Below are 144,179 nucleotides of genomic sequence, written 5' to 3'. Positions count from 1 at the left end.
AGATAAAGGCTCATGGCCAAGGCGGTTTGGACTGTTGGGATTCATGTGAGATTATAATAGTGAGTCCGTACAGCCAGTTGGGTTCTCAGTTCACTGTGCAGACAGGAATAAAGATCACTCTGGGTAGGAAAAGGGCGGGGGTGTATGTTTCATGATTCACTACTCATGGTGTGATTGTGATAACATACAGAAACTCAATTCCTTTTGTTCACCCAACCTAGAATACCTCACAATACAATGCCGACCGTATTACCTCTCAAGAGAATTTTCTTCAGTTACAGTCACAGCCGTGCATATTCCCTCTCAAGCCGATACAATGACGGTCCTCAAAGAACTACACTGGACTATATGCAAACTGGAAACCACACATCCTGAGGCAGCATTTATTGTAGCTGTGGATTTGAAAAAAAATGGAAAATGCTACCGAAGTTCTAACAACACCTTCACTGTAGCATTCGCTCTGAGAAAACATTGGACCACTCAGCTTTTCGAAATGCCTACAAGGCCCTCCCCCACCCTCCATTCGTCAAATATGATCATGACTCCATTTTGTGACTATTAAAACTTACCTAAACCAGAAACCGTGGATAGATGGCAGCATTTGTACAAAACTGAAAGCGAACTAAAAACTGACAGAGAATCAAATTACTATTACTTCTGTCATCATGAAGTGCTTTGAGAAACTATTCAAGGATCATAGCACCTCTACCTTAGCTGACACCCTAGACACACTTCAATTTTCTTACCGCCCCAATAGATCCACAGACAGTGCAATTGCCATCGCACTGCACACTGCACTATCCCATCTGGAAAAGAGGAATACCTATGTAAGAATGCTGTTAATTGACTATAGCTCAGCATTCAACACCATAGTATCCTCCAAGCTCATCATTAAGCTCGGGGCCCTGGGTCTGAACCCCGCCCTGTGCAACTTTGTCCTGGACATCCTGACGGGCCGCCCCCAGGTAGTGAAGGAAGGAAACAACACCTCCACTTAGCTGATCCTCAACACAGGGGCCCCACAAGGGTGTGTGCTCAGCCCCCTCCTGTACTCCCTGTTCACTCATGACTGCTTGGCCACGCACGTCTCCAACTCAATCATAAAGTTTGCAGACGACACAACAGTAGTGTGCCTGATTAACAACAATGACGAGACAGTCTACAGGGAGGAGGTGAGGGCCCTGGGAGTGTGGTGCCAGGAAAATAACCTCTCACTCAACGTCAATAAAACAAAGGAGCTGATCGTGGACTTCAGGAAACAGCAGAGGAAGCACGCCCCTATCCACATCGACAGGACCACAGGGGAGAAGGTGGAAAGCTTCAGGTTCCTCGGCATACACATCACTGACAAACTGAAATGGTTCACCCACACAGACGGTGTGGTGAAGAAGGCGTAACAGCTCCTTTTCAACCTCAGGAGGGTGAATATATTTGGCTTGCCACCTAAAACCCTCACAAACTTTTACAGATGCACAATTGAAAGCATCCTGTTGGGCTGTATCACCTGGTATGCCAACTGTGCCCTGAAACCGCAGGGCTCACCAGAGGGTGGTGTGGTCACCGGGGGCAAACAACCTGCCCTCCAGGACACCTACAGCACCCGATGTCACAGGAAGGCCAAAAAGATCACCAAGGCCAACAACCACCCAAGCCACTGCCTGTTCACCCCACTATCATCCAGAAGGCTAGGTAAGCACAGGTGCATCAAAGCTGGGACCGAGAGACAGAAAAACAGTTTCTATCTCAAGGCCATCAGACTGTTAATAGCCAGACTTGGAATCACTGCCCACTTCAATATATTTTATTTTTTTATTTTATTTTATTTCACCTTTATTTAACCAGGTAGGACTGTTGAGAACAAGTTCTCATTTACAACTGTGACCTGGCCAAGATAAAGCAAAGCAGTGCGACAAAAACAACAACCCAGAGTTACACATAAACAACTGTACAGTCAATAACATAAATAGAAAAATATATGTACAGGGTGTGCAAATGTAGAAGAGTAGGGAGGTAAGGCAATAAATAGGCCGTAGAGGTTAAATAATTACAATTTAGCATTAACACTGGAGTGATAGATGTGCAGAGGATGATGTTCAAGTAGAGATACTGGGGTGCAAAAGAGCAAGAGGGTAAGTAATAATATGGGGATGAGGTAGTTGGATGGGCTATTTACAGATTGGCTGTGTTCAGGTACAGTGATTGGTAAGCTGCTCTGACAGCTGATGCTTAAAGTTAGAGAGGGAGATGTAAGACTCCAGCTTCAGTGATTTTTGCAATTTGTTCCAGTCATTGGCAGCAGAGAACTGGAAGGAAAGGCAGCCAAAGGATGAGTTGTCTTTGGGGATGACCAGTGAAATATACCTGCTGGTGCGCGTGCTACGGGTGAGTGTTGCTATGGTGACCACTGAGCTGAGATAAGGCGCGGCTTTACCTAGCAAAGACTTATAGATGACCTGGAGCCAGTGGGTTTGGCGAAGAATGTGTAGTGAGGGACAGCCAACGAGAGCATACAGTTCGCAGTGGTGGGTAGTATGTGGGGCTTTGGTGACAAAACGGATGGCACTGTGATAGACTACATCCAGTTTGCCGAGTAGAGTGTTGGTGGCTATTTTGTAAATGACAGCGACCAAGTCAAGGATTGGTAATTTTACGGGGGTATGTTTGGCAGCATGAGTGAAGGAGGCTTCGTTGCGAAATAGGAACCCGATTCTAGATTTAATTTTGGATTGGAGATGCTTAATGTGAGTCTGGAAGAAGAGTTTACAGTCTAACCAGACACCTAGGTATTTATAGTTCTAAGTCAGAACCGTCCAGAGTGTGATGCTAGTCAGGTGGGAGGGTGCGGGCAGCAATCGGTTGAAGAACATGTACTTAGTTTTACTAGCATTTAAAAGCAGTTGGAGGCCACGGAAGGAGTGTTGTATGGCGTTGAAGCTTGTTTGGAGTTTGTTAGCACAGTGTCCAAAGAAGAGCCAAATGTATACAGAATGGTGTCGTCTGCGTATCGGTGGATCAGAGAATCAACAGCAGCAAAAGTGACATCATTGAAATATACAGAGAAAAGAGTCGGCCCGAGAATTAAACCCTGTGGCCGTCCCATAGAGACTGCCAGAGGTCCGGACAACAGGCCCTCCGATTTGACACACTGAACTCTATCTGAGAAGTAGTTAGTGAACCAGGCAGTCATTTGAGAAGATGACTTCAATAAAGTTGACATATTTTGCATTTCTCATCTCATATGTACTGTATATACTCTATTTTATTCTATTCTATTCTACTGTATTTTAGTCTACTATATTTTAGTCAATGCCACTCCGACATTGCTCATCCAAATATTTATATATTCTTAATTCCATTCCTGTATTTAAAGAAAATAACCACGCTGCATTTTGGTCCTCCTCTCCTTCCCAGGAAGAAAACCGTTACAAATACAATTTGATTTGGTGTCATTCTGGCCACACTTCCTCTCCTAATCCCACTCTTTCTTAGCCTGACGACTCACACTAAATTCTTACTCTGCTCTGTCGTTCGCTACATAGATTAGTCTGGATTTTTTTTATATTCATTTCAGTCTGGTATGAGAAGGTAGTCCCTATCTGCAAAAGCAGAAAGCTGAGTATCTTGGCTATTGATTGGTGCCTTTGTAGCTTTCGTGTGACACTACCATATATGGGCATATGAATGTATAAGGGCAGGCCGAGCCGAAGACCTCATTTCAAGATGGCTGCTACCTCAAATCAAATCAAAGTTTATTTGTCACATGCGCTGAATACAACCGGTGTAGACCTCACAGTGAAATGCTTGCTTACAGGCTCTAACCAATAGTGCAAAAAAAGGTGTTAGGTGAACAATAGTTAAGTAAAGAAATAAAACAGTAAAAATACAGGCTATATACAGTAGCGAGGCTATAAAAGTAGTGAGGCTACATACAGACACCGGTTAGTCAGGCTGATTGAGGTAGTATGTACATGTAGATATGGTTAAAGTGACTGCATATATGATACATTCCGGTTAGCGTTGTGAAGGATAAACAAAGCAAAACACTGAATACGTTTACACACACCGAAAGCCGGGACTCCACAGATCATGAGGATATCTCATTTGTCTGCCTGTTATTGATCAGCCCCAAGAGTCTAAATGTTTATTTTACACAATGTTTTCAGAAAACAGCAAACATCTTACAAGGTAAGCTTTGATTTGGTCTGTGTTTGAGCTATAGCTAAGTGGGGGGCTATCAATTGAATCATTAGATTGGTAGGAACAAATCTAGCCTATATCCAATATTATTTGATGATTTTTGACTTAATAGCAACATCGAATGTCCACATAGTGACTATATCTTTGCGCATGAAAAATATGATGTTGCCTGCTTATGCACTGTAGGCATCCATTACACAGGGGATTGGCTACCATGGCAGTCTTGTAGCCAATGAATAAAGCTTTCCAGGGATACCTGGCTCAGAGACTTGGAACCGTCCCATGACCACACCTGACACCACTTACTAAAACGTCTTCCCATTTCTAGTTGTTAAGTCTATCAATCCCATTTTGTTTTCTGATATTGTTCACATGTTTTGGAAACCATCTGATGTGTTTCCAATAATTCACTTATAGCTTGTCAATGAAAGATGAATTTCAAAATAATACATTTGTGTGCTTGATCTTGTGTATTCTGAACTATGTAACTCCTATCTATCTTCTGATCATTTCCTCATAATCTCCCAGATGTCTTCAGGTTTTTCATGTCAGAATCATGTAATTACACATGAAAAGCAGTTACTTTTAGGTATGTCTATTTAGGCCGAAATCTACATTTTGCCATTACATTGAAAAAAATGTTTAAACCTTTACTTAACTAGACAAGTCAGTTAAGAACAAATTCTAATTTTCAATGACTGCCTAGGAACGGTGGGTTAACTGCCTTGTTCGACTGATTTTTACCTTGTCAGCTCGGGGATTCGATCTTGCATTCTTTCAGGTTACAAGTACAATGCTCTAACCACTAGGCTGCTTGCCGCCCTTAAGTCTTGTCTAGAAGTAAGTTCTTCTTTATCGGGACTAGTTAAAACTGTGCTGATTGCATGTCGTTTTTTCACGTTATAGGGCTTGCACTACTTTTGACAAAGGTGAATAGGGCTGTTGTTAAAACATAGTGCACTATATAGGGAATAGGGTGCCTTTTCGGTTGCAACCAGTGCCTGGGCCTTCATCCTGCCTCAGAGCGAATCAACAGTTCGACACACCCAATAAAAACCAAGGTCAATTTACATTTCTATCCTGAATAAATAGTCTGAATCAATAGAGAATTACTGGCTAATTGTTTGTCTCTCTGTTCCTTTTACTCTGCCTGCCTGTTGAGTTATTTTATTGCCTCTTCATTGAAGTAGGCCTTTATCAAGCTACAGATAAGAGACAACCCGCGCCTGTTGACACAATTCTGGATAGCACAAAGGCCTGTCAAACACAGGGCTTCTGTAAGCAGACAGTCTCCATTACTGTGTTTAGGAGTATTACTGTAGGCTAGGGAGGACAGGGAAGGAGGGAGTGGGAGGAGAGGACAGGGGAGGAGGGAAGGGAGTGGGAGAAGAGGACAGGGGAGGACAGGGGAGGAGGGAGTGGGAGGACAGGACATTGGAGGAGGGAAGGGAGTGGGAGAAGAGGACAGGGGAGGACAGGGGAGGAGGGAGTGGGAGAAGAGGACAGGGGAGGAGGGAATGGAGTGGGAGAAGAGGACAGGTGAGGAGAGGACAGGGAAGTGGGAGGAGCGGACAGGGGAGGAGGGAGGGGAGTGGGAGAAGAGGACAGGGGAGGACAGGGGAGGAGGGAGTGGGAGAAGAGGACAGGGGAGGAGGGAGGGGAGTGGGAGAAGAGGACAGGTGAGGAGAGGACAGGGGAGTGGGAGGAGCGGACAGGGGAGGAGGGAGGGGAGTGGGAGGAGAGGACAGGGGAGGACAGGGGAGGAGGGAGTGGGAGGAGAGGACAGGGGAGGAGGGAAGGGAGTGGGAGAAGAGGACAGGGGAGGACAGGGGAGGAGGGAGTGGGAGGACAGGACATTGGAGGAGGGAAGGGAGTGGGAGAAGAGGACAGGGGAGGACAGGGGAGGAGGGAGTGGGAGAAGAGGACAGGGGAGGAGGGAAGGGAGTGGGAGAAGAGGACAGGTGAGGAGAGGACAGGGAAGTGGGAGGAGCGGACAGGGGAGGAGGGAGGGGAGTGGGAGGAGAGGACAGGTGAGGAGAGGACAGGGAAGTGGGAGGAGCGGACAGGGGAGGAGGGAGGGGAGTGGGAGGAGAGGACAGGTGAGGAGAGGACAGGGAAGTGGGAGGAGCGGACAGGGGAGGAGGGAGGGGAGTGGGAGGAGAGGACAGGGAAGTGGGAGGAGCGGACAGGGGAGGAGGGAGGGGAGTGAGAGGAGAGGGAACTAAACCTGAAGAACAGAGAAGCTGTTAAAAGAAAGCTGTTAAAGTCAATGTCCAAAGGTTTCTTGTGTTCTGTCCACCCATTTTGATTTTGATACCCTCCTACACACTTTTATAGTGAACGTTGATCCTCCTGTAATGTAGTAATGAACTTGAGTTAGGGCTGTGCTCATTGACAGCTATGGCTCCCATGTTAGTAAGTGCATTTCATTAAACCAGGTGGCGAGTGCAGTGACGGCTCCACAGACAGACAGGTGGTACTTGCCCTTGGGTGAATGCAAATACTGTCTGTTTACCCTGTCCACTGGCCTTGAGATCCTTGTCTATGGAAATGCAGCTAAATGGTGAGCAGAGCAGGCCAGCACTGGCGCTCTGTGTGTGTGTGTGTGTGTGTGTGTGTGTGTGTGTGTGTGTGTGTGTGTGTGTGTGTGTGTGTGTGTGTGTGTGTGTGTGTGTGTGTGTGTGCACATGTACTCAGCTTGAAATTGTCCTCTGCAACTGTCTAAAAAGCCCTTGCTCAACAAATGACTGATTCAATTTTTATACTCTTTAACCCTATCAGCCCTGCAGCAAAAATCAGCTTTTCGTTTATCTGACTTTCATTTATCCAGCCCTTATATTTGTCCAGCCCTTACATTAAGCCTCACAACTAAGTGTTTTACCGGGTTCTTTTCAGGGTAACCAGTAGAACACAAAACAATTTCACATAAGTAGTAGAATTCATGATTTTTTTATTGAGAAATTTCAATTAAAAAAAAGGTTTTTTTATTGGGAAGGGGGACACGGGGAGTGTGGCGAAGTCAGGCAGGAGACCTGTGCCAACTCCCCGTGCTTACCGTGGAGAGAGCGGGACCGGGCAGGCACCGTGTTATGCCGTGAGGCGCACGGTGTCCCCGGTACATTGCCGGGCTAGAGTGGGCATCGAGCCAGGTGCCATGAAGCCGGCTCAGCACATCTGGTCTCCAGTGCGTCTCCTCGGGCCGGTGTAGATGGCACCATCCCTACGCATGGTGTCCCCGGTTCGCCAGCACAGCCCAGTGCGGGCTATTCCACCTCGCCGCACTGGCCTGGCTACGGGGAGCATTCAGCCAGGTAGGGTTGGACAGGCTCAGTGCTTGAGACCTCCAGTGCGCCTCCACGGTCCGGCCTATCCGGTGCCGCCTCCACGCACCAGCCTTCCGGTGGCAGCCCCCCGGACCAGGCTGTCTCTCCGTCTCCTCCCTACAGGTGCTCCCGCCTGTCCAGCGCTGCCAGAGTCTCCCGTCTGTCCTGAGCTGCCAGAGTCTCCCATCTGTCCCGAGCTGCCAGAGTCTCCCGTCTGTCCCGAGCTGCCAGAGTCGCCTGTCTGTCCTGAGCTGCCGGAGTCACCCGTCTGTCTGTCTGTCTAGTTTTAGTTCTGAATTAGAACAAGGACTTTCTGTTCCTTGTTAGAAACGAATGGAGCTATTGTCAGACCGGCTGGAATACTATGTTCCTTACAAGACATTCTGTCCCAACCCAGGGAGGGGAGAGACCTTGGGCTTGTAGTAGATTGTGGCAGACAATGTGAGAAGGCTTGTGAACTATATTGCCATAGTATCTGAGAGGAGGAGGGACATTTATGACGAAATTTGAGGTATATAGACCATTGTACCGGAAATGATAGGGAGAACGTTCCCGTGAATAAACGTTTAACTATTGTACTATTGTAAACTGGGTCTCTGTCTGTCTTAATTTCTATCAGTATCCTACAAATCCTGAAATAGCAGACTGAGTAGTTTAATTGAATTGGTTAATGAACACGAGAACTAAATTCTCCTGACACCCGGGCCCCTTCGGGATCTGCCCTTGTCTCACAAACACCGCTCTAGCTCAGCTCCCGTTAATCACACAGACTACGATGCAGAATAAAGAAATTAATCCAATGGTACAACCCAGAAGTCTGTAGTTCAAACACACAATGTCTAAAAGGAGTTACGATGGGACTCATTGGGTTAACAAGTTTAGTTTCTTAGAGAAGTTCAAACTTATTAGCACATGGTGGCCTGGGTGTAGTGATCCTGTGGGAATTGACTGTCTGATGCACTGACTGTCTGGTGGACTGACTGTCTCATGGACTGACTGTGTGAAGGGTTGACTGTCTAATGGACTGACTGTCTGATGGACTGACTGTCTGGTGGACTGGCTGTCTGGTGGACTGACTGACTGATGGACTGACTGTCTGATGGACTGACTGTCTGGTGGGTTGACTGTCTGGTGGGTTGACTGTCTGGTGGGTTGACTGTCTGGTTGTCACAACCTGATCTGTTTTACCTGTCCTTGTGATTGTCTCCACCCCCCTCCAGGTGTCACCCATCTTCCCTATTACCCTCAGTGTATTTATATCTGTGTTCTCTGCTTGTCTGTTGCCAGTTAGTCTTGTCTTCCCAAGTCCACCAACGTTTTTCCAAGCTTCTGTTTTTCCTCGTCTCCCTTTTCAAGTCCTCCCGGTTCTGACCTTTTGCCTGCCCCTGACCTCGAGCCTGCCTGCCGCCCTCTACTGTTTGGACTCTGACCTAGTTATGAACTCTTGCACGTCCTGGACCTTCTTCTTGCCTACCCCTCGTTGTTCAATAAATATCAGAGACTCAAACCATCTGCCTCCTGTGTCTGCATCTGGGTCTCGCCTTGTGTCGTTATAGTACGAACTGGCCATGACTGACCCAGCAGCCTCGGACCAACTCCATCACGCTGTCTCCCTCATGTTTAAAAACATGAGAAGCTACTTCAGAACCTTATGGAAAGGTTTCAATCTATTGTGCAACGCCACGACCAGGGGTTCAAGGCGTTAATGGAGAAGTTCCGTGAATTATCTTACAGGCAGCATGCCCCATCTGAGACCTCCCAGTCACTCAGTAACCCCCCTACCAGTGGTGGGTTTGTTCAGCATACCCCCGCTCCCCGAGAACCCTGCTTACCTCCTCCGGAGCGATATGCTGGGCATCCTGGAACCTGCCAGGAGTTTCTTTCCTAGTGCTCCCTTATTTTTGAGCTACAGCCATCTTCATTCTCTTCGGATCGGTCGAAGATAGTGTATCTTATTACGCTAATGTCTGGAAGGGTTCTCTCCTGGGCTATGGCTGTTTGGGAGCAAGAATCTGCCATTTGATATAATCTGGAAGATTTCATGGCGGAGGTGTGGAAGGTGTTCGATTCGCCGGAGAGAGGCGGCCCGAAAGCAACTGAAATTACATCAGAACTCACTTAGTGTGGCAGACTACACGGTAGATTTTCGCACATTGGCCGTCAAGAGTGCCTGGAATCCGGAGGCCCGTTCGATACCTTCCTTCACATACTATCAGAGGAGATAAAAGACAATCTAGCAGCTCGGGAGTTACCATTGGACCTCGATTCCCTCATCGCCCTTACCATTAGGATTGATGTGCGTCTACGGGAACGCAGGAGGGAGAGGAAGTCGGGTCTCGGTCACACTCGTTCTTCTGCTGCTGGTTGCTCACCTCCAAAGGAATCCGGAAGTCCCAGAAGGCTGCATTTCCGAGAAGATCCGAAGCCACTCGAGTTCCCTCGACAATCATCGGCGACGTGTGAGTCGGACACACTGGAGCCTACGCAACATTCATGTAGGCTGAGCTCCAACTGTTGTCTATATTGTGGTGCTGCGGGACATTACATAGCCACCTGCCCAGTAAAGAGACCTGACTCATTAGTAGGTACGAGTACACTGTTGAGCTATACTGGGAATTCTCTAATTGCTAATACCCATACTCCTTTTTTTCTGTGATCCTGCTGTGGGGAGATCAGTCTAAGTCTCTGCAGGTGCTCATTGACTCCACGGCAGATGAGAGTTTTATGGACGCTACACTGGTATCGGAACCAGGTATCCCCACTCAACTCCTCTCCGTTCCCATGGACACTAGGGCACTGGACGACCGTTCCATTGGAAGAGTCACGCACAACACAGTTCCCATTAATCTGCCGGCAATCACAGTAAGTCTATACAGCTTCTCCTCATTGAATCACCTCACGTCCCTGTTGTGTTGGGATTTTCTTGGCTCCAAAAGCACAATCCCATTGCTGACTGGACCATGGGTTCAATCCTGGGTTGGAACCCGTTCTGTTACTCCCACTGCCTTAATGCGGCGCAGCAACCCCTGAGATGTCCTCCTCAGGGTTTAAGTAAATCCTCAGATTTCTCTACTGTTCCCACAGAGTACCATGATCTCCTGGAGGTATTCAACAAAGCTTGTGCTACCTCTCTTCCTCCGCATCGTCCCTACGATTGAGCCATTGACCTCCTCCCGTGCATCACACCGCCTCGAGGTTGGCTATATTCCCTATCCGGCTCGAGACCAAGGTCATGGAGGAGTACATTGAGGACTCTCTGGCTGCTGGGAGCATTCGTCCTTGACGAATTCCCTGCTGGCGTAGGGTTTTTCTCTGTGGAAAAGAAACACAAGACCCTGCATCCATGCATCAACTACTGGGGCCTCAAAGAATTGTTACCCCCTGCCACTCCTCTCCTCTGCTTTCAAACTTCTCCAGGGGGCTACCATCTTTTCCAAGTTGGACCTTCGGAATGCCTACCATCTTATTCTGATATGCGAGGGGGACGAGTGGTAGACGTCTTTCAACACGGCCAGTGGACACTATGAGTATCTGGTCATGCTGTTTGGGCTCACCAACACTCCCGCTGTTTTCCAGGCCCTGGTCAACGATGTGCCCCGTGACATGTTCAATCGTTTTGTGTTTGTCTACCTCGACGACATCCTTGTCTTCTCCATGTCTGCCCTCTTCTGACAAGTCCTTCAGCACCTCCTTGAGAACGAGATGTTCGTGAATGTTGAGAAGTGCGAGTTTCACCACTCTACTGCCTCCTTTCTGGGATAAATCATCACTGAAGGAAATGTCCAGATGGATCCTCAAAAAGTGAGCGCGGTGGTGGATTGGTCCCAACCCACGTCCAGAGTGCAATTGCAACGTTTCCTGGGGTTTGCTCATTTCTACCACCGCTTCATCCAGGGCTACATCCCTGTGCCTTCCTGTCCAATCGTCTCAACTCCGCTGAGAGAAACTATGACGTAGGTAACCGGGAACTTCTGACGATCAAGATGGAGCTGGAGGAGTGGAGGCACTGGATGGAAGGAGTGGAACATCCATTTTTGGTTTGGACCGACCATAAGAATTTTGAATATCTCCGCACAGCCAAGCAATATAGGCAGGCCCATTGGGCTCTGTTATTCACCAGGTTCAACTTCACCATCTACCGCTCAGGGTCTAAGAATATGAAGCCAGATGCTCTCCTCGCCTGTACAGTTCCATTGCCACACCCTTTTACTCTGAGACCATCCTCTCTACCTCATGCCTTGCGGCTTCAGTTGTCTGGGGAATTGAGAACCTGGTCCACAAGGCACAAAGGTCCCAGCCAGACGCTGGTCCCTGATTCTGCCCGATCCCAGGTCCTGGAATCGGCTCATTCCTCCAGACTTACCTGTCATCCTGGCTCCCGTCGAACCCTGGCCTTCCTCCAACAACGCTTCTGGTGGCCCACTATGGTTCTTGCTCGTTCCTCATCGCCCCTGGTCCCATATTTCCCTGGACATTGTCACTGGGTTTCCTCCGTCTGATGGCAACACCGTCATCCTGACGGTAGTTGTTCCTCTCCTCAAACTACCCTCTGCCAAAGAGACGGCCCAGCTCATGGTGCAGCACGTCTTCCAGATCCATGGACTCCCGGTGGACATTGTCTCCGACCGGGATCCTCAGTTCTCGTCCTGGATCTGGAAGGCGTTCTGCACCCTTATTTGGTCGTCAGCCAGCCTGTCTCGTGGACAGACTGTCTGATGGGCTGACTAGATGCCCAGAGAGACAGAGGATGTTTAAGTCAGACATAGGTGACACTCTTCACCTATCCACAAGATGGAGAGGTTCGTCACTGTCTTCTTTATGAATGTGTATCTGAATGTTTTGTGTGAGTGGTGTGTCTCATGGAGAGGCAGGTAGCCTAGTGGTTAGAGCGTTGGGCCAGTAACCGAAAGGTTGGTGGATCGAATTCCTGAGCTGACAAGGTAAAAATGTGTTGTTCTGCCCCTGAAGAAGGCAGTTAACCCACTGTTCCTAGGACGTCATTGTAAATAAGAATTTGTTCTTAACTGACTTGCCTAGTTAAATAAAGGTAAAATAAATATCACCCTTGTTATATAAATGTTTTGTGTGAGTAGTGTGTCTCATATCACTCTCGTTATCTGACTGTTTTGTGTGAGTGGTGTGTCTCATATCACCCTCGTTATCTGAATGTTTTGGGTGAGTGGTGTGTCTCATATCACCCTCGTTATCTGAATGTTTTGTGTGAGTGGTTTGTCTCATATCACCCTAAGGCTTACTCTCACCAGTGTTGCCATCGGTCTCTGCTCCCTGTGAGAATATAATTTGATGGGAGCCAATCCGTAAAGAACAGGCAACTGGAGAAGGCAGGTCTACCTTATGACCCTTGTACCCCTGGAACCCTCATCAGAGACCAGTCATACAAGCCAAAGATGGTATCCCACCTTGCAATGCAATGCAATTCCACCCTGGTGGAATCCCAATTAGCAATTGATTAGAACAAAATAAGTATATCCATATCCCCAGTGCCAAAGAGACAGACTGATGAGAGATCCACTGGCTTCCTGTTTCCTCCAGCGGGCCACAGGTTAACACCTTTACTGTGTGTGCATTCCTGCCTGAGGTGTTTGTGTGTGCATGTAGGCGTGTGTGTGTGTGTGTGTGTGTGTGTGTGCATGTAGGCGTGTGTGTGTGTGTGTGTGTGTGTGTGTGTGCGTGCGTGCGTGCGTGCGTGTGTGTATGTGTATGTGTGTGTGTGTGTGTGAATTGATGATATAACCAGGGTTGTAGCAGCCATAACCTAATCTCCCGTTTCTAAGAGATTCATTACAGGGCCATCTACATTAAGAGCTGCTACCAGCACGGTAACTGAGTGTGTGTGTGTTCACGCTCTGGAAAGATAACTAAGGTGTAATGAGAGTTAAAGGGAGGAGGAATTAACCCTGTAACCACACGTAATTAAGCCTGTAACCACACGGAATTAAGCCTGTAACCACACAAAATGAATGGGTCAAAAATCGACGTTCATCCAAATTCCAAAGTCAAACTATGAGACCAGGTTACTAACAGGTCATTGTAGAGTTCTTATGAGTTCTGGGTTGGTCGTTAATGGATTGTTGCTGCGTGCAGTGTGCATGCGTGTGTGTACAGGCTCACTTATAGGCTAGCTGCCTGGCAGGGGTGTGTGTGTGTGTGTGTGTGTGTGTGTGTGTGTGTGTGTGTGTGTGTGTGTGTGTGTGTGTGTGTGTGTGTGTGTGTGTGTGTGAGAGCCTGGACACTTGCACTCCGTAAAAAGGGCTTGATTAATTTCCGCATGAGAGGGTCTCAATGGGTCGGCATTAGGCCAGTCAGGCTGCACAGATTTGTGTGTCAGTCTGTTAACCTGACACACTGCACACACACACACACACACACACACACACACTGCACACATGCACAGAAGCATGCACACATGCATATGCAGGAATGCACTCTCGTACATGCACACTCGTTCACACTCTCACACATAATACTCCTGATATACTGCACACTCTGACACAGCCACACACACACACTCTGACACAGCAACACACACGCTGACACTCAGCCACACACACACTCATAAACACAGATGCCGTATCTACAGTGAATCCTTCCTCATGTTTCATCCCTCCATCCCTCCAATTCCACCTCACACACGGTTTGAAAAATAAAACAAAATCCCAATGGGTCAGCTCATCTCCTAAACAACCACATTCTATTCCTCATGGCATTCCATTTCTTTCTCCATCTCTCCTCAATCTTCTGACTCTCTTCATATCAACCACCAGTCCCCATCTACTGTCTGTATCCCCTTCTTTTAATTCAGCTACCATAACCCTCCCCATCAATACATAACTCAATCTTCGATCCTATCTATATACATTACCTCCACTACAGTATGCATCCTATCTAACTATATTACCTAATGATCCCCTACTGCCTCTATAGTTTTCATAAATATTCTCCTGAATGAAACACAAGGCAGACTGTTTGTCAGTGATCTGGTCTGTGCCATGACCTCCATCCTGAACCAGGTCTCTGGACCCATCCCTGTCAGTGATCTTGTATGTGTCATGCCCTCCGCCCTGAATCAGGTCTCTGGATCCATCAAATCAAATCAAATGTATTTATATAGCCCTTCGTACATCAGCTGATATCTCAAAGTGCTGTACAGAAACCCAGCCTAAAACCCCAAACAGCAAGCAATGCAGGTGTAGAAGCACGTCAGTGATCTGTGGCAGGGCTTGCAAACCATTACAGACTACAAAGGGAAGCACAGCCGGGAGCTGCCCAGTAACACGAGCCTACCAGACGAGCTAAACCACTTCTATGCTTGCTATGAGGCAAATAACACTGAAACATGCATGAGAGCACCAGCTGTTCCGGAAGACTGTGTGATCACGCTCTCCGCAGCCGTTGCGAGTAAAACATTTAAACAGGTTAACATTCACAAGGCAGCAAGGTCAGACGGATTACGAGTACGTGAACTGTGAGCATGCACTGACCAACTGGCAAGTGTCTTTACTGACATTTTCAACCTCTCCCTGTTCAAGTCTGTAATACCAACATGTTTCAAGCAGACCACCATTGTGCTTGTGCCTAAGAACACGTAACCTGCCTAAATGACTACCGACCTGTAGCACTCACATCAGTAAACATTAAGTGCTTTGAAAGGCTGGTCATGGCTTACATCAACACCATTATCCCAGAAACCCTAGACCCACTACAATTTGCATACTGCGCCAACAGATCCACAGATGACGTGATCTCTATTGCACTCCACACTGCCCTTTCACGCCTGGACAAAAGGAACACATATGTGAGAATGCTATTACAGTTTTTCTCAATTGCTAAAACACAATTTCTGAAACCATTTCCTGAAAACATTCAACACAAAACCTCATCTTCAAGCACTATTTACATAACCTCTGACTCCTCTTGCAAAATGAAACATTCGCCTCAAAACAGTTTTTACCTGTGTTCAAAATCAAACACTGCTCTCAAATCATAAACAAAGTGGTCAAAATGATATACACTCTCAAGCAGTCAGTAAACAATACACCGAAAAATAGAAAACACATTGTTCAAAACATAAAATTCTCAGGGAGAAGTACATTTTTCATCTAAAAAAAATTAACATTTTTCCGTCATTGTCTTTTGATGAAAGAAAACATGTTCTATCATAGTAGCTCAAAATTGATCAGAAATTACTACTCTGCTTTGCTCTTTGCAATTTTGTTTTTTGTTCTTCCTCCTCCTTGTACCCCTATGTTTACAGTACTGTACCCTGCATCTCACAAACTTGTCCTTTGTCTCTGTGATACTGTAATTCTTGTTCTTTGTTGATATGAACCTGCAACCAGTCAAAATCTATTGAGCAGTCAGTACTGTTAATAAAAAAAAAAGTGCCCTCAAAGCTGATCAATAAGCTAAGGACCCTGGGACTAAACACCTCCCTCTGTAACTGGATCCTGGACTTCCTGACGGACCAGTCTCAGGTGGTAAGGGTAGGTAACAACACATCCGCCACGCTGATCCTCGACACCGGGGCCCCTCAGGGGTGTGTGCTCAGTTCCCTCCTGTACTCCCTGTTCCCTCATGACTGCATGGCCAGGCACGACTCCAACATCATCATTAAGTTTGCCAGTGACACAACAGTGGAGGGCTGATCACCGACAACGATGAGACAACCTATAGGGAGGAAGTCAGAGACCTGGCCGTGTGGTGCCAGGACAACAACTTCTCCCTCAACGTGATCAAGACAAAGGAGATGATTGTGGTCTACAGGAAAAAGAGAACCGAGCACGCCCCAATTCTCATCGACGGGGCTGTAGTGGAGCAGGTGGAGAGCTTCAAATTCCTTGGTGTCCACATCACCAATAAACTAACATGGTCCAAGCACGCCAACACAGTCGTGAAAAGGGCACAACAAAACCTATTCCCCCTCAGGAGACTGAAATGATTTGGCATGGGTCCTCAGATTCTCAAAAGGTTCTACAGCTGCAACATCGAGAGCGTTGCATCACTGCCTGGTATGGCAACTGCTCGGCCTCCGACCGCAAGGCACTACAGAGGGTAGTGCGAAGGGCCCAGTACATAATTCTGGCCAAGCTTCCTGCCATCCAGGACATCTGTACCAGGCGGTGTCAGAGGAAGGCCCTAAACATTGTCAGACTCCAGCCACCCTAGTCATAGACTGTTCTCTCTGCTTCCGCACGGCAAGCGGTACCGGAGCACCAAGTCTAGGTCCAAGAGGCTTCTAAACAGCTTCTACCCCCAAGCCATCTGAACACCTAATCAAATGGCTACCCAGACTATTTGCATTGCCCCTCCCCTCTTTTACACCGCTGCTACTCTGTTGTTATCATCTATGCATAGTCACTTTAATAACTCTACCTTCATGTATATATTACCTTAACTAATCGGTGCCCCCACACATCGACTCTGTACCAGTACCCCCTGTATATAGTCTCACTATTGTTATTTTACGGATGCTCTTTAATTACTTGTTACTTTTATTTCTTATTCTTATCCATATATTTATTTTAACTGCATTGTTGGTTAGGGGCACGTAATTAAGCATTTCACTGTTGTATTCGGCGCATGTGACTAATAAAATTTGATTTGATTTATTCTGGTCTGTGCCATGACCTTCGCCCTGAATCAGATCTCTGGACCCATCCCTGTCAGTGATATTGTATGAGCCGTGCCCTCCGCCCTGGACCCACCGCTGTCAGTGGTCGCTGGGGCATAATGCTGTAGATTGTAGTAACAGCTTTAAAATCAGATTAGCAGACACAAAGACTAATGGCCATGTCTTTTCAAGGCATTCTCAATCAGCTCTGTTGCCCTGGTGATTGCTATATCTTGTTTTCCTCTCCCTTTTGCTGCCTTTGTAAATTCATCATCCAGCTAGAAAAGGAGGAGAAGGAGTGATACATGGAGGGAAGAAGAGGGAGTGATACATGGAAAGAAGGAGAGATACATGGAGGGAAGGAGGGAAAGGAGTGATACATGGAGGGAAGGAGTGATACAGGGAGGGAAGGAGTGATACAGGGAGGGAAGGAGTGATACAGGGAGGGAAGGAGAGGAAGGAGTGATACATGGAGGGAAGGAGAGGAAGGAGTGATATAGGGAGGAAAGGAGGGAAAGGAGTGATACATGGAGGGAAGGAGTGATACAGGGAGGGAAGGAGTGATACAGGGAGGGCAGGAGTGATACAGGGAGGGAAGGAGAGGAAGGAGTGATACATGGAGGGAAGGAGAGGAAGGAATGATACAGGGAGGGAAGGAGGGGAAGGATTGATACATGGAGGGAAGGAGAGGAAGGAGTGATACATGGAGGGAAGTAGAGGAAGGAGTGATACATGGAGGGAAGGAGAGGAAGGAGTGATACAGGGAGGAAAGGAGGGGAAGGAGTGATACAGGGAGGAAAGGAGGGGAAGGAGTGATGTTGTGAGGGTAGGAGAGGAAGGACTGATACAGGGAGGGAAGGAGTGATACAGGGAGGGAAGGAGTGATACATGGAGGGAAAGGAGTGATACATGGAGGGAAGGAGAGGAAGGAGTGATACAGGGAGGAAAGGAGAGGAAGGAGTGATACATGGAGGGAAGGAGTGATACAGGGAGGGAAGGAGTGATACATGGAGGGAAAGGAGTGATACATGGAGGGAAGGAGTGATACAGGGAGAGAATGAGTGATACAGGTTGGGAAGGAGTGATACAGGGAGGGAAGGAGTGATACAGGGAGGGAAGGAGAGGAAGGAGTGATACATGGAGGGAAGGAGAGGAAGGAATGATACAGGGAGGGAAGGAGGGGAAGGATTGATACATGGAGGGAAGGAGAGGAAGGAGTGATACATGGAGGGAAGGAGAGGAAGGAGTGATACAGGGAGGAAAGGAGGGGAAGGAGTGATGTTGTGAGGGTAGGAGAGGAAGGACTGATACAGGGAGGGAAGGAGTGATACAGGGAGGGAATGAGTGATACATGGAGGGAAAGGAGTGATACATGGAGGGAAGGAGTGATACAGGGAGGGAAGGAGTGATACAGGGAGGGAAGGATTGATACATGGAGGGAAGGAGAGGAAGGAGTGATACATGGAGGGAAGGAGAGGAAGGAGTGATACAGGGAGGAAAGGAGGGGAAGGAGTGATGTTGTGAGGGTAGGAGAGGAAGGACTGATACAGGGAGGAAAGGAGTGATACATGGAGGGAAGGAGTGATACAGGGAGGGAAGGAGTGATACAGGGAGGGAAGGAGTGATACAGGGAGGGAAGGAGAGGAAAGAGTGATACAGGGAGGGAAGGAGAGGAAGGAGTGAAACAGGGAGGGAAGGAGAGGAAGCAGTGATACATGGAGGGAAGGAGAGGAAGGAGTGATACATGGAGGGAAGGAGAGGAAGGAGTGATACAGGGAGGAAAGGAGAGGAAGGAGTGATACATGGAGGGAAGGAGTGATACAGGGAGGGAAGGAGTGATACATGGAGGGAAAGGAGTGATACATGGAGGGAAGGAGTGACACAGGGAGGGAAGGAGTGACACAGGGAGGGAAGGAATGATACAGGGAGGGAAGGAGTGATACAGGGAGGGAAGGAGTGATACAGGGAGGGAAGGAGTGATACAGGGAGGGAAGGAGAGGAAGGAGTGATACAGGGAGGGAAGGAGAGGAAGGAGTGATACATGGAGGGAAGGAGAGGAAGGAGTGATATATGGAGGGAAGGAGAGGAAGGAGTGATACATGGAGGAAAGGAGAGGAAGGAGTGATACAGGGAGGAAAGGAGAGGAAGGAGTGATACAGGGAGGAAAGGAGAGGAAGGAGTGATACATGGAGGGAATGAGAGGAAGGAGTGATACAGGGAGGGAGGGAGAGGAAGGAGTGATACATGGAGGGAAGGAGAGGAAGGAATGATACAGGGAGGGAAGGAGAGGAAGGAGTGATACAGGGAGGAAAGGAGGGGAAGGAGTGATGTAGTGAGGGTAGGAGAGGAAGGACTGATACAGGGAGGGAAGGAGTGATACAGGGAGGAAAGGAGGGGAAGGAGTGATACAGGGTGGGGAGTAGGGGAAGGAGTGATACAGGGAGGAAAGGAGGGGAAGGAGTGATACGGGGAGGAAAGGAGGGGAAGGAGTGATACGGGGAGGGAAGGAGGGGAAGGAGTGATGCAGGGAGGGAAGGAGTGATACAGGGAGGGAAGGAGTGATACAGGGAGGAAAGGAGGGGAAGGAGTGATACATAGAGGGAAGGAGTGATACAGGGAGGAAAGGAGGGGGAGGAGTGATACAGGGAGGGAAGGAGTGATACAGGGAGGGAAGGAGTGATACAGGGAGGGAAGGAGTGATACAGGGAGGGAAGGAGTGATACAGGGAGGGAAGGAGAGGAAGGAGTGATACATGGAGGGAAGGAGTGATACAGGGAGGAAAGGAGGGGAAGGAGTGATACAGGGAGGAAAGGAGGGGAAGGAGTGATACAGGGAGGGAAGGAGTGATACAGGGAGGAAAGGAGGGGAAGGAGTGATACATGGAGGGAAGGGGTGATACAGGGAGGGAAGGAGAGGAAGGAGTGATACAGGTAGGGAAGGAGAGGAAGGAGTGATACATGGAGGGAAGGGGAGGAAGAAATGATACAGGGAGGGAAGGAGGGGAAGGAGTGATACATGGAGGGAAGGAGAGGAAGGAGTGATACAGGTAGGGAAGGAGAGGAAGGAGTGATACATGGAGGGAAGGGGAGGAAGGAATGATACAGGGAGGGAAGGAGGGGAAGGATTGATACAGGGAGGGAAGGAGGGGAAGGAGTGATACAGGGTGGGCAGGAGAGGAAGGAGTGATACAGGGAGGGAAGGAGAGAAAGGAGTGATACAGGGAGGGAAGGAGGGGAAGGAGTGATACATGGAGGAAAGGAGAGGAATGAGTGATACAGGGAGGAAAGGAGGGGAAGGAGTGATACAGGGAGGGAAGGAGTGATACATGGAGGGAAGGAGGGGACGGAGTGATACAGGGAGGGAAGGAGTGATACAGGGAGGGATTGAGGGGAAGGAGTGATACAGGGAGGGAAGGAGCGGAAGGAGTGATACAGGGAGGGATGGAGGGGAAGGAGTGATACAGGGAGGGAAGGAGGGGAAGGAGTGATCCAGGGAGGGATGGAGGGGAAGGAGTGATACTTGGAGGGGACGGAGTGATACAGGGAAGGAAGGAGTGATACAGGGAGGGATGGAGGGGAAGGAGTGATACAGGGAGGGAAGGAGGGGAAGGAGTGATACAGGGAGGAAAGGAGGGGAAGGAGTGATACTTGGAGGGAAGGAGTGATACAGGGAGGAAAGGAGGGGAAGGAGTGATACATGGAGGGAAGGAGTGATACAGGGAGGAAAGGAGGGGAAGGAGTGATACAGGGAGGAAAGGAGGGGAAGGAGTGATACAGGGAGGGAAGGAGTGATACAGGGAGGAAAGGAGGGGAAGGAGTGATACATGGAGGGAAGGGGTGATACATGGAGGGAAGGAGAGGAAGGAGTGATACAGGTAGGGAAGGAGAGGAAGGAGTGATACATGGAGGGAAGGGGAGGAAGGAATTATACAGGGAGGGAAGGAGGGGAAGGATTGATACAGGGAGGGAAGGAGGGGAAGGAGTGATACAGGGTGGGCAGGAGAGGAAGTAGTGATACAGGGAGCAGAGGAGAGGAAGGAGTGATACAGGGAGGGAAGGAGGGGAAGGAGTGATACATTTAGGGAAGGAGGGGAAGGAATGATACAGGGAGGGAAGGAGGGGAAGGAGTGATACAGGGTGGGCAGGAGAGGAAGGAGTGATACAGAGAGGGAAGGAGAGGAAGGAGTGATACAGGGAGGGAAGGAGGGGAAGGAGTGATACATGGAGGGAAGGAGAGGAAGGAGTGATACAGGAGGAAAGGAGGGGAAGGAGTGATACATGGAGGAAAGGAGAGGAAGGAGTGATACAGGGAGGAAAGGAGGGGAAGGAGTGATACAGGGAGGGAAGGAGTGATACATGGAGGGAAGGAGGGGAAGGAGTGATACAGGGAGGGAAGGAGTGATACAGGGAGGGATGGAGGGGAAGGAGTGATACAGGGAGGGAAGGAAGGGAAGGAGTGATTCAGGGAGGGATGGAGGGGAAGGAGTGATACAGGGAGGGAAGGAAGGGAAGGAGTGATCCAGGGAGGGATGGAGGGGAAGGAGTGATACAGAGAGGGATGGAGGGGAAGGAGTGATACAGGGAGGGGAGGAGTGATACAGGGAGGAAAGGAGGGGAAGGAGTGATACGGGGAGGGAAGGAGGGGAAGGAGTGATACAGGGTGGGCAGGAGAGGAAGTAGTGATACAGGGAGGGAAGGAGAGGAAGGAGTGATACAGGGAGGGAAGGAGGGGAAGGAGTGATACATTTAGGGAAGGAGGGGAAGGAATGATACAGGGAGGGAAGGAGGCTAAGGAGTGATACAGGGTGGGCAGGAGAGGAAGGAGTGATACAGAGAGGGAAGGAGAGGAAGGAGTGATACAGGGAGGGAAGGAGGGGAAGGAGTGATACATGGAGGGAGGGAGAGGAAGGAGTGATACAGGAGGAAAGGAGGGGAAGGAGTGATACATGGAGGAAATGAGAGGAAGGAGTGATACAGGGAGGAAAGGAGGGGAAGGAGTGATACAGGGAGGGAAGGAGTGATACATGGAGGGAAGGAGGGGAAGGAGTGATACAGGGAGGGAAGGAGTGATACAGGGAGGGATGGAGGGGAAGGAGTGATACAGGGAGGGAAGGAGGGGAAGGAGTGATTCAGGGAGGGATGGAGGGGAAGGAGTGATACAGGGAGGGAAGGAGGGGAAGGAGTGATCCAGGGAGGGATGGAGGGGAAGGAGTGATACAGGGAGGGATGGAGGGGAAGGAGTGATACAGGGAGGGGAGGAGTGATACAGGGAGGAAAGGAGGGGAAGGAGTGATACAGGGAGGGAAGGAGAGGAAGGAGTGATACAGGGATGGAAGGAGTGATACAGGGAGGGAAGGAGTGATTCAGGGTGGGAAGAAGGGGACGGAGTGATACAGGGAGGGAAGGAGTGATACAGGGAGAAAAGGAGGGGAAGGAGTGATACAGGGAGGAAAGGAGGGGAAGGAGTGATGCAGTGAGGGTAGGAGAGGAAGGAATGATAAAGGGAGGAAAGGAGGGGAAGGAGTGATACAGGGAGGAAAGAAGGGGAAGGAGTGATGTAGTAAGGGTAGGAGAGGAAGGAGTGATACAGGGAGGGAAGGAGTGATACAGGGAGGAAAGTAGGGGAAGGAGTGATACAGGGTGGGGAGGAGGGGAAGGAGTGATACAGGGAGGAAAGGAGGGGAAGGAGTGATGTAGTGAGGGTAGGAGAGGAAGGAGTGATACAGGGAGGGAAGGAGTGATACAGGGAGGAAAGGAGGGGAAGGAGTGATACAGGGAGGAAAGGAGGGGTAGGAGTGATACAGGGAGGGAAGGAGGGGAAGGAGTGATGCAGGGAGGGAAGGAGGGGAAGGAGTGATACAGGGAAGGAAGGAGTGATACAGGGAGGAAAGGAGAGGAAGGAGTGATACATGGAGGGAAGGAGTGATACAGGGAGGAAAGCAGGGGAAGGAGTGATACAGGGAGGGAAGGAGTGATACAGGAAGGGAAGGAGTGATACAGGGAGGAAAGGAGGGGAAGGAGTGATACATGGAGGGAAGGAGTGATACAGGGAGGAAAGGAGGGGAAGGAGTGATACAGGGAGGAAAGGAGGGGAAGGGGTGATACAGGGAGGGAAGGAGTGATACAGGGAGGAAAGGAGGGGAAGGAGTGATACAGGGAGGATAGGAGGGGAAGGAGTGATACAGGGAGCAAAGGAGGGGAAGGAGTGATGTAGTGAGGGTAGGAGAGGAAGGAGTGATGTAGTGAGGGTAGGAGAGAAAGGAGTGATACAGGAAGGAGAGTAGAATAAAGATGGAGCAGAGTGAGTCGGCTATAGGCTGACCTCTGCCTCTGGCTGTATGGATAACTCTTAGCCTTCATTGAAATAACGTCACGTCAACCTGAGCCAAGGCAACGTACAGACAGTAGAGTAAGAGAATGAAGAGGATGAACTCAAGGATTTTATTTTGACATTGGTCGTAAATCATAACGCTCTCCCTCTCATATGCTTTCAAATGGTATGGCAAATCTATCTAGAAGGGAGACTGGCAAGAGAAGATACCATAAATACCATTCTCAATATATATTGTTCCTCTTTATCTCGGCTAGGTCTGTGTTAGAGCATACAAACACCATGTGCATTCACTCACATCAACATTCAGGGACAATAAACATTCAGGGACAATAAATAAACCATGTAGAGTATGAATAATGAATGGAAATTATGACCATCAGAGCTACGTTGGTGGGAATTATGACCATCAGAGCTACGTTGGTGGGAATTATAACCATCAGATCTACGTTGGTGTGAATTATGATTCATCAGAGCTACGTTGGTGGGAATTATGACCATCAGAGATTGGTTAATGGGAATTATGATTTATCAGAGCTACTTTGGTGTGAATTATGACCATCAGAACTACGTTGGTGGGAATTATGACCATCAGAACTACGTTGGTGGGAATTATGATTCATTAGAACTACGTTGGTGGGAATTATGACCATCAGAACTACGTTGGTGGGAATTATGACCATCAGAACTACGTTGGTGGGAATTATGATTCATTAGAACTACGTTGGTGGGAATTATGACCATCAGAACTACGTTGGTGTGAATTATGACCATCAGAGCTACGTTGGTGAGAATTATAACCATCAGAGCTACGTTGGTGGGAATTATGACCATCAGAGCTACGTTGGTGGGAATTATGACCATCAGAGCTACGTTGGTGGGAATTATAACCATCAGAGCTACGTTGTTGGGAATTATAACCATCAGAGCTACGTTGGTGGGAATTATGACCATCAGAGCTACGTTGGTGGGAATTATAACCATCAGAGCTACGTTGGTGGGAATTATAACCATCAGAGCTACGTTGGTGGGAATTATAACCATCAGAGCTACGTTGGTGGGAATTATAACCATCAGAGCTACGTTGGTGGGAATTATGACCATCAGAGCTACCTTGGTGGGAATTATGACCATCAGAGCTACCTTGGTGGGAATTATAACCATCAGAGCTACGTTGGTGGGAATTATGACCATCAGAGCTACGTTGGTGGGAATTATGACCATCAGAGCTACGTTGGTGGGAATTATGATTTATCAGAGCTACTTTGGTGGGAATTATGACCATCAGAACTACGTTGGTGGGAATTATGACCATCAGAACTACGTTGGTGGGAATTATGACCATCAGAGCTACCTTGGTGGGAATTATGACCATCAGAGCTACCTTGGTGGGAATTATAACCATCAGAGCTACGTTGGTGGGAATTATGACCATCAGAGCTACGTTGGTGGGAATTATGACCATCAGAGCTACGTTGGTGGGAATTATGATTTATCAGAGCTACTTTGGTGGGAATTATGATTCATCAGAACTACGTTGGTGGGAATTATGACCATCAGAGCTACGTTGGTGGGAATTATGATTCACCAGAACTACATTGGTGGGAATTATGATTCATCAGAGCTACGTTGGTGGGAAGTATGATTTATCAGATCTATGTTGGTGGGAATTAGGATTCATCAGAGCTACGTTGGTGGGAAGTATGATTTATCAGATCTATGTTGGTGGGAATTAGGATTCATCAGAACTACGTTTTTGGGAATTATGACCATCAGAGCTACGTTGATGGGAGTTAGGATTCATCAGAACTACGTTGTTGGGAATTATGACCATCAGAACTACGTTGTTTGGAATTATGACCATCAGAGCTACATTGGTGGGAATTATAACCATCAGAGCTACGTTGGTGGGAATTATAACCATCAGAGCTACGTTGGTGGGAATTATGACCATCAGAGCTACCTTGGTGGGAATTATAACCATCAGAGCTACGTTGGTGGGAATTATAACCATCAGAGCTACGTTGGTGGGAATTATAACCATCAGAGCTACGTTGGTGGGAATTATAACCATCAGAGCTACGTTGGTGGGAATTATGATTCATCAGAGCTACGTTGGTGGGAATTATGACCATCAGAGCTACGTTGGTGAGAATTATAACCATCAGAGCTACGTTGGTGGGAATTATGACCATCAGAGCTACGTTGGTGGGAATTATAACCATCAGAGCTACATTGGTGGGAATTATAACCATCAGAGCTACGTTGGTGGGAATTATGACCAATAGAGATAGGTTGGTGGGAATTATGATTTATCAGAGGTACTTTGGTGTGAATTATGACTATCAGAGCTACGTTGGTGGGAATTATGACCATCAGAGCTACGTTGGTGGGAATTATGACCATCAGAGCCTCATTGGTGGGAATTATGACCTTTAGAGCTACATTGGTGGGAATCATGACCATCAGAGCTACATTGGTGGGAATCATGACCATCAGAGCTACAGACACAAAACATGTATTCAAGAGAAATAGAATAGGCCTTGGTCATTCTCTCTAGATTGAATGTGGTTTATAAAAACACATACTGTAGGTCAAATTAAACCAGGGGTGTCAAACTCATTCCATGGAGGGCCGAGTGTCTGTGGGTTTTTGTTTTTTCTTTCAATTAAGACAGAGACAATCAGGTGAGGGGAGTTGCTTACTAATTAGTGACCTTAATTCATCAATAAAGTACAAGGGTAGAGCGAAAACCCACAGACACTCGACCTGCCGTGGAATGTGTTTGACACACGCGCCTTAAAGTGTTTGTAGGGTTTTTGTATTCAAAGGGGCAATTTTTGGGATGGTTAATTCCACTCCAACAAATGACTTTTAACCAATAAACCAGAAACCGACAGACAGATGCCTGCATCATCTGTCCATCCTTTCCTATTCTCCAAGCACGAGATAGGCCATGTGACCCAGTCACTAACAGTTGCCATGGTGAATTGCGCTGGGGGAAAAAACAAGAAACAGCAGCTTCAGAAAGAAAACCAGTGAATGAGGAAAACTCCAAAATGTGACTTCTAATCAAAGATTTAAGAGAGGACCACATCAGATTTTTCTTTTTTTTTCTTTCAAGCCTCAATACCCAGAAAAACAACAGCAAAACATGAAAAGTAAATTGGTTAGATCCATTATGTTTAACCCTCTAATGGCTGGTTTCTGTTTAACCCTCTAATGGCTGGTTTCTGTTTAACCCTCTAATGGCTGGTTTCTGTTTAACCCTCTAATGGCTGGTTTCTGTTTAACCCTCTAATGGCTGGTTTCTGTTTAACCCTCTAGTGGCTGGTTTCTGTTTAACCCCAGTCTAATTCCTGGTTTCTGTTTAACCCCAGTCTAATGGCTGGTTTCTGTTTAACCCCAGTCTAATGGCTGGTTTCTGTTTAACCCCAGTCTAATGGCTGGTTTCTGTTTAACCCTCTAATGTACCCTCTATGTACTTCCGGCGCCGACAGAGATGGCCGCCTCGCTTCGCGTTCCTAGGAAACTATGCAGTTTTTTGTTTTTTTACGTGTTATTTCTTACATTAGTACCCCAGGTCATCTTAGGTTTCATTACATACAGTCGAGAAGAACTACTGAATATAAGATCAGCATCAACTCACCATCAGTACGACCAAGAATATGTTTTTCGCGACGCGGATCCTGTGTTCTGCCTTACAAACAGGACAACGGAGTGGATCCTATGCAGCGACCCAAAAAAACGACTCCGAAAGAGAGGGAAACGAGGCGGTCTTCTGGTCAGACTCCGGAGACGGGCACAGCGCGCACCACTCCCTAGCATTCTTCTTGCCAATGTCCAGTCTCTTGACAACAAGGTTGATGAAATCCGAGCAAGGGTAGCATTCCAGAGGGACATCAGAGACTGTAACGTCCTTTGCTTCACGGAAACGTGGCTTACTGGAGAGACGCTTTCCGAAGCGGTGCAGCCAACAGGTTTCTCCACGCATCGCGCAGACAGGAAAAAACATCTTTCTGGTAAAAAGAGGGGCGGGGGCGTATGCCTTATGACTAACGTGACATGGTGCGATGAAAGAAACATACAGGAACTCAAATCCTTCTGTTCACCTGATTTAGAATTCCTCACAATCAAATGTAGACCGCATTATCTACCAAGAGAATTCTCTTCGATTATAATCACAGCCGTATATATCCCCCCCCAAGCAGACACATCGATGGCTCTGAACGAACTTTATTTAACTCTCTGCAAACTGGAAACAATTTATCCGGAGGCTGCATTCATTGTAGCTGGGGATTTTAACAAGGCTAATCTGAAAACAAGACTCCCCAAATTTTATCAGCATATCGATTGCGCAACCAGGGGAGGAAAGACCTTGGACCATTGTTACTCTAACTTCCGCGACGCATATAAGGCCCTGCCCCGCCCCCCTTTCGGAAAAGCTGACCACGACTCCATTTTGTTGATCCCTGCCTACAGACAGAAACTAAAACAAGAGGCTCCCACGCTGAGGTCTGTCCAACGCTGGTCCGACCAAGCTGACTCCACACTCCAAGACTGCTTCCATCACGTGGACTGGGAGATGTTTCGTATTGCGTCAGATAACAACATTGACGAATACGCTGATTCGGTGTGCGAGTTCATTAGAACGTGCGTTGAAGATGTCGTTCCCATAGCAACGATTAAAACATTCCCTAACCAGAAACCGTGGATTGATGGCAGCATTCGTGTGAAACTGAAAGCGCGAACCACTGCTTTTAATCAGGGCAAGGTGTCTGGTAACATGACCGAATACAAACAGTGCAGCTATTCCCTCCGCAAGGCTATCAAACAAGCTAAGCGCCAGTACAGAGACAAAGTAGAATCTCAATTCAACGGCTCAGACACAAGAGGCATGTGGCAGGGTCTACAGTCAATCACGGACTACAGGAAGAAACCCAGCCCAGTCACGGACCAGGATGTCTTGCTCCCAGGCAGACTAAATAACTTTTTTGCCCGCTTTGAGGACAATACAGTGCCACTGACACGGCCTGCAACGAAAACATGCGGTCTCTCCTTCACTGCAGCCGAGGTGAGTAAGACATTTAAACGTGTTAACCCTCGCAAGGCTGCAGGCCCAGATGGCATCCCCAGCCGCGCCCTCAGAGCATGCGCAGACCAGCTGGCCGGTGTGTTTACGGACATATTCAATCAATCCCTATACCAGTCTGCTGTTCCCACATGCTTCAAGAGGGCCACCATTGTTCCTGTTCCCAAGAAAGCTAAGGTAACTGAGCTAAATGACTACCGCCCCGTAGCACTCACATCCGTCATCATGAAGTGCTTTGAGAGACTAGTCAAGGACCATATCACCTCCACCCTACCTGACACCCTAGACCCACTCCAATTTGCTTACCGCCCAAATAGGTCCACAGACGATGCAATCTCAACCACACTGCACACTGCCCTAACCCATCTGGACAAGAGGAATACCTATGTGAGAATGCTGTTCATCGACTACAGCTCGGCATTCAACACCATAGTACCCTCCAAGCTCGTCATCAAGCTCGAGACCCTGGGTCTCGACCCCGCCCTGTGCAACTGGGTACTGGACTTCCTGACGGGCCGCCCCCAGGTGGTGAGGGTAGGCAACAACATCTCCTCCCCGCTGATCCTCAACACTGGGGCCCCACAAGGTTGCGTTCTGAGCCCTCTCCTGTACTCCCTGTTCACCCACGACTGCGTGGCCACGCACGCCTCCAACTCAATCATCAAGTTTGCGGACGACACAACAGTGGTAGGCTTGATTACCAACATCGATGAGACGGCCTACAGGGAGGAGGTGAGGGCCCTCGGAGTGTGGTGTCAGGAAAACAACCTCACACTCAACGTCAACAAAACTAAGGAGATGATTGTGGACTTCAGGAAACAGCAGAGGGAACACCCCCCTATCCACATCGATGGAACAGTAGTGGAGAGGGTAGCAAGTTTTAAGTTCCTCGGCATACACATCACAGACAAACTGAATTGGTCCACTCACACAGACAGCATCGTGAAGAAGGCGCAGCAGCGCCTCTTCAACCTCAGGAGGCTGAAGAAATTCGGCTTGTCACCAAAAGCACTCACAAACTTCTACAGATGCACAATCGAGAGCATCCTGGCGGGCTGTATCACCGCCTGGTATGGCAACTGCACCGCCCTCAACCGTAAGGCTCTCCAGAGGGTAGTGAGGTCTGCACAACGCATCACCGGGGGCAAACTACCTGCCCTCCAGGACACCTACACCACCCGATGTCACAGGAAGGCCATAAAGATCATCAAGGACATCAACCACCCGAGCCACTGCCTGTTCACCCCGCTATCATCCAGAAGGCGAGGTCAGTACAGGTGCATCAAAGCTGGGACCGAGAGACTGAAAAACAGCTTCTATCTCAAGGCCATCAGACTGTTAAACAGCCACCACTAACACTGAGTGGCTGCTGCCAACACACTGACACTGACTCAACTCCAGCCACTTTAATAATGGGAATTGATGGGAAATGATGTAAATATATCACTAGCCACTTTAAACAATGCTACCTTATATAAATGTTACTTACCCTACATTATTCATCTCATATGCATACGTATATACTGTACTCTATATCATCGACGGTATCCTTATGTAATACATGTATCACTAGCCACTTTATACTATACTATTTCACTTTGTTTACATACTCATCTCATTTGTACATACTGTACCCGATACCATCTACTGTATCTTGCCTATACTGCTCTGTACCATCACTCATTCATATATCCTTATGTACATATTCTTTATCCCCTTACACTGTGTACAAGACAGTAGTTTTGGAATTGTTAGTTAGATTACTTGTTATTACTGCATTGTCGGAACTAGAAGCACAAGCATTTCGCTACACTCGCATTAACATCTGCTAACCATGTGTATGTGACAAATAAAATTTGATTTGATTTGATTTAATGGCTGGTTTCTGTTTATCGGTCTAATGGCTGGTTTCTGTTTATCGGTCTAATGGCTGGTTTCTGTTTAACCCTCTAATGGCTGGTTTCTGTTTAACCCTCTAGTGGCTGGTTTCTGTTTAACCCTCTAATGGCTGGTTTCTGTTTAACCCCAGTCTAATGGCTGGTTTCTGTTTGACCCTCTAATGGCTGGTTTCTGTTTGACCCTCTAATGGCTGGTTTCTGTTTAACCCTCTAATGGCTGGTTTCTGTTTAACCCCAGTCTAATTGCTGGTTTCTGTTTAACCCTCTAATGGCTGGTTTCTGTTTAACCCTCTAATGGCTGGTTTCTGTTTAACCCTCTAACATCTGGTTTCTGTTTAACCCCAGTCTAATTGCTGGTTTCTGTTTAACCCTCTAATGGCTGGTTTCTGTTTAACCCTCTAATGGCTGGTTTCTGTTTAACCCTCTAACGGCTTTTTTCTGTTTAACCCCAGTCTAATTGCTGGTTTCTGTTTAATCCTCTAATGGCTGGTTTCTGTTTAACCCCAGTCTAATTGCTGGTTTCTGTTTAACCCTCTAATGGCTGGTTTCTGTTTAACCCTCTAATGGCTGGTTTCTGTTTATCGGTCTAATGGCTGGTTTCTGTTTAACCCTCTAATGGCTGGTTTCTGTTTAACCCTCCAATGGCTGATTTCTGTTTAACCCTCTAATGGCTGGTTTATGTTTAACCCTCTAATGGCTGGTTTCTGTTTGACCCTCTAATGGCTGGTTTCTGTTTGACCCTCTAATGGCTGGTTTCTGTTTAACCCTCTAATGGCTGGTTTCTGTTTAACCCTCTAATGGCTGGTTTCTGTTTATCGGTCTAATGGCTGGTTTCTGTTTAACCCTCTAGTGGCTGGTTTCTGTTTAACCCTCTAATGGCTGGTTTATGTTTAACCCTCTAATGGCTGGTTTCTGTTTGACCCTCTAATGGCTGGTTTCTGTTTGACCCTCTAATGGCTGGTTTCTGTTTAACCCTCTAATGGCTGGTTTCTGTTTAACCCCAGTCTAATTGCTGGTTTCTGTTTAACCCTCTAATGGCTGGTTTCTGTTTAACCCTCTAATGGCTGGTTTCTGTTTAACCCTAAATTGCTGGTTTCATTGACTCCCGCTTGGCTGTAGCACACCACCCATTCACAGAAGATCCTGTTTGTCCAGTTGAACTAACTGAAGGACATGAAGCAGAACAGGGTGTGTTTCTGTTTCCACTAGAAGGAAGATGCAAAAGCATTGCAAATTTGGTCTACTACAACATTCCAAACAGAAGAATGGTGTAGGAAGACTATGACATTTCAAAGTGAACAAAAGGGTCGGTAATTAATTACAAGGTAATAGAGAAATGATTTCACTTGAACCCAACATTTTGAAAGAATAACATTTGGCAGAAAAAAGGGGTTGTAGGCTACAGCAGTAAATTAGATTACTTTGGTAGCTTTTCAAAGTTATATCTCTGAGGGAGGTTCTGAAAAAACAGGAACGAGGTGAACTGAGAAGGAGGACAGAGGAGGGGAGGGTGAGGACAGAGGAGAAGAACAGAGGAGCGGGAGGACAGAAGAGAAGGAGGACAGAGGAGCGGGAGGAGGAGGACAGAGGAACAGGAGGAGGACAGAGGAGTGGGAGGAGGAGGACAGAGGAGCAGGAGGACAGAGAAGGAGGACAAGGGAGCGGGAGGAGGACAGAGAAGGAGGACAGAGAAGTGGGAGGAGGAGGACAGAGGAGCAGGAGGAGGAGGACAGAGTAGGAGGACAGAGGAACAGGAGGAGGACAGAGGAGTGGGAGGAGGAGGACAGAGGAGCAGGAGGACAGAGAAGGAGGACAGGGGAGCGGGAGGAGGACAGAGAAGGAGGACAGAGGAGTGGGAGGAGGAGGACAGAGGAGCAGGAGGAGGAGGACAGAGTAGGAGGACAGAGGAGCGGGAGGAGGAGGACAGAGGAGCGGTAGGACGAGGACAGAGAAGGAGGACAGAGGAGCAGGAGGAGGAGGTCTAAAGTGAGTCAGCTATCATACTCTGATGTGAGAGTTACAGTTTGGTGTAAACTGTGATGCTTAGAGAGCCCATAGAGTTGCACTTTGGCCCATAGGCTCTCAAATGATCAATAGGCTCTACTCAAGAATACATATAATGCATCCCTTGCCATTATACTGTGGGTCTACATGACTGTGTAATACTGTGCAAATATGTCAAGCGTAGGGGCACCATGCATCCCAAAAACCCGAGGGGGCACATTACGTGAGGATGGCTGGGGGGTTGTCCAGAGGGGGGGCTCGGTCTTCCGACCATAAATTGGCGTATTTTGCATTTTTTAAAACACCTTTTTCCTGCAACCTAGAGACATAATCATTATACTTAATTCTATGTCAAAATAAAAAAGTATATTTATCGGCATATCTAAGCGTACCTCTTCAACTGTCCGATCCTCCTGCTTCTTTTTTTAAAGAAACAAAATATGTTTCTCTGCTCAAATTTGGGTAAAAGATTAAAAGGAATGTGAGTCTTATTCAGTACATTTAGTTATTGCTTGCTTTTCTGAAGTCTACAAACCTGGCCAACAGGCATGTCAGCTAAGATAGTTAGACAAGTTAACTACTCTAACTTGATTGACAGCCTGAAAAGGCTTCTTGGTAGCTAGTTATGATGTTGGGAACCTATCTGAGCTAACTTCATAAAATTGAAAGGTGTCTAGTCATATTACAGAATATTTTTTTTTTTTTAAAGGAAAATTCTGAAGGGGCACATGCCCCTGTTTCCCCTATGGGCATGAGGCCTCTGGCTGGACTCCCCCGCCAAAGTGAAGCAGATGCCTTTTCTTTCCCTTTAATCCCCACTTTCACCACCAAATGCTGTGCAGTTTATTCAGTTGGAATTAACTGTATTATTTGGAGACATAAAACAATGGTACTGTGCGCTTGTTCAATCTAATTGAATTGCGTTTACAATACGTCATATGCTAGTTAGGCTACATAATGAACTCCTGTGAATAAAAAATAAATACAAATTGTGTAGCGGCGACCGCGCGCACAAATCAACGCTGTTCTTCCGCGCTGCGGCCAGATGCCAGGGGGTATGGAAGGGAGGGGTTATGATTGGCTGAAGTGGGTTTGTTGCCTTGGCGACGGAGAGGGGTTTGGTAGCGTTGCTGTGCGGCGTGATCTGCGCGTTGCGTGTATGAGGAAGCAGCTGCGGATGTGATCTCCGACACTGTGAGAAACTGAGACAGACACCTGAACACACGATTCCAGCCACACTGCTATTTTACAGGAACCGCGTGCATGATTGTAAGTAGTTGAAAAGATATGCTTATTTCATTTCATGGTGTGAGATATCACGGAATGAGTTGTGTTTTCCATGGCCAGTGAAAGGCAGCGCGAAGTAAATGAGAGCAGTAACTGATAGCTCGAGCAGCCAGCATGGCAGTTCTATAGCGGACAAACATGTAACGTTACTTCCCCCATTTGTTATCCGAACTCTAGCTTTAGGTTATGGTAAGCTACATAAACAATGTTATATGGAAACGTTTAAATTATTTAGTATGTGTTTTTAAATTTTTTTTTACTTGAGTTTCTCAACTCTACAATATATACTATACTAGAGCTACCTTGTGCTAAGAAGTTGTTTTGGCGTCTTGTCTTCCATGTGGCATTAGCTATCGAGCTAACTGTAGCAAACTTCTTTTGTGACCGAGCAGTAGCCAACAAGATACAATTGGCCGTCCAATGTTTTTATTCCGATTTGAGCATGCATTAAACACCTTAACAGACGTATATATCAATTGCAACAATGTGTAGCGACGGTGGATATAAATGTGTAGCGACGATGGAAGAAGCTTCGTTACTTTCCTAACGGTTTTACGGGTCATATCAAATGGCAAGTTTTCGCATGCAGTCATTCGATGAACACGTATCGTTGTCGTTTCTTGAATGTGTTATGTTTACTCCCTGTTTCATTCGACGTTAGATTGCCATGAGTCATGACACGAGTCTGCCTGCAAGTTCAACCATTTGTCAGACACCACATCTGACACCTGAACTTATTTCATGTATTAAATGAGGTCATGCCATCTGTGTAATTTGCAGCATGGAGATTTTTAAAGCAATCTGAAATAGTATTTTAAACCTTAGTCGTTGATTTGTTAATGCAAGAACGTTTTTTCATTTGAGGAGAAAATGTAGGGCAATTTTGTTGGGCGACAGTAGCAGGGGGTGTTACCATGTTTGACTCTGTAGCCCATTTGCGGTGTTGTCGGTCTATCAAACAGCGATAGTCGCTTTGTGTGTGAAAATGATGAGTGAATTATTTCTGTTATTGATTCCTCATTGAGTGAAATTTCCCGTGACACGTGGTCCAGGGGATATCGAAGAGCTGATCAAGCGAAAGATTGGTTGCTAACCTTTAATTTCTTCCGCTCAGCCTCCCCATGAGTTGGCCTGCACTCAATGCAATATATATCTGGATGGACGTTGAGTCCAATCCTCAATCACTCACATGCAGATTGTCCCACGCTGCAATTTTGCCAGTTGAAATGGAGCGTGGTCTTTGACAATGCATTATGGGACAGCGACACAGCTCACTGGTGATGGAAGAAGTCACCACAGCAACTCTGAAGAAGACCCTCGTCATATATTGGAACATATCAGCACATCCCTGGACATTCAATGGGTTTAGTGTCAAATTGCCTTTGGAGTAGCTACAGGTAACTGCCAAAATAAAGGGAACACCAACGTGGTGTCTTAGAGGAAAGATTTGGACTGTTGTTTTTGCATCTTTAACAAAAATATTATTATCACATATTAGTGTTATATAACATGGTAAATTATAGGAATGAGTGGTTTTGGGTGGATTATTCCAATTAATAGGGCATTGGGCCACCACGAGCATCCAGCACATCTTCAATGCGCCTTGGCATAGATCAGGGATGGGCAACTGACCCCCCCCAAAAAATAAATATATATATATACATACACACACTGGGGCTGCGGGTTGCAAAATTCCAGGAACTTAAAACAAATTCTGTAATTCTCCAACTGGGAATTTTTGAAATTTCCTGGAATTTTGCTACCCACACATTTTTTGGGAACTTAGTCTGGGTCACACCTTATTGTTGAGAGTTATAATAGTAGAATACACAAGGTGACATTTCTATATTTGGTTATCCATCAGTATTTATTTTCTTATCAGTCACTCAATTAGCCGTGTCAGCTAAAAAAAGTAGATTGGTAAATTATTTATTTTTTTAGCATATACATAGCATATCCACAAAATGTTGCTTAGGGCCCCCAACAAAATGTTGCTGATGGCCCCCAAAAGGCTAGGGCTGGCTCTGACTACATGTGTGAGAATGGTTGTGCGTAGCTGATCTGCGAGCCACCGCAGCTCCTTATGAGTTCACATTGTGGCCCACAACCCTGTCCATGTTGCCGATCTGTGGCATAGATTCTAGAAGTATCTGGGACTCTATTGGAGGGATGTGACACCATTCTTCCACAATAAATTCCATTATTGGATGTTTTGTTGATGGTGGTGGTGGAAAACGCTGTCTGTCGCCACTCTAGAAACAACCTTAAGTGTTCAATTGAGTTGAGATCTGGTGATTGCGACACTTACACACACACACACACACTTTAAACCCCCTATGCTCCTTTGAGACCACTATTTCAAAGTCACTGAGATCTTGTCTACCATGGTAGCCAGAATAATGGCCAACTGGGCATTTTTATACATGAACCTAAGCATGGTGGGATGTTAATTGCTTAATTAACCCAGGGACCACACCTGTGTGGAAGCACCTGCTTCCAATACACTTTGTATCCCTCATTTCCTGAAGTGTTTCCTTTATTTCAACTGGGGGACTCTGAATTTGTGAGGGGGACACTGCCTTGTGCTTGACCTCAACGGTCGATGAAACCAGTTTTAAAATGTCTGTAGCAAATTGAGTTATAAAACTATGATTTAACAGCAAAAATCAACCATCATTCTGAGGACTACGGTGTCATATTTTAAATGGTACATTTTCACCCCAAAGTTATAGTATGGAGTACGCACTAACACTGTCTGTGGACATGTCTCATGACGTAACACTTTTTCAAGTTCCTGTAAAAACTCCTTAGATGAGCACAGGTTAATTTATTTGCTTATATGCCTTCAGAATGAGGTTATATTCTCAAACACCCCCTTGGCCTTCTCATTATCAAACGGCTTAAATTGTGGAAAAGTCAGATTTCTAAAATTGTATTATTATTGATAACTTCATTTGAAATATTTTTTTGTTTTCGGCGTTATGTTTGACCCAGGCCTTTTCATTAGGGTAGCGTTGTTTAAAAAAACATTTCAATATTAATTTGTAACTTTTGGGGATTTTTATGGTAATGAAATTTGGAATGTTTTTAAAATGCATAATATCTGGCAGCAAAACATAATATTTATGAAATAGATAAGTACATATCCTAATCTCAGAGATTCCAGAGGGCATTTTGTGAAAGTTGATTCTTGAGAGAATTTTTTAAATTATTATTTTTTATTTTATTTTACCTTTTATTTAACTAGGCAAGTCAGTTAAGAACAAATTCTTATTTTTAATGACGGCCTAGGAACAGTGGCCTGTTTTCTGAGAATGACTGCTACACTAAATCCATGCGGTAATGGATTATCACAAGATTGTCTGACTGTTGGTAGCCAATTCAACATTTTTTGTTCTCCATAGGTGTGGCAGTTGGTGTGATAACATACTATTATTGTATCCCCTCTCGTGTCTGTGTGATCATGTCTCCCCCTTTCTCTTACAAAACAGGATGATGATTTGGATTGAAACGTGTTGCCTACTGTAGTTGTCTTGTTACGCAGGCAAGTGCGTGTGTGAGATTAGGGTGGGGAGGGGCAGTGTTCCTGTTTTGTCAAACAGATGCTGTTTGCTGACAAATGTGCCACAGATAAACAGGCCTGAGACAAAAGTAGGGAAACAGAAGTGATCAACCTGTCATTAGTTTACTGCCAGGAATTCAGGCCCATCGTGTGTTTGTGTGTGAGCACACTGCACATGATTGGTTTTCTTTGAACCATATGCTGTTAAAAATGTTTCTGCCCTGTGCGTTTGCTAGGGGGAAAAAATGTATGTACCATAATGTGCACACGTATACATACTTCTAGAGGAGGGCTGCAGTCAGACGGGTAAGTATCTTAGCTGCCCGAAGTAGTTTGAGACGTTCTCTCTTTCATGGCATTCATGACTATAAATATGCCCTGCCCATAACCCTAGTAATGCTGCTGCTAACCCTGCTATGTAATGGCTATCTCAGCACAGGCACGTGGTGGAAAGATTGTCACAAGTGTGTGTGTGCGTGCGTGTAGGGTGTATGTGTTGTTGATCATCTTGGCTGCTCAACATAATAAGGTTATTTCAATCGCCGGCATTAGATTCTAGAATCAAAATCCCACCCCTTTATTTGCACTCAGCACTATGTTGACAACAACACACTAACCATATTCCACAGTGAAAGACATGCCATTTTAATCAAGAAGTGCAATAGAAAGAGCCCGGTGCTTCAATTTTGGTGAATATTCTGTCCTTGTCCTCTGGGACATGTTGAAGTGTACCAGACTGACATTATCCATCTCACTCTGGAGACTAGGGAATGGAACACTAATGGTTCTGAGACATGTAGGAGGCTATAGGTGCTTTGTTACTCTTAATACATTCATCATGCCTTGCCTATAGGCGCTATAACTATCATAAACGTGTTTCACAAGGTAATATGCCAGTTATTCCGCTTTCCAAGAAGTAAATACTGTTAGATTGCATGTTCTTCACATGCATTAGTGTTAAGGACTTATAAGGATTGTATGTCTGTTACTTTAAGGCCTACCAGTCTGTGAATACAAAGCATTCCCTATTACGTTAACAACAATGCCATGTTATCACAGTGTGATGGACTTCGACCCGGAATGATGAAAGGTTAGCCTATACCTCTTCAGAACTATAGTAGTGGTCTGTATAGGGGATTGTGTTTTAGCTGGGGCTGTTTAATGGAGGCCATTAGGATTAGCAGCAGTCCTTAAATAAGTTGACATGTCTGGAAGTCTGTTATGGAGACCGAAATAGTTAACTAACCTCTGTCACTCCTATTATTCTATTGACTCCAGTGTGCTAAGGTGCTGCACTCAACACCCTTTATACCCAATTAACACTCAAGGTGTGAAGATAACTGGTGGTCTGACGATGTGTGTAGCGACTGGGCCTATCTGAACATTCTGGAGTAGCGTTTGGGGTTTGAGATGGTGTTAGAATTAGAAAACACACTGCCTGTAGGAACAAAAACGGGTGAGTTTTGTGCCGTTCATGTAGTTAACTAAAGTACCAGTCTGATCAACAGCCAGTCTTGAAAAGGTCTGTGATTTTTAACAATGACCTTCAAACATTGTGTTCTCTATGCGTGGTTGGTTGGTTTATTTTTGTAATTAAACTAGGAATATCATCAACCACGTGTAGTTATCTAGCTTCTCCTGCGTTGCATATAATCGATGCGGTGCCAGTTAATTTCTCATCGAATCACAGCCTACTTCTCCAAACGTGTAAAGATTTAACAAGCACATTTGCGAAAAAAGCACTGTCGTTGCACCAATGTGTACCTTGACATAAACAGCAATGCCTTTATTTAAAATCAATACACAAGTATATATTTTTGAACCTGCATATTTAGTTAATATTGCCTGCTAAAATTAATTTATTTTAACCTCTCTTGGGTAGTGGGCAGTATTTTCACGTCCGGATGAAAAGCGTGCCCACCCAGAGTAAACTGCCTGTTATTCAGGCCCAGAAGCTGGGATATGCATATAATTGGTAGATTTGGATAGAAAACACTCTAAAGTTTCTAACACTGTTAAAATGATGTCTGAGTATAACAGAACTGACATGGCAGGCAAAACCCAGAGGACAAACCATCCAAAAAATATATAATTTCAGCCTTCCACCGTTTCCAATGGCTTTCATGTTTATTATGAGAAGTCCTCCCAGATTGCAGTTCCTAGGGCTTCCACTAGATGTCAACAGTCTTTAGAAAGAGTTTCAGGCTGGTTTTTGGGAAAATGGAGCTAGAGGTTGTAGTTTTTCTAAGTGGCTCCCATTTTGGCTGTAGTGTTTCCATGCGCGTGGGTGAAAGTGCATTCTTTGTTATTTATCTCCAGGTAATGAACATACTATTATCCGTCTTACATTTTATAGTTAATTCACGTATTGGGGTACCTGAGGTTTGATTATAAACATTGTTTGACTTGTTTGGATAAGTTTATTGGTAACGTTTGGGATTCATTTTGAAGGAGGGAAACCGGTGGACTATTGAATGAACCGCGCCAGCTAAACTTGAGTTTTTATGGATATAAAGAAGGACATTGTCGAACAAAAGGACAATTTGTGATGTAACTGAGACCTTTTGGAGTGCCAACAGAAGAAGATCAAAAGTAAGGCATTTATTATATCGCTATTTCTGACTTTCGTGTCACACCTGCCTGGTTGAAAAATGTTTAATGTTTTTTGTATGCGGGGTGCTGTCCTCAGATAATCACATGGCGTGCTTTCGCCGTAAATCCTTTTTGAATCTGACACAGCGGCTGGATTAACAAGAAGTTAAGCTTTAGTTTGATGTATAATACGTGTATTTTCATGAATGTTAACTATTTATATTTCTGTAATTTGAAATTTGCGTTCTGCAATTTCACCGGATGTTGGCCAGGTGGGACGCTACTTAACATTGAAGGTTATGCAATGTAACAGCAATATTTAGACTTAGGGATGCCACCCGTTTGATAAAATACGGAACGGTTCCGTATTTCACTGAAAGAATTGACCTTTTGTTTTCGAAATGATAGTTCCCGGATTTGACCATATTAATGACCTAGGGCTCGCATTTCTGTGTCTTATGTTATAATTAAGTCTGATTTGATACAGAAGTCTAACTGAGCGGTGCTAGGCAGCAGCAGGCTCGTAAGCGTTCATTCAAAAAGCACTTTCGTGCATTTGCCAGCAGCTCTTTGCTGTGCTTCAAGCATTGAGCTGTTTATGACTTCAAGCCTATCAACTCCCGAGATTAGGCTGGTGTAACCAATGTGAAATGGCTAGCTAGTTAGCGGGGTGCGTGCTAATAGCGTTTCAAATCGGTGACGTCACTCGCTCGGAGACCTCGAAGTAGTTGTTCCCCTTGCTCTGCAAGGGCCGTGGCTTTTGTGGAGCAATGGGTAACGATGCTTCGAGGGTGGTTGTTGTCAATGTGCTCCTGGTTCGAGCCCAGGTAGGGGTGAGGAGAGGGACGGAAGCGATACTGTTACACTGGCAATACTATATAGTGCCTATAAGAACACCCAATAGTCAAAGGTACAGTGCCTTGCGAAAGTATTCGGCCCCCTTGAACTTTGCGACCTTTTGCCACATTTCAGGCTTCAAACATAAAGATAGAAAACTGTATTTTTTTGTGAAGAATCAACAACAAGTGGGACACAATCATGAAGTGGAACAACATTTATTGGATATTTCAAACTTTTTTAACAGATCAAAAACTGAAAAATTGGCCGTGCAAAATTATTCAGCCCCTTTACTTTCAGTGCAGCAAACTCTCTCCAGAAGTTCAAAGCGCAGAGAGCATCATGAAGAACAAGGAACACACCAGGCAGGTCCGAGATACTGTTGTGAAGAAGTTTAAAGCCGGATTTGGATACAAAAAGATTTCCTAAGCTTTAAACATCCCAAGGAGCACTGTGCAAGCGATAATATTGAAATGGAAGGAGTATCAGACCACTGCAAATCTACCAAGACCTGGCCGTCCCTCTAAACTTTCAGCTCATACAAGGAGAAGACTGATCAGAGATGCAGCCAAGAGGCCCATGATCACTCTGGATGAACTGCAGAGATCTACAGCTGAGGTGGGAGACTCTGTCCATAGGACAACAATCAGTCGTATATTGCACAAATCTGGCCTTTATGGAAGAGTGGCAAGAAGAAAGCCATTTCTTAAAGATATCCATAAAAAGTGTTGTTTAAAGTTTGCCAAACATGTGGAAGAAGGTGCTCTGGTCAGATGAAACCAAAATTGAACTTTTTGGCAACAATGCAAAACGTTATGTTTGGCTTAAAAGCAACACAGCTCATTACCCTGAACACACCATCCCCACTGTCAAACATGGTGGTGGCAGCATCATGGTTTGGGCCTGCTTTTCTTCAGCAGGGACAGGGAAGATGGTTAAAATTGATGGGAAGATGGATGGAGCCAAATACAGGACAATTCTGGAAGAAAACCTGATGGAGTCTGCAAAAGACCTGAGACTGGGACGGAGATTTGTCTTCCAACAAGACAATGATCCAAAACATAAAGCAAAATCTACAATGGAATGGTTCAAAAATAAACATATCCAGGTGTTAGAATGGCCAAGTCAAAGTCCAGACCTGAATCCAATCGAGAATCTGTGGAAAGAACTGAAAACTGCTGTTCACAAATGCTCTCCATCCAACCTCACTGAGCTCGAGCTGTTTTGCAAGGAGGAATGGGAAAAAAATTCAGTCTCTCGATGTGCAAAACTGATAGAGACATACCCCAAGCGACTTACAGCTGTAATCGCAGCAAAAGGTGGCGCTACGAAGTATTAACTTAAGGGGGCTGAATAATTTTGCACTGCCAATTTTTCAGTTTTTGATTTGTTAAAAAAGTTTGAAATATCCAATAAATGTCGTTCCACTTCATGATTGTGTCCCACTTGTTGATTCTTCACAAAAAAATACAGTTTTATATCTTTATGTTTGATGCCTGAAATGTGGTAAAAGGTCGCAAAGTTCAAGGGGGCCGAATACTTTCGCAAGGCACTGTATATGAAATACAAATGGTATTGTTGTAATTGTCATTACAAATGTATTAATAAAAAATAATTTGTCCGATTAATCGGTATCGGCTTTTTTTGGTCCTCCAATAACTGGTATCTGCGTTGAAAAATCATAATCGGTCGACCTCTACTTCTGACCCACTGGAATTGTGATACAGTGAATTATAAGTGAAATAGTCTGTCTGTAGACAATTGTTGGAATGCACTAAGTAGTAGTCCTAACCGACTTGCCAAAACACATTTTTGTTAACCAGAAATGTGTGGAGTGATTTAAAACAATTTTTTTAACGACTCCATCCTAAGTGTATGCAAACTTCCGACTTCAACTGTAGACGTAGAGTAATTGATGTGCATATAGGACGTAGAGTAATTGTTTATTGATGGTCTCAGCATGACTCCCTGGCTAAAGGGTTAACTAGTGATTATTTTAAGATTGATTGTTTTTTATAAGGTAAGTTTAATGGTAGCTAGCAACTTACCTTGGCTTCTTGCTGCACTCGCGTAACAGGTAGTCAGCCTGCCACGCAGTCTCCTCGTGGAGTGCAACGTAATCGGCCACAATCGTTGTCCAAAAATGCTGATTACCGATTGTTATGAAAACTTGAAATAGGCCCTAATTAATCGGTCAACCTCTAGTCAGAAAGTTTACATACACTAAAGATATCCTATCAGAAGCTTCTAAAGCCAATTGACATAATTTGATTGGAGGTGTACCTGTGGATGTATTTCAAAGCCTACCTTCAAACTCAGTGCATCTTTGTTTGACATCATGGGAAATTCAAAAGAAATCAGGCAAGACCCCAGAAAAAAAATTGTGGACCTCCACAAGTCTGGTTCATCCTTGGGAGTAATTTCCAAATGCCTGAAGGTATTATGTTCATCTGTACAAACAATAGTACGTAAGTATAAACACAATGGGACCACGCAGCCGTCATACCGCTCAGGAAGGCGACCCGTTCTGTCTCCTAGAGACGAACGTACTTTGGTGCGAAAAGTGCTAATCAAATGTATTTATTTAGCCCTTCGTACATCAGCTGATATCTCAAAGTGCTGTACAGAAACCCAGCCTAAAACCCCCAAACAGCAAGCAATGCAGGTGTAGAAGCACGGTGGCTAGGAAAAACTCCCTAGAAAGGCCAAAACCTAGGAAGAAACCTAGAGAGGAACCAGGCTATGTGGGGTGGCTAGTCCTCCTCTGGCTGTGCCGGGTGGAGATTATAACAGAACATGGCCAAGATGTTCAAATGTTCATAAATGACCAGCATGGTCCAATAATAATAATCACAGGCAGAACAGTTGAAACTGGAGCAGTAGCACGGCCAGGTGGACTGGGGACAGCAAGGAGTCGTCATGCCAGGTAGTCCTGAGGCATGGTCCTAGGGCTCAGGTCCTCCGAGAGAGAGAGAAAGAAAAAGAGAGAGAATTAGAGAGAGCATACTTAAATTCACACAGGACACCAGATAAGACAGGAGAAGTACTCCAGATATAACAAACTGACCCTAGCCCCCCGACACAAACTACTGCAGCATAAATACTGGAGGCTGAGACAGCAGGGGTCAGGAGACACTGTGGCCCCATCCGATGACCCCCGGACAGGGCCAAACAGGAAGGATATAACCCCACCCACTTTGTCAAAGCACAGCCCCCACCCTATTTCATTGTGGAGCTTTTTACTAGGATTAAATGTCAGGAATTGTGAAACTGGGTTTAAATGTAGTTGGTTAAGGTATATGTAAACTTCTGAATTCAACTGTTTATACACATCAATTAGTCTTCAGTGGAAGAAAGATTACTAAGACACACTCAATCACATGAAGGCACAGATGACTGGTTTTCATGGACAGACACAGTAGCAAGATGTTCACCACTCTGTTTACTGTTTCTCAGGCCGTCTAGACTTAACCGTTCATGTAGCTTTAGTATTCTGATCTTAGAGTTTTGATCATGGAATACCCAGTGCGTCATGCATCTGCAACTGCATGTAAATGTGTCCACAGTGTGTCCAGATGACCTTTTCCCGGGCTGTATTCAAATGGAATTGGCCAGTCCGCAAACTAGCAGGCAATGTTAAAGGGATTGCAAATGGGTTAGCTTAACTCTTGGATTTCTAAATATTAATCAGCTTGCTAGCATTTATGAGGCCAGCACACACGTTCCTCACATGCTGGGAATGAATTTCCTCCAACATTATTATGCCTCTGGAGAATTGTGGGAAAAGTGCTGATGATTTCACCCACTGTATGTGCCTTTGGTAGCCTGATTGCGTTCAGACTGAGGAGAAATCCGCACACGATGCATCCCTGACTACCCCCTGATATGTCAGCCAGATCTGACCACAATCGGACCATCAAGCGACTTGTGCGCCTAGACCCGTCTTTTCAATGTGATCTTTATATTAGGATAGCATAAGTCCCATGTAAGTGTAGACACCACCTCAGTGTTGCATGAAAAAGTGAAACAATTCAACCTGTATTTAACTCAGGCTGTGTGATTTAAAGGTGCAGTATGTGGAAATCGCACCACTATTTCCTGGTCGCAAAATTATAATAGTTCGCCAAATTTCAGTTTGTGACAAAAGAAGTATAGAGAATCATTGTCCCTTGTATCTAATCTGCTGTGAAGTATCTTTTAAATAACCAAAAATATTGTATTTTAAGCTTTTTGAAGCTGGTGTACAAAACTGAAAGTATGACACAAACAAAACTAAGAACGGGAAGCATAGAAACAGCATGTATAGAACAGATCTAACTAACGCTTCTTAGACCTGCTTTCAATGAGAGAGACAGATCTACTGTCTAACTCACATTTCTATGTGAATTTGGTCAGTTAGCCCAAAAAGTTACATATTGCACCTTTAAAGGAAGTGAAAGAAGAGCAGAAAAACAACAGCGGTGTGCTGTCTTGGTTCTTTATTTTAGTCTTCCTGATTCATGTCAGGACCATATCTCCTTCTTGTCTTCTCTGAGAGTTGTCCCCTTTGGGTTAGTAAGCTCTCCTCTTCTCCGGCCATATCTGGTGGTTTCTGGTTTATCCCACTGAAGCAGCCAATTTGTCTGTTGCCGCTGCCTCCTCTATCAACCCATCAAGGCTCTTGTCTGTCTGCTGATATGATCTGGCCTTTGTTTGGAGGTTACTGCTTTTAATGACTGCAGCTGCTCACATATTTCATCTCCTGACACACACACACACACTGCTCAGAGCCACGGACCAGACGTTGTGTACCTTCTGAAAGCTTCTCTGATCCTGTCTATTTAAGACTAGTGTGACTTTACTAGTGGTGGAGGAAAAATTGATAGTTACATACCGTGATATTGTACTGTATAATATTGACTATCGTAATATTTATGTGCTAGTTGGCTGTACCTGCACCAAAAATCCTGTTTCTTTCATAGCTTAACCGAGTTTATAATGGTGTAGGCCTATGTTCAAAGAATGCACAACGACTCACATTGGTGTCAAGAGGTTGCAATGTAATAAATGTCAAGAAAAAAGCTGAGACGAAAGGGTTTCTAGATTATGAAATAATTATTCTGTTACGTCATTGATTTGAATAGACTAGTATTAACAAGCGTTGCTGAAATTCTCCACACATTTCACCCACATCTTCTGGAATGAGCACATGCATTTTAATTTGTTCCGAAAGTTGCGTAGTACTACCCTTTTAATACATGATTCTGCAGCTTGTGAGTGTTCTGCCACGTAGCTCTGTGTTAGCTGGGGCAATGTTTGCACACCAACTGACTGAACTCTAAATCACATGACCCTTAAGAGTGAGCCATCGCTGAACACTGATAGTCTGAGTTGTACTTTGGAAGGCCAGAGCTGGCAAGTGTCTTGACTGACATTTTCAACCTCTCCCTGACCCAGTCTGTAATATGTAAATGTTTCAAGCAGACCACCATAGTCCCTGTGCCCAAGAACGCCAAGGTAACCTGTCTAAATGACTATTGCCCCGTAAAACACTCATCTGTAGCCATGAATTGCTTTGAAATGCTGGTCATGGCTCATGGCTCACATCAACACCATCATCCCAGACACCCTGGACCCACTCCAACTTGCATACTACCCTAACAGATCCACAGATGACGTAATCTCTATTGCACTCAACACTGCCCTTTCCCACCTGGACAAAAGGAACACCTACGTGAGAATGCTGTTCAGACTACAGCTCAGCGTTCAACAGTATAGTGCCTTCCAAGCTGACAAGGTAAAAATCTGTTGTCTGCCCCTGAGCAAGGCAGTTAACCCCCTGTTTCCCACGCGTCGACGATCCCTTTCCTCCTAGCTTATCACTAAGCTCAGGACCTTGGGACTAAACACCTCCCTCTGCAACTGGATCCTGGACTTCCTGACGGGCCGTCCCCAGGTGGTGGGGATAGACAACAACACATGCCATGCTAGATGTGATTTTTACATGTAGAATCACATGAAAATGTCAGCAGTCAGACATCAACAGTGCTCTGAAAAATCGGTAGACAAATGGAGATCCACATTCCACTGCAACCCTTTAGTTTAGCCTACTTTATTAATTTATATTTTTTATTTGACCCCCCCCCTTTCTCCCCAATTTCGATCTTGTCTCATCGCTGCAACTCCCTAACTGGCTCGGGAGGCGAAGGTCGAGTCGTGCATCCTCCGAAACGTGACCCTCCAAACCGCACCCACTTAACCCGGAGGCCAGCCACACCAATGCGTCAGAGGAAACACAGACCGATGTCAGCCTGCAAGTGCCCGGCCTGCCACAAGGAGTCGCTAGAGAGCGATGAGCCAAGTAAACCCTCCCCTAACCCGGATGACCCTGGGCCAGTTGTGCGCCGACCAATGCCGACCATGGCCTGTTGTGATACATCCCGGGATCAAACCCGGGTCTGTAGATGCAGTACCTTAGACCGCTGCACCACTGGGGAGGCCTAGGTTAGGCTATCCATCTCACTCTCTCCACTAGTATCTGAGCTAAAGGACCGTGTTTGTCCTCACCACATACCTTCCCTATTGGACTCGCGCTATATATACACTGCTCAAAAAAATTAAGGGAACGCTAAAATAACACCCTAGATCTGAATGAATGAAATATTCTTATTAAATACTTTTTTCTTTACATAGTTGAATGTGCTGACAACAAAATCACACAAAAATTATCAATGGAAATCAAATTTATCAACCCATGGAGGTCTGGATTTGGAGTCACACTCAAAATTAAAGTGGAAAACCACACTACAGGCTGATCCAACTTTGATGTAATGTCCTTAAACAAGTCAAAATGAGGCTCAGTATTGTGTGTGGCCTCCACGTGCCTGTATGACCTCCCTACAACGCCTGGGCATGCTCCTGATGAGGTGGCGGATGGTCTCCTGAGGGATCTCCTCCCAGACCTGGACTAAAGCATCCGCCAACTCCTGGACAGTCTGGTGCAACGTGGCGTTGGTGGATGGAGCGAGACATGATGTCCCAGATGTGCTCAATTGGATTCAGGTCTGGGGAACGGGCGGGCCAGTCCATAGCATCAATGCCTTCCTCTTGCAGGAACTGCTGACACACTCCAGCCACATGAGGTCTAGCATTGTCTTGCATTAGGAGGAACCCAGGGCCGACCGCACCAGCATATGGTCTCACAAGGGGTCTGAGGATCTCATCTCGGTACCTAATGGTAGTCAGGCTACCTCTGGCGAGCACATGGAGGGCTGTGCGGCCCTAAAGAAATGCCACCCCACACCATGACTGACCCACCGACAAACCGGTCATGCTGGAGGATGTTGCAGGCAGCAGAACGTTCTCCACGGCGTCTCCAGACTGTCACGCCTGTCACGTGCTCAGTGTGAACCTGCTTTAATCTGTGGAGAGCACAGGGCGCCAGTGGCGAATTTGCTAATCTTGGTGTTCTCTGGCAAATTAAAAACGTCGGGCCCTCATACCACCCTCATGGAGTCTGTTTCTGACCGTTTGAGCAGACACATGCACATTTGTGGCCTGCTGGAGGTCATTTTGCAGGGCTCTGGCAGTGCTCCTCCTGCTCCTTGCACAAAGCCAGAGGTATCGGTCCTGCTGCTGGGTTGTTGCCCTCCTACGGCCTCCTCCACGTCTCCTGATGTACTGGCTTGTCTCCTGGTAGCGCCTTCATGCTCTGGACACTAAGCTGACAGACACAGCAAACCTTCTTGCCACATCTCTCATTGATGTGCCATCCTGGATGAGTTGTACTACCTGAGCCACTTGTGTGGGTTGTAGACTCCGTCTCATGCTACCACTAGAGTGAAAGCACCGCCAGCATTCAAAAGTGACCAAAACATCAGCCAGGAAGCATAGGAACTGAGAAGTGGTCTGTGGTCCCCACCTGCAGAACCACTCCTTTATTGGGGGTGTCTTGCTAATTGCCTATAATTTCCACCTGTTGTCTATTCCATTTGCACAACAGCATGTGAAATTTATTGTCAGTGTTGCTTCCTAAGTGGACAGTTTGATTTCACAGAAGTGTGATTGACTTGGAGTTACATTGTTGTTTAAGTGTTCCCTTTATTTTTTTGAGCTGTGTGTGTGTGTATATATATATATATATATATCTCTCAGTACCAGTCCTACTCATTCCAGGGTTTTTCTTTATTTTTTACTTATATTCTACATTGTGTAATAATAATGACATCAAAATGATGAAATAACACATGGAATCATGTAGTAACCAAAAAAGTGTTAAATCTAAATATATTTAGATTCTTCAAAGTTGCCACCCTTTGCCTTGATGACCGCTTTGCACACTCTTGGCATTCTCTGGTGCTCATCCTTGTTCTGTCATTTTGTTCTCATCCTCAACTCTGTTTGTATTTCCCCATATGCTTCACGTGTGGGTACTGTTTGTCTGACAGTGCATGCTGTGGTAATGGGTACATTCTGTAGACGCACACGCATAGAGCTTTTGTAGGGAACTCCACCTAACCTCCACTCCTGTCACTGGTCAAGTCCACAGTCCCATAGAGGTGTCTCTCTGTGAGTTGCTCTGTGTGAGTTGGTCTGTCTTTGTAAATGAACTTCCTCACCAGGCCTGAGGCGTTTCCCCCTTGCTCAGTTCTCTGTTTAGAATACTGTTGGGCTTGTGAAATGTCGCCAGAGCAAAAACAACCGCTCCTTTGTATGAGGAGAAAGCGAGGCTGAATCTAACGTCTTTGTTTCAACTCAACTCTGTTTGCTTTCACCTCTTGCACACATTCAACCCCATCCATTTCGCAGTGTCAGAAAATATTCAACCTCAATGAGGAATACTGTAGCATCTCTGACCTCTCATCAGTGGACTTGCCGGTCTACTGCACTCCGACAGACTAGAGACACACAAACCAGTTTGACCAACAGAGTAAGACACACACTACACAGACCAGGTTGTAATGTAACCCCCACTCTAACAAGTATCAGCTGAAATCTAACCAACCTTTTGTCATAATGTGTGCTTCAGTATTGTGACACACAGTATCTATTACAGAGGTGTTAGAGGTTTGAGTCAATCGTTTTGGTACAGTGTGTCTTAGCCTTTATCCACTTCTATCAACTCAAAATGGCATGTTTAGATTTCAATGCAACATTTGAATTGTAGTGTGGGGGTCATTTAAATTGTTTTAAGGGAGGCTCTCATGCTTTTACTGCATTCTCAAATAATTACTTTTTTTCTGACAGCTGGGCTGATGTCTCTCTTTCTCTGTCAGTGTATCCTCGTCTTTGTGAGTGAGGTTTGAGGAGAATGCTGGCCTCAGCACCTTGCGCGGAGCGTGTATTGATTTCTCCACATTAGCCTTTCTCCTCATGCCTCGCTCCGCCATAGAGTACAGCACAATCACTTCCCTTTACAGCTAGGCCCTGCTGCCACGGCAACCACTGCAGATCGGGAGATGGAGCAGAAGCCAGTCTCCTCTTCTGTTGTCACTGAGGAAATCGCTCCATAACCTGGGTGGTGTTTAAAGGCACCAAAGCTAAGAAAACCACTGCTTCGACTGTACCCACTAATGCCATCACATTTTTCTGTACATATCTAAAGAGTCATTAAGTCACCACAAACCTAATGCCGCTGTATGTTCTTTTGTCTTTTTAAATCAGTGCATTAGTAGGATAAAGTTTCAAAGGGAAATTAGCCTAATATGCCTCTGCACCTGTCTTTTGTCTGTCTGTTAGCACATTTATAATGGAGGGGCTGGCCCGATGGAGAGGGTGGTAGTTTTAACTTGCAGGTGAACCGATAGGCTACCATCCGGGCCAGCTTCGGTAGCAATTTGCTTAGCACTGAGAAGTCAACAAGCTAATATCTCTCATTAGCTCTCACTCACTCACACGTGGCCCATTAACCAGCTAGCGGACCCCTCGATCACCTTGCCGCATCCCGCTTTGATGCCTTTTGATAAGAGCAAGGATAATGATACTCATAACAGCGATGATAATTCACTACGCAGCGGGAATGTGATAATCAGCTAAGAGCACTTCCTTTGTGATCTTGGGATGGGTTCCCTTCAGCTGGTGTTTTGGTCTGTTTTATCTAGCATAAATAACACACACACTGCATTCAGAAAGTATTCTGACCCCTTCACTTTTTCCACAATTTAGGTTAAAGCCATATTCTAAAATGGATAAAATCCGCCCCCCCCCTCATCAATCTACACACACTACCCCATAATGATAAAGCAAAAACAGGTTTTTGCAAATTTAGAAATAAATAGAAATCTGAATCACATTTACATAAGTCTTCAAACATTTTACTCGTTACTTTGAAGCACATTTGGCAGCAACTACAGACTCAAGTCTTGGATTTGATGCAACAAGCATGGCACACCTGTATTTGGAGTTTCTTCCATTCTCTGTAGATCTTCTCAAGCTCTGTCAGGTTGGATGGGGACCGTCGCTGCACAGCTATTTTCAGGTCTCTCCAGAGATGTTCGATCGGGTTCAAGTCCGGGCTCTGGCTGGGCCACTCAAGGACATTCAGAGACTTGTCCCAAAGCCACTCCTGCGTTGTCTTGGCTGTGTGCTTTGAGTCGTTGTCCTGTTGAAACATGAACCTTTGCCTCAGTTTGAGGTCCTGAGCACTCTGAGCAGGTTTTCATCCAGAATCTCTCTGTGCTTTGCTTCGTTCATCTTTCCCTCGATCCTGACTGGTCTCCCAGTCCCTGCTGCTGACAAACATCCCCACAACATGATGCTGCCGCCACCACCACGCTTCACCGTAGGGGTGGTGACAGGTTTCCTCCAGATGTGACATTTGGAATTCAGGCCAAAGAGTTCAATCTTGGTTTCATCAGACCAGAGAATCTGATTTTTATGTTGGCTGAGTGGCGGCTTCCTTCTGGCCACTCTACCATAAAGGCCTGATTGGTGGAGTGCTGCAGAGATGGTTGTCCTTCTGGAAGATTCTCCCATCTCCACAGAGGGGCTCGGTCGGAGTGACCATCTGGTTCTTGGTCACCTCCCTGACCAAAGCCCTTCTCCCTGATTGCTCAGTTTGGCTGGCTGGCCAGCTCTAGGAAGAGTCTTGGGGTTCCAAACTTTGTCCATTTAAGAATGATGGAGGCTACTGTGTTCTTGGTGACCTTCAATGCTGCAGAAATGTTTTGGTACCATTCCTCAGATCTGTGCCTCGACACAATCCTGTCTCGGAGCTCTACGGACAATTCCTTCCACCTCATGGCTTGGTTTTTGCACTGACATGCACTGTCAACTGTGGAACCATATATAGACAGGTGTGTGCCTTTCCAAATCATGTCCAATCAATTGAGTTTACCACAGGTGGGCTCATCAAGTTGAAAAACATCTCAAGGATGATTAATAGAAACAGGATGCATCTGAACTCAATTTCGTGTCTCATAGGAAAGGGTCTGAATACTTAATGTAAATAAGGTATTTCTAAAAACATGTTTTCACTTTGTCATTTTGAGGTATTGTGTGAAGATTGATCAGTAAAAAATGTGTTTAGTCAATTTTATAACTAGGTTGTAATGTGAAAGTCAAGAGGTCTAATACTTTCTGAATGCACTATACACAAATAAACAAAAATATAACCGCGGCTTGTTGATGTTCATGTTGTGAACAATGCCCCATGGTGGCGGTTGGGTTATGGTATGGGCAGGCATAAGCTAAGGACAACGAACACAATTACATTTTATTGATGGAAATTTGAATGCACAGAGATACTGTGATGAGATCCGGAGGCCCATTGTCGTGCCATTCATCCACCGCCACAACCTCATGTGAATTCCATAGATTAGGGCCGAATGGATTTATTTCAATTGAACTGTAACTCAGTGAATTCTTTGAAATGGTTGCCTGTTGCATTTTATATTTTTGTTCAGTATATGTACATACCCACTAGAACACCATGCACATAAAAAAAGACTGTTGATATTTAAATGTGGCTGGTGGGGTTTTACCTGAAGGATGTTGGGGGCGTGGTGCAGCAGAGAGGGGGAGGAGGGTCTTTGTGCTACTAATTGAGGTTAATGACCACCCGGCCTGTTGTCCCAGACCTCCACATCATACAACAGAGTGGTTCTAATTGTTGAGTAGCAGCAGCAGATATGCCTCATCAGCCAGCTAGAAGAACTGCATTAGAAGTGAAACATGGGATCAACACTTTACATCATGCGGTTAGATTTAAGTTCAATGTATTTTTGTTGATTGTTAGTTTTCTTATTTAAAGATAGAGCTATATACTTTTCAGATTTTAGTCCTTTAAGTTTACACTGAATATTTGACCATCCCCAAAATAATAAATACATATGATGGATTTTTTTTCCCCGGAGTGGTGGCAATGAATATATATATAATATAGAGGAAACACTTCCGTCTCTCTCTGGCGCTCCGTCTCTCACTGGCGCTCCGTCTCTCTCTGGAGCTCCGTCTCTCTCTGGAGCTCCGTCTCTCTCTGGAGCTCCGTCTCTCTCTGGAGCTCCGTCTCTCTCTGGAGCTCCGTCTCTCACTGGCGCTCCGTCTCTCTCTGGAGCTCCGTCTCTCTCTGGAGCTCCGTCTCTCACTGGAGCTCCGTCTCTCACTGGAGCTCCGTCTCTCTCTGGAGCTCCGTCTCTCTCTGGAGCTCCGTCTCTCTCTGGAGCTCCGTCTCTCTCTGGAGCTCCGTCTCTCTCTGGAGCTCCGTCTCTCTCTGGAGCTCCGTCTCTCTCTGGAGCTCCGTCTCTCTCTGGAGCTCCGTCTCTCTCTGGAGCTCCGTCTCTCTCTGGAGCTCCGTCTCTCTCTGGAGCTCCGTCTCTCTCTGGAGCTCCGTCTCTCTCTGGCGCTCCGTCTCTCACTGGAGCTCCGTCTCTCTCTGGAGCTCCGTCTCTCTCTGGAGCTCCGTCTCTCTCTGGCGCTCCGTCTCTCACTGGCGCTCCGTCTCTCACTGGCGCTCCGTCTCTCACTGGCGCTCCGTCTCTCTCTGGCGCTCCGTCTCTCTCTGGCGCTCCGTCTCTCTCTGGCGCTCCGTCTCTCTCTGGCGCTCCGTCTCTCTCTGGCGCTCCGTCTCTCTCTGGCGCTCCGTCTCTCTCTGGAGCTCCGTCTCTCTCTGGAGCTCCGTCTCGCTCTGGCCGGTGCGCTCTGGCTCTGGCCGGCACTCTCTGGCTGGCTGTCTCGTTCTCTGGCTGGCTGTCTCGTTCTCTGGCTGGCTGGCTCGTTCTCTGGCTGGCTGGCTCGTTCTCTGGCTAGCTGGCTCGTTCTCTGGCTGGCTGGCTGGCTGGCTCGTTCTCTGGCTGGCTGGCTGGCTGACTCGTTCTCTGGCTGGCTGGCTGGCTGGCTCGTTCTCTGGCTGGCTGGCTGGCTGGCTCGTTCTCTGGCTGGCTGGCTCGTTCTCTGGCTGGCTGGCTGGCTCGTTCTCTGGCTGGCTGGCTCGTTCTCTGGCTGGCTGGCTGGCTGGCTCGTTCTCTGGCTGGCTGGCTGGTTCGTTCTCTGGCTGGCTGGCTGGCTGGCTCGTTCTCTGGCTAGCTGGCTCGTTCTCTGGCTAGCTGGCTCGTTCTCTGGCTGGCTGGCTGGCTGGCTCGTTCTCTGGCTGGCTGGCTGGCTGGCTCGTTCTCTGGCTGGCTGGCTGGCTGGCTCGTTCTCTGGCTGGCTGGCTCGTTCTCTGGCTGGCTGGCTGGCTCGTTCTCTGGCTGGCTGGCTCGTTCTCTGGCTGGCTGGCTGGCTGGCTCGTTCTCTGGCTGGCTGGCTGGTTCGTTCTCTGGCTGGCTGGCTGGTTCGTTCTCTGGCTGGCTGGCTGGCTCGTTCTCTGGCTGGCTGGCTGGCTCGTTCTCTGGCTGGCTGGCTGGCTCGCTCTCTGGCTGGCTGGCTGGCTCGTTCTCTGGCTGGCTGGCTGGCTCGCTCTCTGGCTGGCTCGCTCTCTGGCTGGCTCGCTCTCTGGCTGGCTGGCTGGCTCGCTCTCTAGCTTGCTCGCTCTCTCTCTGTTGCTGGCTGGCTCGCTCTCTCAACCCTTTTCTTTCTACTACACTCTCTTTGTAAGGACACTTGTTGTTAGGCTATGTACAAATGTACAAATGTTTTACTCTTCCTTTGAAAAAAAATCTCTACAGGAGGTTGCCTGTTGCTGACCCCCCCCTGTAAACCCTGAAAGTGAATACCCAACTCCAGACCTAGACTGATCCTCTCTCTCTGAGATGTGAGATGAATGTCTAGGGCTGAGGGGTATACTGGTGCACATCACATCCCTGCCCTCTTTTCTGCTCCCTCCATCTCATCACCAGGTCCCCAGAGCCTACTCTCTCTCTCCCACTCTATGCCCTCACTCTCCCGTCTCCCCCCTCTCTCCTGCTTTCTCTGTCCAGAGCAGAGCTTGACCCAATTCCTCTTCAACGACGGCGAAAGGATGGGCCCAGCCATCCTCTGTCCCTCAACCCCCACCCCAAGCATCAGGCTCAGCCCAGACATAACCCAGACCACCCTAGCCCAGCACCAGTCTAGTCACAACCCACCCCAGCCTCAGCATCACTCCAGCACCACCCCAGCCTATACCGGGAAGTTTGGTGGTTCCCCACAGACACTACCCGGTCACTGTAGGGTTTCCTCAAGCTGAATGCTGATTGGTTGTTGGCTACAGTTGACAGACACAGCCCAGCGTAGATGGATTACTTATTTTCCCACTTTCTCTCGTTGGGAGGATTTGTGCCCTTAATTGAAGTGACCGCAGCAGGGTTGTCATGGTGACATGGGACAAAGACTAAAGTTTGTTGTGAGCGGGGAGGAGGAGAGAGGGGGGGTGGGTGTCTCTTTGCTGGCTGCCTTCTGTGCTCTTGCTTGATTGTCCTATATTTTTCGCTAGTCTTATGAAGTAGCTACTGAATGTGTACAAACATTCCAGAGGAGGAAGTCAATTCCATGTACTGTGAGACTATTTCCTGTGTGTTCTCCTTTAGGCTACTGTGTGAGTCAATGTATTGTGTTGCGATACAAAATAATGTTTTGCTGTTTTGTGGTTCATTCATTGTAAACACACACAAAAAAAATGTATTTCACCTTTTATTTAACCAGGTAGGCTGGGTCGCATTTGCAATTGCGACCTGGCCAAGATAAAGCAAAGCAGTTCGACACATACAACGACACAGTTACACATGGAGTAAAACAAACATATAATCACAGTCAATAATACAGAAGAAAAATAAGTCTATATACAATGTGAGCAAATGAGGTGAGATAAGGCAATAAAATAGGCCATAGTGGCGAGGTAATTATGATATAGCAATTAAACACTGGAGTGATAGAAGTGCAGAAGATGGTAGGTGGATGGGCTATTTACAGATGGGTTATGTACAGGTGCTCTGACAGCTGGTGCTTGAAGTTAGTGAGGGAAATATAAAACTCCAGCGATTTTTGCAGTTTGTTCCAGTCATTGGCAGCAGAGAACTGGGAGGAAAGGCAGCCAAAGGAGGCTTTGGGGGGGACCAGTGAAATATACCTGCTGGAGTGCATGCTGCGGGTGGGTGCTGCTATGGTGACCAGTGAACTGAGATAAGGCGGGGCTTTACCTAGCAAAGACTTGTAGATGACCTGGAGCCAGTGGGTTTGGTGACGAAAATGAAGCGAGGGCCAGCCAACGAGAGCGTACAGGTCGCAGTGGTGGGTAGTATATGGGGCTTTGGTGACAAAATGGATGCCACTGTGATAGACTGCATCCAATTTGCTGAGTAGAGTGTTGGAGGCTATTTTGTAAATTACATCGCCAAAGTCGAGGATCGGTAGGATGGTCAGTTTTACGAGGGTATGTTTGGCATCACTACTCTGGACGGTTCTGACTTAAAATATGTGGACAACTACAAATACCTAGGTGTCTGGTTAGACTGTAAACTCCGCTTCCAGACCCACATTAAGCATCTCCAATCCAAAATGAAATCTAGAATCGGCTTCATATTTCGCAACATGAAGCCGATTCTAGAGGGAGGTCTAGAACTTAGGGAATTATTTGTACCAAATACAATGCTCTTCAGTTTGAGATTTTCAGGACCTGTTTATAACTGGACACCCATTCCAAAACAGACTGCAAATCTTTTAAGGGTTTCAGTGACTTCATTAGCTGTGGTTGATGATGCGTATATGGTTGAATCATCAGCATACATGGTTTGTTTAATGCCAGTGGGAGTTCATTGGTAAAAATAGAAACGAGTAGAGAGCCTAGAACTGCCCTGCGGTACACCCCACTTGACTTATTTTGACATTAGAGAAGAAAATAAATGCCTGAGTTCTATTAGATATATAGCTCTGAATCCACAACATGGCAGAGGTTGAAAAGCCATAACACCCACATTTTATTTCAACAACAGGTTATGGTCAATAATATTAAAGGCTGCACGGAAATCTAACGGTACAGCTCCCACAATATTCTTATTATCAATTTCTTTGTCAGTCATTTGTGTCAGTGTGGTACATGTTGAGTGCCCTTCTCTATAAGCATGCCGAAGGTCTGTTGTTAATTTGTTTACAGAGAAATAGCATATTTGGTCAAACACTATTTTTTACAACCGTTTGCTAGGAGCTGGCAGCAAGCTGATAGGTCTGCTGTTAGGACAAGGAAAGGTCGCTTTGCCACACTTGGGAAGCGGAATTACTTTGGCCACCCTCCAGGCCTGAGGATGAAGCCTTTCCATGAAGCGCAGATTTAAACATATGACAGATAGCAGTGGCTACAGAGTCAGCTACCATCCTAATTAGCTTTTCATCGAAGTTGTCAGTGCCCGGAGGTTTGTCATTATTGATCGATAACAATTTTTCCACCTCTCACACACAAACTTTACAAAATTCACAGTTGCAATGCTTTTCTTTTCATTATTAGTTTTTTTTGTGCATGAATACGATGGCTCACTGTTCATTGTTGGAATTTTCTGCTTAAGTTTGCCCACTTTGCTAATGAAGTAATCATTTAAAATAATGAACATGAAATGGTTTGTGATGAATAAGCCATCTGATTGGATGAAAGATGGAGTTGAATGTCTTTCTGCCCATACTTTTATGTTAAGGTGCTCTAAAGGTCCCCCCACCATTGACCGTAGCTCCATAATGGTTTATTTTTGTTGAGTTTAGTCACATCATTTCAACCAGTCAAATGTGCAGCCAGACTTATTAGCCACTCCTTTTGCCCCATGTCTTTCAACCATAGTTGTTCCATTCCTCGTTAACCCACGGATCCTTAACAGTCAGATTGCATGTTTAATCAATCATTTGAAGAAGCAATTTCATAAATGCATCAAGTGCTGCGTCTGGATGCTCCTCATTAATCAGACCAGACCAACAAATATCATCCACATAAGAATCAAAGCAACATCTTTTGTATGATTTCTTATACACTATTTTAGGCCCAGCGTTGGCTGGCTTTCCTGGATATAACTTTGGCATTCCTGGATATAGCCACTTATAATGTAATCACTGCATCCAATGGGTAAGGATACAGCTTTAGAACAAAGTTCTTCAGTATTACTAAAAATGTGATCAATGCATGTGGTGATCTTGTTCCTGTAGTGTTTGTAAACACCCTGGTACATTGATTAAATCATTTGAACCAGTTTACAGGCACTGTTTACAGTAAGAAGCTTCCTCTTGAGCGGACAACTTGTTGAAAACCAGTCAATATTCAGGTCCCCAAGAAAGTAGACCTCTGTTTACATCACATACAATTTCAAGCATTCCACACATAATTTAGATACTGACTGTTAGCACTTGGTGGCCTATAGCTACACCCCAAAAGAAAAGGCTTTAGATGTGCGAAGTGAACCTCCAACCACAACACTTCAATAACACTTGACATAAGATCTTCTCTAAGCATTACAAGGATATGGCTCTGAATTTATACAGCAACACCTCCCCTTAACCATTTCTGTCTCTTCTATAGATGTTATAGCCTTGTTTTGCTACTGCTGTATCATCAAATGAATTATTGGAGTCTCAGAAATGGCTAATATATGAAGGTTATCTGATGTTAGCAAGTTAAGGATTTAATTAACCCGATTTCTAAGACTACGTATTAATATGGGCTGTTTCAGCCCTTTCCTGGGAACTCATCAGAAAGACATAATACTGAAACGAGCAAACAATCAATAGGTGAGTGTGCTGCGGGGTTGAAGCTGCTAACCAATAGGCTTGGCTCGCTCATCCCTTATAGGCTTCTGGGAGGTTGGACGATGAGCCCGTCACAGCGGATGTAAGTAATGTCCCCACGCGCTCTTCTTCTTTCCTCTTCTGTCACACAACTTCAGGATAGTCCTCATTGAGGAAGATATACATTCCTCTCAAGTTCTTGGCTCTTTCCAGACCAGCTACATTGTCCTTGAACCTCTGGAACTTGACAACTATGGGCCTTGGCCTGTCACCTGGGTTTTCCAGTCCTGTGGGTGCGCTCTGCCTCAATCTTCCTGTGGTCCATCTTCAATTTCTCAGAAATAATTTCCCTCACTTTGTCCTCAGACTCCGTCCAGGTCTCGTGGAGGTTATGAAATTCCGTCCATGTTCCGCCTTGATTGTCCATCATGTTGATTTATCTGTCATTGTTATGGATTCCCACACATAATTGATGTCCACTTTCACTGACTTACAGATTGCTGTCATCTTGCGGTTCTCCTGTTTCAACTCATCGAGCTGATCCTGGGAGAACGGCAAACTGTTATTCAGGTCCTGGACCACTCTGGTCAGGTTGTCTATTCTTTTATTAGTTGAATCCACCAGTAATTTGGACAAAACACTTGATGCTATTTTCTTGTTTTAAAACATCCTTCACCTGTTATAGAAACACCACTGTCCTCAACGGTACTCTCGCCGGCTTTGGTCTTTGTCATGGTAGCTCCTCGCAGTTCCAGACATGGCAGGTAACCGGGAAGATTGAAAACGACAAACAGCAGGGATCGAGACAACCACAAACCCGGGACAATCCGTGGTCCCAGCCGAAATGGCTAATCACGTCGAGCTCTCAAGAAAACCCTGCCAGCTTACATGCAGCTAGCTGCATCACCAAATTGCTCCTCAGACCCGTCTTTGGTCTGAGTACTTATGTAAATTTGATATTACGTTTTTTTTTGTTTTGTCATTATGGGGTATTGTGTGTAGATTGAGGGGAAAATAACTAATACATACATTTTAGAATAAGGCTGTAACGTAACAAAATGTGTAAAAAGTGAAGGGTCTGAATAATATCTCTGTGTGTACACAGTGGCAAGAAAATGTATGTGAACCTGTTGGAATTACTTGATTTCAGCATAAATTGGTTAATCAAATTTGATCTGCTCTGCATCTAAGTCGCAACAATAAACAGTGTGCTTATACTAATAACACAAATCAATGTGTTTTTCTTGTCTTTATTGAATACATAAACATTCACAGGGTAAGTTGAAAAAGTATGTGAACCCACTAGGCTACTGACTTCTCCAAAAGCTAATTGGAGTCAGGAGTCAACTAACTTGGAGTCCAATCAATGAAATGAGTTTGGAGATGTTGCCTTGCACAAGAAGCATTGCCTGATGTGAACCATGTCTCGAACAAACGAGATCTCAGAAGACCTAAAATTAAGAATTGTTGACTTGCATAAAGATGGAAAGGGTAACAAAAGTATCCCTAAAAAGCCTTGATGTTCATCAGTCCACGGTAAGACAAATTGTCTTTTAAATGGAGAAAGTTCAGCACTGTTGATACTCTCCCAAGAAGTGGCTGTCCTGCAAAGATGACTGCAAGAGCACAGTGCAGAATGCTCAATGAGGTGTCAGCTAAAGACTTACAGAAATCTCTGGAACATGCTAACATCTCTGTTGACGAGTCTACGACATGTAAACACTAAACAAGAATTGTGTCCCATGGGCAAAATATTTTGTGGACAGATTAAACTAAAGTTGAGTTGTTTGGAAGGAACAACATCGTGTGGAGAAAAAAAGGCACAGCACACCAACATCAAAACCTCATCCCAACTGTAAAGTATGGTGGAGGGAGCATCATGGTTTGGGGCTGCTTTGCTGCCTCAGGGCCTGGACAGCTTGCTATCATTGACGGAAAAATGAGTTTCCAAGTTAATCAAGACATTTTGCAGGAGAATGTAAGGCTATCTGTCCGCCATTTGAAGCTCAACAGAAGTTGGGTGATGCAACAGGACAACGACCCAAAACACAGAAGTAAATCGACAACAGAATGGCATCAACAGAAGAAAATATGCCTTCTGGAGTGTCCCAGTCAGAGTCCTAACCTCAACCTGTTTTGAGATGCTGTGGCATGACCTCAGGAGAGCAATTCACACCAGGCATTTCAAGAATATTGCTGAACTGAAACAGTTTTGTAAAGGTGAATGGTCCAAAATTACTCCTGACCGTTGTGCAGGTCTGATACGCAACTACAGAAAACGTTTGGTTATTATTGTTGCCAAAAGGAGGGCAAACCAGTTATTAAAGGGTTCACATAGTTTTTCCACCCTGGACTGTGAATGTTTACACAATGTGTTAAATAAAGACATGAAAACATATTGTTTGTGTCTTATTCGTTTTAAGCAGACTGTTTGTCTTGTTGTGACCTAAAATTTTATGACCAATTTATGCAGAAATCCCAGTATTTCCAAAGGGTTCACATACTTCTTCTTGCCACTGTATATGCAGGAAGTTTGCTGTTTTCCCCCAAAGAAATCTTTCCCCGTCCCCCCCAAAATAAATATTTTTATATGGAGGGGGTCATACACCCCTCCATATATACCCCCCCATATACCCCTCGAGAGGCATAGTAAGTAGTGTCAAACTGTGTAGAAATGCATTTTTAAAAGGTTAAAAAAATAAGGACCCCCGTCTACTGTTCTCCCACCCAGTATCACCCTTGATATATCAACACCAAACTGGATGCCATCTCTCAGCCCAAGCAAAACTTGGCAGCTGCCTAGATGACATCAGGTCATGGATGAAAGAGAACTTACTCCAGCTGAACAACTGCAAGATTACGTCAACGCCCTGTTCGTGGGCCTTCCAGTCAAAATCACTGAAGAGGCTGCAACTTCTCCAGAATTGTGCTGCCAGAGTACTAACCAGCAAGTCAGCCCACACCACCCCCACAGAACTCCACTGGCTACCGGTTAACTATAGGATTGACTTTAAATTCCTCCTAGTGTTTAAAGGCTTGAATGGATTGAGTCCTCACCTACATCGGGGACCTAATTCCTATCACTGCTCTAGCCAATCCCTACTGCGTCAAGTCCCCAAGACACGTCTCCCTGGGGGACTGAGCCTTCTGCTCCCTTGCCCCTCACCTATGGAATGCTCTCCCTGACCATCTGAAAGCCACTCCATCATTATGAACTTTTAAAACAGGACTTAAAACCCATTTCTACAGAATGTTGGTATTTTCTAGTCCTAATCTTGGAAGTCCCTTTAGATAGTATTATTGCTGTCTCCTACCTTGATTCTAAATGATGTTTATATTGTATTTCTAATCTCCAGTCAAGCGGTATCAGTTGGGTTGTGCCAAGATAAGTGGTAGTCCTGACTCCTAGATGATTGCAGGGCAGGCAGTTCTGTATTTGAGCGCTGTCTACTTAAGGCAGTGTAAGAGGGAAGGATCCTTTCTCTGTCAGCTCTCTCTCATCGTGACAGGGATGGTTTAATGCTCATTGGCATCTAACAAGCAGGTGCGTCTGGTCAGACGAGGTGGGCGGAGAGGAGAGCAGGCTGGAGAGATTGGAGTTGTCTCACTCTTCAGAGGTCCTCATCAAAGGCTCTTGGCTGGAGAGTGAGAGAGGAGGGGAGGGTAGTCTACACGTCAGCCTGCATGTGAAGGAGAGGGAAGAAGGAGGGGAGGGTAGCCCTGCCTGCCCTCGGGGCAACCTTAGTAAAACACATTGAGTGCTTGGTAGAGCACATAATTTCAAATTGTCACATCCATGTATTTCATGTTTCCAGTCGTGTTGGGAAAGCTGCTCTCTGCTGTGATTGTGCCACTGTGTGAAGGAAAGTTCAATGCTACCAACCCTGTTTTTATCTAGCTACTAGTATCCAACTGTTCTAGCCTATGCAACCCCTTTCTCTGTGTAGCCCCTCTGTCAGTTATTTTGGAACCAACTCTAAACCTTTCTTCTCTTCTTTCTCCAGACCTCCCTGGTTTAATGGGTCCAATCATCGGGATGTCGCCGGATAAGAAAGCGGAAACGCCGGGGATGCAGGGGGAAAGGGTGGGACTTAGGGGTTTGTGTGGGGGGGCGGGGACTCTCCCAGAGGCAGTGTGCGGTGCAGCCAGCCCATTGGCCACCAGTCTGGACCGGGGTTCCGTTGGTTCCGGGGGCTCTGAGGATGAGGAGCTCACCAACCTCAACTGGCTCCATGAGAACCTGCTCCAGAACTTTACGCTAGGGGGGGCCGGCGAGGCCGGGGCCCAACACAGTGCCAGCCCCCTCTTTGACATTGAGGGCAACACCGGAGCCCTTCAGAACCCCCCCTCTTCATCCTCTGCCTCCTTGTCACAGAGGGATTCGTTGAAGTCCAAGCCTCCCTTCTCATTCTCTCTGTTGATCTACATGGCCATAGAGCAGAGCCCCAGTAAGAGCCTGCCAGTGAAGGACATCTATGGTTGGATCGTACAGCACTTCCCTTACTTCTCCTCGGCCCCCACCGGCTGGAAGAACAGCGTCAGACACAACCTGTCACTCAACAAGTGTTTCCGTAAGGTGGAGAGGAGCCTGGGAAAGGTAAGGGAACTTTGAGATGCACGTGCACACACACACACACACTTTGTTTGTTTACCCTGCAAAGAGTTGGCAGTGCCTAGGTTGTGGGTTCGATTCCTGCAAGGATAACCAGTTCTCATCTGACTAGGGGTGGCCGTTAGTAATCCAGTACTCAAACGGATGTCAATGCTTGATCTTTAACCAGAGATTAAAAATACAATTCAAATACTGTAATACCATTTGGTGAAATGTGCTTTGTGACAGCCAGAATGGGCAAATAAAATATCAAAATATTTTTTTTGTCTTGAAGATGACCATTAATTTGCTGGTGTTGTATTTGTATAGTGCATTCGGAAATTATTCAGACCCCTTGACTTTTTACACATTTTGTTACGTTACAGCCTTAGATTAAATCGTTTTTTTTTGCCCTCAATCTACACACAATGCCACATATTGTCAAATAGTTTTTTTCCCCCTGACTATTCTACTGGGGATCCCGAGTGGTGCAGTGGTCTAAGGCACTGCATCTCAGTACAAGAGGCGTCACTACAGGCCTGGTTAGATTCCAGGCTGTATCACATCCGGCCGTGATTGGGAGTCCCATAGGGCAGCGCACAATTGTCCCAGCGTCGTCCTGGTTTGGCCGGGGTATGCCGTCATTGTAAATAAGAATTTGTTCTTAACTGACTTGCCTAGTTAAATAAAGGTTAAATAAAAATACCAGTCCTTGCCACTGAAAAACATCCCCACAGCATAATGCTGCCACCACCATGCTTCACCGTAGGGATGGTGCCAGGTTTCAGATGTGACGCTTGTCATTCAGGCCAAAGCATTCAACCTTGGTTTCATCAGACCAGAGAATCTTGTTTCGCATGGTCTGAGAGTCTTTAGGTTCCCTTTGGCAAACTCCAAGAGGGCTGTCATGTGCCTTACTGAGGAGTGGCTTCCGTCTGGCCACTCAACCATAAAGGCCTGATTGGTGGAGTGCTGCAGAGATGGTTGTCCTTCTGGAAGGTTCTCCCATCTCCACAGAGGACCTCTGGAGCTCTGTCAGAGTGACCATCTGGTTCTTGGTTACCTCCCTGACTAAGGCCCTTCTCCCCGATTGCTTAGCTTGGCCATGTGGCCGGCTCTGGGAAGAGTCTTGGTGGTTCCAAATGTCTTCCATTTAAGAATGATGGAGGCCGCTGTGTTCTTGGGCCTGCAATGGTGCAGACATTTTTTGGTACTCTTCCCCAGATCTGTGCCTCGACACAGTCCTGTCTCGGAGCTCTACGGACAATTCCTTCAACCTCATGGCGTGGTTTTTGCTCTGACATGCACTGTCAACTGTGGGACCATATATAGGCAGGTGTGGGCCTTTCCAAATTATGTCCAATCAATTGAATTTACCACAGGTGGACTCCAATCAAGTTGTAGAAACATCTCAAGGATGATCAATGGAAACAATATGCACCTGAGCTCAATTTTGAGTGTCATAGCAAAGGGTCTGAATGTTTATGTAAGTAAGGTTGTCTGTAGATAAATGCTCACATTTCTTTCCAGTGCGGGCGTTATGTTATACAAATACAGTGCCTTGCGAAAGTATTGTCCCCCATTGGCATTTTTCCTATTTTGTTGCTTTACAACCTGGAATTAAAATATATTTTGGGGGGGGTTTGTGTCATTTGATTTACACAACATGCCTACCACTTTGAGGATGATAAATATTTTTTTATTGTGAAACAAACAAGAAAAAGATGACAAATTGAAAACTTGAGTGTGCATAACTATTCACCCCCCAAGTCAATACTTTGTAGAGCCACATTTTGCAGCAAATACAGCTGCAAGTCTCTTGGGGAATGTCTCTATAAGCTTGGCACATCTTGCCACTGGGGTTTTTGCCCATTCTTCAAGGAAAAACTGCTCTAGCTCCTTCAAGTTGGATGGGTTCCTGCTGGTGTACAGCAATCTTTAAGTCATACCACAGATTCTCAATTGGATTGAGGTCTGGGCTTTGACTAGGCCATTCCAAGACATGTAAATATATCCCCTTAAACCACTCGAGTGTTGCTTTAGCAGTATGCTTAGGGTCATTCTCCTGCTGGAAGGTGGACCTCTGACCAGTTCCCCAGTTCCTGCCAATGAAAAACATCCCCACAGCATGATGTTGCCACCACCCTGCTTCACTGGATAGTATTCTCAGGGTGTTGGTGTTGGGTTTGAGCCAGACATAGCGTTTTCCTTGATGTCCAAAAAGCTCAATTTTAGTCTCATCTGACCAGAGTACCTTCTTCCATATATTTGGGGAGTCTCCCATATGCCTTTTGGGGAACACCAAATGTATTTGCTTATTTATTTATTTAAGCAATGGCTTTTTTTCTGGCCACTCTTCTGTAAAGCCCAGCTCTGTGGAGTGTACGGCTTAAAGTGGTTCTATGGACAGATACTCCCATCTCCGCTGTGGAGCTTTGCAGCTCCTTCAGGGTTATATATTTTGTCTCTTTGTTGCCTCTCTGATTAATGCCCTCCTTGCCTGGTCCGTGAATTTTGGTGGGCGGCCTTCTCTTGGCAGGTTTGTTGTGGTGCCATATTCTTAAAATGTTTAATTAGTGGATTAGAGGTCGACCGATTAATTGGCATGGCCATTTAATTAGGGACGATTTTCATAACAATCGTTCATCTGCCTTTTTGGACGCTGATTATGGCCGATTACATTGCAATCCATGAGGAAACTGCATGGCAGTCTGACCACCTGTTACGTGAGTGCAGCATCAAAAGGAACTTGTGGCTGCAAGGAGCCAAGGTAAGTTGCTAGCTAGCATTAAACTTATCTTATAAAAAAACAATCAATCTTCACATAATCACTAGTTAACTACACATGTTTTTTATATACGTTAACTAGCTTGTTCTGCGTTGAATATAATCAATGCGGTGCCTGTTAATTTATCATAGAATCACAGGCTACTTCAACTTTGCCAAGCGGGTGATGATTTAACAAATGTGCATTTGCAAAAATCACAATTGTTGCAATAATGTACCTAACGATAAACATCAATCCCTTTCTTAAAGTCAATACACAGTATATCTATTTTTTTAACCTGCATATATAGTTAAAAGAAATTCATGTTAGAAGGCAATATTAACTAGGGAAATTGTTACTTCTCTTGCGTTCTGTGCAAGCAGAGTCAGGTTATTTACAGCAGTTTGGGCCGCCTGGCTCTTTGCGATCTGTTGAAAGGCCATTTATCCCTAACGAAGACCATAATTAATTTGCCAGAATTTTACATAACATTGAAGGTTGTGTAATGTATAAAGAGCAATATTTAGACTTAGGGTTGCCACCCCTTCGATAAAATACAGAAAGGTTCCATATTTCACTGAAAGAATAAACATTTTCTTTTCGAAATGATAGTTTCTGGATTTGACCATATTAATGACCAAAGGCTCGTATTTGTGTGTTTATTATAATTAAGTCTATGATTTTATATTTGATAGAGCAGTCTGACTGAGCAGTGGTAGGCAGCAGCATGCTCGTAAGCATTCATTCAAACAGCAGCTCTTAGCAATGCTTGCAGCACAGCGCTGTTTATGACTTCAAGCCTATCAACTCCCGAGATTAGGCTGGCAATACTAAAGTAAATATGAAATACAAATGGTATAGAGCGAAATAGTCCTATAATAACTACAACCTAAAACTTCTTAACTGGGAATATTAAAGACTCGTGTGAAAAGGAACCACCAGCTTTCATATGTTCTGAGCAAGGAACTTAAACGTTAGCTTTTTTACATGGCACATATTGCACTTTTACTTTCTTCTCAAACTGTGTTTTTGCATTATTTAAACCAAATTGAACATGTTTCATTATTTATTTATGTATTATAATAAGTGTACATTCAGTATTGTTGTAATTGTCATTTATTGCAAATATATATATATTTTTTTGGTCCTCCAATAATCGGTATCTGTATTGAAAAATCATAATCGGTCGACCTCCATAATGGATTTAATGGTGCTCCGTGGGATGTTCAAAATTTCTGATATTGTTTTATAACCCAACCCTGATCTGTACTTCTCCACAACTTTGTCCCTGACCTGTTTGGAGAGCTCCTTGGTCTTCATGGTGCCGCTTGCTTGGTGGTGCCCATTGCTTAGTGGTGTTGCAGACTCTGGGGTCTTTCGAACCAAATGTATATATACTGAGATCATGTGACAATAGAATTGCACACAGGTGGACAATATTTAACTAATTATGTGACTTCAGAAGGTAATTGGTTGCACCAGATCTTATTTAGGGGATTCATAGCAAAGGGGGTGATTACATATGCACGCACCACTTTTCCATTTTTTTATTAATTTTTTATTTCACTTCACCAATTTGGACTATTTTGTGTATGTCCATTACATAAAAACCATTTCAATTACAGGTTGTAATGCAACAAAATGTGAAAACGCCAAGGGGGGTGAATACTTTTGCAAAGTACTGTATATACCTTATTAAATTTGTGTACTAAAATAAATCATGTGAGGTACTCGAACTGTCAAAAAACATAAAATGCCAATCTCTAATGCAGTGGGTTTAAAGTTGTCCCTTGTGGCTCAGTTGAGCATGGCTGAGCATGGCTGATTATGGCGCTGGCAACGCCAGGGTTGTGGGTGCAATTCCCACGGGGGGCCAGTACTGTAAGTCACTCTGGATAAGAGGATCTGCTAAATGACAAAAAAATACAAATAAATATTCAAATATTGTTCAAATTAGCTGATGGTATCCTACCTCTGAGATTTTTGGCTGTGTGAAAGTGTCATGAAGAATCATTGGAGCGCTATACTGATATTCTGTAGTGGCAGAGGCAGTAGTGTAACATTGATAATGTGCTCACTGTATTTGCAGCTCTGTGTTTCACAGAGAGCTGCAATCAACAGTACTGTGGCACGGTGCACCAACAGTACTGTGGCACGGTGCACCAACAGTACTGTGGCACGGTGCACCAACAGTACTGTGGCACGGTGCACCAACAGTGCAGGCAGGCTCTCTGGGCTCGGTGCACCAACAGTGCAGGCAGGCTCTCTGGGCACAATATGCAGGTGCTCAGTGTGAGCACACCTGTCTGCTGAACTGAGCGATCAGCACTGGTTTGAGATGATACACTACCTGGTGGTTTGCGTTGCCATGGTGACATTTCCTCCTTCCTGCCTGTGTGCCGGCTGGTAATCTGAGTCAAGGTTACATCCCTCCTCCCTCCCTACTCCTCTCGCTTCCTTCTCCTCTCTTCCTCCTCATCTGGGCTGAAAAAGAACACCAGATATAGATGAGAGAACCGTTTACACACTTTCTCTTACACATATACACACACACAAACAGATGTACAAATGTGAACATATTGTTTTACATCATGGAGATGTGTGTTGTCTCAGTGGTAGTTAATGAACCTGCATATGGGATATATAACATACGTCTTGGCTACAGTAGGGAGGTTCTACAAATGTAAGTCGTATGAAAAGGACTTTCCCAGTGCGTATAAAAAGCTAAACTCAGTCCAACCCTGTAATAAGCCATTTAAGGACGGCATGGAATGTTTATCGCCAGTTTCCCCCCATCATGCAGTTCACCCAGCAGGGCCTGGATTGGTAATCACATGCTCAGGTGACTGCATTATGAGACATTATGGCAGCTAGAGAAACTAAAGCCCTGGTGAGGCTACAGTTAGAGTCAGCCATGCAGGCAAAACAGCTGTCTGCTGCTGCCTATCAAGAGGTCCTGTATGGCTTAGTTTATAGAGCATGGCACTAGCAACGTCAGGATTGTGGGTTTTTATTCCCTGGCCACATATACATAAAATGTATGCATGCATGACTAAGTTGCTTTGAATAAAAGTGTCTGCAAAATGGTATTTATTATTAGTGTTAAGCTTAGTCATGAAAGATTTGCCAGAGTCTTGTGGTACTACATGAATGTATCCACTAAGAAATGCTCAGTTGAAACTTTTAGCTACAGTGTTCTCCAAATGAACACCACCCAGGTCAGTCTTATTGTATTTTGTAATGTAGTGTGTGATGTTTATTTCAGCTGAATGGTAAGGGTTCTCTGTGGTGTGTGGACCCAGAGTACAGGCCCAACCTGATCCAGGCGCTCAAGAAGCAGCACTTCCCTGCAGCACATGCCTTCTGCACACCGCCTGCCTCCCCACCGCCTGCCTCCTCACCGCCTGCCACCTCACCCCATAGACATCTCTTCCTGCAGGGCTGCTCTCTGAAAGGTGAGTCCTACCCCCCAACTTAACTTGCAAGAACACTTTTAGCACTCATCTGTTGTTCTTGTGAGGCACCAGTGTGACAGTGGACAAGGAGTAGCTGCAGTGAAAACCAGCGACCCTTTACCCAACAACTCTTCAAAAAAACAGGTAGGCCTCAACAGGTAAGTTCTCATTTCCAACTGCGCCCTGGCCAAGATCAAGCGAAGCTGTGCGACAAAAATAAACAGTTACACATAATCTCTGCTGATGATCACACCTCAGATTCTCTAGAAATATGATTCATATTAAATTAGATCCAGTTTCAGCTGTCTCGCTGCATGTCATTTCAAATGCACATGGTTGTTGCCTCTGCACATTTTCGTCGTGCAACTTTGGCCGACAAGACATTCAACATAACCATCCTCTCATCTTTAATAATTAGAATCCATAGCGACCAGCGAAGGCCTTTAGGTTACTATAGCGGCCGTGAATAGTCTTGTTTTTCTAACAATATTATCTGTGTGAATATCGCAAAATGTATTGCTAACAACCTGTTGTATTTGCGTGGCTTGACAAGGTGAGTGAAATAAGTCAACGACATATGTTTGTTGCGGTCAATGTTTGGTGCTGTGAAAGTCCTGTCATGTCATTGTAACTTGGTTGGTACAGGTGAGCACATCAGCGGTGAAGCTCGAATGATTGCTCTCTCTTTCGTGGATAGTTGCAGTGTTTAGCTGTATATATTCTGCTAGTTGGTTGTTTTGATGTGATTCATATGGGAACAGCCCAAGCTGCTTGCTATAGCTAGCTAACTAGTTAGTGGTACATTTTGGCAGCGCTCACAAAGCGTCAACCTCAGCTGTCATTTTCACGAGCTAGCCATACAGACAACCAGCTGAAATGAAGGCTAGAGTAATTTGTGTTTATCTATTGGGTTTAGGTTATGGTTTGTTAGGTTGACATTGCCTCATTTTCCTATTATTTGACAGCTTAGCGGTCGTGTTAGGGTAGTGGATGCCAGCGCAGTGGAGCTCATTTGATATACGTTTACATAGCCAGCTAACAAGTTGCATGGTTTGTCCTGTTTTCCTGATGCAATTAATTTGGAAACTAATCAGCTAACATTAGAGAAAGAGATGAATGATCTGAGAGACAAGGCAAGAAGGGCCATCAAAAGGAACATAAGATTCAACATACCAATTGGGATCTGGCTAAAAATACTTGAATCAGTTATAGAACCTATTGACCTTTATGGTTGTGAGGTCTGGGGTCCGCTCACCAACCAAGAATTCACAAAATGGGACAAACACTAAATTGAGACTATGCATGCAGAATTCTGCAAAAGTATCCTCTGTGTACAACGTAAAACACCAAATAATGCATGCAGAGCAGAATTAGGCCGATACCTGCTAATTATCAAAATCCAGAAAAGAGACGTTAAATTCTACAGCCACCTAGAGAGAGAAGTAGTTGTAGAATTTTGATAATTAGCAGGTATCGGCCTAATTCTGCTCCGCATGCATTATTTGGTGTTTTACGTTGCTTTATCTGGAACTCAGTAATCTACCGCAGCATTCTATTGGGGTCTGAAGGGTTAATTGTCATTTTAGTCATTTGTTTTATTTCAAACCATAGAGGCCTCAATGTAGATTATTCTGATCTGAATCCTCTCCTTTTTCCCCCCTACCCTCTTGTTTGGTAACCTTGACTACAGAGGCCCTGCTGATAATTCTCCAATCCTCTCGGTGATTAGAAATCATTTCGAGAACCTGAAGTGTGGTATGGCGAGAGCTAGGAAACCTCCCTCTAGCCCCTCCTTGACTGGCCACACACACACACACTGGCTATTTCACTGACCACCATGCATGTTCTCTCCTCTTGCAGAGTCTGACATAGATGCTGCCACTGCCATGATGCTCTTAAACACCGCCCCTGGCCATCACCATGCCAATCCATGTAAGAGACTCCACCCCACATCATGCCCACACCACTTCTCTCTCTACACCTAACTACTCTCTCTCTTTCTCAATTTAAGGGCTTTATTGGCATGGTTAACATTGTCAAAGCAAGTGAAGTAGATCATGTTTATTGTTTTATTTCACTTTTGTTTATTAACAGTAAACATTACACTCATAGAAGTTCCAAAATAATAAAGACATTTCAAATTTCATTATGTCCATTGTCCTATACAACACCGTGTTGTAACGATGTGCAAATAGGACAAAAGGGAAAATAAATAAGCATAAATATGGGTTGAATTTACAATGGTGTTTGTTCTTCACTGGTTGCCCTTTTTATTGTGGCAACAGGTCACAAATCTTACTGCTGTGATGGCACATTCTGGTATCTCTCTGTCACCCACCTGATTTCACACTTTCATCTTTCTTTATTGCTTTTGCATCCCTCACCCAGCATCTATCCACCCTTGTAACACATATTTACCTTTATTTAACTAGGCAAGTCAGTTAAGAACAAATTCTTATTTTACATGATGGCCCAAGGAACAGTGGGTTAACTGCCTGTTATCCCCTCTCCATTGATTCATATATGCACTCAACAGCACAGTTGAAGTCCCACTCACATATTGTCATTCTAAGCCAGACAAGGTTGCATATATAATTCTCTTCCTGTGAATAACCGGAAGACTTAGAGGGCGAGCACACCATCCACCGCTTCCGAGCATATTACTTGCCAATGTCCAGACAACAAGGTGGACAAAATTAGGGCACGAATTGCCTTCCAGAGAGACATCAGAGATTGTAACATTCTCTGTTTCACGGAAACATGGCTCACTCGGGATGTGTTGTCAGTCGGTACAGCCACCCGGTTTCTTAACGCATCACGCCGACAGAAACAAACATCTCTCTGGTAAGAAGAAGGGCATGGTGTAATCATAACAACATACAGGAACTCAAGTACTTTTGTTCACCTGACCTAGAATTCCTTACAATCAAATGCCGACCGCATTATCTACCAAGGGAATTCTCTTCGATTGTCACAGCCATGTATATTCCCCCAAAGCAGACACATCGACGGCCCTGAAAGAACTTCACTGGACTCTATGTAAACTGAAGTGGTCCACCCACACAGATAATGTGGTGAAGAAGGCGCAACAGTGCCTCTTAAACCTCCGGAGTCTGAAGAAATTTGGCTTGTCACCTAACACTCACAAACTTTTACAGATGCACAATCGAGAGCATCCTGTCGGGCTGTATCACCGCCTGGTACGGCAACTGTGCCGCCCTAAACCGCAAGGCTCACCAGAGGGTGGTGCGGTCTGCACAATGAATCACCGAGGGCAAACTTACCTGCCCTCCATGACACCTACAATACCCGATGTCACAGGAAGGCAAAAATCAAATCAAGGACAATAACCACCCGAGCCACTGCCTGTTCACCCCGCTATCATTCAGAAGACGAGGTCAGTACAGGTGCATCAAAGCGGGGACCGAGAGACTGCTTCTATCTCAAGACCATCAGACTGTTAAACAGCCATCACTAACATACAGACTCAAATCTCTGGCCACTTCAATAAATGGATTTAATAAAGGTATCACGAGTCACTTTAAATAACGCCACTTTAATAATGTTTACATATCCTACATTACTCATGTATATACTGTATTCTATACCATCTACTGCATCTTGCCTATGCCATTCGGCCATCACTCATCCATATATTTATATGTACATATTCTTATTCATCCCTTTACATGTGCGTGTATAAGGTAGTTGTGAATTTGTTAGATTACTTGTTATATATTACTGCACTGTTGGAACTAGAAGGAAAAGCATTTCGCTACACTGTCATTAACATCTGTTAACCATGTGTATGTGACCAATAAAATGTGATTTGATTTGTTGTATTTTCTCCCATGTCTTCTCATAGTGTTCATTCGACTAGACACTTCTGCCACTGCTGTTGCCATCAATTGTTATGGATGTTAATTACTGTTGTCTGCTGAACAGAGACACTGCCTAGCCCGCCGCTTATTTGATTAAAAACACTTGTCTTTATCACACAACCCACTCCTACTGCCCTGTTGCACCCTGAAACGCTCCTTCTTTAGTGTCAGGATGTTCTCCTCCTCCCTCAATCTCGCTATCCTCTTCTTTCCCTCCCTGTCCCAGGTGATCCAGAGAGTCCCTTGGACCTGTCCCGGCCAGACTTGGTCCTGGTGAGCAGCGATCCTAACCAGGACCACAACTACAGCAGTATGGCCCTGCAGCGCTGCTCCTCCCGCTCCTCCTCCTCCTCCCTCGACGATGGAGGCCCCTCCCCTGGCCATGCCCACCACAGGCCCCGTACATGCCGCGCCGGCAGTGAGGGTTTCCATAGTGACGAGGACGACTCCGACCTCGGGGACCGGGACGAGAGAGGCGGCCGCCCCCGGCCTGCTCCTCGCCGCTCCTCCTCCTCTTCGGTGAAGCACCCAGCGGGTAAGAGGGCCCGTAGGGAGCTGACAGCCAACCCAGAGCTGGATGAGGAGCTGAAGGAGGCGGCCGGGTCTCTGCTCCACCTGGCTGGGATCCGTACCTCCATGGACGTTAACAAACGGAGTGCCAAGAGCAAAAAACTGAACAGGAAATGAGGTTGGCATACTTTCCTGCCCTTGCCCTCAGACTCCTGCCCCTGTAACCCCTGACCCCTGATCTGATCATGTGTCTTGGTTGTGCCTCTTTTTCTGGTTGCTGATTTTTAAGCCTGTTTTTGGTTTGACACATGATGGGATATCCCTCACTATCCAACACAACAAATGGCAATAGTATCATTGACACAGGAGAACAAAGCCATATTGAGACTTTTGAAACGGGGGTGTGTCAGGGTAAAACAGGGGTGTTTGAGGACTACTGAGAAGAACCATCACAAAACTGCTTGTTGTTTCTGATGGCTTCGCTGCAGATCCTTACAACTCAAATAATGTTTTGAGGGATAAGACGGGAAAAGCTGACACTTTTTATAACTCAAAGCGTTGCATGCTTCCTCAACTTGTATCCTCTTCCAAGTGAACCTATTTCTATGAGTGCATGTCTCTAACAAACTAACCTCTCCTCATGTTGAAGTCAGTTTCTCCGTGCTGAAGATACCACTGTTTTTTGATAGGTGACATCCTTGGTCTGGAAAACCTTCCAAAGAGATGCAATAACTTAAACCACTTTTTGTATTTTTCCTGGGTTGATGATGGTACTGCTGTTTAAAAACAACAGATTAAAGTAGTGCGGCTGATCGTAAACATCCTTCCACGGAGTGGAACGCTGGACTGGGTCCATGTCAGGGTTTAATAGCAGGGAATGGAAACGTAACCAACGGAATGTTGGAACTCTGCTACTGCGATGGTGGGCAGGGAAATAAAATAAAGGTGTCCGACTGCTAGATTAGGAAGAGTCCACTCTAGTCCTACTCTGAGAGAAACATCATTACATCTAGATCAGGAAGAGTCCACTCTAGTCCTACTCTGAGAGAAACATCATTACATCTAGATCAGGAAGAGTCCACTCTAGTCCTACTCTGAGAGAAACAGAATTACATCTTCGCATTAGAACCTACTCCTCTTCATCGCTCTTCCTCTCCTGACCCCTCTAATTCTGTCATACATTGTGTTTAGTGTGTAAACTGAGAAATACATTTAATATATTCTATCCTGTCTTGTCCTATTATGTCTTGTTCTATCCTATGCAAAGTGTAGTGTAGACTAATCTGGCTGAAACTAAGCAAATGTTGTTGTAACCATAGTGATACCAAGACAATGCGCTTGGCATGAGGGCACTCACTGGCAGATGTGCTGCTCAGTTTTCAATCATGTAATACTAGTCACACCTACTCGAACGTTAGTATTCAGGCCAAAGGGAAGTTAAAACAAAGATGTTATAATAATGTTGTTGTGAGGTTAGATGGGCAATGTGAGAGACTTATTGTACTACTGCCCCTCCTGAATGGTGTTGGCTGACCCTGTGGCAGAGTTCAGACTGTGGTGACAGAAAGATGCTTTGCTTCGTTTTGTTCCCCATTAAGAAAACACGGAGGGCAAAATCAGGAAGTGCACCACTCTTCTCTACACTGTACAGTAATGTGTTTAGGGCCAGTTGATTACATCGAGTTCAGTGACGGAAAGTACAGGATGTGGAAACAGAACTTGTGTAGTGATGAGGCCAGACTGATGCTCTTTGGGGCTTGCGTGTATTAACTTGCATTAGTAAGCAAAATGCCAATATGCCCATATGATTAGAATAGCTTTTAGTTGGTGCACTGCAGTACAGTGTACTGTCCTCTGTCATGAGCCAACTTAAGTGCAAGTTAGGTTTCCACTTGTGTTGTATCACAGGAAATGTTAAATTAAGTCACGTTAGTAAGTATAGATTGTATGCAGTGCCAAACATGAATGTGTCACAGAAGTGGAACTACCAAGGCCATTGCAACCATCTTCCTCTTCTCACAGCATTTGTGACTGACAGTAATGTTGTTGCCCCTGTTTTTTAGAAGCCTGCCAACAGGAAATGTAGGAGAACTCTGACCTAGTCTGATATTCAGTTTATTTTGGTTGTTCTGGAATGGGAATCGCCGTATTCTTTGAAAGGGGATTTTGTTCTTAGAACTAAACTGCAGTTCTCCTAAATAAGATGGACATGGAATACACTGGTCTTAGCTGGCTGTGAATAAACAAAGAACAAATGAATGGTGTCCATTAAATGTATAATTAATTTATAATGGACTATTGAAAGGAACTTCTATCAAATAAAGGTAATTTGAAGTGAGTGGAAATGTTACTTCCTCTCTCCCTTCTGGAAAATCCTTTTGAGACTTTTGAGTTTTATTTTCTAAATGATATTTTACTGCCATAGACCACTATTTTCACTATGTGTTATAGTGATAGTGTGTCTGAGAAAGTACTGTATATGGCCAATGTATATTGTCTTTCGAGCGGGTGTTTTAATTTAACCATGACTGCCAAGTTTTCCAATGTTTTGTTGTTGGATAAAAGACTATTGATTAACATGGATTCTGAACCATTTTTTTTTTTGTGCCAACTGTGATGTACAGAGAAGCAAAGGTAGACACTTCAGATGGCATTCCCTATCTTGATAGGGAAAGTTGATTTAATCATCATAAAGGTGCTGAAGTTTATCTGAATTTGTACTGTTTATGTTTAGATAATATTCTGACTGCCCTAAGTAGTCACACCATAGATATTAGTTGGCACCCCCTCTCCATGTTAGGATCCTGCCACCATAGATGTTGCCTACACTTACTGAAACTAAAAACCCACATTTGAGGGTTGCCCTGGTGTTAGTCTTGGTACCCCCATGGACTTCTGTTTAAACTTAGATAGGACAACTTCCAGTAACTTGTTCATGCTGTTGCTAGAAGAAAGCTCTTATCAGACTCAACATGAAGATGATCCTGAGTCTCTCAGTAAGTTTTTTTTAATATACTGAACAAAAATGCAACAAGCATTTTTACTGAGTTTGTTTATAAGGAAATCAGTTAAAATAAATCAATTAGGCGCTAATTTATGGCTTTCACAAGGGTACAGCCATGGGTGAGCCTGGGCGCCAGACCCAGCAAATCCGAATGAGTTTCTCCACAAAAAGGGCTTTATTACAGACAGAAATATTCCTCAGCATCTTAGACTAATAAACACGATGAGGCACCCTAGGGGTCTGTATCGTCACCAATGATGTTCACTTGACATGGTGACAGATTATGCTAAACTCAAAGCTACATACATAGGATGCTTCATTGTTTGAAAATGTGTTGTATTGATTATGCGTTTTTATTTTCTTAGTTGCAATTTATTGATGATAAAGCGTTTTGTCGCATTGAACTAACTAAAGCTGCCGACCCAGTATCCTTCAGTCGTCTGCCATGTCTGTTAGGCAGACCTTTTGGTTTTTGTATGCTAACCTCTTAATAAAATGTTTCTAAAGTTTATTTTCACCAAAGATATGCAATTTGCATTATATATGGTATTACAAAATAAATAAAATCTTGTTTTATTTTTGGGCCTGTTTGTTTTTCAATTGTTAATGTTTACTTCTTCGATGAAATGGTGAAATTATAAAGACAAATCTGTCATAAAAGGATATACTGTATCAAGATAAATCTAATTTCTGCATTACCACTGACCAAAAATCCTTAATGACATTGACATGGGTGCATTTGGGAAAATTATGTATTCAAAAACCTACACATTTGAACAACCAACAATGTGGGACAAAGTCCTTGGTTCTGAAATCCCAAAAGTTCCTGCTTTATTAATAAAATGTTGATTAACACCCCCACCTGCTGTTTAGAGCAGGTAATGACTCATCTTAAATGAAAGGGAGGTCAGAAGTGACTTGAAATGCAAATAATTATAGGTCCCATTGTCCCAAGGGACAAACGTCTTAGTCTGTAACATATTTTACTTCAAAGCTTTACCCCATTTGACCACTCAGTGCTAACTATGTGACAATTGTCCAAATTATGAATTTCTACAATAGGAACTCAGCCCTTGTGATAGTTACACATCAGGCAGTGCACTGCTCATGACTACCACTTTAAGCCCCCCAAAAAACTTGAACATGAAATTCTTGACAATTCTAAAATAAAGCATATCCTACATCCAAGAGGAAATCTTACCTGATATGCCATTATAGTCCTAGATAATACAGTGTCCTCTAGTGGTGAACCACTATTACATCAATGAGTTTACTTCTAAGATCAATCTGTTTTATTAGCAACTAGATAACAGAAAAATGCTATCTTATCCAGCATTAGGCCCTCGTGTAAAAATGGATTAAGCCTTAAGGCTGAGTTGGTAAAATTGTATTGCAATACTGACACATTGTGTTCTAAGGATGTGTATTGATTGGCTTTGTATTGTGTTTGTGAGAGATCACACACAACCCCAGGAAACATGCAAGGAATGATGGGATGCCATCTCTTACAGTAGCCATTCATGGTTCTACACTACAGCACAGAGCGAAGCTGATGTAAGAAACACAGAGCAGCGATACCCACTGACTGGTGGTTGATAATGTGATGTGCATTTGATGGTAAGGGTGATTGAGCAGAGAGGGAATCTCACTGCTTCTGTATTTTGTTGACAGTGCTGTTGATGGTGATGCTGTCAAATAAGGAGCTGACAGACAGGGGAACAGTTAGTAGTCTCTTCCTACAGCTGAGCATGACTGAACAGTTACAAACAAAGAATCAGTAGAAGATTTGCATCCATCTGATCTGTCCCTCTTCATTGGAGATGACATCTGATATGATGAAGAGACACCAATATAGTTTTTCTTCCTTTCAGCAACTATACTAGTGCATCAGGGTTGGGGTCAATTCCATTTCAATATAAGAAGTAAACTGAATTTCAAATTCTGCTCATTCCTAAGCAATTGTGATCAGAGGAATTGGTTTCAGTTTCTGAATTCAAATGCAATTTACCCCATGCCTGGGCAATCCTTGGTTTGAGGCAAAGATGGTGGATAATGAAGCTGTCTCATAAAAGCAATTTACTATTGGCAGTGGAGCAACTTGGTTTTAGAAGTGGGGGGGGACATAATAATTATTTTCATCCATTTGGATACACTCCAAACAGCCTACCCAACACTCAGAGATTACCGTTGCCTTGTTTTGTATCACATTCCAATGACAAAACTGTGTCGGGGGCATGTCCCTCCCGTCCCCAGTGAAAGTTGTGCCCCTGACTATTGGACAAAATGGTCAAGTGTGTGTTCCCTCTCTTGCGTGAGCATGCTTTCCCACGTGAGCTCACGGTTCCTCCATAATCTCTGGCATGCTCACTCAAGAGACGGAACTCCCACATACACAGATCGGCAGTTTCCCTCTGAAAACATCCTAATATCAGCTGGCTCTGGTATACTTACCCCCCCACCCTCAACCAGAAAAATAGTTGCTTGTGAGAAGTCTCGCTTTCTCTTCCATCTCTGGTTTGAGGTTTACGTCACTATTAGGCCAACTCCCAACAGATGGTGTCCTTTCCTACGTGATATTACTAGTCCTTCACAATGATCCTTCCACCAACTGGACTCAAGGAAAGCAGAGCCTGGTGCCTCAGAGTAGAGTATAGGTCCATCTGTGGGTGAACATTAACCAGACTGGAGTGCATGAATAGATAGACATTTGACTGAGAGGAGGTAGTCTATTACCCATGATGCCATCCAAGGTCCCATACATGAAAGCTTCTTCGTTCTATTTCACTGACATGAATCATGAATGAGCTTTGCTCAGCAATTTCACAGATCAATGATCCATACATGAAGGCATTGAACCTCACCATCTGACTGTCAGTATTTTTGCCTGATAATTGCCAAGTGACTTGTGTCCCAAATGACCTTCGGGCCCTGTTCAAAAGTAGTACACTAAATAGGGAATAGGGTGTCATTTGTAACACAGAGTGTCTTTTGAGTGAATACACAATCAGTTTGCCACCAACCTCACAACATGGGCTCTATACAGCTGTCAGTCAGGAACTCAGCATCATGACAGCTGAACACAAAGGAGGGGACCTCTGCTGATAAGTTTGCACTTGTGATTGATAAAGAAGTATGTTTTTATTACACCGATTTACATAGACAGCGGAGCTGTGATAAAGGCCATGTACAGGAGTACTGCTGTCTGTAGGATTATTTGACTGGCATTAGCAGATCAACTCATGGTTCGAATCACAGTGACTCTTGGGGTACCCAACGTGTCTTATGGGTGCCAGATGTCAATATCTTTGAGGGGGGCCGTATTGATATTTCAATTCTCATGGTGGGCCTGTTTTGATGCCCCCTCTAGCTTCCCTGTAATCCGAACCCTGTACACAATTATGTGTGTCGGGGGAAAGAAAAGGGTCATCCTGTCTATCCTACAGCAGGCAATCGGTTGTGTCAGATATGTCAGGAAGACTGTAATAATAAACCTATGCCATCTTCTACTTCAGACAACACAAAGAAACCACATTGACCAAATATATTTCCCCAATATCAGATGAATTGACAAATTACCTAGATCTACTTTGAAATGGAGTAGGCCTATAGCGCATGGCTTGGGCTTCAAATCAAATCCAATCTTTGTTGCATGCCCCAAATTCAACAGGTGTAGGTAGACCTTACAGTGAAATGCTTACTTACAAGCCCTTAAGCAACAATGCAGTTAAGAAAAAAAAATGAAATAAATATAACTAATAATTAATGAGCAACAATAAAATAACAGTAGCGAGGCTATATACAGGGGGTTCCGGTACAGAGTCAATGTGCGGGGGCACCGGTTAGTCAAGGTAATTGAGGTAATATGTACATGTAGGTAGAGGTAAAGTGACTATGCATAGATAATAAACAGAGTGTAGCAGCAGTGTAAAAATGGGGTGGGTGGGAACAATGCAAATAGTCCAGGTAGCTATTTGATTAACTGTTCAAGAGTCTTATGGCTTGGGGGTAGAAGCTGTTAAGCCTTTTTGACCTTGCCTTGGCACTCCGGTACCACTTGCCGTGCGGTAGCAGAGAACAGTCTATCACTAGGGTGGCTGGAGTCCTTGGTATTTTTTTGGGCCTTCCTCTGACACTGCCTGGTATAGAGGTCCTGGATGGCAGGAAGCTTGGCCCCAGTGACTTACTAGGCCATACGCACTACCCTCTGTACTGCCTTGCGGTCGAGTCCAAGCAGTTGCCATACCAGGCGGTGATGCAACCAGTCAGGATGTTCTTGATGTTGCAGCTGTAGAACTCTTTGAGGATCTGAGGACCCATACCAAATCTATTGAGTCTCCTGAGGGGCAATAGGCGTTGTCGTGTCCTCTTCACAACTGCTTTGGTGTGTGTGGACCATTATAGTTTGTTGGTGATGTGGACACCAAGGAACTTGAAGCGCTCAACCTGCTCCACTACAGCCCTGCCTATGAGAGTGGGGGCGTGCTCGGTCCTCCTTTTTCTGTAGTCCACAATAATCTCCTTTGTCATAGTTATCCTGGCACCACTGCCAAGTCTCTGACCTTGTCCCTATAGGCATTAACCATACACAGTGGGGCAAAAAAGTATTTAGTCAGCCACCAATTGTGCAAGTTCTCCCACTTAAAAAGATGAGGCCTGTAATTTTCATCATAGGTACACTTCAACTATGACAGACAAAATGAGAAAAAAAATCCAGAAAATCACATTGTAGGATTTTTAATGAATTAATTTGCAAATAAGAAAATAAGTATTTGGTCACCTACAAACAAGCAATATTTCTGGCTCTCACAGACCTGTAACTTCTTCTTTAAGAGGCTCCTCTGTCCTCCACTCATTACCTGTATTAATGGCACCTGTTTGAACTTGTTATCAGTATAAAACACACCTGTCCACAACCACACTCCAAACTCCACTATGGCCAAGACCAAAGAGCTGTCAAAGGACACCAGAAACAAAATTGTAGACCTGCACCAGGCTGGGAAGAGTGAATCTGCAATAGGTAAGCAGCTTGGTTTGAAGAAATCAACTGTGGGAGCAATTATTAGGAAATGGAAGACATACAAGACCACTGATAATCTCCCTCGATCTGGGGCTCCACGCAAAATCTCACCCCGTGGGGTCAAAATGATCACAAGAACGGTGAGCAAAAATCCCAGAACCACACAGGGGGACTTGTGAATGACCTGCAGAGAGCTGGGACCAAAGTAACAAAGCCTACCATCAGTAACACATTACGCCGCCAGGGACTCAAATCCTGCAGTGTCAGACGTGTCCCCCTGCTTAAGCCAGTACATGTCCAGGCCCGTCTGAAGTTTGCTAGAGAGCATTTGGATGATCCAGAAGAAGATTGGGAGAATGTCATATGGTCAGATAAAACCAAAATATAACTTTTTGGTAAAAACTCAACTCGTCGTGTTTGGAGGACAAAGAATGCTGAGTTGCATCCAAAGAACACCATACCTACTGTGAAGCATGGGGGTGGAAACATCATGCTTTGGGGCTGTTTTTCTGCAAAGGGACCAGGACGACTGATCCGTGTAAAGGAAAGAATGAATGGGGCCATGTATCGTGAGATTTTGAGTGAAAACCTCCTTCCATCAGCAAGGGCATTGAAGATGAAATGTGGCTGGGTCTTTCAGCATGACAATGATCCCAAACACACCGCCCGGGCAAATAAATTCATTAAAAATCCTACAATGTGATTTTCTGGATTTTTTTTCTCATTTTGTCTGTCATAGTTGAAGTGTACCGATGATGAAAATTACAGGCCTCTCTCATCTTTTTAAGTGGGAGAACTTGCACAATTGGTGGCTGACTAAATATTTTTTGCGCCACTGTAGGCCTATAGCCCATGGCTTGGGCTTCATTAACCATATGTAACAGTATAACTTTAGACCGTCCCCTTGCCCATACCCGGGCGTGAACCAGGGACCCTCTGCACACATCAACAACAGTCACCCTCGAAGCATCGTTACCCATCGCTCCACAAAAGCCGCGGCCCTTGCAGAGCAAGGGGAACCACTACTTCAAGGTCTCAGAGCAAGTGACGTCACCGATTGAAACACTATTTAGCGAGCACCACTGCTAACTAAGCTGGCGTTTCACATCCGTTACACATATAGCCAGATCCAGATAGCAGATGTCCTGAAAGAGCTGCAAAACCTGGACCCGTACAAATCAGCTGGGCTTGACAATCTGGACCCTCTCGTTCTAAAATTATCTTCTGCCCTTGTTGGGACCCCTGTTACTAGTCTGTTCAACCACTCTTTCGTATCGTCTAAGATTCCTAAAAATTGGAAAGCTTCCGCGGACATCTCCCTCTTCAAAGGGGGTGACACTCTAGACCCAAACTGTTACAGACCTATATCCATCCTGCCCTGCCTTTCCAAAGTCTTCGAAAGCCAAGTTAATAAACAAATCACTGACCATTTCGAATCCCACCGTACCTTCCCCGCTGTGCAATCCGGTTTCCGAGCTGGTCACGGGTGCACCTCAGCCACACTCAAGGTGCTAAATGATATCCTAGCCGCCATCGATAAAAGACAGTACTGTGCAGCCGTCTTCATCGACCTGGCCAAAGCTTTCGACTCTGTCAATCATTGTATTCTTATTGGCAGACTCAAAAGCCTTCGTTTCTCTAATGACTGCCTCACCTGGTTCACTAACTACTTTTCAGATAAGAGTTCAGTGTGTCAAAGCTGAGGGCCTGTTGTCTGGACCTCTGGCAGTCTCTATGGGGGCACCACAGGGTTCAATTCTCAGACCGACTCTTTTCTCTGTATATATCAATGATGTCGCTCTTGCTGCGGGTGATTCCTTGATCCACCTCTGCGCAGACGACACCATTCTGTATACATCTGGCCCTTCTTTGGACACTGTGTTAACAACCCTCCAGGCAAGCTTCAATGCCATACAACTCTCCTTCTGTGGCCTCCAACTGCTCTTAAATGCAAGTAAAACTAAGTGCATGCTTTTCAACCGATTGCTGCCCGCACCCGCCCTCCCGACGAGCATCACTACTCTGGACAGTTCTGACTTAGAATATGTGGACAACTACAAATACCTAGGTGTCTGGCTAGACTGTAAACTCTCCTTCCAGACTCATATCAAGCATCTCCAATCCAAAATTAAATCTAGAATCGGCTTCCTATTTTGCAACAAAGCCTCCTTCACTCACACTGCCAAACATATCCTCGTAAAACTGACTATCCTCGACTTCGGCAATGTCATTTACAAAATAGCCTCCAACACTCTACTCAGCAAACTGGATGCAGTCTATCATAGTGCCATACGTTTTTGTCAGCAAAGCCTCATATACCACCCACCACTGCGACCTGTATGACCTCGTCACCAGACCCACTGGCTCCAGGTCATCTATAAGTCTTTGTTAGGTAAAGCTCCGCCTTATCTCAGCTCACTGGTCACCATAACACGCACCCGTAGCAAGCGCTCCAGCAGGTATATCTCACTGGTCATCCCCAAAGCCAACATGTCCTTTGGCCGCCTTTCCTTCCAGTTCTCTGCTGCCAATGACTGGAACGAATTGCAAAAATCTCTTAAATTGGAGACTTATATCTCCATCACTAACTTTAAGCATCAGCTATCTGAGCAGCTCACCAATCGCTGCAGCTGTACACAGCCTATCTGTAAATAGCCCATCCAACTACCTACCTCATCCCCAAATAGTTTTTATTTACTTTTTTTGCACACCAGTATTTCTACTTGCACATCTATCACTTCAGTGTTAATTTGCTAAATTGTAATTACTTCACTACTATGGCCTATTTATTGCCTTACCTCCTTACTCCATTTGCGCACACTCTATATAGATTTTTCTATTGTTCTTGACTGTACGTTTGTTTATCCCATGTTTAACTGTGTGTTGTTTTTTGTCGCAATGCTTTGCTTTATCTTGGCCAGGTCGCAGTTGTAAATGAGAACTTTTTCTCAACTGGCCTACCTGGTTAAATAAAAGGTAAAAATAAATAAATATATATATATATATAGGCCTATAGCCCATGGCTTGGGCTTCATTAACCAAATATAGGCCTATATACCATGGCTTGTGGATTCATTAATCATATATAATCCTATAGACCATGGCTTGGGATTCATTAACCATATTGACCATGGCTTGGTATTCATTAATCATATATAATCCTATAGACCATGGCTTGGGCTTCATTAACCATATAGGCCTTTGTTCTTCAGTCCTATTGTGGGCTACTAGCCCCCCTGCACAGAACACAGGCTTTTATGATTCAGTAGACTGGTCTGTACAGGAGACCCACGGGGTGTGCAGGGTTTGGTTCCAGACCAGTACTAACACACAGGTAATCGTGATTATTAGGCTACAGTAGGCTAATAATAGCAATAGTTCAGAAGGTAAATTGAGTCCATAATAGCCTTTCTTGTTTCAGTCTCAGTCAGTCAAATTCAGACATTACAGACACACATTCCTATTTGCAGTGGCAGAAAAAAACGGCCTACTTCGATGTGCTATTGGTGGATAGTCTTCCCATGTGATGTTCTTGTTGTCGGACGGTCGCTGTGTGCTAATGGCTCCTCCTGCAACAGTGATACGGAGCTGAGCAAGGGTTGCAGGGGCAACGCAAAAATATATATTTTTCTCGAGCCGCAGGAAAGGGGTGACTTATTGCGCAATGTTTAAGAAAAAAACATTTTAGATTGCGTGCTTAGACGTCGTTCCAACTACAGAGAAGGGTTTGATTTATTTTAGTCTAAACACCGCAAATGAACTCCGTCAGAGCAACCAGCAGAAGACCCAGGCGAGTGTCGAGGCCGCGCCCGGTACAGCCGGAAAGGAACAACCAGGAAAGAGGTAATGCACGTAACGTCACCTAAGCTAACTGGGCGCATTTTAAACCATTTCAGAAATACGTTGGTTCGGTTACTTGTTGACCCAAATTAAACGTTTGAATATAGCTGTGGCTTTTTAAAAAATGGGTTGAAAAGGTCTTTCCCTTTTGGTGGAGACTGTAGGAAACGCCGAGGCTTCTTGTTCTGTCGACAATCTCTTAGGCCGCGCTTTGTTTGGCTTGGTTTGTTCCTAGACCTAAGCGAATCCTTGCTGATCTTGACTAGACTACAGGTCGTAGAAGAATGCCAGCTAACTAGCTAGATTGCTCAAACGCACCAACGACTATAATAATACACGTCTAATAATGGTTAGCCTACGAGTTTGTCATGAGGTATTTTTTTTTTCTATTTCTTGGTAGTCTCGCTAGTGTTTATTAGCATGTAAAGTTAGCCAGCTGGCTAGTACGCTAACGTAACAAGCAAATTGGCAACCCATGATGACGTTATCTGTAGACAACTAGCCAGGAACTACGCCTTTGTTTGAATAGCTCTTAGGAAAGTATCAAAGTGCACATTTACTTACAATTGTTGTTAAATTAGCACATTGGCGGCACATTTGACTTTCTTCTAATTACGCCTTCACTTGTTATTAACTTAACCAAAGTTGCGTTTGGTCTGGAGACGAGTTGTTTGTGTTGGCTAGCTAATATTAACATTAGCTAAAGCAGTTAGGTAATTGTTTAGGTGGCTATCTAGTCACGTCACAAATTGTAGAGAATAATATTGGTTACTATATTCAGCATGGATAGTTCAATTAACTACATAGTAGCTGAATAAATCACGTTTTAGTTACAGTTAACGTTACTCTCGCATAAGCTAAATTAGACAGTTAGCTAAATTAGCTTGACGCATCTAAATTTGCTAGCCAGCTTATCCATTTTGTCTATGTGCGGCGTCTCACCACCGTAAATCACTATCAATGTCTGGCTGTGTTGGGATGGACATCTGACGGTCGGACACCCATTGGCGTTGTGTCCCGAAGCGCACAGTGGGTTAGCAATGTGGTAACCAGGCAATTTTTCGAAAGATAACATTTCAAAGGTAAACAATGTTTATGTTCCATGTGCGATAATCTCCAAAAATAGGCTCACTACCGGTACGTTGCCAACTGATGTTTATACAAAGATGACTTTCTAAATGCAGGGAAATAATACCTGAAGGGACCGACCATCACGTCAGCAGAGCTTTTTGTGAGTGCTAACGTTAGGTGATTCAGCTGTCTTGATAAAACTAGGTTTACTACAGTCAATTTGCCAGCTACGTTATTGTAATAACTATAAATGAACGTGACTAGCTAACTAACTTGTTGGATAAGTGACAGCCAGCACTAGTAGTAACGTTAGCTGAGGCAGCTTCAACATAGTCAAGGCAGCTGTTCAAATGGTGATCTGAGGCCTCTTTGAATTGCAGAGGTGCATGTAACTTTTGCTAACTAGGCTATATTGGCTGCGTTTACACAGGCAGCCCAATTCTGATATTTTGGGCAATTATGAATTAGTCTACATCCATCTGCAGACCCTTACTCCATACCACACCCACTACCACATTAACTACATGCTGGACCCTCTATTCCTGAAACTATCCGCCGCCATTGTCGCAACCCCTATTACCAGCCTGTTCAACCTCTCTTTCATATCGTCTGAGATCCCCAAGGATTGGAAAGCTGCCGCAGTCATCCCCCTCTTCAAAGGGGGCGACACCCTGGACCCAAACTGTTACAGACCTATATCCATCCTGCCCTGCCTATCTAAGGTCTTCGAAAGCCAAGTCAACAAACAGGTCACTGACCATCTTGAATCCCACCGTACCTTCTCCGCTGTGCAATCTGGTTTCCGAGCCGGTCACGGGTGTACCTCAGCCACGCTCAAGGTACTAAACGATATCATAACCGCCATCGATAAAAGACAGTACTGTGCAGCCGTCTTCATAGACCTTGCCAAGGCTTTCGACTCTGTCAATCACCGTATTCTTATCGGCAGACTCAGTAGCCTCGGCTTTTCGGATGACTGCCTTGCCTGGTTCACCAATTACTTTGCAGACAGAGTTCAGTGTGTCAAATCGGAGGGCATGCTGTCCGGTCCTCTGGCAGTCTCTATGGGGGTGCCACAGGGTTCAATTCTCGGGCCGACTCTTTTCTCTGTATATATCAATGATGTTTCTCATGCTGCGGGCGATTCCCTGATCCACCTCTACGCAGACGACACCATTCTATATACTTCCGGCCCGTCCTTGGACACTGTGCTATCTAACCTCCAAACGAGCTTCAATGCCATACAGCACTCCTTCCGTGGCCTCCAACTGCTCTTAAACGCTAGTAAAACCAAATGCATGCTTTTCAACCGTTCGCTGCCTGCACCCGCACGCCTGACCAGCATCACCACCCTGGATGGTTCCGACCTTGAATATGTGGACATCTATAAGTACCTAGGTGTCTGGCTAGACTCTAAACTCTCCTTCCAGACCCATATCAAACATCTCCAATCGAAAATCAAATCAAGAGTCGGCTTTCTATTCCGCAACAAAGCCTCCTTCACTCACGCCGCCAAACTTACCCTAGTAAAACTGACTATCCTACCGATCCTCGACTTCGGCGACGTCATCTACAAAATTGCTTCCAACACTCTACTCAGCAAACTGGATGCAGTTTATCACAGTGCCATCCGTTTTGTCACTAAAGCACCTTATACCACCCACCACTGCGACTTGTATGCTCTAGTCGGCTGGCCCTCGCTACATATTCGTCGCCAGACCCACTGGCTCCAGGTCATCTACAAGTCCATGCTAGGTAAAGCTCCGCCTTATCTCAGTTCACTGGTTACGATGGCAACACCCATCCGTAGCACGCGCTCCAGCAGGTGTATCTCACTGATCATCCCTAAAGCCAACACCTCATTTGGCCGCCTTTCGTTCCAGTTCTCTGCTGCCTGTGACTGGAACGAATTGCAAAAATCGCTGAAGTTGGAGACTTTTATCTCCCTCACCAACTTCAAACATCTGCTATCTGAGCAGCTAACCGATCGCTGCAGCTGTACATAGTCTATTGGTAAATAGCCCACCCATTTTCACCTACCTCATCCCCATACTGTTTTTATTTATTTATTTTTATTTTTCTGCTCTTTTGCACACCAATATCTCTACCTGTACATAACCATCTGATCATTTATCACTCCAGTGTTAATCTGCATAATTGTAATTATTTGCCTACCTCATGCCTTTTGCACACAATGTATATATAGACTCCCCTTTTTTTCTACTGTGTTATTGTCTTGTTAATTGTTTACTCCATGTGTAACTCTGTGTTGTCTGTTCACACTGCTATGCCTTATCTTGGCCAGGTCGCAGTTGCAAATGAGAACTTGTTCTCAACTAGCCTACCTGGTTAAATAAAGGTGAAATAAAAAAATAAAAAAAAAAATAAAAATGCTGCGGACACTGCCATTAACGACTACTAGCCAGGACACCGACACAGTGTCCTTCGCCAACGCCTGCCGAGCAGTGCTTTCCCAGTTAATTTAATGTTACGGTAAGGGTAGTTGAGTTGGCTACACTAGCTAGCTACTTTGCGCGCCATAAAGTTAAGAGCTGCGGGAAAGCAGTGCTCGGGAGGCGAATGACAGTGTACCCGTTTCCCTGCTAGTTAGCTACTTACCGTACTGTTAACAGAACTGCCGGAAAGCAGTACATGTCGGCGGGGACAAAGGCCACTACCTAGCAGCCTTCTCCTGTGGTTATTTTGTTGTTCGGGGGGGGGGGGCTGTTAGCATCCTTCGTTGATGTATTACCGCCACTTATTGTGCTGGAGTGTGGAGCAGAGACAGCGCTAGTAGCCTCAATAGCAGTGGCCACAGCATGTAGTAACCACAATCTACAGATATGTTATTGCAATTATTAGCTAAAAAGCTGCTCTGATTGGTAAAAAATATACCTCCAATTGTTAGAAAATATTTTATCCTAATTAGTTATGCTGCGTTTAGACAGGCTGACGATTCTAATATTTTCCCACTAATTGGTCTTTTGACCAATCACATCAGAGATCCGTTCAACAGGGGAAATAGTTAGTGAACTTTGACAAACATTAGCGTACAAATTCCATTTGTTTTGTTTTAGCCGCGACAGTCTGAAAACGTTTGCGAACAGTCTGAGAAGGTAGTATGTGGCGAATGGAAGTGTCTGCTTTGGGTCTAAACTGCCGCTAAAAATAATTAAGTGGCCATGTAGACTTTCAATTGTAGGAATTCAATTTAGTAGGAATTGCCAAATCATTTTCAGTTTGAATATTGTCGCTAAAAAGTCAGTAATCCTTACAAAAAGTAGTTTTGTAGTGATGCAGTGATGTTTCACTAACGTTTTGGAATGTGTATTCAAATCGTTCAACTGAAATTGTTACTCTGGCAAAATGTTGACTGCAAACAGAAGCCTTGTTAAACTCACCTCAGATCTTTTCACATCAGATCTTTTTCAAAACTGAAAAAACAATTAATGAAATAAAGATCTGAATTTGGCTGCTGTCTAAATGCAGTCTTAGGGAAGCATATGAAGTTCAATAAGAATGTTTGCGACTGGCATTTGTGAACTGGGCTCGGTCTACTTCAGATGTGGAAGGGCATACACTGGAATAGAGATTAGCCCTAGGCTACATTTACAGATTACAGGCCTACATATAGACATTTGCATTCATCGGCCTGAAACACTGTTTTGTTTTTGTTACTACCACCTCTTAAACTGTTTACAATCCATGTATCTGGTATTGTATTAGATCTTCCTTTACTTTTGTACCCTAAAGACCTGAAATGTAATTTAGCTGATGTTGGCAAAATCATAAATGTGCCTCTGTTGCCAATTTCCATTGATCTGTTGGATGATTAACTAGTGGGGCACAGGAACCATGACAGGAACAATGCAGCTTGACCCTGGCTGTCTTTTTAGTAAGTGAACCCAGCTTCTTCCTATCGAGGTCTTTATTCTGGCTACTCCCCACCACCCCCAGGATCCCATCTCTAGTCTTGGTTTGTTCCCCAGTAATGATACATTGTTGATGCTATAATGAAGGTGGAGCACAACCCAACACACTACGTGTCCTTTGTAGGGCTGACCCCATTTAGTCGACTGGTAGATTGTTTGGTCGATAGGCTGTTAGTCGACCAAGATTTTTTTAGTTGAGCAGTTGTAATTTTGTCACGGTGCACAAGACACCCAGCTGATTCGCGCCTTACTCAGTGGTCTAATCCATTGCGGAGGCCACAGGGATGGCACAGTCCATCACTCTAATACATGTGACACTGACATTTTATATAGTTATATTATATAATAATGATGGTGCAACGCTAATAAATAAATAATTTTATAACATGGGCTTTCCCCCACATTCGCTGTCCACGGTTCTGAAACGTAATCTTCAGTGCGGTGTAGAATTGGCACCTTTTCCAATGTTGCTATGTGCATAACAGCAAAATTAACTAGCATATTGGGATTGAGAACATTTTTTAATTTTTTAAAATTTATTTCACCTATATTTAACCAGGTAGGCTAGTTGAGAACAAGTTCTCATTTGCAACTGCGACCTGGCCAAGATAAAGCATAGCAGTGTGAACAGACAACACAGAGTTACACATGGAGTAAACAATTAACAAGTCAATAACACAGTAGAAAAAAAAGAGAGTCTATATACATTGTGTGCAAAAGGCATGAGGAGGTAGGCGAATAATTACAATTTTGCAGATTAACACTGGAGTGATAAATGATCAGATGGTCATGTACAGGTAGAGATATTGGTGTGCAAAAGAGCAGAAAAGTAAATAAATATAAACAATATGGGGATGAGGTAGGTCAAATTGGGTGGGCTATTTACCGATAGACTATGTACAGCTGCAGCGATCGGTTAGCTGCTCAGATAGCAAATGTTTGAAGTTGGTGAGGGAGATAAAAGTCTCCAACTTCAGCGATTTTTGCAATTTGTTCCAGTCACAGGCAGCAGAGAACTGGAACGAAAGGCGGCCAAATGAGGTGTTGGCTTTAGGGATGATCAGTGAGATACACCTGCTGGAGCGCGTGCTACGGGTGGGTGTTGCCATCGTGACCAGTGAACTGAGATAAGGCGGAGCTTTACCTAGCATGGACTTGTAGATGACCTGGAGCCAGTGGGTCTGGCGACGAATATGTAGCGAGGGCCAGCCGACTAGAGCATACAGGTCGCAGTGGTGGGTGGTATAAGGTGCTTTAGTAACAAAACGGATGGCACTGTGATAAACTGCATCCAGTTTGCTGAGTAGAGTATTGGAAGCTATTTTGTAGATGACATCGCCAAAGTCGAGGATCGGTAGGATAGTCAGTTTTACTAGGGTAAGTTTGGCGGCGTGAGTGAAGGAGGCTTTGTTGCGGAATAGAAAGCCGACTCTAGATTTGATTTTGGATTGGAGATGTTTGATATGAGTCTGGAAGGAGAGTTTACAGTCTAGCCAGACACCTAGGTACTTATAGATGCCCACATATTCTAGGTCGAAACCATCCAGGGTGGTGATGCTAGGTCGGGCGTGCGGATGCAGGCAGCGAACGGTTGAAAGGCATGTATTTGGTTTTACTAGCGTTTAAGAGCGGTTGGAGGCCACGGAAGGAGTGTTGTATGGCATTGAAGCTCGTTTGGAGGTTAGATGGCACAGTGTCCAAGGACGGGCCGGAAGTATACAGAATGGTGTCGTCTGCGTAGAGGTGGATCAGGGAATCGCCCGCAGCAAGAGCTGCATCATTGATATATACAGAGAAAAGAGTCAGCCTGAGATTTGAACCCTGTGGCACCCCCATAGAGACTGCCAGAGGACCGGGCATCATGCCCTCCGATTTGGCACACTGTACTCTGTCTGCAAAGTAGTTGGTGAACCAGGCAAGGCAGTCATCAGAAAAACCGAGGCTACTGAGTCTGCCGATAAGAATATGGTGATTGACAGAGTCGAAAGCCTTGGCAAGGTCGATGAAGACGGCTGCACAGTACTGTATTTTATTGCAGCGGAGGCAGCAGCAGCAGAGACGAGGAAAAAGTATTTGCCTTAAGCCCTATTCTGACGGGATTAGTTTTATTGGCACAAGACACCACAACCGTAATTTTTGTCCCGTCCGAATCTGCCATATCAATCATATGTACTTTGCAGAAGAGTTACAAATCCAGCCAGAATAATCAAATGGTTCTTGGCAAACTCCAAGGTCCTCTGATAATACCAGTCCCATGCGAATCAACATCCCTGTATTTTGAGATAAATGTCTGAGTTTGACAGGTGTTGCTCGTGGTTTGAGCAAGAAAACGAACTGATTGGATACATAGCCTAAATATGAAGGCCTACATGTATCAACTTTCACAGTGAATGCTTTTGTTCATATGTTTTGTGTGTATTAATTGAATATTGGCAAATGGATCAGTAAAAAATATTGTGCATATTTAATGTAACCCTTGCTGTAAATATATCACAAAGCAGTATACAACTGCCTAAATATTTTGAAATGGAAAGTTCACTTTCGCATCCACAGCCTTAAAACTAATTTTAAGTGCAAGTGCACTGTTTAGCTCACATCTGAAGGCTGGGGGGCATTTAGGACGTCTACTGCGGATGTCTAAAATATCCTAATGATTCTTTTTTAATCAATCTGTTATTTTACCAGGTAAGGTGACTGAGAACATGTTCTCATTTGCAGTAACGACCTGGGGAATAGTTACAGGGGAGAGGAGAGGGATGAATGAGCCAATTGTAAACTGGGGATTATTAGGTGACCGTAATGGTTTGAGGGCCAGATTGGGAATTTAGCCAGGACACCGGGGTTAACACCCCTACTCTTACGATAAGTGCCATGGGATCTTTAATGACCTCAGAGAGTCAGGACACCCGTTTAAGGTCCCATCCGAAAGACGGCACCCTACACAGGGCAGTGTCCCCAATCACTGCCCTGGGGCATTGGAATATGTTTTTCTTAGACCAGAGGAAAGAGTGCCTCCTACTGGCCCTCCAACACCACTTCCAGCAGCATCTGGTCTCCCATCCAGGAACAACCCTGCTTAGCTTCAGAAGTAAGCCAGCGGTGGTATGCCGGCTGGTATGCTGCTGGTTAGGGTGATTATGATTATACTTCCTCAGTTCAAATATTTTGTTGACACTATCCAAAGATGGTTTGGTACGGTTTAGAAACTTGGGAACCAAGCTCTAATGATCAATGTAGCCCAGTTATCGCCTTGGCTCAATTGACAAAAAAAGAAGGAATTACAGGGGGCAGTTTGGGAAAAAACTAATCACGTCCGAGTCATCCTCTGGAATAACGGAATTATGGGGTAATAATTACATAACCAACATTCTCTAGTATTACTAGTCCTGTGCGACTAGGGCTTAGCCTAGTTGTATAAGAAAATTGAGGATCGAGCAAACCCCAACTTGATTAGGTCTATAAATCAATAGCCTAACTGTTAAATGTGCCTGGCTTTATGTCATCCATATACAGTGCATTTTCATCAGTATTCAGACCCTTTACTCAGTACTTTGTTGAAGCACCTTTGGCAGTGATTACAGCCTTGAGTCTTCGTGGGTATGATGCCACAAGCTCGGAACACCCGTATTTGGGGAGTTTCTCCCGTTCTTCTCTGCATATCCTCTCAAGCTCTCAGTTTGGATGGGGAGCGTCGCTGCACAGCTATTGTCAGGCCTCTCCAGAGATGTTCGATGGGGTTCAAGTTTAGGGTCTGGCTTGGCCACTCGAGGGCATTCAGAGACCTGTCCCCAAGCCACTCCTGCGTTGTCTTGACTGGGTGCTTAGGGTCGTCCTGTTGGAAGGTGAACCTTTGTCCCAGTAGGAGTTCCTGAGCGCTCTGGAGCAGGGTTTGACCAAGGATCTCTGAACTTTGCTCTGTTAATCTTTCCCTCGATCCTGACTAGTCTCCCAGTCCCTGCTGCTGAAACACATCCCCACAGCATGATGCTGCCACTGTCATGCTTCACTGTAGGGATAGGTTACCATGGTAATGCAACTCAAGTCTTGTGCCTGTGAGATTGTCTAATAGCTGCGTTGTCTTCTCTTTCCTAGCAGTTGAAACTCAAACGTTGAAAAACAACCTAGCTCATGAACAAAACTATGTAAATTAGACCAACTTTTATGCCTGTGCAGAGCGCTTCTAAAAACAAATCTTTAACTACGCTCTTCACTTGTGCACAGGCCCGAACCAGGCAGTGTTGCAGCTCGAAGTGGGATAGGATTCATAGTTCTTTGACTTTGCACGATTCATTTACCAGCTATGAAACAAAATGGCAGAAATACTTTGTAAAATAAATGCTCCAATATACGTGACTATTTTTATTAACGAATACAAGTGAAGTGCTCACTCTGTGGCATCCTGACCACCCGCCAAAGAGCTGGTGAAATAGACATCTTATCTGCGAATGCCAAAATCTACCCGCAGGTGGCGGGTGTCAATTTTAGGCCCTGCGTGCAACTATAGCTTTCCTCAACAGAAAATGTATTAGTGCAACACATTTGGCAGAAAATAACTTAATTTTCATCAGATGACAACAGAAGTGCAACATTATTTGACTAGCAGCCACACAAGTAAATGAGCGTACAATGAAAAAGCAAGGTATTTTTTTGCAAATGATGCATGGCCATCATATTTCTAATGTTAATCATAGAATGTAGCCAGCTACATTTCCTAATGTTTTTATTTAAGTTAATCTTGCATTTTACCAGACAAAAGTATGCTACACAATGCTGATAGAATGCCAGTTCGTGAATTCTCATCCAAGTGAAGAAGTGCAACTGAAGCACAATTATTCTGATGCCGACTAGAAATTACAATAATAAGCATTTTAGTTCTTAAGCAGTTTATCTTTCTTCTTTGAGAAAACAAAGAATTGTGCGTTAACGCGACCCTGTAGAACACTGCTGTGCATACGCCTATACGCTTTGCACTATGATAGACACTAGAAGGCTCTGTGCAACATTGCTAGAAGGCTGAACTTTAATCTGTTGTATCTCTCCCAACTTTTGTCATAGGATTCATTCCCTCAGGAAACAGCAGACTGTCTCATATATATATATATATATATATGTATGTGTATGTGTGTGTATGTGTGCATGCTCAGTTTCAGGTACACCCCTCTAGTAATGGGTCGGGGGCTTCCTTTGTCTACAGAACAGCCTGAATTCTCTGGGGCATGGAAACATTGCTCCAATGGTATCAAGGGACCTAACATCTGCCAGAAACTTGCCCCACACCATTACACCTTTGACACCAGGTAGGATGGGACTATGGCCTCATGCTACTTACGCTAAGTCGGACCAGGTGCTGTTTTTCCACTCAATTGTCCAGTGGTGTGATCGCGTGCCCACTGGAGCTGCTGCTTCTTGTTTTTATCTGATTGGAGTGGAGCCAGGGTGGTTGTCGGCTGTAATAGCTCATCCATGACGAGGACTAATGAGTTGTGCTCCGAGATGCCGTTCTGCACGCCGTTATTCGCCTGTTTGAGGCCCACCTGTTAGCTTGCATGATCCTTGCCATTCTCCTTTGATATCTCTCATCAACAAGCTGTTTTGCCCTACCGCGCTGCTGACTGGATGTTTGTTTGTTTGTCGCACCATTCTCGGTAAAGCCTAGACACTGTCATGCGTGGAAAGCCCAGGAGGCCGTTTCTGAGTTACTGGTGCCTGGCACCGAGGATAATACCACGCTCAGTCGTCACTCGTTTTGCCCATTCTTACTTTCAATCTACACAGTAACTGAATGCCTCAATTCCTGTCTGCCTGCTTTATGTAGCAAACTACAGCCTCGTGACTGTCTGTAGGAGCAAACCATTTTCTTGAACGGGTGTACCTAATAAACTTGCCACAGTGTATATTGGCCCAGAGCCATATATATCTATCTATATGCCTCTTGATAGGCCTATCATGTGATGTAGCCTTTGTGTGTCTATGGTTAGGCTTGAAACAAACTGACAGGGAAGGTTTCACAGGGTCTGTCTGTGTGACACATACATAGACGTTCTGACCCTGATGCCCTGAGGGGTAGCCTAGTTCACTAAGCCAGCTGATTTGCCATATCTTGTTTGTACAACTGACCGTTCAGGCTATTATCATTGTCATGTTGTGAATTGTTTGTACCATGTCTTCCAGGCCAAAGACGTGGCTTTTTCCGGTGAAATTCTGACCTGCTGCCTCTGAAACTATGATGTGGTTTTGATGATGTAATGGTCTTTGGACCTAGTGAAGGTCACGGATTAGAAGTTTAGTAGTGGGAAGGACTGGTCTGGAATCATTGCTGTTCTTGATTTTTTTCCCGTTGCCATTAGCCTACGCCCCCAAACAACTCAACTCTTTATTGCTGATCGGCCTGCTCCTGTTCGTCAAGCCTGGAATCTGATCCCTTCTCAGAGTTCAATAGTCATGAACAGGGCCTAAATTAACTTTTTGTTGTATTCAACCATGGTGGCAGGCAGATGAAAAAATCTATCAGCCACTCAGATTGTTAACCAGCCAAAATACCCCCCCCCCCCCCCCCATAATTACATAAACTGATGACCATTCTTTGCATTGTTTCCAGAACAAGAAATTTATTAGTAAGAAGTACTGTGGCGTATTGCTCAATTTCATTTGTTATTTTAACCCAAATATCAGATGAGAAAAAAATGTTCAGCAGCTCCTTTAAGGGCGGGAGGTTACCGTGGTAATGTGGCCACGAGGTGTGTGAGAATGTGACTTAGTAGTTGACAGCTTCTCTTCGCCATCAGTGGAAGCAGCACATTCAAACTAACAATAAACAAAACAATGTAAATAGCCAAGAAACATGCACAAAAAACAGCCATAACAATGACACTTTGCTGACTTAAGTAAATTAGACCAATGTTTGTCTGTGCCAGCGCCTCCAAAAATGAATCTATCAACGTTTCACTCAGTATGTTAATAGCTTTGCTGTTGTGCAAAGCTGTTGCTGCGCAAGGTGGAATGTGGGATATGTATTTATTTGTGCTATAAGCAGCTATGAAACAAAACAGCAGAAATACTTTGAAAACAGCTACTTTAGCGTTTTTCTGCTAGAAATCGCAACTCGCACATATGCCCATACTTGACTATTCACAAATGCGAATGCCAACGTGGCTGGTGAAGTAGACATTCTTACCCGTCAATACCTAAATCCTACCCGACAATTTTATGCCCTGGTCATGAAGCTGCTGCTTGCAAATGCTTGCAAATACATGATAGGATAGAGGATGGTTTTGTTGAACGCTACCCTCTAGGGAGATCTTTGTAACTGATCTAAGTATATTTAGTCTGTGGCATGCAATATTCTGAAAGGCCTCTCAGCCATGTGTAATTTGTGTAGTTTGCTTCCCAGAACACCAAGCCCCGCCCCCTGTCACTCGAGCAGTGGTTCTTCCTCACTGTTATATTCACGAGAAGTTTCCATGCTGTTCCATTAGGTCAAATGCAGTCAACAGATTGTTCCAAACAAGAACAATGCTTCTTTCCACTTACTATAAATCTTTCCAAGTTGTGAGAAGGCTTTTTTTTCCCCCCTTCTAGTAATTCTATGATCAGCACACATCACCATCTATGTGTCTCTGGTCATGCTATCCTGGTCCCCTGGGTTCTATCACCTGCTCTGTTCAGCACAACTGTTGATTCTCAATAGACTGGGTCACGTTCAGTTGGCAGTGCATGTCCTATGAGAAATCGAAGGGGGGGTTCATGGTAGCCAATGGTTTCACCCAGACAGATTCATGAAAGTCACCATTGCAAGTAATAAACCATGCAAGTGATATTTTCTATTGGTTACTTTTGTTAGGTAGCATAAATAGGTAGGCTGCTAGCATTGTGATCACTGGTCTGTGTGAATGAAGCCAGATGGTAAAACATCCATTTTATTCAGATATTTGCACATGCATATTTTGTATTTTTGAATGTACAGTTAAAAAAAAAATAATAATAATAATGGAATATCTACATAGGCGTACAGATGCCCATTATCAACAACCATCACTCCAGTGTTCCAATTGAACGTTGTGATAGCTAATCCATGTTTATCATTTTAAAAGGCTAATTGATTGTTAGAAAACCCTTTTGAAGTGAAGAGGTGACTCTGGGATGCTGGCCTTCTAGGCAGAGTTGCAAAGAAAAAGCCATATCTCAGACTGGCCAATGAAAAGAAAAGAAAAGATTAAGATGGGCAAAATAACACAGACACTGGACAGAGGAATTCTGCCTAGAAGGCCAGCATCCCAGAGTCGCCTCTTCACTGTTGACGTTGAGACTGGTGTTTTGCGGGTACTATTTAATGAAGCTGTGAATGGGAAGTCAAGTGCCATCAGGCGCAGGGAAGTCAAATTACTCACTGCTTCATGTATGGATCCACAGCAGGGACTCCTAGCTTGACTGCAGAGGAATGGAATGTGGCCAAATACTCTGCTGTCAGTCATAGAGATCTGAGAAGCAGGCCGACTTATTGAACTCTCTGTTAAAGATTTTGGAGCTGTGCAAAGGAAATGTGGCTCGCTGCATTGCAGCCATAGTCTGGCATTTCTACTAGTCATAGCCTATGCAGAGTTCTCAGGACTCTAGCCTCAATTTTTATTCTAGCCTTGTCCTCTTATTTACCTGTTCTCTTTTATAAACAAGGTTACTTCACACATTGTCACAGGAAAAATGTTGTATTGAATTGACTATGAATGGTTTACTATCATCATGTCATTGTTATGGCTTTTTTTAGTGTGTGTGGCAGTCAGTGGCGTTTTTAGATGAGGGACGATGATAAAAATACTTCATGAGGATGACCTTATTTCTATCACAGCGTATTGGTTGACTGTCATTCATATTCCCTGTACCCATCTTTAGGTTGCTACAATCTAGCCTATGAATGAAACTTTACAGGGTGCCATGGTCAAGAAATTTTAGTAATCAAGGTGACAGTGACACATTCAATACCTGCTTTGCACAATCTTGCTTGCATCTAGCTGATCTAAGGTGTGATTGTTAGTCCAACAGTTTCTATTGGACAAATTCAGGTATGTTTATCATTCATGTTTCATTCTGTGTGCTTCCGGTTAAGAAACATTTTCCAACCGACTCGGCGGAATGAATACATCCCTGAGCACACGCAAAGTTCACTTTCAAATCAGCCACATAAAAACAGCACAAATCACTCTGCTCATTGTGTGTATACAATTCCTTCTCGCATTCATCAACTCGCTCTCCTCACCTTTTCCCATCGCTTGTGGACCTCAGTGCACAACACATCAGTTGCCTGTGGCAAGGCGAAAAAACTTTTCCAACCCAAACCTTCATATTGTATCAAGACCGTTAACAGCTACACACAACATATATAACATAACTGTTAACCTCTACATACAGAATATATAACATATCGTTGTCACGTCAGTCAACTAGAACTACTAGGACTAACGTGTTAGTAAACCCGCTACAATCATGCACTACAGTGTATAATCAGCAAGCAGTTTAGCAGTTACACTGGCTGGCCCCGGTGGCAATAAATGAATAAAACCAACTGACTTGGAAGAAGTCCAGTGTTGGATAGTCAGCTAGCTAACATAGCATCCCACTCGGTTTGAGCCGGGTGTTTGAGTATCCTAATCTAGGTAGCTGCATTTGCTAGCAAAGTGAAAGTAAAAAAATAATATTATAATAATACAACCACATATAGCTCTTTCCCTTAATTTTGGAAGAAATGAATTTGTTCAGATCTGTTCAACTATTGTCTTTCTCTGAGTCAATTGCTCACCACATTTTATACACTGCAGTGCTAGCTGTAGCTTCTGCTTTCTTTACTAGATTCATTATCTGTTCCTTTGATTAGGTGGACAATGTCAGTTCGTGCTGCAAGAGCTCTGATAGGTTGGAGGACGTCCTCTGGAAGTTGTCATAATTACTGTTTGTCTATGGAAGGGGGTGAGAACCTCTTAGGTTTTGTATTGAAGTCAGTGTACCCAGAGGAGGAGAGAAGGTACCTGTCCTCCGGCTACACCATGGTGCTACCCCACAGAGTGCTGGTGAGATTACTATAGACCTTCATTGCAAAACAGTGTGTCTTTTTAATAAATTATTTGATGACGTGACTATCCTTAGTATAGTTTTATCTAATAAGGATAACTTTAAAACAAATGTTAACTTCACTAGGGTAGGGGGCAGCATTTGGAATTTTCAATGAAAAGCATGCCCAAATTAAACTGTCTGCTACTCAGTCCCAGAATATAGGATATGCATATAATTAGTAGATTTTGATAGACACTCAAGTTTCCAAAACTGTTAAAATAATGTCTGTGATGTTCTGTATAACAGAACTGATATGGCTGGTGAAAACCCGAGGAAATTCCGACCAGGAAGTACTATTATTTTGAAAGGCCTTTCTTGTTTCTCCTTTCCCATTTACGAAGCTTTTGTCTGGTTGAAATATTATTGATTATTTATGACAAAAACAACCGAAGGATTGATTTTAAACATCTTTTGGCATGTTTCTACTAACTTTTATTGTACTTTTTTAAAACTTCTGCATTCGGATTACTGGACAAAACGCGCAAACAAAAAGGAGATTTTTGCTCATAAAGAGGGACATTATCGAACAAAACAAACATTTATTGTCTAACATGGAGACCTGGGAGTGCCACCAGTAGAAGATCATCAAAGGTATGTGATTAATTTTAATGCTATTTCTGACTTTTGTGCCACTCCTTGGTTGGAAAATGGCTGTATGCGTTTCTGTGGCTAGCTAACATAATCACAGTGTGCTTTCGCCGTAATGCCTTTTTGAAATCTGACACAGTGGTTGCATTAAGGAGAAGTTTATCTATATTTCCATGAAAACACTTGTATAGTTTATCAATGTTTATGATGAGTATTTCTGTCATTTTACATGGCTCTCTGCACTTAAACCGGATGTTTGTTTGAGACAATGCATTTCTGACCACAATGCGCCAATGTAAATTTTGGATATAAATATGAACTTTACTGAACAAAACATACATGATGAAGATCATCGCAGGTTAGTGATTAATTTCATCTATATTTCTGCTTTTTGTGACTCCTCTCTTTGGTTGGAAAAATGGCTGTAATACTCTGTGAATAGGCACTCACCTAACATAATCGTTTGGTTTGCTTTCGTCGTAAAGCCTTTTTGAAATCGGACACTGTGGCTGGATTTAAAATGGTGTAAAATACATGTATGTTTCGGGAATTTTAATTATGGGATTTCTGTTGTTTTGAATTTGGTGCCCTGCAGTTTCACTGGCAGTTGACGAGGTGGGACGCTACCGTCCCACGTACCCTAGAGAGGTTAAAGTATTTTATTTTTATGTAATTCACTGAGGAAGATGGTCCTCCCCTTTCTCCTCTGAGGAGCCTCCACTGGTGTGTAGTTACTCTTTAATTGAGGTGGTGCCAGACTGTTTGGGTAGCTGTGTTTCTGTAGCCAATTTTCACCATAAAAATGTACCTTTTATGATAAAGCATTCCATGCATCATTGCATTTGCAGACTTATATAAGATGGCCTACTATTCCGGATCTTCATAATTTAGACTAATACAATAACCCAATCACTGTTTGCAAAAAAGACTGCATGGCTGAGTGCATTGTGGCATAGAGTAAGGCTAGGCTATAGGCCTGGGATGGGCAACTCCAGTCCTCGGTGGCCTGATTGGTGTCACATTTTTGCTCCAGCTAACACACCTGACTCTAATGACCAAGTAATAGTGGTCTTCAGTTTAGATAGCAATTAGTTTAGTCAGCTGTGTTTGCTAGGGATGGGGGAGAAAAGTGGCACCACTCCGGCCCCCGAAGACTGGAGTTGCCCATTCCTCCTATAGGCTATATAAGATACGCTTCTTGGCCTTTTATGAACACATTTCATGCAATTCTATTACTTTATTTTACTGGAGACAGTAGCAGGGTCTTTTTTACAGGGTAGACTACTCTGCTGACACTGATAAACAGATCAATAAAAACAATGTTGTCTGATCCATAGAATAGGCCTACGAGAAGGTGAGCCAGGTGACATCCATCTAACCTGGAGGAGGAAATGATGGTCCAAAAGCAAACTTTCAAGTGCCACTGACCCAACAATGATAGTGAATATGCGCACTCACTGGGGATATGAGCCAATAAGATGGGCTATATCAAGGGTACTCAATTTACCCTACGAGGTCTGGAGCCTGCTGGTTTTCTTTTCTACCTGAAAATGATTTGCACACACCTGATTTTCCAGGCTTAAATTGGTGCCTGATTAGAGGGGAGCAATGAAAAAATGCAATGGAATTGGCTTCGAGGTCCAGAGTTGCGTTAGCGGGAACTTATGCTGTTCAATCAATTAAGTAGAGAATTTTGCTAACTATAAAATACAGATTAGTCTTTTCATTGTCTTCTCTTTACAGTAATAGCCATTTGCTTTCCAAACTATGATGTCATATTGCGAAATGCCTGGCTGGGTCTCTACTTTTCATTGATGGTCGCAACTCAACAATCATCTTTGGTATTTGCCGTGCGTGCTACCCAAATTGTGTGTCCTTCCGACTGCATGCTATGCGATGAAAAAAACCCATTTATAGCTTTTTCTTTTAAAAGAAGCTAATGATCATCTGTGGCCAAAGCATGCTTTCTGGTGTCAGCCTATTTTGAATGATTTTATTTACTTCTGTATAGATAGGAGTAGGTGATTGTTATTCAATTTACCACCTATGTCTGTATCACACTTCAAAACAAATGGCCACTGGATTGATACAAATACCTGCCAGGTAGGCAGAGGCTACTTTGTAGTTAACTTTTAGTTGCATTTCCATCTACCCGAAGACGTTAGGCTGTCATTGACATCGCTAACGGCTACACAGCGGTAGACATATGCCCTACACGCACACGGGCATTCCCCTGCCTTTGTATTTTTTAAAATGTGTGTTGCACTGCCAAGTCAAACGGTTGCAAAAGCAATGTTTTGGTCGCAATATCGAAAACTGAGATATGGTTGTTTTGGCTGTCCTCTCTTCCTCTCCAGATGAGGATGTCCCTGCCGATAGGGTTGTTTTGACTATCCTCTCTTCCTCTCCAGATGAGATGAGGACGTCCCTGCAGATAGGGTTGTTTTGACTATCCTCTCTTCCTCTCCAGATGAGGACGTCCCTGCAGATAGGGTTGTTTTGACTATCCTCTCTTCCTCTCCAGATGAGGACGTCCCTGCAGATAGGGTTGTTTTGACTATCCTCTCTTCCTCTCCAGATGAGGACGTCCCTGCAGATAGGGTTGTTTTGACCATCCTCTCTTCCTCTCCAGATGAGGACGTCCCTGCAGATAGGGTTGTTTTGACTATCCTCTCTTCCTCTCCAGATGAGGACGTCCCTGCAGATAGTGTTGTTTTGACTATCCTCTCTTCCTCTCCAGATGAGGACGTCCCTGCAGATATGGTTGCAGAAGAATCCGGTCCAGGAGCTCAGAACAGTCCTTACCAACTTCGAAGAAAGTCTCTACTACCCAAGAGAACAGCAGCGTGTCCAGCAAAGACTAACATGGAGGTGAGGCATAAGCATGGGATGTGTTCCAAATGGCTCCCTATTTAGTGAAGAACGTTTGACCAGTAGTGCACTATACAGTATAGGGTGCCGTTTTGGACAGACCCTATGTGTGATGTATGTGGAAAGACGGCACACAATATTTAAGTGGCTACATGCCTGAGTCACCGAGAGGTTATTCTGTGTCCTCGGTAGGGTCCTGGGTAAAAGGGGCTTCTGCTGCACCTTCAACTAGCCACAGCATTGTGGAATGTTCAGATAGAAATCTGTTATGTAGAATAAACATGACGCGTCTCTGACATATAGAATAATGTATCATATCAGCTCTACTCGTTACATATCTATTTGTTTGCCTGCTGAAAATGGATCAGCTCACCTAACCTGGACTGAGTGCTGCTGGTTATAAATAAATATAGCAAAAAGCTGTACTCTGACCTAGACTAGTGAGCAATATCAGCATTCCACCCACAATGGTGACTTCTTAAGCATGAGGCTCCCTTTTACCCATGGGCTGAATTTGATAATTCATCTTTCCTCTTTGCATAATTGATAAGTATTTCGCTAGCGGTGGTGATTAATTGAAGAACTTGATTCATTAAAAACAATGCTGAAATATTAATATGGTTGTTTTTAAGCAGATGACCATGGTCTGTTCCATCAAAACGTGCCAGCTGTCAAGGCTTATAATAATCTATTTTTCTTTCTATACGCAGGGTGCTTCCACTTCAGCCACAGAAGACTTTGGCCATCGGGCAAAGCGTGCCAGAGTGTCAGGAAAGTCTCAAGATTTAACAGGTAAAATAATACTTTCTAACATTATGTTTTTGTTTAATTTGCATTTATTAGAATCTCTTTCAGCCCATCCCAGGATAATCTTCCAAATGTCTGTAAAAGACAACAATGACGTACACACTACAGTAAAACCAAGGACAAATGTTTTGGTGAATAACATGTTATGAGAATTGGAGGTTGAAAATGCCCCTACTCTCTGTATTGGAACTTGTTTCTGTCCATCTCCTGTTATTATTTTGGATGTGTGAATACCTCCTCCATTAATAAAGTTTCCCTCTGGTTGTGTTCATCACTAGCAGTTCCCGCAGAGCACTACCTCCAGGAGAAGCTGCCAGACGAGGTGGTTCTGAAGATCTTCTCCTACCTGCTGGAGCAGGACCTGTGTCGCGCAGCATGTGTCTGCAAACGCTTCAGCGAACTGGCCAATGACCCCATCCTCTGGTGAGTGGCTGGTTGGCTGTCTGCTTTGACTGGGTTGGTTGGCTGTCTGCTTTGACTGGGTTGGTTGACTGTCTGCTTTGACTGGGTTGGTTGACTGTCTGCTTTGACTGGGTTGGTTGACTGTCTGCTTTGACTGGGTTGGTTGACTGTCTGCTTTGACTGGGTTGGTTGACTGTCTGCTTTGACTGGGTTGGTTGGCTGTCTGCTTTGACTGGGTTGGTTGGCTGTCTGCTTTGACTGGGTTGGTTGGCTGTCTGCTTTGACTGGGTTGGTTGTCTGCTTGCTTGGCTGGCTCTCTGCTTGGTTGGTTGCTTGTCTGGCTGGCTGTCTGCTCGGCTGGATGGTTGGCTGGCTGTCTGCTCGGCTGGATGGTTGGCTGGCTGTCTGCTCGGCTGGTTGGCTGGCTGTCTGCTCGGCTGGCTGTCTGCTTGGCTGCTTGATTGATTGGTTGGCTGTCTGCTCGGCTGGTTGGTTGGCTGTCTGTCTGATTGGCTGGCTGGTTGGCTGCCTGCTCGGCTGGTTGGCTGCCTGCTCGGCTGGTTGGCTGTCTGCTCGGTTGGTTGGTTGGCTGTCTGCTCGGTTGGTTGTTTGGCTGTCTGCTCGGCTGGTTGGCTGTCTGCTCAGCTGGTTGGTTGGTTGGTTGGCTGTCTGCTTGGTTGGTTGGCTAGTTACCTTGCTGGCTAGTTGGCTGTCTGCTCGGCTGGTTGGCTGTCTGCTCGGCTGGTTGGCTGTCTGCTCGGCTGGTTGGCTGTCTGCTCGGCTGGTTGGCTGTCTGCTCGGCTGGTTGGCTGTCTGCTCGGCTGGTTGGCTGTCTGCTCGGCTGGTTGGCTGTCTGCTCGGCTAGTTGGCTGGCTGTCTGCTCGGTTGGTTGGCTGGCTAGTTGGTTGGTTGGCTGGCTAATTGGTTGGCTGGCTGGCTGGCTGGCTGGCTGGCTAGTTGGTTGGCTGGCTGGCTAGTTGGTTGGCTGGCTGGCTAGTTGGTTGGCTGGCTGGCTAGTTGGTTGGCTGGCTGGCTGGCTAGTTGGTTGGCTGGCTGGCTAGTTGGTTGGCTAGTTACCTTGCTGGCTAGTTGGCTGTCTGCCCGGCTGGTTGGCTGTCTGCCAAGGCTGGTTGGCTGTCTGCCAAGGCTGGTTGGCTGTCTGCCAAGGCTGGTTGGCTGTCTGCCAAGGCTGGTTGGCTGTCTGCCAAGGCTGCTTGGCTGTCTGCCAAGGCTGGTTGGTTGCTTGGCTGGTTGTCTGTCTGCTTGGTTGGTTGGTTGGCTGTCTGCTCGGCTGGCTGGTTGCCTGGCTGTCTGCTCGGCTGGTTGATTGATTAGCTGGCTGGTTGCCTGTCTGCTCGGCTGGTTGGTTGGCTGTCTGCTCGGCTGGTTTGTTGGCTGTCTGCTCGGCTGGTTGGTTCGCTGTCTGCTCGGCTGGTTGGTTCGCTGTCTGCTCGGCTGGTTGGCTGGCTGTCTGCTCGGCTGGTTGGCTGGCTGTCTGCTCGGCTGGTTGGCTGTCTGCTCGGCTGGTTGGTTGGCTGTCTGCTCGGCTGGTTGGTTGGCTGTCTGCTCGGCTGGTTGGCTGTCTGCTTGGCTCATTTAATGGCTGTCTGGTTGGTTTGCTGGCTGGCTGGCTAGTTGGTTGGCTGGCTGGCTAGGTTGGCTGGCTGGCTGGCTAGTTGGTTGGCTAGTTACCTTGCTGGCTAGTTGGCTGGCTGGCTAATTGGCTGGCTGGCTGGCTAGTTGGCTGGCTGGCTGGCTAGTTGGCTGGCCGGCTGGCTAGTTGGCTGGCTGGCTGGCTAGTTGGTTGGCTGGCTGGCTAGTTGGTTGGCTAGTTACCTTGCTGGCTAGTTAGCTTGCTGGCTAGTTGGCTGGCTGGCTAGTTGGCTGGCTGGCTAGTTGGCTGGCTGGCTAGTTGGCTGGCTGGCTAGTTGGCTGGCTAGTTGGCTGGCTGGCTAGTTGGCTTGCTGGCTAGTTGGCTTACTGGCTAGTTAGTTGGTTGGCTGGCCGGCCGGCCTTTTGGTTGGCTGGCTGGCTGGCTGACCTCTTGGTTGGGCTAGTTGGCTGGCTGGCCTTTTGGTTGGTTGGCTGTCTGGCTGGCCTTTTGGCTGGCTGGCTAGTTGGCTGGCTGGCTGCGTGGCTGGCTGGCGTTTTGCTTAGCTGACTGCTTGACTGGCTGGCCATTTGGTTGTTTGGCTGGCTGGCCTTTTGGTTGGTTGACTGGCTGGCTGTCTGCTTGGCTGGCTGTCTGCTTGGCTGGCTGTCTGCTTGGCTGGCTGGTTGGTTGGTTGACCAGCAATGCTAGTTAGCACTGAACCCACGACTGGCTAGTTGGCTGGCTAGTTGGCTGGCTGCTTGGCTAGTTGGCTGGTTGGCAGGCTAGTTGGCTTGTTGGCTGGCTGGTTGGTGGGTTAGTTGGCTGGTTGGCAGGCTAGTTAGCTAGCCGGCTGGATAGTTAGCTAGCTAGCTGGCTGGCTGGCCGGCCTTTTGGTTGGATGACTGGCTGGCTGGCCGGCCTTTTGGTTGGTTGGATGACTGGCTGGCCGGCCGGCCTTTTGGTTGGTTGGCTGGCTGGCTGGCTGGCCGGCCTTTTGGTTGGCTGGCTGGCCGGCCTGTTGGTTGGCTGGCTGGCCGGCCTTTTGGTTGGTTGGCTGGCCGGCCGTTTGGTTGGCTGGCTGGCCGGCCTTTTGGTTGGTTGGCTGGCTGGCTGGCCGGCCTTTTGGTTGGTTGGCTGGCTGGCCGGCCTTTTGGTTGGCTGGCTGGCTGGCCGGCCTTTTGGTTGGCTGGCTGGTTGGCCGGCCTGTTGGTTGGCTGGCTGGCTGGCCGGCCGGCCTTTTGGTTGGTTGGCTGGCTGGCTGGCCGGCCTTTTGGTTGGTTGGCTGGCTGGCCGGCCTCTTGGTTGGACTGTTAGCTGTCTGCTTGGCTGTTTGCTTGGTTGGTTGGTTTGCAGGCTATTCCGAGTGTACCCATAGGTGCAAAGCTAGGTTGAATATAAAAGGTTAAGAGGAGGATTCTTATGTCCCGTAATGCTTTAAATAAATTAGGAAGAATTGTAAACAATGGGACCCACAATGCTAGTTAGCACTGAACACACGACTCTGTTTATTTTCAAAAGTTTCCGCATGGAATTGTTCGGTTGTCCTAATTTGGGTATCTTCAACCAAATGTAATGGATCCAATCTGGAACACACACTGTCTTTCCCCTCCTGCGCCCCCCAGTGTGTTATCGCTTGAAGTTCCCTGTCTTATGGTGTCCTGTCTGGCTGTGCCTTGCTTTGCTTCACAGGAAGAGGCTGTACATGGAGGTGTTTGAGTACACGCGTCCCATGATGCATCCTGAGGCGGGGAAATTCTTCCAGATTAACCCAGAAGAGTATGAGCAGCCCAACCCGTGGAAGGAGAGCTTTCAGCAGCTGGTAGGACAACGACCCCATGACCTCTTTTCCCACACTGCCCTTACTGTTACTCACTCACCTCTGACCTATGGAAACCCTCACTGTCACTCAACCATATAGATACTCCTACTGCTGCTAAAACAGTCAACAACTTGTACAGACATATGAATGCAAGAACACTGTGGAGTCCCAGTAATTATATTTGTTTATTTATTTTATTATTTAACCTTTATTTAACTTGGCAAGTGAAGTTCCAGTGGAGTGACAACTTGATTGCTGTGATTCTAGAAGCAATCCCACCATTAGTATTACTGTGCTATAATAATGGCCAGATTCATTGATGTTTTTTTGTTTTTGTTTGCAGTATAAAGGAGCACATGTGAAGCCAGGCTTCGCAGAACACTTCTACAGTAATCCTGCCAGATACAAAGGAAGAGAGAACATGCTTGTAAGTGTGTTTGTTTGAGAGAGTTTAAGGGCCAGTTTCCTTGACACCGATTTAAGCCTAGTCCTGGACTAAAATGTACACTGAATGAAGAATCTCCATTGCCTAAGCTTTAAAGTAATGGGAGTGCTTGTTGAGAGGACGACTGGATACTATTCTGAACTCTTTGTATGGTGAGCTTTCTGGCAACCAGAGCTGCTGAGGCGTCACCCAAGTGGTGATACACAGAGTGAAGGAGGAGAAGTCCAGTGGCTGGCTATAAGTCAGGTTGGTTCCCAGACTAACCCTCTAAAAGATCAGCAGCAGACTCCATCACCATCCTCTGACCAGCATTCTCCACTCAAGACATTAACTGACCCTCTCCATCTTCAGAAGATGCATCTTTCAAAGACCTGGCCTCTACTGGTTGACCTGTCATGATATATTGCTTGTTTGTTTTTTGCTCTTGAAGCACTTCGAGATTCTATGAAAAGCGCTATAGAAATGTAATTTATTATTTGTATTGATATAGGCCTACATTTTTAGATCAGGACTATGCTTTTTAATCTGTGGGTTGTTATTGGGTGATTGGTCATCATGAGTTCACTGTGACTTCGCTGTAACACACTTCTCTATGGTGCCTCTTCCTCAGTACTATGACACCATCGAGGATGCCCTGGGAGGAGTTCAGGAGGCCCACTTTGACGGCCTCATATTCGTACACTCTGGGGTCTACACTGATGAGTGGATTTACATCGAATCGCCCATCACAATGATAGGAGCTGGTACGTATTAATTCTGTTCATTGTTTTCTGTACCGTACACCGTCTGTTCCCCGTCTATCTACTACTGGTCGACCGATTATGATTATTGGAAGACCAAAAAAATGTAATCGGATGATTTCTTTTAAAAGTTTTTTTATAAATTAAAATTTCTAAAAATTGTTTTAAGTTGCATATTTTTTTTATTTGTAATAATGACAATTACAACAATACTGTATGAACACTTATTTTAACTTAATATAACACATCAATAAAATGTAGCCTCAAATAATGAAACATGTTCAATTTGATTTAAATAATGCAAAAACAATGTTGGAGAAGAAAGTAAAAGTGCAATATGTGCCATGTAAAAAAGCTAACGTTTAAGTTCCTTGCTCAGAACATGAGAGCATATGAAAGCGGGTGGTTCCTTTTAACATGAGTCGTCAATATTCCCAGGTAATAAGTTTAGGTTTTAGTTATTATAGGAATTATAGGACTATTTCTCTCTACCATTTGTATTTCATATACCTTTGACTATTGGATGTTCTTATAGGCACTTTAGTATTGCCAGTGTAACAGTATAGCTTCCGTCCCTCTCCTCGCCCCTAGCTGGGCTCGAACCAGGAACACATCGACAACAGCCACCCTCGAGCATCGTTACCCATCGCTCCACAAAAGCCGCGGCTTTTGGGGAACAACTACTTCGAGGTCTCAGAGCGAGTGACGTCACCGATTTGAAACGCTATTAGCGCGCACCCCGCTAACTTGCTAGCCATTTCACATCGGTTACACCAGCCTAATCTCGGGAGTTGATAGGCTTGAAGTCATAAACAGCTCAATGCTTGAAGCACAGCAAAGAGCTGCTGACAAACGCACGAAAGTGCTGTTTGAATGAATGCGTACGAGGCTGCTGCTGCCTACCACCGCTCAGACTGCTCTATCAAATATCAAATCATAGACTTAATTATAACATAATAACACACAGAAATACGAGCCTTAGGTCATTAACCTGTTGCGACTCTAGGGGCAGTATTTTCATTTTTGGGATATTTTGTCAGGACAAGATGCTAGAATATGCATATAATTGACAGCTTTGGATAGAAAACACTGTAACGTTTCCAAAAGTGTAAAGATATTGTCTGTGAGTATAACAGAACTGATGTTGCAGGCGAAAGCCTGAGAAAAATCCACTCCGGAAGTGCCCCATATTTTGAAAGCGCTGCGTGCCAATGAGTCCCCATTGAGCTGTGAATGTGCTATGAACCAGCTTATGCTTTCTACGTATTCCCCAAGGTGTCTACAGCATTGTGACGTAGTTTTACACATTTATGTTGAAGAATACCCGTAGGGGGCTACATTGCGCAAGTGGTCACATGTTGCTCCCGGAGAAAATCTCGCGTAAAGTACAGAGGTAGCCATTATTCCAATCGCTTCTACTGAGAAACCAATTGTCCTGGTGGATATATTATCGAATAGATATTTGAAAAACTCCTTGAGAATTCATTCCAAACAACGTTTGCCATGTTTCTGTCGATATTATGGAGCTAATTTGGAATATTTTTCGGCGTTGTCGTGACTGCAATTTCCGGTCGATTTCTCAGCCAAACGTGAAGAACAAACGGAGCTATTTTGCCTACAAAAATAATATTTTGGGAAAAAAAGAACTTTGGCTATCTACCTGGGAGTCTTGTGAGTGAAAACATCCGAAGTTCATCAAAGGTAAACGATTTCATTTGATTGCTTTTCTGATTTTCGTGACAAGGTTGTCTGCTGCTAGCAAGGCATAATGCTATGCTAGGCTATCAATAAACTTACACAAATGCTTGTCTAGCTTTTGGCTGTTCCCCAGACCTGAATCCAATTGAGCACATCTCGGACATCATGTCTCGCTCCATCCACCAACGCCACGTTGCACCACAGACAGTCCAGGAGTTGGCGGATGCTTTAGTCCAGGTCTGGGAGGAGATCCCTCAGGAGACCATCCGCCACCTCATCAGGAGCATGCCCAGGCGTTGTAGGGAGGTCATACAGGCACATGGAGGCCACACACACTACTGAGCCTCATTTTGACTTGTTTAAGGACATTACATCAAAGTTGGATCAGCCTGTAGTGTGGTTTTTCACTTTCATTTTGAGTGTGACTCCTAATCCAGACCTCCATGGGTTGATAAATTTGATTTCCATTGATCATTTTTGTGTGATTTTGTTGTCGGCAAATTCAACTATGTAAAGAAAAAAGTATTTAATAAGAATATTTCATTCATTCAGATCTAGGATGTGTTATTTTAGTGTTCCCTTTATTTTTTTGAGCAGTGTATAATTTCGATAACAAAACGTTTATTTTTTCAGTGAAATACGGAACCGTTCTGTATTTTATCTAACGGGTGGCATCCCTAAGTCTACATATTGCTGTTACATTGTACAATCTCCAATGTTATGTCATAATTTTATGTACAATTCTGGCAAATTCATTTTGGTCTTTTGTTAGGAATAAATGGTCTTCACACAGTTCGCAACGAGCCAGGCGGCCCAAACTGCTGCATATACCCTGACTCTGTTACACAGAACGCAAGAGAAGTGACACAGTTTCCCTAGTTAAAATAAATTAATGTTAGCAGGCAATATTAACTAAATATGCAGGTTAAAAAATATATACTTGCGTATTGATTTTAAATAAAGGCATTGATGTTTATGGTTAGGTACATTTGTACAACGACAGTGCTTTTTTCGCGAATGCGCTTGTTAAATCATCACCCGTTTGGCGAAGTAGGCTGTGATTCGATGACTGAATTGCCTAGTTAAATAAAGGTGTGTAAAAAAATAAAATAATAATAAAATGTCCAAAAATACCGATTTGTTATGAAAACCTGAAATCGGCCATTCCGATTCATCGGTCGACCTCTACTATCTACCCACTTGACCTTGCAACACATTGACTGTCTTTGCTGGACACTTGTAGCCCAGTGTTGTTTTTCGCCCTGCCCTTTTAAACCCCAATGCTGTGTTTTTTCAACAGCATCTGGTAAAGTAGCAGACAAAGTGATCATTGAGAACACCAGAGACTCAACGTTTGTCTTCATGGAGGGCTCAGAGGATGCATACGTTGGCTACATGACCATCAAGGTGAGGTCTTATCCATGACTTACATAATATGGGCCTAGCTGACTGTTGGTGTATGCCTGGACTCAACAGTGATCCAAATCATATTGACTCTGTATAGTGGTCCTCATCATGTTGTCATATTCACCCTGTACAGTGGTCCTCAACATATTGTCATATTGCCTCTGTACTGTGGTCCTCATATTGTCATATTCACCCTGTACAGTGGTACTCAACATATTGTCATATTGCCTCTGTACTGTGGTCCTCATATTGACTCTGTACAGTGGTCCTCATCATATTGTCATATTGGCAATGTATAGTGGTCCTCATCATATTGTCATATTGACTCTGTACAGTGGTCCTCATGATATTGTCAAATTGGCTCTGTACTGTGGTCCTCATGATATTGTCAGTGGCTCTGTACAGTGGTCCTCATGTTGTCATATTGACTCTGTATATTGGGCCTCATCGTCATATTGGCTCTGTACAGTGGTCCTCATCATATTGTCATATTCACTCTGTACAGTGGTCCTCGCCCTATTGACTCTGTACAGTGGTCCTCGTCATATTGACTCTGTACGGTGATCCTCATCATATTGTCATATTGGCTCGGTACAGTAGTCCTCGTCCTATTGACTCTGTACGGTGGTCCTCGTCCTATTGACTCTGTGCGGTGGTCCTCGTCCTATTGACTCTGTGCGGTGGTCCTCGTCCTATTGGCTCTGTGCGGTGGTCCTCGTCCTATTGGCTCTGTATAGTGGTTCTCATCATGTTGTCATATGGACTCTGTACGGTGGTCCTCGTCCTATTGACTCTGTATGGTGGTCCTCGTCCTATTGACTCTGTGCGGTGGTCCTCGTCCTATTGGCTCTGTATAGTGGTCCTCGTCCTATTGGCTCTGTATAGTGGTCCTCGTCATATTGGCTCTATATAGTGGTCCTCATCATGTTGTCATATTGGCTCTGTACTGTGGTCCTCGCCCTACTGACTCTGTACGGTGGTCCTCATCATATTGGCTCTGTACAGTGGTCCTCGTCCTATTGACTATGCGGTGGTCCTCGTCATATTGGCTCTGTATAGTGGTCCTCGTCATGTTGTCATATTGGCTCTGTATAGTGGTCCTCGTCATATTGTCATATTGGCTCTGTATAGTGGTCCTCGTCATATTGGCTCTGTACTGTGGTCCTCGTCATGTTGTCATATTGGCTCTGTACAGTGGTCCTCATCCTGTTGTCATATTGGCTCTGTACTGTGGTCCTCGTCCTATTGACTCTGTACGGTGGTCCTCATCATATTGTGACATATTGACTCTGTACGGTGGTCCTCATAATCAAATGTATTAGTCACATGCACTGAATACAACGGGTGTAGACTTTACAGTGAAATGCTTACTTACGAGCACTTAACCAATAATGCAGTTTCAAAAAAATACTGATAAGAATAAGAGATGAAAGTAACAAGTAATTAAAGAGCAGCAGTAAAATAACAATAGCGAGACTTTGTACAAGGGGGTGTTGATACAGAGTCAATGTGCGGGGGCACCGGTTAGTTGAGGTAGTATGTCCATGTATGTAGAGTTATTAAAGTGACTAAGCATAGATGACAACAGAGAGTAGCAGTGGTGTGGAGAGGGGGAGGGTGCAATGCAAATAGTCTAGGAAGCCTAGATGTTGACTAGATGTTCAGGAGTCTTATGGCTTGGGGGTAGAAGCTGTTTAGAAGCCTCTTGGACCTAGACGTGGAGCTCCGGTACCGCTTGCCATGTGGTAGCAGAGAGAACAGTCTGACTGGGGTGGCTGGATTCTGACAATCTTTAGGGCCTTCCTCTGACACCGCCTGGTATAGAGTTCTTGGATGGCAGGAAGCTTGGCCCCAGTGACGTACTGGGCCATACGCACTACCATCTGTACTGCCTTGCGGTCTGAGGCCAAGCAGTTGCCATACCAGGCAGTGATGCAACAGTCAGGATGCTCTCGATGGTGCAGCTGTAAAACCCTTTGAGGATCTGATGACCCAGGCCAAATCTTTTCAGTCTCCTGAGACGACAACAACGAGACAGCCTATAGGAAGGTCAGAGACCTGGTTGTGTGGTGCCAAGACAGCAACCTCGCCCACAACGTGATTAAGACAAAGGAGATGATTGTGGACTACAGGAAAAAGAGGACCGAGCATGCCACCATTCTCATCGATGGGGCTTCAGTGGAGAGCTTCAAGTTCCTTGATCTCCACACCAACAACAAACTATCATGGTCCAAGCACACCAAGACAGTCATGAAGAGCGCATGACAAAACCTATTCCCCATAGGAATACCACTGTCTTGTCATCGGCAAATATAATGATGGTGTTGGAGTCGTACCTGGCCATGTTGTCATGAGTGAACAGGGCCCCTGTGTTGAAGATCAGCGTGGCGGATATGTTATTACCTACCCTTGCCACCTGGGGGCGGTCATATTGACTCTGTATAATGGGCCTCATCGTCATATTGACTGTATAGTGGGCCTCATCCTCATATTGACTGTACAGTGGGACTCATCGTCATATTAACTCTGTACAGTGGGCCTCATCGTCATATTGACTCTGTACAGTGGTCCTCATCATATTGTCATATTGACTCTAGACAGTGGGCCTCATCGTCATATTGACTCTGGACAGTGGGCCTCATTGTCATATTGACTCTGGACAGTGGGCCTCATCATCATATTGACTCTGGACAGTGGGCCTCATCGTCATATTGACTCTGGACAGTGGGCCTCATCGTCATATTGACTCTGGACAGTGGGCCTCATCGTCATATTGACTCTGGACAGTGGGCCTCATCGTCATATTGCCTCTGGACAGTGGGCCTCATCGTCATATTGACTCTGGGCAGTGGTCCTTATCGTCATATTGACTCTGGGCAGTGGTCCTCATCGTCATATTGACTCTGGGCAGTGGTCCTCATCGTCATATTGACTCTGGGCAGTGGTCCTCATCGTCATATTGACTCTGGGCAGTGGGCCTCATCGTCATATTGACTCTGGGCAGTGGGCCTCATCGTCATATTGACTCTGGACAGTGGGCCTCATCGTCATATTGACTCTGGACAGTGGGCCTCATCGTCATATTGACTCTGGACAGTGGGCCTCATCGTCATATTGACTCTGGACAGTGGGCCTCATCGTCATATTGGCTCTGTACAGTGGGCCTCATCGTCATATTGGCTCTGTACAGTGAGCCTCATCGTCATTTTGGCTCTGTACAGTGAGCCTCATCGTCATATTGGCTCTGTACAGTGGGCCTCATCGCGTTGTCATATTGACTCTGTACTGTGGTCCTCATCACGTTGTCATATTGACTCTGTACTGTTGTCCTCATCACATTGTCATATTGACTCTGTACTGTGGTCCTCATCATATTGTCATATTTACTCTGTACTGTGGTCCTCATCATATTGACTCTGTACAGTGGTCCTCATCATATTGACTCTGTACAGTGGTCCTCATCATATTGTCATATTGACTCTGTACAGTGGTCCTCATCATACGAAGGGAACTGTTGACATGATATCAGTTGTGGATGTTAGTCACATGTTATGAATGACTCCTATCTTAGTCCTATATAATAAACTAACTCCCTTATGTTTGTCTGCCTCTCTTAGTTTAATCCTGATGATAAGTCTGCCCAGCACCACAATGCCCACCACTGTCTGGAGATTACAGTCAACTGCAGTCCCATCATTGACCACTGTATCATACGCAGCACTTGCACAGGTACCTTACAACACAATGTCTCCATCTCTCCACAGACCTACCTGCCTTTCACTAAGCATAGTTTTAGCATCTCAGACCTACCTGCCTTTCACTAAGCATAGTTTTAGCATCTCAGACCTACCTGCCTTTCACTAAGCATAGTTTTAGCATCTCAGACCTACCGGCCTTTCACTAAGCATAGTTTTAGCATCTCAGACCTACCTGCCTTTCACTAAGCATAGTTTTAGCATCTCAGACCTACCTGCCTTTCACTAAGCATAGTTTTAGCATCTCAGACCTACCTGCCTTTCACTAAGCATAGTTTTAGCATCTCAGACCTACCTGCCTTTCACTAAGCATAGTTTTAGCATCTCAGACCTACCTGCCTTTCACTAAGCATAGTTTTAGCATCTCAGACCTACCTGCCTTTCACTAAGCATAGTTTTAGCATCTCAGACCTACCTGCCTTTCACTAAGCATAGTTTTAGCATCTCAGACCTACCGGCCTTTCACTAAGCATAGTTTTAGCATCTCAGACCTACCTGCCTTTCACTAAGCATAGTTTTAGCATCTCAGACCTACCAAGTGCAATCTAATTTTCATGACACCTAAATGTATTATAATGATCATAGCTCATAGGGCAATATTTTGACAGTGTCTTCCACACATGGAATTGAGACAGTGGGTGGGTATCTGTCTGAGAAGTGTAGTGGATACACCGGGCTCTACCATGCTCACCTGGCTGGCTCTACACCTGTTGGTTTCAGTGGGCTCAGCGGTCTGTGTGAGCGGCCAGGGCGCTTGTCCCACCATCAAACACTGCAACATCAGCGACTGTGAGAACGTGGGGCTTTACATCACTGACCATGCACAGGTAGGTAACGCACACCACTTTTCCATATGGCACTTGATTACTCATATCATCCCATTTCCAAGACTGTGCTGTGAAACTCTGCAACTCATTCTTCGTTCCCAGGGAATCTACGAGGACAATGAGATCTCCAACAACGCTCTGGCAGGGATCTGGGTGAAAAACCATGGTAACCCTATCATCAGACGGAACCACATCCACCACGGCAGAGACGTGGGCGTCTTCACCTTCGACCACGGCATGGTGAGATGACACTATTGTTCTGGTCTGGCTACCACTGAGATGATGCTCCATTAGGGTTGCAAAGGATCGGGAATTTGGGGAATTTTGCTTATAGCAGTGAACCTTTTTTTGTGGGATACACAAGGTAATTCTGGGTCTTGTGACATATTTTGGTTAAACTATCCCCAATTCAATGAAATTGTAACCCTCTGCATGCACAGTGCATTCTTCCATCACATGTACAGCTGAATCTCAAGATCTTGCACACTAATGAGATGCTATTGAGCCTACACTACTACACTGAGCCAAGGACTACATGCTTTCTTGTAAGTTTTGATTACACTACTGGGTGGAGTGAATATATTTTATTTTTATTTTTTTGTTAATTAGCAAATAGTAGCCTACAGAAAAGTGTGTTTAAATAATTTCTAACTTGTTACCAGTTTCTGCTAGTTAGTTTTTGTTACCATGTGGGTTTTAGCTTGCTTGAGCCTGCTAACTGAGGCGTGTTAATTCACCTGTTTCCATACATGTTTAATTTTTACATATTTGTCTTACAAAGGAGTTGTTTAATCTAACTGCTTAACTATTTATCTGTAGATGGAATTGTATTTTTTATATATATTTTTAAACTATTGTTTCTGATCTTTACAGGAAAATGCCACGGGCACTATCTGATGTGTAGAGACATTTCACTGCAGCAAATGTAGAAGGAAAAGCTGTGTACATTTGCAAATGTTGTGCCAAATCATATGTGAAGAATGCAACAAAGATGCGGAATCATCTGGTCAAGTGCATAAAGTTCCCTCAGCGCTCAGGTATTTTCACTGGTGACAGACAATGCTGCAAACATGAAGTCTGCTTGGTCTAAAGTGGAGGAGTCCTACCCTCACATCACACCCATTGGCTGTGCTGCTCATGCGTTGAATCTGTTCCTCAAGGACACCATGGCACTGAAAACAATGGATACATTCTACAAGAGAGCCAAGGAAATGGTTAGGTATGTGAAGGGTCATCAAGTTATAGCAGCAATCTACCTCACCAAGCAAAGTGAGAAGAATAAGAGCACCACATTGAAGCTGCCCAGAAACACCCGTTGGGGTGGTGTTGTCATCATCATCAATGCCATCCATGTCTCCTGGATGGCATCGAGTCTCTCCAAGAAATGGCCATATCACAGTCTGCCGATATGGACAGCCCCATCAAGAGGATCCTCCTGGATGATGTATTTTGGTAGAGAGTGGTAAGCAGCCTGAAACCTATAGCAGTAGTCATTGCACGGATTGAGGGAGACAATGCCGTCCTGTCTGATGTTCAGACTCTGCTTGCAGATGTAAGAGAAGAAATCTGTACTGCCCAGCCCACTGTACTGTTGCTCCAAGCAGAGGAAACTGTAGTTCTGAAATACATCAAAAAGCGTGAAGACTTCTGCCTGAAGCCCAAACACGCCGCAGCGTACATGTTGGACCCCAAGTATGCTGGCAAGAGCATCCTGTCTGGCGCAGAGAACAACAAGGCCTATGGTGTCATCACTACTGTGTCTCGCCACCTTGGCCTGGATGAGGGCAAGGTTCTTGGCAGTCAGGCGAAGTACACTTCCAAGTAAGGGCTTTGTGATGGAGATGCAATATGGCAGTTGTGCCAACATATCTCATCAGCCACCGGGACTTTTTTCCCCTGTTGCCTCCATCCTCCAAATCCCACCAAAAACAGCCGCCTCAGAGCGCAACTGGTCCTTGTTTGGGAACACACACCAAAGCACACAACAGGCTGACCAATACAAGGGTTGAAAAATTGGTGGACATCCAGGCATATTTGAGGCTTTTTGAGCCTGACAACGAAACTCCCTCAACAAGCTTGGAAAGTTACAGTGAAGATGAGGCCTCAGTCTGATGTTCAAGTAGTGTGCATTGAGGAGGTCCAGGGAGAAGACATGGAAGCCTGAGAGGAAGACAACCAAAGCTTTCGTTTCTAGATTATCATTTTACAGATGTATGTTGAAAATGTCTTTGGGAGATGCGATGGATCATTGGAGATCGTTCAGTGAAATCATCCCATGTGAAGAGCCAACTCATTTAATTAAAGTTCAATTTGTAACATTTTTTTAAAATATATTTCTATTGGAAGGATTTGGTCATTTGCAATTGTCTACTTATGATAAGATAAAAGGTTAATGTTTCTGTTTCCATATATGGTAAATATATCCAATGCAAAAAACATTTAAATGGTATTAATAATAATTTGCATATATTTCCATTCATTTCCATATATTCCCTTCAATTCCCACAGAAGGTTTCCACCACTGAATATTCCCCAAAATGTGCTACCCTATGTCTAATATTGGTCTGGTCTGGCTACCCCTGAGATGACGCTCAATATTGGTCTGGTCTGGCTACCCCTGAGATGACGCTCAATATTGGTCTGGTCTGGCTACCCCTGAGATGACACTCAATATTGGTCTGGTCTGGCTACCCCTGAGATGACGCTCCATATTGGTCTGGCCTGGCTACCCCTGAGAGATGACACTCCATATTGGTCTGGCCTGGCTACCCCTGAGAGATGACGCTCCATATTGGTCTGGTCTGGCTACCCCTGAGAGATGACGCTCCATATTGATCTGGACTACAGTTGTGACTAGAGGCTCTTTCTCATTCTTCCTCCATCCCTTGCATCCTCTCGCTTCCTTCTCTATCGTATTGTAGGAGAATGTCTAAGGTCCCTCTCATCTGACATTCTTCAATGCATTTTGAGGAGCGTATGCAAGGTAATGAGGAAAGAATTGAGGAAGAACCTTGGTTTCTACCTTAGCTGGAGAAAAAAGTGTATTTCTGCTGTAAATACTCAGTCTGTAAAGAGAAGTGTTGCCTCCCGGTTTCATCCGACTGTAGGTTTTGAAGACCCACCACTGGTTTTAGTTACATAAACCTTAATCCACAGCTTCTAAAAACATGGATATCTATTCCTAATGTTGGTTACACAAGACATCGGATTGAGGTCATTTTCTAAATAGGAAATAAAAGTTTTTTTTTTAACACCTTGCGCTTCTCAACTGTATTTTGGAGAAAGTCGAAGGTTTCTTTCCTGTGAAGTTCTTATCCAATGCTTCTGAAAAGGAGGAGTGATGATCTGATGAATCGAGAAAAGATTAATTGAGAAATAGCCATGGTATGCTGATTTATTACTGACGTAACGGTCTCCTCCTGCAGGGCTACTTTGAGAGCTGCAACATCCACAGGAACCGCATAGCTGGCTTTGAGGTGAAGGCGTACGCCAACCCCACGGTGGTGCGCTGTGAGATCCACCACGGACAGACGGGAGGGATCTACGTGCACGAGAAGGGCCGAGGACAGTTCATTGAGAACAAGATCTATGCAAACAACTTTGCTGGAGTGTGGGTCACCTCCAATAGCGATCCTACAATAAGGTCAGTGGGGTTTTGGGTCAAATACATTCTCTCTTTCTCTCACTTTAAAAAAAAAAAATCCTCTTTCGTGCTCGCTCTCTCTTTCGCTGTCTCGTCTCTCCCTTTGTCCATTATGCAATCTATATTACATTGTATTGATGCTGATGTGTAAATGGATAGTCAATGGTGCCATTTTTCCACGGTGTGTCAATCACAGGGGAAACGCCATCTTCAACGGTAACCAGGGTGGCGTTTACATATTCGGTGACGGCCGAGGCCTCATTGAGGGGAATGATATCTACGGTAACGCCTTGGCAGGGATCCAGATCAGGACGAACAGCTGCCCAATCGTACGACACAACAAGATCCACGACGGACAGCACGGGGGCATCTATGTGGTAAGTAGAGCTTTCTAGAACCTTTTTAAATGTATATTTAAAGAAAGCACATAATCACATGTTTAGTACTTATGAAGCTCCTAGCTGTGGTTTATCTGCAACCCTTTAGCATATTTAACCACTATTAGCCTGCCATATTAGTGTTAAATAAACCTTCATACAGTAGGCAGCAGACTGACAGAGGATAAGGATGTTAGTAATGTAATTCACGTGTGTCTCCCCTGTAGCATGAAAAGGGACAGGGGGTGATTGAGGAGAATGAGGTCTACAGCAACACGCTGGCAGGAGTCTGGGTGACCACAGGAAGCACACCTGTCCTCAGGAGGAACAGGATACACAGTGGGAAACAGGTATGGACATAGAGGGAGAGTTGCATTTATTAGGGATCCCTCTTCCTGGGGCCCAAACACACCAAAGCATCCACATTACATATAAAACAGTGAACTATGTTTGTACTGAATGAGCTAAAGATAACAGTACATCATATAACATCCCTACACCACCACATATCCACAACATGTTCAATACCACCATACAACAATATCACAATGTGTGTGTATGCATTCACCTTTGTGTGTCGGGGGGGGGGGGGGGGGGGGGGGCACTGTCAGTTCAGTTGGCTCCATTGGCCACTCATCTCCCACGGATGGATGGATGAATGCAAACTAAACACTCCCACCTCCCCTCTTGTCTTGTGGGTCATACAGGTTGGTGTCTACTTCTACGACAACGGCCATGGAGTGTTGGAGGACAATGATATCTACAACCACATGTACTCTGGAGTTCAAATCAGGTCAGTGAAAGGGCTGGAACTCAATGGGTGGGTCCCACGCGGTGCCACACTGACAACCACGCGGTGCCACACTGACAACCACGCGGTGGGACCCACTGACAACCACGCGGTGGGACCCACTGACAACCACGCGGTGGGACCCACTGACAACCACGCGGTGGGACCCACTGACAACCACACGGTGGGACCCACTGACAACCACATGTGTAGTGCATGTTGCTGTTTTAATAAAGGCATTTTAACAGATTATTTATCACATTGCTATGCACTTTTTTGTCATACTATTGATTTTAATTATATGCATTGATTGATTTGTTGGTTAATGTTTCCCACTGTAACAGAACTGGAAGCAATCCCAAAATCAGACGGAACAAGATCTGGGGAGGTCAAAATGGAGGCATTCTGGTTTACAACTCAGGTGAGAAACCAACTGTTAGTCTCTATCCATCCTCTCAGTCTCCTCTCAGCTTGATTTTGTCGGCAGAGGGGTGAAGCAAGCACATATTTTCTTCAGAAAGTGTACCTTTTCCACATGAAAATCATGATGCAGAACAGTTAAGACACCCTGGATTCACAGGTTCTGAGTGGAGTGGCTCCATCACATTCCTGTGTCACTCAGATGCTCCCTCATGAACTCTATAACCATGATACATGAAAGGGGGACCTCTTGGCTGATATCCTGACTCTGTTTCAGGTTTGGGCTTCATCGAGGACAATGAGATCTTTGACAACGCCATGGCGGGGGTGTGGATAAAGACGGACAGCAACCCCACCCTCCGGAGGAATAAGATCCACGACGGGCGAGACGGAGGGATCTGTATATTCAACGGAGGACGGGGTTTACTGGAGGAGAACGATATCTTCAGGAACGCCCAGGCAGGGGTCCTCATCAGCACCAACAGCCACCCCATCCTGAGGAAGAACAGGATATTTGACGGCTTCGCTGCAGGTGGGCGACGCTATGCTAGAAAGCAGAGTTCAGTCCAGAGTTGTGTTCATTAGGAACCATGTGAAGGAAAGCAGACTGAAAGGAGGAGGGACTACCTGGATTGGTCCAATAACAAATGCTGCAAAAAATGTATTTGACTGTGTTAAGCATGACCGGGCAGTATTTAGCTTTGACTCCATGTGATTAATAGGTAGACGTTAACCCTATCAGTCCCGAGGCTTTTTGTTTATCTGACTTAAATTTTTCTGCATGTCCAGCCCTTATATTTAGCCTTTTTTTACCATTTTATTTTTAGGACGGGCTGAACACAAAACAGTTTCACAATTTCATATAAACAGTTGCATTCATGAGTTTAATAGACTGTGAAAATAAATGTCCTCAAGCAAAATCCTGATCAAAATGAATTCGTATGAATGCTGTATGTACAGAAATTGTTTCCTCCCTGGGAAATGAATATCCAACTAGTCAGTAACAACTGTGTGGAGTTTGTGACAGCAACTATGTGAGCGTATCACAGTATTATAGACACTATGTAGAAGAAACTCTTACCTTTTAACGGTTCTTGTGTAGCTTGTTAGCGACAGAGCAAAACATGTCACGTGCGTTTTCGTGAGAGTCCCAGCTTTTCATAGATAACTTGTGGCTCAAACCATAGACTCTACAGACGTTTTTGTAAAAAGACCCAGGATCCACCCGTGTCTCACAAATCAGCTCAAACACAATGTTTAAATGGGGTTAGAATACCAAATTGCGCCAGCGTTGCAGGAGGTGGGACCCAATCCCAAATGGACACGTATATGGACATCTGCTCGTCAAACATCTGTCCAAAATCATAGGCATTAATATCGAGTTGCTCCCCCCCTTTGCTGCAATAACAGCCTCCACTCTTCTGGGAAGGCTTCCCACTAGATGGTGGAACATTCCTGCTGGGACTTGCTTCCATATTAGTGAGGTTGGGCACTGCTGATTAGGCCTGGCTCAGTCGGCGTTCAAATTCATCCCAAAGGGGGTTGAAGTCAGGACTCTGTGCAGACTAGTCAAGTTCTACCACACCGATCTCGACAATCCATTTCTGTATGAACCTCGCTTTGTGCACGGGTGCATTGTCATGCAGGAAAGGGCCTTCCCCAAACTGTTACCACAGAGTTGCAAGCGGAATCGTCTAAAATGTAATTTGTATGTAGAATGTATGTTGTAGCATTAAGATTTTCTTTCACTGGAACTACATTTATTTTAATATTTGACCTTTATTTAAGTCAGTTAAGAACAAATTCTTATTTACAATGACGGCCTACCGGGGAACAGTGGGTTAACTGCCTTGTTCAGGGACAGAAAGACACACACCTGTCTATATAAGGTGCATGTCAGAGCAAAAACCAAGCCATGAGGTCGAAGGAATTGTCTGTAGGTACCAAAAAAATGGAATGTCCCCAAGAACACAGTGGCCTCCATTCTTAAATGTAAGAAGTTTGAAACCACCAAGACTCTTTATAGAGCTGGATGTCCGGCCAAACTGAGCAATCAGGGGAGAAGGGCCTTGGTCAGGGAGGTGACCAAGAACCCCATGGTCACTCTGACAGAGCTCCAGAGTTCCTCTGTGGAGATGGGAGAGTTTGCCAGAAGGCACCTTCAGAAACAAGATTAGCTGTTCTGATGAAACCAAGATTGAACTCTTTGGCCAGAATGCCAAGCCTCACATCTGGAAGAAACAAGAAACATGGCACCATCCCTACGGTGAAGCATGGTAGTCGCAGCATCATGCTATGGGGGTGTTTCTCAGCTGCAGGGTCTAGTCAGGATCGAGGCATTTACAGAGAGGTCCTTGATGAAAACCTGCTCCAGAGTGCTCAGGACCTCATACTGGGGTGAAGGTTCACCTTCCAACAGGACCACCACCCCAAGCACACAGCCAAGACAATGCAGGAGTGGCTTGGGGTCAAGTCTCAATGTCCTGGAGTGGTCCGGACTTGAACCCGATCGAACATCTCCGGGGAGACCTGAAAATCACTGTGTAGCAACACTTCCCATCCAACCTGACAGAGCTTGAGAGGATCTTCAGAGAATGGGAGAAACTTCCCAGATACAGGTGTGCCAAGCTTGTAGCGTCATACCCAAGAAGACTCGAGGCTGTATTTGCTGCCAAAGGTGCTTCAACAAAGTAAAGGGTCTTTCTAGAAACCTGTTTTTGCTTTGTCATTATGGTGTATTGTGCATAGATTTTGTTTTTTTACATATACTTTTTTGTAAAAGTCTTTAACCTAACGTGGAAAAGGTCAAGGGGTCTGAATACTTTCTGAAAACACTATAGTATGTCTCCACCTTGTCGTCTGATAGTTTGTTTAGGTGGAAGTTTAACTATATTATACTAATGAAATTCTCTCAGATCTCCACAGGTGCTTAGGGGGTCCTGAATTTCCACTTCCCCCATGCTGATCCTGACCTGTCTCTGTTTCTATGTCTACCAGGTATTGAGATCACCAATCATGCCACGGCAACCCTGGAGGGCAATCAGATCTTCAACAACCGCTTTGGAGGGTTGTTTCTCGCATCGGGTGTCAACGTTACAATGAAAGGTAAAAGAGAACATATTGTTACTAGAATCTAACACAGGAACTACTTATGGTCAGTCTCTTTGGCAAAATGGTGGTTTTGAATTCTCTGAAATTGTCTCTAAATTACTTTTTTTTATCTGTACCTGGTCTGATCCAACCCCCCCCCCCGTTCTCCTGTATTCCCCCCACCCCCCCCCAGATAACAAAATAATGAACAATCAAGATGCCATTGAAAAAGCTGTGAGCAGAGGTCAGTGCCTGTACAAGATTTCCAGTTACACCAGCTATCCAATGCACGATTTTTACAGGTAATAATTTCTTACCCTGTGTGTATAGATATCTCTACACATATCTGGATATATAGAGAGAGAGCGTTAGAGATATCTTTACACATCTGGATATATATATATATATAGAGCGAGAGAGATCTCTACACATCTGGATATATAGATGGAGAGATCTCTACACATCTGGATATATAGATGGAGAGATCTCCACACATATCTGGATATATAGATGGAGAGATCTCCACACATATCTGGATATATAGATGGAGAGATCTCTACACATCTGGATATATAGATGGAGAGATCTCCACACATCTGGATATATAGATGGAGAGATCTCTACACATATCTGGATATATAGATGGAGAGATCTCTACACATATCTGGATATATAGATGGAGATATCTGGATATATAGATTGAGAGATCTCCACACATATCTGGATATATAGATGGAGAGATCTCCACACATATCTGGATATATAGATGGAGAGATCTCTACATATCTGGATATATAGATAGAGCGCGTCACCCAGTGGAGTATTCCAGAAAGCAGGATTATGAAGTTAGTCGGCAAACTTTGATAAACAGCCACATACAACTCTTGATTTTCTGATTTATTGAGAATGCTACTTTTGTAAATGTTAAGTCTGTATTTCTCAAGAAGATTTTTATTTATTTTAAGCAATGTTGGATTCATTGATCCATCTGTCCACTTTAATGGATGAAACTCATTTGGCTCGTCACCTGTTTCTTTGTTCTGTCCCTCCGTGTGGTCAGGTGTCACACCTGTAACACAACAGACCGCAACGCCATCTGTGTGAACTGCATCAAGAAGTGCCACCAGGGGCACGACGTTGAGTTCATTAGGCATGATAGGTACGTTACTGTTCTGTTTAATGCCTTTTTAATGACAGTGATATTTCACTCTAAGTTACTTTTAATTATATCTGGTTTTATATTGCACAATCGTGTGCAGAACCTCTCCCTCCTGTGCCAAATGATAGCTCACATTCAAATCTGTTTGTGTACAGTAATTGACTTTAAGAAATCTGAAGAGCTGACTGGAGATGTGCTAGTATTTCAGTGGCTACTTGATCAGTTGATATTTCCTCACGGTCTTCCACTTTAGTCATTTTCAATATTCTAATCCGTACCTTCTCTGTAGATTCTTCTGTGACTGTGGAGCCGGAACCTTGTCAAACCCCTGCACGCTAGCCGGAGAGCCTACGCATGACACGGACACACTGTACGACTCCGCCCCTCCTATAGAGTCCAATACGCTGCAACACAACTGAGCTGGACCTCCCACCTCCGGACCTATTCCCTATATAGTGCACTACTTTTGACTAGGACCCTATGCTGGCCAGGTCAAAAGTGGTCCACTATGTGGGGAATAGGGTGCCATTTTGGACCGACACAGAAACTCCTCTTTGTTCAGCTAACTTGTCCACTAATGCATGGGAAGGAGGAAAAATACAATACAAACTGTTATAAATATTTCAATTGTTTCACACATGAAAATATGTAAAAATGGATGTTGTGGTGGATAAAGACAAGCTGAAAGGAGACATACATTTATATACTGAAAAATGTTCTGCTGTGGATGCACCGCTCCCCCCTTGTTTTCCTTCCCAGCAATGTATTGGCGGAGAGGAGAGGACCTGGTCGAATGTAGTGCCCTATGAAGAGAATAGGATGCCATTTCGGACTCAGAGATATTGACTCAGGTTGAAGGAGAATTAATGGGACGCATTGCAGTTTTATAACGGAGCTGGGGAGAGGTGGATGGGCGCTAGCCATCTTCATGCCCCCCGCCGCCTTTGAAGTGGTCAAGTCAGACTGCAGTTATTGTACAGAGCCATGAATGATGGCAGGACGGCACAGCAACGCTCAGAGCCATAAAAGGAACCAGTTCCTCGCCACACACTGCCTATGTCTCCGGGCAGCAAACCCCTGTGGTGTTGGTATGGATACAACAAATGAAATATTAATGACCTAGCACTTCCGCTTTTAATTTTTTGGGTGAAAACAAAGTTTTTGATTTTAAATGGTTTTTCCCCCTGTAGCTTTGTATTTTCATGCAAAAATGTTACTGTACTTGAATGTCTTATTTTATTAAATATAATAGTTTTTTTTGGTTATTCAACCATAGACTTGCTGTAAGTGTACTCATGTCGCAGTATCTACGTTCTTTCTGTGAAAGAGAACAAACAAACACAAAAAAAAAACATTTTCCCCAGCAATGTTGACTTTCAAATGTGAGACTTTTAGAATTGATCGTGGCTGTTTCGAGTCTGAATACCTTTTCTTTTTGTCAAGGAGCCATGAATGCTTCTCTACATATTTCCTATTTGGACCATACTGCAGGTAACCTCAGTATAATTGTATACTGTATAAGTATAAGCGCTGGATTCAATTTGTATTGTGGGAAATCTGACCTAAATTTAGGGTAATTTCGATTGAGCCGACACATGCAACTTTCACTGTGAATGCAGTCTCCGAAAGCAGGAACATTGATTTAAAGGCATTTTATAACGCAGATCTTTTGTAATATGGATTGAATCCAGCCCTCAGTCTTGTGAAATCACAGCTGTCTTCATTTAGGCTCCAAGGTCCAGGGTGTACTGTAGTGCTTTCTTAGTCTGGTCCCAGATCTGTTTGTGCCGTTCCCCATAATGACCACAGGAGTTGTCAACGCCACACGAACAGATCTGGGACTGACTAGGAGAGTAAAACATTGCTGGAGCTTTTTTTTTGTAACACTAGAGCTCTACTGAATGAGACTAAGTATCCACACAGCGGTAAATGGTTTATTACGTTCCCCTCCACCCCATCTATGTGTATTGGTGACTGTGGGCTCTCAAACAGCTTGAATTGTATGCATGTACCATAACACCCAGACTTAATATATTGTGGAGTATTCAATAACCATTATGTAGATGCTAGTGAATTAAAAGGGTTTACTTTCCTAGATAGAGAAAACTGGTCATTTTTTTAAAAATGAACTTTATTAGATGATAATACATTAGTGACTTGTGGAAAAGAGCAGGAAAGGGGTGTATTCAGGGATGGGAAAGGTTTAATGTTGCAGATAGAATGAATACTTTGACAAATGTATCGTGTAGAACACAGTATCTGAACGTTTTGTAAAGTTATGTCCTAAACAGGCCCCAACAACAAAACGGTGCATTTTCACAGGTTGCTGATCATCTGGAGAGCAAGGCAAACTGTATGCCAGCTGCTTTGGGGTCTTCAGCATACAAACACAGCTTCCCGTGGAACATTTTTTTTTAGAAAAATGCATTTACTCCGCAATCAGATAGGTGTGGGGGACTACCTTAATATTTGCTCATGGGTAGAACAGCTCTTCAAGTGTACAAAACATTAAGGGGGTCACGTAACTCAATATTAGGAATGTGTTCTTAATGTTCTTACTCTGTACGTTGGTTACATCAAATATGGAGTTTAGCTGAGCAACTATCGTCATTACGGCTGGTGTGTGCTTCCCAAAAAAAAGGTCTAAGTAGAAATTTACAAGCAACTGAAAAAAAATCATTTTTGGCACCTCCGATGTATTGTGCAGTCGTAGACTTGACCTGTGGCAGTGATTTACATTGAGAGGTGCCGAATAGGCATGTTTTCGGTTGCTTGTACATTTCTAGTTGGACTTTTTTTAAGCATATACCCGCCGTAACGGGAGTAAAAGAGAGCTCTGCAAGCATCATGTTGAACAACTAACGCAGACCTGCTAAACGTGAATAATTTTTGAGTACCACTTCAGCGTGACGGCGCGCATGCGATCGCCACACTGCTCAAACCATTGGCTAAACATGTTGCATTTGCCTAACGTTGGCAGAAGACTGCCTCTGCAGGAATGGAAGGCTATAGACTTATGGATACTTAGTAATAATTGGCTGCTCTTCAGTAGCTAACTAGAAACAAGTTTAAATGTACAACCAGGGCTCTCTTACTTGTATTTTCTGACAAGGTGGTGCTGATGTAGTCAATTTCCCCCTCCAGGAAGTTGGAGCATTTTTGAAAAACATGTGACTCATTTCCAGAAATGATATCAAACAATGTAGCCAACACAGCATTCTGGTGTTGGATCCTAAATTAAATTGAGGTGCTTCTAGGTTAAATTTAGGAGTAATGATTATTCGTTGTCTTTATTTGGATAGTCTAGTGAAAATATAAACTGGCTTCATTTTGATTGGGGAGAAAATTCAGAATAATTCAATTACTGGATGCAATGTAATAGTCATCTTTTTATTTAACTAGGAAAGTCAGTTAAGAACAAATTCTTATTTACAATGACAGCCTACCGGGGAACAGTGGATTAACTGCTTTTTTTCAGGAGCAGAACAGATTTTTACCTTGTTAGCTCGGGGATTCGATCCAGCAACCTTTAGGTTACTAGCCCAACGCTCTAATCACTAGGCTACCTGCAGCCCTGCATACAGTAGGCTATGGAATATGAAACAAGTAAATTAGGCCTATGACCTCATCCATTCAACATGCCTTGTCATTGGTGAACTGACTTATCATTAGCAGCCTACTGTAGACATACAGCTAACAGTGCCTTCAAAGTATTCAGACCCCTTGGATTTCATTGTTGCAAAGTGGGATTCAAATTGAAGAAAAAATAATCTACACAACATTGCAGAGGGGACTTGCTTCCATTCAGCCACGAGCATTAATGATTTTGGACAATTAGACCTGGCTTGCAGTCGGTGTTAATTCATCCCAAGGGTGTTTGATGGGGTTGAGGTCAGGACTCTGTGCAGGCCAGTCAAATTCTTCCACACCGATCTCAACAAACCATTTCTGTATGGACCTCACTTTGTGTATGGACCTCACTTTGTGTATGCAAGCATTGTCATGCTGAAACAGGAAAGGGCCTTCCCCAAAAACTGTTACTGCAAAGTTGGAAGCACAGATTTGTCTAGAATATAATTATTCAGACCCTTTGCTATGAGACTCAAAATTGAGCTCAGGCAGATCCTGTTTCCATTGATCATCCTTGATGTTTCTACAACTTGGGAGTCCATCTGTGGTAAATTCAATTAATTGGACATGATTTGGAAAGGCACACACACCTATCTATATAAGGTCCCACAGTTGACAGTGCATGTCATGGCAAAAACCAAACCATGAGGTCAAAGGAATCGTCCGTAGAATCGTCCGAGACAGGATTGTGTCGAGGCAGCATTGAAGGCCTCCATCATTCTTAAATGGAAGAAGTTTGGAACTACCAAGACTCTTCCAAGTGCTGGCCGCTCAGCCAAACTGAGCAAATCGGGGGAGAAGGGCCTTGGTCAGGGAGGTGACCATGAATCCGATTTTCACTGACAGAGCTCCAGAGTTCCTCTGCGGAGATGGGAGAACCTTCCAGAAGGACAACCATCTCTGCAGCACTCCACCAATCAGGCCTTTATGGTAGAGTGGCATGACGGAAGCCACTCCCCAGTAAAACGGTACATGACAGCCCCTTAGGAGTGTGCCAAAAGGCACCTAAAGACTCTGACCATGAGAAACAAGATTCTCTGGTCTGATGAAATCAAGAATCAACTCTTTGGCCTGATTGCAAAGCGTAACGTCTGGAGGAAACCTGGCACCATCTCTATGGTAAAGCATGATGGTTGCAGCATCATGCTGTGGGTTGTTCAGTGGCAGGAACTGGGAGACTTGTCAGAATCAAGGGAAAGATGAATAGAGCAAAGTAGTAAGATCCTTGAAGTCCTAAACGCTCAGGACCCCAGACTGGGGCGAAGGTTCACCTTCCAACAGGACAACAACCCTAAGCACACAGCCAAGACAATGCAGAGGTGGCTTTGGGACAAGTCTATGAATATCCTTGAGTGGCCCAGCCAGGAGCCGGACTTGAACCCGATTAGGGTTGTAAAAATCCCGGGAACTTTCAATAAATTTCCTGTTTTTCCACAAATCCTGGTTGGAGAATTCCGGATTTCCTGCTTATTCTTGGAAATCTCCAATCGGGACTTCGGGAAAAACAGGGAATTTATTTAAAGGTCCCAGAATTTTGAAACCCTAAACCCAATCAAACATCTCTGGAGAAACCTGAAAAATTCTGTGCAGCGACACTCCGCATCAAACCTGACAGAAAAGAATGGGAGAAACTCCAAGTACTGGTGTCCCAAGCTTGTGGCATCATACCCAAGAAGACTCGAAGCAACTTTGGCAGTAATTAGAGCGTTGACAAAGTACTGACTAAAGGGTCCAAATACTTAAGTAAAATGTGACTTCAGTTTATTCTTTATAAATTTGTACAAATGTCAAACCCAGTTTTTGCTTTGCCATTATGGGATTTGGTGTGTAGATTGAAGGGGGAAAAGCCATTTAATCCACTTTATAATAAGGCTGTATAACGTACTTCCATTCATTTTTTTTCAACTGGTACAGGGGACCATCAGACAAGTATTGTGAGGCTTGTGAGGCTAGAGCAAAACAGCCGACATGTACGTGTTCGTGAGTCTCACCTTTCCAGAGGGACCATATAAGTGTGTAGCCCAAACTGTGCGAATGCTACAGACAGCCGAGCTGCCAACTTTTGTACAGACTTCAGATGAGTCCCAAGACGCTTGTGGGGGTCGTAGAGCAAAACAGAGAGCACCATCATGTTTGTGAGTCATCTTTCCATAGAGTTTGTAGGCCAAACTGTTTTGGATGCTACAGACGATTGTGAGAAGACTGATTTTTGGGATGTCTCGTGGTCTGACAAACACCGCTCTAAAAATCTCTAGCTTAAACTGACAGATTTTATTATGTTAATTAGATCCATGCAGCATCGACTCTTGGGGGTTAAGGGAAAACACTTCTGTATCCCAATTCCCTTATCCCCTATGGGCCTGATTCAGACTTGAAATAAGTTTACTTAAGGCAAACATTACTGACTTAAGTCAGTTTTATTCACTTAAGCCCACTTATCTTGAGTCTGAATTGGGCGCTAAGTATTCACCTTATCACTTCAGATGTAATAGCAAAGAAATGGTGAAAGAAATATGGTAGAAACTTCCACTAGCCCATGCTTACACCAACCAAATACTTTTAAACGCATGGGAAGGAGTGCACACTTCAGGAGCATTGGGACGCACCCATTGACTTGATGGGGATTGGGGTGTAAATCCTTACCAGCCATGGTACGGTCTGATGAAAATTCTATCCACCAGAGTGAAGAACAGGCTCTCAGCAGGAACATAGCAACCCAACTGGGCCAGAATCACCACCTGACCACACACTGCAGGAGGCCAGAATAAGTACAGAGTGAAATGGATGTAAGGACAAAGTAGACAGGAGAACTAGAAATCAGCACAAAAACACAGGCTCAACGGTTGAACTAGTAAAATACAACTGGTAGGCTTGGGCAGTATATGGGATGTTTTTCTCAATACCATTGAAACTATTTATTTTGAATATTTGTAGCTACTTTAAGTAAATGCCTGTAGTCAACTTGTGCAATATGTTAGGATATGAAGCAGATTGTGTTCATTTCACCTCACACATTATGAAGCTTACCGGTAGTCGCCAGTCACATTTGTTTACAAGCACACAACGAGAGACCTTGTGGAGCTTTGTTAGTCACTCACTGTTGTGCAGCACGCGCCAGGTGACCTAGTTACATTATGGATTTCACAACTGTTTGCCAGCTAGATATATTAACTATTAAGTTAACTGTCTCAAATGTGCTAAATGCTTTGGTTTGCTAACTTACAGTAGCACTCAAAAGTTGCCACTTACTCATTCCAAGGTTTCTTCATTTGTACTATTTTCTACATTATGGAATCATGTAGTGACCAAAATATATTTTATATTCTTCGAAGTAGCCACCCTTTGCCTTGATGACAGCTTTGGGCATTCTCTCAACCAGCTTCACCTGGAATGCTTTTCCAACAGTCTTGAAGGAGTTCTCACATATGCTGAGCACTTGGCTGCTTTTCCTTCAATTTGCGGGCCAAACCGTCTCAATTGGGTTGAGGTCGGGTGATTGTGGAGGCCAGGTGATCTGATGCAGCATTCCATCACTCCTTCTTTGAGTCCCGCTCCTTGAAAGTGGCAGCTCTATCCTTTAGCTCAATGTGGATGTTGCCTGTAATCCATGGCTTCTGGTTGGGGTATGTACGTACGGCCACTGTGGGGACGACGTCATTGATAAAGCCAGTGACTGATGTGGTATACTCCTCAATGCCATCGGAAGAATCCCGGAACATATTCCAGTCTGTGCTAGCAAAATAGTCCTGTAGCTTAGCATCTTCTTCATCTGACCACTTGTTTATTGACCGAGTTAAATTTTTGCTTGTAAGCAGGAATCAGGAGGATAGAATTATGGTCAGATTTGTCAAATGGAAGGCGAAGGAGAGCTTTGTATGCATCTCTGTGTGTGGCTTAGAGTTTTTTTCCCCTCTGGTTGCACACTTAACATGCTGGTAGAAATTAGGTAAAATTAATGAGTATCCCTGCATTGAAGTCCACGGCCACTAGGAGCGCCGCCTCTGGATGAGCGTTTAACTGTTTGCTTATGGCGGTATACAGCTCATTGAGTGCAGTCTTAGTGCCAGCATCGGTCTGTGGTGGTATGTAGACAGCTACGAAAAATACAGATAAACTCAAGGTAGATGGTGCTATCTTAAGGTACTCTACCTCAGGTGAGCAAAACCTTGAGATTTCCTTAGATATCGTGCACCAGCTGTTGTTTACAAATAAAGACCGCCACCCCTCGTCTTACCAGAGGCTGCTGTTCTATCCTGCCGATACAGTGTATAACCCGCCGTTCAGCCACGACACAAACATAAGATATTACAGTTAAAATGTCCCGTTGGTAGTTTAATCTTGCTCGTAGGTCATCGATTTTATTTTCCAATGGTTGCATGTTGGCCAAATGAACGGATGGCAGTGGGGGTTTACTCGCTCGCCTATGAATTCTCAGCCCGACCTCAGCCCCCTTTTTCTCCGGCTTCCAGCAAATGACGGATTTGGGCCTGTCCCGGGAAAGTAGTATAACGTTCACGTCGGACTCATTAAAGAAAAAAGCTTCTTCCAATTTGTGGTGAGTAATCGCTGTTCTGATGTCCAGAAGTTATTTTTTGTCATAAGAGACGGTAGCAGCAACATTATGTACTAAATAAGTTAAGGCCCCCCTACACCATCACGCCATGGTTCACGGTGGGAACCACACATCCGGAGATCATCAGTTCACCTACTCTGTGTCTCACAGTGGTTGGAACCAAAAATCATAACATTAGGATTCATCAGACTAAAAGGACAGATTTCCACCAGTCTAGTGTCCTTTTACCAGTGTCCTTTTACCACCAGCGTCCTTTTAGTAGTGGTTTCTTTGCAGCAACTCAACCATGAAGGCCAATGATGAACCAGACTTGTGGAGGTCTACAATTTTTTTTCTGAGGTCTTGGCTATTTTCTTTTGATTTTCCCATGATGTCAAGCAAAGAGGCACCAAGTTTGAAGGTAGACCTTGAAATACATCCACAGGTACACCTCCAATTGACTCAAATGATGTCAATTAGCCTAACAGAAGCTTCTGGAATTTTCCAAGCTGTTTAAAGGCACAGTCAATTTAGTGTTTGAACTTCTGACCCACTGGAATTGTGATGCAATGAATTAATCTGTCTGTAAGCAATTGTTGGAAAAAGGACTTGTCATGCACAAAGTAGATGTCCTAACCGACATGCCAAAACTATAGTTTGTTAACAAGACATTTGTGGAGTGGTTGAAAAACAAGTTTTAATGACTCCAACCTAAGTGTAAGTAAACTTCCGACTTCAAGTGTGTGTGTGTGTGTGAGTGAGTGAGTGAGAGAGAGATGGCAGGGTATGGTGCAGAACAGTTGACATAACAGGTGCAGGAACTGTATTCAAGGCAACCAGCACCTGGCTACAACAATCTTTATCTAACACAATTCAGCTCAATGCAACTATGAGTGCAATAGGGAAGTTTGAGCAATGTCAGTTTGTGGAATTCATTAATTCATATCAAAGTTTATTTGTCGCGTGCGCTGAATACAACAGGTGTACCTTACAGTGAAATCCTTATTTACAGGCTCTAACCAATAGTGCAAAAAAGGTATTAGGTGAACAATAGGTAAGTAAAGAAATAAAACAACAGTAAAAAGACAGGCTATATAAAGTAGCGAGGCTACATACAGACACCGGTTAGTTAGGCTGATTGAGGTAGTATGTACATGTAGACATAGTTAAAGTGACTATGCATATATGATGAACAGAGAGTAGCAGTAGCGTAAAAGAGGGGTTGGTGGGTGGCAGGACACAATGCAGATAGCCTGGTTAGCCAATGCGTGGGAGCACTGGTTGGTCGGCCCAATTGATATGATGATGGGTTTTGAATAACTATTGCCTATTGGGTAATAGTGCTGACTGCACAAGCTCCCCACAATTGTATGGGATAAAGAAAGTCATTTGAATTCACCATGCTTACCTAGCACAGCCATGCACTCCACCCCAGTCTGCCAGTCCCTGTAGTTCTTATCAAAGTTGAAGAAGAGTCTTCTCATGCAGTCCTTCAGAGCTGTGTCTCTCTTCTCCTCAAGACTCTGGAGCTCTGAGAACAGACGCTCCATCTCCCTCGTCCAGTAGCACATCTTTGTGGACTTCACCTGAGAGTTCAAAAAACGTTATTTAACTGTCATTCCACCATATTGAACAAGATGTACTACAGATTGAAAACCACATTGTGGAACGCTCACTATTGTAAATCTTAGATTTTGTTGTTGCATTGTCGAGAAGGAACTGCAAGTAATAGTTTAGTTGGACGATGTATTCCATGCGTATCCCCTACATATGATTAATACAACTTGAAATTCAGATGCTTTTATCCAAAGAAACTTACAACTGACTGCATAGCCTATATTTTCATGGTGGTTGCAGCAGGAATCGAACCGCTGACCCTAGCGTTGCCACCCTCACCGCATACTCCCCAGGAATGTTCCTCTCTGAGACGCTGTCTAGTACTTCCATCTGGAAGTGGTTCCATCCCGTTCCCCAGTAGGTCAGGTTCCTGCAGCCCAGCCTTTTCTTCTGCCTGGAAACATTCAACTTGGTTAGATTTAAACCCCCTTTAGGTCTAAGCCCTTAGATCACAATATCTACTAAGATAACATATGGAAGGGTTTTAAAATGTTCATAAAATGTATAATTTAGCTATTTGTTTGGGAATTTTAGGACCTCTGTAGGTATGAAAATAATTAAAGTAAAAATAATTAGATGATTATTGGCCCACCAGTTGAAATGATCTAGAGCCGCCACTGTTTGGAGTCACATTTCATCATGATACAGGCCTTCTATGTTCTGTGATAGCCACATATTACCAGCAGAGAGCAGTAGTGTTACTTATGTAGTTGAGACTGAGAATGTGTGTAGATTTACTCCAGGGTTTCCCAAACTCGGTCCTTGGGACACCAAGGGGTGCATGTTTTTCAAATAATGAACAAATCATCAAGCTTTGATCATTTGAATCAGCTGTGTAGTGTTAGGGCAAAACCAAAATGTCCACCCCTTGGGGACCGAAGACCAAGTTTGGGAAACCCTGCAAGTATTGTGCAATCGTCATAGATACCTTTTGGAATTCACCCTGCGAGTTGTTAATGCCATTTCACAAACTGTGAGTTTACCCAATATTTGTATTTACCATTCTAACATGACCACAGTCACAACCAGATTTATCACTAGAATTTTACTCTCATCCTGCCCAAACTCCCCCACGGGAGGATCTGCACCCTCAAACTCCTCCCCCAGATCGAACGCATCTCCTTCCTGAGCGGTATGACGGCTGCGTGGTCCCCAGATCGAACGCATCTCCTTCCTGAGCTGTATGACGGCTGCGTGGTCCCCAGATCGAACGCATCTCCTTCCTGAGCTGTATGACGGCTGCGTGGTCCCCAGATCGAACGCATCTCCTTCCTGAGCTGTATGACGGCTGCGTGGTCCCCAGATCGAACGCATCTCCTTCCTGAGCTGTATGACGGCTGCGTGGTCCCCAGATCGAACGCATCTCCTTCCTGAGCTGTATGACGGCTGCGTGGTCCCCAGATCGAACGCATCTCCTTCCTGAGCTGTATGACGGCTGCGTGGTCCCCAGATCGAACGCATCTCCTTCCTGAGCTGTATGACGGCTGCGTGGTCCCCAGATCGAACGCATCTCCTTCCTGAGCTGTATGACGGCTGCGTGGTCCCCAGATCGAACGCATCTCCTTCCTGAGCTGTATGACGGCTGCGTGGTCCCCAGATCGAACGCATCTCCTTCCTGAGTGGTATGACAGCTGCGTGGTCCCCAGATCGGGACCCTCCTTTCCCGATCTACCTGTTGGAGACCCCTAGTGTAAACTAACCAACCACACATCAAAATGTCTAACATGTTTCATCAGCACTTTTCAACATCAGCACTGTTTTGTAAAACATCTCACATCTTACTCACATAGACGTCTAACATCACTCCTCTCCTCTTTCTCTTGCTGAAAGTTCTCTCTCCTCTTCGTTCTCCCTATAAATAAAATCTTATTTAAAGTGCCTGTCCTCTATTTCAATCCCCCTGGGCGTTGTGTTCTGTGCACCACTCCAGTAGATGGCCGTCAGCGACCGCAATGGTTCTCCAACTTGGGTGAAAGTCACCCAGTAAAATACTTGAGTAAGTCAAAGTATTTGGTTTTAAATATACTTTTGTATCCCAATGTAAAAGTAGACATCTTTTTAAATTACTTATATTAAGCAAATCAGAAGACAGCATTTTCTTGTTTTTTCAATGTATGGATTGCCAGGGGCACACGCCAACACCCAGACATAATTTATAAAATAATCATGTTTTTTTGTGAGTCAGCAAGATCAGAGGCAGTAAGGATGACCTGTCCTGCTAAGCATTTAAAATGTAATCACTACTTTTGAGGGCCAGGGAAAATGTACAGAGTAAAAAGTACATTATTTTCTTTAGGAATGTAGTAAAGTAAAAGTTGTCAAAAATATAAATGGTAAAGTACAGATACCCCCTGACCCCCAAAACTACTTATGTAGTACTTTAAAGCAGGCTTTTCGAAACTCGTTCCTGGGGCCCCACCTGGGTGCACGTTTTGTTTTTAGCCCTAGCACGACACAGCTGATTCAAATAATGAAAGCATGATGATGAGTTGGTTATTTTAACCAGTGGTGTAGTGCTATGGGAAGAACCATGGGAGGAGGCAGGACTGAGTTTGGGAAACCTTTTAAGCATGATGATGAGTTGGTTATTTTAACCAGTGGTGTAGTGCTATGGGAAGAACCATGGGAGGAGGCAGGACTGAGTTTGGGAAACCTTTTAAGTATTTTTACTTAAGTACTTTACAATACCGAATAACCTGAATGGGAAAAATACTTAAATACATATTTTAATAGGTCACAACATAGGCCTATACCAGTTGTATTTTATGTTTGTACCTTTACGATCGGGTTACTAACAGCCCCTGAGGTCGGTCCCACTAATGCGGTAGTTAGGCCATGCAGGCAGGCCATATGATGCTGGACTCCAGAGAAAACATGATATCCCGTGTCGATATTGGCTGCGAAGATGAAATACTTTCAGCTCAAAATACAGAAATGAACTGCATTTTTATACCTGCATCTTGTGAAAATGCATCACCATTTATGGCTGTATTATGACAGGCTACATTTGCGCAGCAACTGCGCTCAAATGTAATTTTATTGGTCACATACACGTGATTAGCAGATGTTATTGCGGGTGCTGACAGTGCAGTAAAATCTGAACAAATAATATCTAACAAATTACACAACATATACCCAATACACACAAATACACACGGAAGATCAATGTCAGAGCAGAACGGACTAACAGTATATACATATGAGATGAGTAATGCAAGATAGAATTGAAGTCGGAAATTTACATAAACTTTAGGTTGGAGTCATTAAAATGTATTTTTCAACCACTTGACACATTTCTTGTTAACAAACTGTCGTTTTGGCAAGTCGGTTACTTTGTGCATGACACAAGTAATTTTTCCAACAATTGTTTACAGACAGATTATTTAACTTAGAATTCACTGTATCACAATTCCAGTGGGTCAGAGGTTTACATACACTAAGTTCACTGTGCCTTTAAACAGTTTGGAAAATTCCAGAAAATGATGTCATGGCTTTAGAAGCTTCTGATTGACTCAATTTATGTCAATTAGCCTATTGGAGGTATACCTGTGGATGTATTTCAAACTCAGTGCCTTTTTGCTTGACATCATAGGAAAATCAAAAGAAATCAGCCAAGACCTCGAAAAAAATTGTAGACAAATCAAATGTATTTATATTGCCCTTCGTACATCAGCTGATATCTCAAAGTGCTGTACAGAAACCCAGCCTAAAACCCAAAACAGCAAGCAATGCAGGTGTTGAAGCACGTTGGCTAGGAAAAACTCCTTAGAAAGGCCAAAACCTAGGGTCTCCCGGGTGGCGCAGTGGTTAAGGGCGCTGTACTGCAGCGCCAGCTGTGCCATCAGAGTCCCTGGGTTCGCGACTGGGAGGTCCGTGTGGCGACGCACATTTGGCCTAGCATCGCCTGGGTTAGGGTAGGGGTGTCCTTATCTCATCGCGAACCAGCGACTCCTGTTGCGGGCTGGGCGCAGTGTGCGCTAACCAAGGTGGCCAGGTGCACGGTGTTTTCTCCGGCGCATTGTGTTAGCAGTGTTAGCAGTGCGGCTCGGAGGACGACTTTCAACATTCAACTCCCCGTACGGGAGTTGTAGCGATGAGAGCGATGAGACAAGATAGTAGAGGGATATCGTCAATCACCAACTGAGACAAGGCCCACAAAGATCTTCGCCACGGCACAACCCAAGGGGCCGCCAACCCAGACAGGAAGATCAGTGACTCAACCCACTCAAGTGACGCACCCCTCCTAGGGATGGCATGAAAGAGCACCAGTAAGCCAGTGACTCAGCCCCAGTAATAGAGTTCGAGGCAGAGAATCCCAGTGGAAAGAGGGGAACCGGCCAGGCAGAGACAGCAAGGGCGGTTCATTGCTCCAGAGCCTTTCCGTTCACCTTCACACTCCTGGGCCAGACTACACCCACTGAAGACTTAAAGGTTTAGACCGAGTTTGCGTCTCTCACATGGGTAGGCACACATGGGTACACGAATAGTGGTCCATTCCATAAAAATGGAGAAAGCCAGCTGTTTGTTTAGAAATTCTATGGTCAATTGGGAGGCCTGTGTCTTGTGACCGTAGCGTGGTATGTACGGCAGGACCAAATAGGAGAGATAGGTAGGAGCAAGCCTGTGTAATGCTTTGTAGGTTAGAGGTAAAACCTTGACATCAGCCCTTGCCCTGACAGGAAGCCAGTGTAGAGGCTAGCACTGGCTAGCACTGGAGTAATATGATCACATTTTTTGGTTCTCGTCAGGATTCTAGCAGCCGTATTTAGCACTGAAGTTTATTTAGTGCTTTATCCGGGTAGCCGGAAAGTAGAGCATTGCAGTAGTCTAACCTAGAAGTAACAAAAGCATGGATTCATTTTTCTGCATCATTTTTTGGACAGAAAGTTTATGATTTTTGCAATGTTACGTAGATTGAAAAAAGCTGTCCTTGAAACAGTCTTGATATGTTCGTCCAAATAGAGATCAGGGTCCAGAGTAACGCCGAGGTCCTTCACAGTTTTATTTGAGATGACTGTACAACCATTAAGATTAATTGTCAGATTCAACAAAAGATCTCTTTGTTTCTTGGGACCTAGAAAAAGCATCTCTGTTTTGTCCGAGTTTAAAAGTAGAACGTTTCCAGCCATCCACTTCCTTATGTCTGAAACACAGGCTTCTAGTGAGGGGGATTTTGGGGCTTCACCATATTTAATTAAAAATGTACAGCTGTGTGTCATCCGCATAGCAGTGAAAGATAACATTATGTTTTTGAATGACATTCCCAAGAGTTAAAATATATAGTGAAAACAATAGTGGTCCTAAAACAGAACCTTGAGGAACACCGAAATTTACTGTTGATTTGTCAGAGGACAAACCATTCACAGAGACAAACTGATATCTTTCCGACAGATAAGATCTAAACCAGGCCAGAACTTGTCCGTGTATACCAATTTTGGTTTCCAATCTCTCCAAAAGAATGTGGTGATCAATGGTATCAAAAGCAGCACTAAGGTCTCGGAGCACGAGGACAGATGCAGAGCCTCGGTCTGATGCCATTAAAAGGTCATTTTCCACCTTCACAAGTGCAGTCTCAGTGCTATGATGGAGTCTAAAACCAGACTGAAGCATTTCGTATACATTGTTTGTCTTCAGGAAGGCAGTGAGTTGCTGAGCAACAGCCTTTTCTATCATTTTTGAAAGGAATGGAAGATTTGATATAGGCCGATAGTTTTTTATATTTTCTCAGTCAAGGTTTGTTTTTTTCAAGAGAACCTTTATCACTGCCACTTTTAGTGAGTTTGGTACACATTCGGTGGATAGAAATCCGTTTATTATGTTCAACATAGGAGGGCCAAGCACAGGAAACAGCTCTTTCAGTAGTTTTGTTGGAATAGGGTCCAGTATGCAGCTTGAAGGTTTAGAGGTCATGATTATTTTCATCATTGTGTCAAGGGATATAGTACTAAAACACTTGAGTGTCTCTCTTGATCCTAGGTCCTGGCAGAGTTGTGCAGACTCAGGACAACTGAGCTTTGAAGGAATACACAGATTTAAAGAGGAGTCCGTAATTTGCTTTCTAATAATCATGATCTTTTCTTCAAAGAAGTTCATGAATTTATTACTGCCTGAGTGAAAGCGATCCTCACTTGGGGAATGATGCTTTTTAGTTACCTTTGCGACAGTATCAAAAATAAATTTCAGATTGTTCTTATTTTCCTCAATTAAGTTGGAAAAATAGGATGATCGAGCAGCAGTAAGGGCTCTTCAATACTGCACGGTACTGTCTTTCCAAGCTATTCGGAAGACTTTCAGTTTGTGTGGCGTCATTTCCGTTCCAATTTTCTGGAAGCTTGCTTCAGAGCTCGGGTATTTTCTGTATACCAGGGAGCTAGTTTCTTATGAGAAATATTTGTAGTTTTTAGGGGTGCAACTGCATCTAGGCTATAGCGCAAGGTTAAATTGAGTTCCTCAGTTAGGTGGTTAACTGATTTTTGTCCTCTGACGTCCTTGGTTAGGCAGAGGGAGTCTAGAAGGGCATCAAGGAATCTTTGTGTTGTCTGTGAATTTATAGCACGACTTTTGATGCCCCTTGGTTGGGGTCTGAGCAGATTATTTCTTGCAATTGCAAACATAATAAAATGGTGGTCCGATAGTCCAGGATTATGAGGAAAAACATTAAGATCCACAACATTTATTCCATGGGACAAAACTAGGTCCAGAGTATGACTGTGACAGTGAGTAGGTCCAGAGACATGTTGGACAAAACCCACTGAGTCGATGATGGCTCCGAAAGCCTTTTGGAGTGGGTCTGTGGACTTTTCCATGTGAATATTAAAGTCATCAAAAAAATGTATATTATCTGCTATGACTACAAGGTCCGATAGGAATTCAGAGAAATCAATGAGGAACGCTGTATATGCCCCAGGAGGCCTGTAAACAGTAGCTATAAAAAGT

General features: G+C 44.7%; 2 protein-coding genes across 17 annotated transcripts; both read left to right on the top strand.

The window, feature by feature from the left end:
• Positions 1–33,482: 33,482 nt before the first annotated feature.
• LOC110503011 (forkhead box protein N2) lies at positions 33,483–77,634 on the top strand. Its single transcript, XM_021581375.3, has 5 exons — positions 33,483–33,744; positions 62,848–63,440; positions 69,467–69,656; positions 71,517–71,588; positions 73,764–77,634. The coding sequence occupies exons 2-5, from the start codon at positions 62,862–62,864 to the stop codon at positions 74,222–74,224; spliced, it is 1,302 nt and encodes a 433-aa protein (XP_021437050.1). The 5' UTR covers positions 33,483–33,744; positions 62,848–62,861; the 3' UTR covers positions 74,225–77,634.
• A 3,742-nt stretch (positions 77,635–81,376) lies between these two features.
• LOC110503010 (F-box only protein 11) lies at positions 81,377–129,539 on the top strand. 16 transcript variants are annotated; one of them, XR_016491160.1, is made up of 21 exons: positions 81,377–85,911; positions 104,341–104,471; positions 105,182–105,263; positions 105,560–105,701; positions 108,964–109,093; positions 109,437–109,520; positions 110,149–110,281; positions 113,277–113,383; positions 117,001–117,112; positions 117,859–117,965; positions 118,068–118,205; positions 121,391–121,608; positions 121,805–121,985; positions 122,213–122,335; positions 122,693–122,778; positions 123,120–123,196; positions 123,473–123,727; positions 126,193–126,300; positions 126,479–126,529; positions 127,346–127,444; positions 127,734–129,539. XR_016491160.1 is itself a non-coding variant. In XM_036960873.2 (21 exons), the coding sequence occupies exons 1-21, from the start codon at positions 85,824–85,826 to the stop codon at positions 127,861–127,863; spliced, it is 2,640 nt and encodes an 879-aa protein (XP_036816768.1). In that variant the 5' UTR covers positions 81,377–85,823; the 3' UTR covers positions 127,864–129,539. The 16 variants fall into 16 exon arrangements, 11 of the variants coding, with proteins under 11 accessions (XP_036816768.1, XP_036816767.1, XP_090073692.1 ...); XR_005039276.2 differs by having other exon boundaries at positions 105,557–105,701; XM_036960873.2 differs by having other exon boundaries at positions 126,479–126,587.
• The last annotated feature ends 14,640 nt before the right edge of the window (positions 129,540–144,179 follow it).

Source organism: Oncorhynchus mykiss, chromosome 23 (assembly GCF_057628025.1).
Source record: "Oncorhynchus mykiss isolate SJ-2025 chromosome 23, ASM5762802v1, whole genome shotgun sequence".
Lineage (NCBI taxonomy): Eukaryota > Metazoa > Chordata > Actinopteri > Salmoniformes > Salmonidae > Oncorhynchus > Oncorhynchus mykiss.
This window is presented reverse-complemented; position numbering and strand designations above follow the sequence as displayed.

Excerpts from the sequence above, each read along its gene's own strand:
- LOC110503011 (XM_021581375.3), top strand. The coding sequence starts at position 62,862 with ATGGGTCCAATCATCGGGATGTCGCCGGATAAGAAAGCGGAAACGCCG. Across the intron at positions 63,441-69,466 it reads TGGAGAGGAGCCTGGGAAAG|CTGAATGGTAAGGGTTCTCT; the intron begins GTAAGGGAACTT and ends TGTTTATTTCAG. Across the intron at positions 69,657-71,516 it reads GCAGGGCTGCTCTCTGAAAG|AGTCTGACATAGATGCTGCC; the intron begins GTGAGTCCTACC and ends CTCCTCTTGCAG.
- LOC110503010 (XM_036960872.2), top strand. The coding sequence starts at position 85,824 with ATGAACTCCGTCAGAGCAACCAGCAGAAGACCCAGGCGAGTGTCGAGG. Across the intron at positions 118,206-121,390 it reads TCACCTTCGACCACGGCATG|GGCTACTTTGAGAGCTGCAA; the intron begins GTGAGATGACAC and ends CTCCTCCTGCAG. Across the intron at positions 126,588-127,345 it reads CCAATGCACGATTTTTACAG|GTGTCACACCTGTAACACAA; the intron begins GTAATAATTTCT and ends CCGTGTGGTCAG.